Consider the following 139,973-nt stretch of genomic DNA (forward strand, 5'->3'; position numbering starts at 1 on the left):
CAGGTTATGGATGGTTGTTAAACATGAGATGAAAAGAGCAAACTGCAAAAAGCCTGACTGATTTATTCACTTAAATAGACACTAACGCAGTCGTTGACTTAAAGTGATGCCACAGGACAACTGCCACCTAAAACGTTGCAGGTCTACTTTATCCCAGTATTATTTATTTAAACAGCGTTAACTAACATTACATCTGGAATGCAGCTGGGGCCCAAATGCAAACAAGTCAGACGGTCTGAAAAAGAAGCTCTCCATCACTTTGAATGGATTTGTGATTTGTAAGAATGCATAGCAGGTTAAAAGAATCCAGGTGTTTGCTTGCAACCGATGGGTCCTCCGAAACAGTCAGACACGTGCTAGTTTGTACATCCCATTGATTCTCTAACATTTTCTGCGTTTTTTAAATACCCACAATACAATTGTTTAATTGATTAGATACATTATATTGAATCGCAATAGGGAGCCAAAGAGATTAAATGTTTTTGTAGGCCAACCCGGAAGTTACCGGCACACAGGTCCCCTCGATCAAATGCCTATGCATTTTCCCATAGACTTTTGAAAAAATAAGCTCTGTGTTTAACTAACGGTTATGACTAGGGATGCACAGTGAATTATCAGCCATTTCGATTTATTTTAGCCGATAAATCCTAAATCATTTCCTCTGGTTAAACTTCTTCAGCTGCACACTGCTCACAGTTAAAACACAGTACAGTACTATCTTTCTGTCATGACCATTCACTGACTGCTATCATCGGTGCCATAAAGGGGTGGAAGGTTAGGACGATTCTATGGGCCCAGGCTGATGTAGAGCCCAGAAGAGCAGACCCCCTTTTTACTTTCCTATTTGAAGGGGGCCCAGAAATTTTGGTTTCCATAGGGCCCAGAATTTCTGGCGGCACAAATAATATTTTGATACTATATATCCGCCAATATATTGGTTATTGGCTTCCAATGTTAAAGAATGAGCGGTTATCATTATTAGCCAAATTTTACATATTGGTGCATCCCTACTTAAGACACTTACACGTTATGTCGATCAAGATAAACAAGCTGACACCACATTTGTTACTTGTGAAGCTTAAATACAATCGGCAGAAGTAAAAAGCTAGCAAATGCTATGAACAGACTACACTTAAGGTCGCTCTTAATCAACGTCACTACCACCAAGCCTCCGCTGCCAAGTCGCTTTGGATAAAAGCGTCTGCCAAATGCCTAAATGTAAATGTCATAAGCCGATCGGTCTGTGTTAGTTCATCTCAATGAGACCGTTTGGCGGCGTAGAAAGTTGTTTTTTAAGGCGGTGTACATTTTCGTTTACTTTTACGCGGTCTGTTATAGGCACTCTTTGAAAAATAATCATACATATTAAATATGTAAATATTATAACACATCTAAAAATAAATGTTAATTTTCCAAAAAGTGTGTGTGGCATTGACATTTCTAAAACAGGGGTTGACTTCTATGTCCCTGATGGTTAAGAATTCACATTTAAGCCTTGTAGCCCAAGAAACGTCTCTAATACCATTGCAAATAAATCTCCGCTGTCCTCAGGTTGATCTGTCCTGAAAATAGTGGTAGGTATGTGGTATGAGGAATCACAGCATTCTTTAAAAACATCAAGTTCATATTTAACAAAAGTTGCCTGACAAAAATTCCTGAAAGTCAACATTTGTGGCAGGTTTGAGAGACATTCTGCTTTTCGACTCATTGCCAAAAACTGAATTAGTTTGACAGGCTAATTTTTGATCTGGCTTCTGAGAACATGAACAAATCTGACAAAAACGTAATTACAATAACCTCAAGACAATAAACATGAATTTTTGTATGAACATGAACATTTGTCTTTGTGTTGGCTGTAAATCATGTGGTGACACGGTAGTTTTATAGTTCAGAGTTCAGTAGGCTACCTCTGAGGTGGGAAGGGCCCTACAAAAACATCTATCTACATCTGAGAATATCATCACATTTCAATAAATCCTTTAGCCACCTAATATCATTAGCCGGGCACTAAGATCATAAGAATGTCAATTTCTGTCAGGACCACTGTCATCAAATATTAAACAATAGCATAGACCGATATTTAAGGTTGGCAGAATGAAACCGTTCGGGGTCTTCGCCCGTCCATGCAGCCTTGCATGGACATAGCGGGAGCGCAGCAATACATGTCCCCCCACCTGGGGAACCAGAACAGCTCCTGATGCATAACAAGATTAAATTTAAATGATCCGACAGATACGTGTGGATAAGGAGATGGGGGTGGGTTTTGATTGCAGCACGATTAAACAGCTGATAAGGAGCAAAGAAATGCACCTTAAATAGGATGCAGTCTAGTGTGTGTTTGACTATTGGCACCTGATGTGATCGGCCAGAACAAACGCTGTATGCTTAATATTATTAATCACAATGATTCTGCAGCAGTTTGTGACATTGGTGAATTTAAAACTCACCATGGCTCTTTGAACTGATCTGTATCCTCTTGAGACTCAATCTCAGGTGACGCATGTCTGTGTGTGTGTTTATCTGTGTGTGCTTCATGGTTTATTTTAGGACTGGCTCCATTACCAAGGCTGGGAAAAGTCTGTTTCTCATTGAGAGAGACAGCAGTCTGACACACCCATTAACACACACACACACACACACACACAATCCCAGGCTACACCTAACAGCCTAGGGCCAGTTCTCAGACACTGTCAGTGCTGGTTATGACAGACCCTAATGATGAAATGACTGACCTGAGACTCAATAAATCAATAAACCACGACAATGCTCTCATCCAAGACACACAATCACACGCAAAGTACACACTTCCATGATTGTTGGGCAAAACACTTTGGGGTAAATGACGGCGTCATTGCGTGAATGTTAGGAGGAGTATGTGAAATGATGTTTGACTGTATGTTTGTACATAGAGGGTCCTGTGGTGCAAGCAGTAAAGCAAGGGGCAATTGGATCATGAATTTGATATTCAGGTAATGTAATTATGTAAAAATCTTAAATCTATTGCTGTCAATTGTTAATTGAACTTTGCAATATCATCCACTTTAATGACCTTTACTGGACATAATGTGCAGATCAGTCAAATCTTTGGCAATCTGTATAATTGAAAAACTTGATGTGTTAAAAATGTACTACCTAAGTTCACAAGAGGATGATTTGGCTTGAAATGAAATAAAAAGTTAAATTGGTCTCTTTACATCTTAAGCAATACTAGACATTTACAGACACACACTGATATGCCAACAACAATTTTGGGAGTTTTTTTAGAACCCTAAGCATTGGAGCTGACTTTCCACGTCATCATTTTCATGTTTAAACAACAGTTTTACACTGACAGCCTGCTTCTTGACATAAAGCGTTCCTCCCACTCATTTATCAAAGCGTTTTTGGTTAAAACTGATGGGATAGTCTACAAACAGATATGCGATAACACATCATCAATCAAACCGATTGGCAAAATATTCAACCATGAAATTTTCGCAGTGATGAGTAAAAGCGTATTTATGTGTTGCACTCGTGAGGAAAGTTTTGGCTGTCAATAGAAATTGAACGATTTTAAATCATCAAATTGTGATTCACATCAAAAATAACTGTCAACAGATGTATGTGAGGAATATGTTAAAGTGTAAAAGGAACTACCATTAACTGTTTTTATAAGCGAACGTATAAGTCACCTTCATTTTACTGACTTACTGAGGTTAGTAAGTTTTCTTTGAGGGCACACACTCACAAATACACACACACACACACAAAGACACATGTTCAGTATTCAGAAGTTAAGCAGCTGAGGAATGACTGGACTCATCTGAAGAGAACAGCTGCAACCTCTATTGCCCGAGATAACACGCAGATGCACACATTGACTACTTGATAACAATCAAAAGAAACCGAGCCTGGCTAAACTAGTCTCTCCAATATTTTGATTTTAGACTGCGAAACCATGTCTATGTACCATATGGTTTGTTTTTAATGCGACCAAACTCCAGGACCCATTCAACAAATTGTTTTTTTAAGAAAATGAATATAGGACTTGTTAACTGACGTCACGCCGTATTGAATGTTGTGCCATCTTGGGAGGATAGCTGCTAGTGCGTTCAATGCAGTGTTTTGATTTTCTTGTTTGATCAGGAAATATCTGTCTTGCTGCGTAAAAACAATGCATTAGCATTACGCAGAGTCGTTCAGGAAAAGCCCATGGTAATTTCACTTTCGATTTCACCATATATCAAGCAAAACAAGTTATGGTACATAACAAGTATTGTCCTCCCAAGATGGCGGCGCCACAGCAACATGCAACAAAGGGCATGACGTCAGCTTCACATTCTCTATACAAAAAATTTCAACACATTGTTTATTTAAAACAATTGTTATACAATAAAATAATATTATATTTTCATATAAACAAATAAAATAAAATATAAATAGTTATATTATTAGACACTAGCCAAACACATACCCAAAGTTAACTGGGGTTCAGGTGCGCACGCGTCCGATGAAACGTCTATAATATAACATAGTATTGTCAAGCTAATGGAACATGCAGGACAAACTTCTTTCCATCTTCAAATATGATATAAAAATATGAATCTGAATTATTTGTGCGTTTGTCCTTGGCTGATTTTTGAAGGCTCTTGAAACCACGAGATTGCTTGTTTAACTCCCATTTTATCATTAGGACAGCGAATATGCAAAATGACAATATTGCAATCAGAGGTGAGCATACAAAATGCAAAAAAATGCCTGAAATAATAATGTCCAAAAATTTTTTATTTAATAAAATCAGAACTGAGTGCCCTTAGGTAAATACTGAAAATTTTATCTCATTATCACTCCAGGATTCCAATAGTTTGTAAGAGATTGCAATAGCCGTTGACTATTATTCCATTAACTACATAACAATGACAAAAAACATTGTTATGAATCCGTGGACTGAATCCACCTTGCACTTCTGTGATGGACCACTGTGCGCCGACACCTGGAGCACTCTGTGGTTTTTCGTCATCGAACAGTGAATATACTCGGCTACACTTACATGCAGTCAGGAAGACAAAGGAGCGACGGATAAGGATGTTAACATTTGTTGTAACGTAATACTTGTATTTGTGAAAGCACACACACACACACGTGGTTTGTTTATGTAAAGGAGCAATGATTCATTGATAGGTTGGTGGTGGCAGCTGGTCGTATGATGATGGACAGCTGCAGAAGAACAGCTGACCGGTCGCTCAGACACATGCATGTGCACAGATCACAGAGCTTTACTGTGTTCGGTTTACAAAAGCAATAAACATCTTATTATGTCTATACAACTGCAGTCTTATTGTTTCTCTAGGTCAATTGGAAAAGCAACAATGCCAAGATCATGTTATGCTCAAAAGTTTTTTTTTTGATAGTCTGTGAGATGCATAACTGTAAACAAATCAAATATTATCAGAAATGAAAAAGCCTGTTGTCATAATTTTTTGTTACTAAAAAGGCACTCTTGTTTGATTTAAAACGCATTACAGGAAAAGGTTAAGTTAAGGAGCTTGCTCAAAATTATGATTGTGATAGTTCATAACTTAAAGAAAAAGAGGAAAGTATGTTAAACTATCTGTTATGAGAGGAGATTCAATACAGATCTGATGAACGATCATTTCCCCCTCTATCCAGAACTTAATCCATCACATTTGTGGCAACTGTGTAAACCTCCATCTGGAAATGACATTTAATGGGAATGACTTGCATTCGATACCCTGTTGTTACTATCGAGATAAGTGAGAAGAACCAGGTGGAGATTATTTACTGCAATGTTTTCTCAGTTCTGCTCCTAGAAGACGTCTACTATTGTGTCTTCGTCTTCCACCAGATTATTCAGTAGTTCATTATACGATCATTAGAAGTTCTGTGAGTGGTCTTACTTACATTTTTATTTACAAACAAGTGCTCAGTGATGTCACTTCTGGGATATTTGGTCACCCCATGCTAAAATGATCAAAACTGGCTGAGATTTTGCTGTGTTTCCTCTTATAAAGGATGTGATTCTATTCAAAATGTAATAAAAAAGTTTAACACAATACCACAAAAATGGAAAGAATTGGACTTCTGTGTCAGGAATAATGCATGTCTTTTCTTGTTTTTAGATCAAATAGAAATTTCACAAGCTGCTACTTCTTAGTAGGAGATTATTTCAGGGTGTGGTGTGTGTGCAAAATGCGATGTGCCTGCGATGTGCTGTGCCGCTACATGAACACGTAGAAAAAACACTAACTTTCAAATGTTCTTCCGAACTACACAGATTGAGTTTTGAGTTTTATGTGTGTTTGGTTTTCTTTCTACAAGTCAAGATCTATGTGTAAGCACTTTCTAACTAAACTTGTTTAGCTTCACAGTTAAAATCACATGAAATGATTTGACCTCTACCATAATAAAGAGCTTTTTGATTCACACAGACAGATCGGAACATGCCCAAGAATGCAAAGCAAGAATTTAATGATTAATCGGGAGTAATAAGACCATCACTGTCCATTGAAGTTCTCGGAAAATCATGCCTGAAATATTAAACTATTCATGCTAAATGTGGCAAATGGTGATTTTAAAGGTGCTGGTGATTTTGCAGGGATGCTATTTAACAGTTCTGTACTATTTCATTATCTGTTTTGAAAATGACAGTATTTGAGGAGGAGAGGAGTTTCGTTTGGCAGCTGTTGTAGTGTTTTGCCAGCACTTGCTGAATGAAGTTCAGTTAAGTTGAGGATCTCGCCGTGTTTAATGCCAGCATGGAGTCTTAAAACCCGCAGAGGGTCTTAAGCAGCTGTTTCCACAAACAATTAAGGTATTGAGACGATTGAAAAACAGGCTTTGACTCCTCTTTGTATGTGTGTCTTCTTTTAGAAATCTAAGACGAATAAAGCAAAGAGAGTTTTCGATAAATTGTATTTATAATTTCAAACTTGAAGTATGCTATTTCTTGAAATTATTAATAAATGGATTGGCAAACATAATGATTGTTTTTTAATACTTCCCATCATTTAACCAAAAGACATACAATCCAAACACACGCCATTGATTTGTTTGGATGCTCAAAAACCGTACACATGCTGATGAAAGTACTTTAACATGAGTTTTTAGTATGTTGTTTCTCTCTCACACCCTCTTTTTTTAATAGGAATATGAGGAACACCTCAGGTTTCATGTGCTAAACTCTGAGGTGCCAGATGCCTGTTGGCAGCTTCCTATTTTGGCAGAAATCATGTTCACGAAATTATTTTTCTTTCTGTCTGTGCATGCAGTTTGGATTCTTAACCTGATCTTAACGCTGACTCAGCTATAATCTTACAGTTTAAATTACAACAGGGGAAAACATCCAATGTGTCAACAAATCGATGCTCGGTTTTATATGTTTGTTGCATGTACACAAACCCATTACTGTTGACATCAGGAGTCCAAAATGTTCAGTCGCTAAAAGCTTTCCAGAACCTTCTCTCCTCAAAGGTCCAAAAGTCTTCATCTTATTAAAAACAAAGTAAAGATTTATATACATATATGTTATGTTTTGCTTCAGCATACTAGTATAGATTTCCAAACATTCTTTATCACTATCTGTAATAATCAAGCCAGATTTTTTAAGTGGAGACTAAAGGAAAAAGTATAATAAAACAACTTTGAAAAAAGCTTACGTTTATTTTCATTGAAAAGCATTGCTGTCTTTTATTATGGTGTTGGTTGTGATGGTAAAATCATTGTTACCCACTGCATCTAGAGGCTTGTTCTCAGAAATTATGTAAAGCAATAGAACGAAACAGAACTTAAGACCATTTTCATTGTCCAGTGTATAAATGCATTAACTATTGAAAACAGAGACTTTGGAAATGAGAAACACATTTGTCAGGTGTTCTCATGAAGGATTGTGGATAGACTGAAAAAAGGTCAAAAAGTGATAGTAGGTTTAAGGCAAGTTTTAAAACAATTTCTCATTTCATCTCTTAAATGTTAATAGTTGCCTGAATCAAGGCCATTATACATGAAGATATTTGTTGTTCCACAACTCTAAGCTAAACTCTGTCACCTAAAACCTCTTTGTGCCCTCATCCTCCTGAGAGATCCGATAATCCTGGGTGAATGGTTCTGAAAAGAGACAGAGGAATTTTTATGTGGGTGTGTCTTTTCTTCTTGAGAAATTAAAGACTGAGGATGAGTTAGAGCAGGTTAATCTTCAAGAAAGAGATGATACACATCGTTACTCTGACAGAGTCAAAACAAAACTCTTGTTATCGCCATCTCTTTTCTCTGTTTTTAGCCTCTTTGACTTGGACTCTGGCTGCTAAAGGTCCTGTGGATTTCATGCATGACATAAGCAGGTGACAGACGAGCCAGGATTTTGGTTTGGGTTTTGGTTTAAATGCAAAGCTCAAACAAAGACAGATGCATAATAAATGCCACTATATATGTGAAATGAAACACTGAACTTTATAGATACAAAAATCTTTAATAAATACTTGGATTGTTGGGGGAAAATCAGGTCCAGGTACAACAAATGAAAAGTAAGATTCAGTATCACCATCAGTGCATGTAAAACTAATCGCAGACAGTAATGCGAAGGACTTTCTGTATGTGTGTTTTTTGTTCTTTATATGCACGTGGAGTGTTAACAATTCCTTTTATTGTACTAATAACATATTTGGAAATAACTGCATTAAATAAGGAGTGCCATCAATCTTGCCATCACATTTTGCATTTTCAATATTCCTGTGACAAAATAATGACAAAAAAGAACAATTGAAATTGTTCCCTTCATTCAGCCTTAGCAACATGCACTGACATTATTCTCCAGATCTTCCAAAACCTTTGAAACAAATGCATTCAACTGAACACATAACTCACACAAATAAAATAAAAAAATATAACCTGCCATCTAAAAAAAAAGGGGGTTTCCACTTTAAGTTTAGCTTTATTGGTTCTATAGTGTTCTTTCTAAAAATGGCATTATAGTAATAAAGTACCATTTTATATATAAATGCACAATATAGCCTGATATTCAACGCAATACTTGCTGGTTAGTTTGCAATTATGTGCAAATATTTTGGGGTCACTTACATTTAGAGCTTCTGGTCCATTTCTGGTTCTGGTTCAGTTTAAGCAGAACCAGAATAATACAAGACAATAATGTCACACATAAAGAATAAAAATCTTCCAAAGTATTCCAACATCGGGCCTAAAAACCAGACAGTCTGGGACACTAAAATAAACACATGTCATGACTGACATTGGCTTGAATATGCAGGTGTTGGACTTTTCCAATGAGATAAAGCGCCACTCAGACATGCATAATATTTAGAGAATAAAGTCTTTTCCAGTGTCTCTCCTATGATGCTAAGATTCAGAAGTTTTTTATCCTGAAACACATTTTTTTCTTTCTTTCAGCATGGTCAATGTCTCCTCCCTAGTCAACATTCAATAGGAAAGTCACAGATAAACATTTATAAGATGACGACAGAGCGTCTTACATGTATGTTTAGAATATCTCTTATAAAGAGTCCCCACAGGCTGCGGCCCTTTCACATACCTATATATAACCATATATATATATAACTTTTCTGTCAGACATAAATAAAAGGAATGACACAGAAAAAAGAGAGAAGGAGTCTGGGAGAGTCAAAAAAGAGAAAAAAATTAAGAATGACAGATGAAAAAGGTGTCACATAACTTACTAAACTCAAATATACACAGCTATGTCTTTATATTTACATATATACATACTCATAACTGTTTTGCATTATAATGAATTGTCACTCTCCGTGATTCAAGATATAAAATAGTTTTCCCAATTGGATTAACAAAAATCCCCAATCTGGGTTTCTCCCAAACAAACTTTGATAGTCTATAAAACATCAGAATAGAAACTTTTTATATGCCTATCAAAAAAGCTCATACTCCTCGACTGAATGATCATTTCAGTCAAAATACTCTTTTACTGTTTCAGTATTCGAGTACCAATTTCCACCAAAAAAAAAACTTTTTTGAAGTAAACCTTATCTCTCAACATTTGGAAGTGTGTACAGAATTTTCTAGCAAAAATAATAAAGAACCAACATATTTGTTAAGGATAAGCAAAAAATATGTGAAAAATATGAAAATAAAATGCCTATGCCAGGTTTAAGAGCTATTCTAAAGGTCCGATGAGGCACTTCTGGAATTTACTTCTGGAAGAGATGATCGCTCCTAAAACTTGACTTGGGGCATGTCTGGACACAATAAAAAATATTCAAAGCTGCCTATCGTTGATTCCTCCTTAGGGTCAAAAGTCTCGCCACAGTTCACAGACATAATCTCAAAGTTCAGCCGCGTGTAAAGTCCGTCCTTTGGAGCAGAAGTGAGTGCAAGTGTAAACAAAAGAAAAGGATTTTGAAATCGTTCTCCAAATGTCTGATTTGCATTTTACGCACGTAAATTCCTGTTTCGTTAGACGACGCAATGACACAAAGAATCAAAAACACCAACTGCTTTTTGATCATACAAAAAAATTTGTAGAAAGTTCCAGTTTGTTCATACATTATGATCTTTCATGTGCTCGTTCACATTGTTCTTACAGCGGTTGTCTTTTCTAATATACTGTGTCCTGTGTGGCTGGGATTGGGCTACTGGTGGAATAGTGTACACTACATCTCCTTTGCTGTACGCCAGAGAAGAGCCTTTATGCATAACCAGCCCTGCTTCTGTTTCTTCATCCCCTTCTCCCTCCTCATCCTCATGCTCAGCTCCGTCTCCGACCCGATCCAGAGGGTAAATCAGGTTTTTGTTTTCTCTCTCTGTGTTGTCTTTGTGCAGTGTGCAGACATTCAGAAGTGTCCCACGCTGGTTATTGATGCTCTCCTCCATGGGAAGGTCATCTCTTTGTCTCGCTTTCCGCCGTCTCCAGAACCACCACATGCAAACGACGAAACAGGAGATCCACAACATCACAAACAGCACGCACAGAACCGGCACCAGGTAACCTGAAGAGACACATAAACGTGTGAAACGAAGAGATGGAAAGAATGATGAAACTGAGATTTAAATATTCCACTTACCGGCTGGAGGATGAGGACCCTGAGGGTCCACCCTGACCTCTCTTACAGCCAACAGTAGCGTGCTGTTGTGACGTTTAGACAGAACGTCTATGATTGATCGGACCACGTCCTGTATCTCGGCACGTCCCTCAATGAAAGTGCTTTGCTCATATGACTGAAGAAAACGAGAGGAATGCACAAGAAATAAACTTAAATGGCACATCTGGACACCAAATAATTGTTTATTAGAAAAAGTTGTATTAAAGAAAAAAAAACTAGATAAATATAAAATCAAATAACTTTCAATAATTATTGATCATTTTCTTAATATATTATCACTTTTAATTTTATACTCATTGTTTCATTTTAAATGTCATTTTTTTACATTAAATTCATTTTTTATTATTCATAAATGATAGCTCATTTGTTTATATTACCTGTTTATTCACACTGTTGTTAGTTAACATTTTCATGGCAGTCAACACACAGAAATATATTACGTATTGGACTAATGCAAGAGGACAAAAGAGATTTTAGAAAGAAAGGAATATAAAGAATAGATAGAGAATTACCAGATCAGAAATAAGATATGTTGGACCTGACTGGGCAAGTAATTCACCTTTCACTTACATTTCATGAGCAGCCGCATGTAATTTTTCTGTGGTAATACTCGGGGTATAACCCCACTGCATTCCATGAGGGACGTCCCAATGCTAAGCTTATAACATCAGCACAATGCGAAGTCTTACAAGAGCTCACACCATAAAAAGTTACCACTCCTTTTCCGGAAAACTCTCAATGTTACAACATACAGTAAATCTTACCAGTGTTACAACATCACAGAAAGAGAGATTCAAGCCATTAAGGGCTTAAAGGATAGGACAAGAACTTTCCGGGAGAAATCTGGATTTCTATAGAAGTGGTGTCATAATGGGTCTATGAGAGAGAGTAAGAGAGAGAGAGTCAGAGAGAGAGAGAGAGAGGAAGACAAAGAGATAGGAAGAGAGAGTGAGAGAGAGAGAGAGAGAGAGAGAGAGAGACAGAGGGAGAGATGACAGGTGAGGTGTTAAAGGTAAGTCTGGAAAAGGGGTGTGATAGAATCAGGAAGAAATGAAAATAAATAGAGAGAGAAAAAGGTCACGAAAGATTCAAAGTGCCCTCCTGTAAAACTCTACTACAGTAAATTACAATGATTTTTGAAGGAGTGCAAACTGCAAGAAAATCTGAAATGTTTTGAAGGCAAGAACAAAATAACCATCTGAAAGGAAAAACAGATGTGACCATTTCAGAAAAAAAGAGAGCTCATAGTGGAGAAGTCTATATTTTGGTAGACTACACACTTTTATTTATTTCCTTATATAGGAATATTAACACGATATGTCAATTATATTTACATGATAAGCACACATTAAAGCTTTTTGTTTTTTTAAGTTGTATCTACAACTTGTTATTCAAGCAGAAAATGATTGTTTACAACAGATATGATATTTCATAAACAGTTATCAAATAAAGAAAGTGAGCTCACCATTGCAACCTCCACTGCATTTTGGCTGGAAGGTGATTGGTCACAAAGAATAGAAAGGGTGTGGTCTTTGGCTAGGACTCGCGTGATTGGCAGATGCGTTATCTCTGCGCAGACACCTTCAGGAGTTGTCCCCTGTTAAACAAACACAGAACGTTTGAGTTTCTGTTGAAATTGTTATCTTGAGATTAAATGCAACAAAAGCCACTTAAAAGAACTTTACGAACCAAACATTTTTTTTTAAAATGGAAACTGTGATTAACTCTCACCTGCGGAACACTATCATAGTCAAATACAAGCGTGACACGAGCACAGTTTTCATCTAGGTAGGTGTTGTTGGGTAAGCACTGAGTGCTGATTGGTTGCTGACGTTCGGGGGGGGAGCATATCCCCAGCTGATGGCAAGGTGGATGAAGACAAGACAGGAAACGATGCTCCACACACCTCTGCCCTTCTGGACACATGGGAAGCTGTGGCTGACCAAAGCCTGAATGCAACAGGCAGGGCTGACGACCACAACGCACCTGAAAAAGGGGGCGTGTCCACACACTGTTAGTCATGTAGTGCATTTGGCCTAACAGCACAGTTTTAAGTCAATTAGAAAAACTCACTTTAGTGCACATGATGTTTTCATCCATACATTGACAACTGTTGCACCCGTCCTCCCATCGGTCACCATGACGGACCTGCAACCCAGAGTGATCGCATGCCTTCCCAACACCAATCACTGCTGATGAGGAAACAGCCAATTTAGACTTTTTATTTCCAACAAGATAAGGTTTGCTAACCAACATCAATCCAGCTGTGTTTTTCATAATGAGGGACGGGGTCTATCTAGAAACTCACACTCTTGGCAGCGTGATCCAGCACGTTCCACTGGGCACAGACAGCGATATCCATTAATCTCATCGGTGCATGTGGCTCCATACAAACAAGGATTGGACTGACACTCATCTACATCTGAGATTGAGTGATAAGTGAGGGAATGAAGAATAAGAGAGTTAAAAGTGTTCACAGTTACTACTGTAATATTGCTTACGCGCACATTTATTTACTCACTGATGCGACAGTCAGGCCCAGCAAATCCAGGAGCACATTCACAGCGGAACCAGTTCGCCCCGTCCACGCACATTCCTCCATTATAACTACAGGGAGACGCGCAACATGTGTGACATTTTATTAATACACACTTGATCATTATTTACAGGCAGAAAAAAAGATCAAGATTAAGCTCAGGCGAGGAGGGATAACCCTTTGTTTTTTTTCTGTATTATCTGTTTATCTGTTGCATCTCTTACCAGGGATGAGGGTTGCAGTCATCAACATCTGAAAAGAGAAAGAAAACAGATGTCGTGAATGTAGAACCAGAGGAGAAATCAGAAGCAGACCTGTCAGGGCAAATCACGGCCTGAAGCTCAATCACATGCTTACAGGAAATCACAGTTCAAATTGAATGCAAATACATTATTTTATTTTTTTAAACCACACAGTGTGAGTTAACATAGAAGCGGATGTGGTCTTACTCTGAGCACAGGTGGGCCCTTCCCACCCATCTTTACAACTGCAGGTGAAGCCACTGCCCCCTCCAACACAGGTTCCACCATTCAGACATGGCCCGGATTCACATGAACTGTTCATTGCTGGACAGAGATGGAGAGAAAGAACATTTACACTTATCCAAAGCAACACACAGTGCATTCAAAGTATACACCTTATAAGCATCTGGGCTCTCAGGAGATCAAACCGAGCACTTTACACTGCTAATGCAATGCTCGATAAACCAAAGCACCTTCATCTCACCTGTGTTACAGGTACTGCCACCCCATCCAGGAGGACACACACAGTGGAATGAGTCTCCATGATCATAGCAAGTCCCTCCATTAGCACATGTGCTAAAATCACATTGATTGTCACCTGTAATAAAAAAATATACTGATTTCTGTGCAAACAGCTGAATGAATTCACACAACTAAGAAAATCTGAGTTAAACCTAAAACAGTGACCCAGGGATTTATAGAATGACTTGAAAGTCTTAAATGCAATAACATCAACTGAATCAAAATTGTGCTGTAAAAAAATAAATAACAAGAAATAAAAATTCAAGTAAAACATAAAGACACACTTACGGGAATTACATGTCTTTCCCTTCCAGTTGTCTGTGCAGCGACAGTAGAAATCATTCAGCCGATCAATACATTGACCTCCGTTTAGACAAGGCTTATCGCTACACTCATCCACCTCTGAAGATAAAATACAAAAGACGAGTCTCAGTGCATGACTTCACATCTATATATCTTTTACAAAAACATGAAGGCTAAAATGAATCTTAAAGTTCCCCAATGGATACAAACGCATATAGTTTTCCAATCTAGCTGGATTGCTGTAATTTGATTCGCCGTAATTTAATCCACATGTATCCTGTTTCAAAGCGGATTCGCATGCATTTCCATAGTGTGCAAATGGTCTAGACCAGCCAAATTTAAACTCAAATAAACTAATGTCTGATCTAGTGTGAAAACGGCATACATAAGACAACACGAAGAAGGTATTTTACCAAGGTCACAGAGTGGCCCATCAAAGCCATCAGGACAGACACAGTGGAAAGAGTTGATCTCATCGATGCACGTTCCTCCATTGTGACAGGGAGATGATGAACAATCATTTATGTCTGAGAGAAAAAAAGCAACAGTTAGTTTCTAAACACAATCGCGTTTTTCTAAACAATGGCTGTATTGTGTACTTACTCTCATGACAGTACGTCCCTGTAAACCCAGGCTGGCATGCACAGGTGAAGTTGTCCTCTGATTGGCTAATGCAGCGGCCGTGAGCACCACAAACATTGAATGAGATGTGCCGTACCCCTTTCACTGTGTCGTTTGATGTCACGGCAATAGTACAGCTGTCGATCACTAATAATCAAATAACACAAAACAACATTTAATGAAAGACAAAACAAAATTTTAAAGCAGACATCAGAGAATCAATAATTTTGAAATAAAAGTTTCCTTTAAAATACACATATCAAAGCTTGACCATGATGGCATAATCATTTTAGAAACATCAATACAACATTTGATTAATAATCTAAACATATATTATTAAAAGTGAGTTTATCAAAGATTTAAAAGAAATAAATTAATGGGAAAGATTATTTAGACGACGCTATTATGTGTGTAAGTTTACAAATACATTTTTTAAATTGTCCTAATAATAATAACTAAAACTTTTTTGGTGTTAAAATAAAAATATGGGGCGACAATTTGGCCATTACTGGGCAATCTCTATGTTGGTTGTAATGGTCTTACTATGTGATTGTTGTACGCACACAATCCTTTGTTGTGTACATACGCTACAGATCTTGTGTTGATCTTACTTGCAGAGACGACTTGTGAGTTGAATTATTGTGAGATGTAAATGATTTGTTTACCTTCACAAGTGCTGGTCTTGCAGTGGTCTCGTAGCTGACCGCATGTTTTTCCCTCATATTCGTCTGCACAGGCGCAGTGAAAATCTCCCTTCAGATACTGACACTGAGCTTTATTCTGACACGGGTTTGGTTCGCACAGATCCAACGGCTTCTGATGAGAGTGTGATAAATTGAGAGCGCTTAAGTAAGGATGACTAATGTTTGTGTGCGTGCGTTTGTGCATGTACTGACCTCACAGTTGGTTCCTGTGTATCCGTATAGACATTCACACTCATAACCGATGGATAGAGAACGACACCGTCCGCCATTTTGACATGGGCACCCGTTCTGCTGAACTTCACAGTGTCTTCCTTTGAAGCCAGGCTGGCAAAGGCACGTGTAACTATGGTGATCATCCTAAAGCAGAGACATAAAGTTTGAAATGATTTGCATGCTGAAACAGAGCCAGCTTTTAAAAGCCACCTTCTTAGAAACATCCAAATCAACCACAATGATTGACATCCATAAAGACGTCAAATAAAACAAGTGTGTGCCCACCTGACAGGTTCCTCCATTCTGACACTGACCATAACAGCTGTTGACATCTATAAAATAATCACGAACAATATTAGCACAATTCCAGAACTTGTAAAAACAACTAAAAACTAGAAAAGAAGAGGTCAAAAGGCTGAACATGCCTATTTGTGCCAGGGCAGGTAAATAAAAGAACACATGCATGTTACTACAGGCAGAGAAAACTTGCTGTAAGGAAACATTAGAGCAACAAAGCGAAGCAGAATAAACACCAGATAAAAAATTCCCCTTGTTGAGAATTTCTTAAATATTAGTATCAGACGTGCTTGCCAGACACAACATCTTCACCGTGCTTTTTCATAAAGGTTTTCAGTTTGCATTATAACAATCTAATCAGATAAAACATTACATTGATACTAAGTTTTTATGCTTCATAGAAGCATCACTTTATGGGAACAGTTCACCCAAAAATAATGTCCTTATTTACTCCCCCTCACATTGTTTCAAATCTGTATGAATTTATTTTGAAGAATGCTCGTAACCAAACAGTTGTTGGCCACCATTGCATACCACAGTAGGAAAAAATGCTTTATACATTTATTTGTCCTGTTGAACACAAAAGAAGATATTTTGAAGAATGTAGGAAAGCAAACCGTTATGGGGCACGTTTGACAACCACTGTAATATTTCCTACAATAGTATTCAATGGTGGCCAAGAACTGTTGACAATCATTCTTCCAAATATCTTCCTCTTTGTTCATCAGAACAAATACATATATACAACAAGTGGAGGGCGAGTAAATGATAACAGAATGTTTGGGTGAACCGTCCCTTTAACAGCAATAAGGAAAAGTGCAAAAGTGTGATGCTCTGCAGAAAAAAAGATGAGGTAGATATAGACTTATGTTTATGTACTGACTGATATTACAGTTGGGTCCCGCCCAGCCCGGGTAGCAGTTGCAATGATATCCACCAATAAGATTTTTGCAAGCGTAAGCATTTACACAAGGTCTTCTCGTACACTCATTCACATCTGTGAGAGAGAGAAGTGGAGCATGAGAGCACAAGAGAGGATATGGAATTAAGCCCCGCCACCAAGCTCACGATCTGTCACGTTCAGGCAACTCTATTTCCCATGATGCACTGCGGCATATACAGCACATCCTCTGTCCTAGCAGCAACAGCTTTTTATGCTAAATGTGTGATACTCCTTAAATCTAAATTACAGCATCACTACCACTTACATTAATTAATTTAACATACGTTTTAATTCATAGCGATGGCCAGAACGTAAGCAAAAATATAAAAAGCCATCTAAATTCAATTTACATTTCTTAAAATTTTCATGTGTGGACAGTTGTGTGTTAAGCTTTAGCTGAAATCAGACTCCCTTCTGCACAGGTAACCCTGCCTGCCCCACGCCTGAGACCAGAGCCCTACCTGGAGAAACTCAACCCTCTTCCCATAACCGGACACCACAGCTACGGTTCCCAACAGTGATTGTTAACAAGTTATACAGCGTTTCCTCTCGCACCAGCCACCGTGGATGTTGAAGTAAAATACATCCACCACACTCCTCTTAAGAGTCTCTTACTCCACCCCATGATAGTCCCTCCAAAAGATAAATCTACCCCACGTCTTGGCAGTTGCCAGGCCTGTTTATATATTTAGCTTTCCTCAAATCACCTGGGTCAGGTTACAGATAATATTCAGCTATATTCCGCAACCACACAACCTCGGATCATCCATGCACAAATATACATACCCACAAAGTCAGGTGAAATAAACATACAAGCATAAACCAAAACAAAGGTATATTACTTACTCATGCTCTCAAAAAAACAGTGAACGATACCCACAAACACAAGCATACACTGTAACACAATGAACTGTGAGTAATTGGCGCTGTAAAATGCAAACACAACATTCAGTTGCAAACTGCATTAAATCAATTAGGGCATATGCACACTGGTGATGTTTGACCATCTAGACATGGTTTGGTCAGCTGTATGTAAACCCTGCACCTGAGTATGAGTACTGTGTTCCTCCAAGTCCAAAGAGTCTGAATTGAACAAATATAAACACACACACAAACACAAAGTCTCACCTATCTGACAGGTTTTGCCAGTCCATTGCGGGAGGCATAAACAATCAAAGCCATTCTCAAGATCAAAGCAAGTCCCCCCCTGAGCGCACGGGTTGGAGGCACACTCGTCTTTGTCTGCACAAAACACACGGAACAGTCATACGCAAAATGTAAATAAATATGCATCACATGTACTGTAAATTGAGTATCTGCTTTGGGAGTGAAATGCATGTGACCTCTGACCTTTAGCACAGGTGGGCCCATTCCAGCCTGGGGGACACTGGCACTCAAACCCTGATGCCAATTCATGACAGGTCCCGCCATTTGCACATGGGTTTGACATGCAGGCATGCTTGGCTGCAAACAATATAATGTTTTGTTCAATATGTAGTTAAAAAAAAAAAAACAAACCCTTTCTCTCAACAGGTAGTGGTCAGGCTTTTGTTGAAACCAGTAACTTTGTATTGGCACCTAATGTATTATGGCTCATGTATGAACTATCGCTTATTGCTCCTAAACTCTTTGTAAGTCGCTTTGGATAAAAGCGTCTGCTAAATGTAAATGTAAACTGCTTGCTGCTTAAATATTTTCTCACCATTTTTTTTATTCATACACTCTTTTTAAAATGCAAACTTTTCTAGATTTCTGAAAGAAAACCCCTCAAGATCGCTTACCGATTTGGCAGTTTTTCCCGGAGTAGCCCTCAGGGCATGTGCAGAAATACTCATCCGGCTCTGTATTCAAACACGTGCCTCCGTTCACACAGGGCTTGTGAGTGCCACAGTAATTCAAATCTATACAGAAAAAAAAAAAAAAACACATTCTAATGTATTAGAAGGTGAGATGTGTTTTAAATCATGAAACACAATTTTGTTTATATACTGTATATATATATATATATATATATATATATATATATATATATATATCAAGTGTAGGGATTTGTAGTTCACCAAACAAGCTTTGATGTTGGCTTGACAAAACAGCTGAAAGTTTATTATTAACTACATCATTAGGAACTTTTACTAACAGCAATATTTCTTATCTGGAGTGAAAGGCAGAAAACACTATAGCACTCCATTCAGAGCAGAAAAAAATGTGTGTGAATGTCATGAGTGAGAGTGAACAGAGCTGCATTCATATACTATCTAAAGAAAACATTCACGAGTAACGTTGAGGACTATCAGGTCAGAACACACAAAGAATCTTACAAGCGAAGTAGAAAGTGTGCATGTTTGTTTTTTGTAAGTGTGTGTTTATATATGTGTGTTTTAGCAGCCGTCACTGCATCTGTGTGTTTAAGTGCACGTGCTGCTGAACATTCCTTACCTTTGTCACATAGAAGTCCACCCCAGTTCTTCTCACAGGTGCATGTCCATGGCTTCACGCAGGTCCCGTGCACACAACCCGGGTACAGCAAACACTCATCGCACAGCGGACCCTGCCAGCCATATTTACACCTACAATACCAACAAAGTGTAAACAGAGAAATGTGTATGCAATTTATGCACCAGACACACTGGAAATCTAGACTGTATTCTAACAAGAGTACACCAATACGTAAGAACAACTATTAAACAACTCGGCTTTAACACCATGTCAAACCACATATTTACACATTTCATATGTACACTACACTGTTAAGACAGAGAGAGGGGAGTTTAGGTGTCGCGGAGTGTAATAGGTTTGTCTAGTACCAGACACAGGTCATGACCTCTGTCTATTTCCTAATCGTAACCGGCAATGAATTCCAGACAGACTAGCAGTCAAAGGTTATTTCCACCTTACATGCTTCATAATATGTTTGAGGTACAGCAGGCAAAAGAGACACGTTCAATGAGAAGTCAATGGCGAAGTTTAAAATAGCATACTAACATACCACCCTTTAGGGTCCTGCAGTATGTAGTATGTTTGCTGTGCACATATTCTGTCTGTATGGAATATTTCCAAAAGATATATACAGATAATGGTGCATTATATAGCAAAACACAGTGTGAACAATGTTGCAATCCCAAAATGCAATGCAGCTGACCTGACCTTCCACGTCCATAGCCCATTAATAGATAGGACTGACTTTAAATGAAACATGCAACATGATAAGATGTGACAATAATGTTGCATACTATATGATCCATTTTAACTACATGGTGCATTCTGTTTAACAAGATATTTTAATAAATAGTAGTCAGTTTATGGTGCATACTGCACAGGTATCAGTAAGAATTCGGATTAAGTAATCAATGGGGAGGCGGAGCTAATCTAATGATGACTCCTGCTTTAGATTTCTGCTTGTTTCATTCAAAATAGAAGCAGATTTTTATTCTAAACTAATTCACCTCCTGAGATTAAAGGTGCAGTTCACCCAAAAAAGAAAATTCTGTCATCATTTACTCACCTTCGAGTTGTTCCAAATCTGTATAAATTTGTTGATGAACACAGAGAAAGATATTTGGAAGAATGCTTACAACCAGACAGATTTTACCCCCTATTGACTACAGTAGTAGGAAAAAATACAATGGTAGTCAAAAGTGCCCCAGAACTGTTTGCTGTCCTACATTCTTCAAAATGTCTTCTTTTGTGTTTAACAGAACAAAAAATATACATAAATTAATTTTTCCTACTATGGGAGTCAAAGGGGGGCAAGATGTGTTTGTTTATAAGCACTCTTCCAAATATCTTTCTCGGTGTTCATCAGAACACAGAAATTAATAAAGACTCAAGGGTGAGAAAATGATGTGAGAATTTTCTTTTTGGGGTGAATTATCCCTTAAATTTGAAATAGAGAGAGAGAGAGATGACTTACACACATTCTCCTGGTCTGTCACATTTTCCGTGCTCACTGCAGCCTTGTTTACACACAGCTGAAAGACATGAAATGTAAATTAATTGTATTTTTTTTTTATTTCTCCCACTCGATTTCGCTAAGGAGCTGATGAGCAATAAACACAAACACATGACAAAACTGATAGGATGTGCACACATATAGTGATTTCATCAATGGAGGTTGCTGTATTGTTGTTTGTAGTGGATGACGAATACAGTATAACTGCATTAAATCTCATTTTCAAACTAAGTGAATTCAAACTAAGTAAAAATCTTGATCGTTTTTTTTAATTATATCCCTAAATTCAAAACCCTCTCTCACAAACTGAGATGAAGTTTACTTCTACTGTTCACCACACTCGTATACACTCAGACACACACACCTGTCCTGCAGACTGGCCCGATCCAGCCCTCCATGCACTGTTGATTGCCGAATTGATCACATTGGTAATGGCCAAAGTAATCATCACGGGGGCGACACTGTTTGTTGCACTTGTTTCCGTAGTAATGTTGGTCGCAGCGCACGCATACGCTGTACTGGAAGCTGGCAGTTCGACCCTTGTGCTGAATGAGCTGTCGTTCCTCTCCGGGATTCATTTCCCCACGGGACATACTTCGCTCAATCAACAGTTCATCACCTGAGACGGCAAAGACAGAAATATTGGTTTGTGCACACACACTCGTGAATATACACACACGTTTATGAACAGGTCGATAAGAAGCGTGCTTATTTTCCTATTTCGGTGGAACACGCTCTTTCTCAGACTGTTTGGGAGCCAGTGAGGAAATAATACAATCAGGAACATACCAGGAAGTACCCCTACCTCCCCCGAAAAACACAAACACGCCCAAGTTCCCTCTTGAGAAGAGAAACACAGTGACCTTTCTAACAACTTCAGTCACAATGTAGGGGAAAGTCTGTATGTGGGCGTGTGTGTGGGAAAAAGCCAAATGGTGTCCGACTTAAAGAGAGAGAAAGAACAACATCAACAATGATTAATCGACGATTAAAATCTAATCTTAGATGTTCATAGGGGCGGTGTGGTTGGTAGCTTGTGACTCTCACGTTCCATTGCATAAATTTTGATTCATGAATTAATTTGGTTACATCACCATTAGAGTGATGTCCAAATCACAACACAATTAAGAATCCCACAAGAAATGAGAAAACATCCTCAAATTTGAGGATGTTTCAAAGAAACTCATGACCCCAAACCAAGGTGACATAAATCACCCTCACAAATCCTTCCCCACAGCCCAACTCACCCTACTCACACCAACTCAGTCCACTTGCTCTCTTCCTTAAATGGACACCTGATTCCAGAAGTGGAACAAAAGCTTTGACATACTGTCCTACTTTCTGACTAAAAAAGGAATTCAACACACTCTTTCATGTCGAATGTGCCACTCCCCACTCCCCATTTTTGCTGTCCTCACGTTCTTTAACATGTCGTCGCTTCCTTTCTCTCTCTCCCCACTTGAAACATAAAAAAACTAGTACTCATCTCCCAATTCATTTCCAGCAATTAGTTATAAAAATACACACCAATCACGCACCATCTATATAAGCTGAAGGAGATACTTAGAGACTGTTACTGGGCAGAGTGAATGTGTGCTTGTGTGTGTGTGTGTGTGTGTGTGAGAGAGAGAGAGCGAGACGATGAAGATAAGCCAGCTCAAAAAGAGAGACACACGCACACGATACACATGATAGTACACTCAAAAATGAAAAATCTGTCATCATTTACTCACCCATTTGTCATTTTAAACCTGTTTGACTTTCTTTCTTCGGCACCACACAAAAGAAGATATTTAGAAGAAAGTTGGTAACCGAAAAGCGCCGCCACCTATTCCCTTCTATTGTATGGACACAAAACCAATGCGAGTTAACAACATTCTTCATCTTCTTTCGTGTTCTACTGAAGAAAGTCAAACAGGTTTGAAATGACACGAGGGTGAGCAAATTATGACAGAATTTTTATTTTAGGGGGACTATCACTTTAAATTAAGACAAATCTGAGAAAACACATCTGATAGCTGGTGCTATGCTTTAAAACAAAGCATCCTTTTCTAGTCTGTCCTTTGTTTCTTTTTATTTCTATTACTTTCCTTCTGTTCCATTCGCATCTCTTCATCAGTCTGTCTCCAGCTTGCTCTGTTTCACTACCTTTATCACAATGGGTACGAGTCGGCCCCCATCGCCACGGCGATAACATATCACAAACAATAGACCAAAGAGCCAGACAAGGCCAAATAATTCCCTCTGCAACTACACAAGACCATAATAACCCCCCATCAGACACACTGTCTTTCTAGGTTTTGTCCCCTGGCTCATGTCCTCCACCTGCTTAAAGTCCTCCACTTCCTTTTTCTTCTTATTTCATTCATCCACTTGAATACCATCTTGCGATCTAACAGCCAGAACCGAATGAAACACAATAACACCGCTTTCTCTGCCCCTTGACGATACGTGAACAATGCAATTGTCCAAACAGGCCAGCAAGAGCTGTTTGGAGTCCTAACACAGAGCTGGAGAGACAGACTTCCTGAAAGGTAAACAGCCCCCCGCTGCCCTGCAAACAGCTAACCAGCTTCTCACATCTAAAGTCGTTCCTGCAACTCGTTCCAAGTTTTCGTTTTTCATTTTATACCTGTGAGCTAGGACTAATTCTCTGGAAGGTAGATCTGAAAGAAACACACCTGGAATATAAAGGAAAATGAGACACTGTGATGATGAATTGCTCTACTGTTGACATCAAATAAATCTGGTATCTAGGAAACATAAATAATGTGCAGGAAGATAACGATAGTAGCAAAAACGCCCATAAGGAAAAGCATTTCCACCTAGCAATAGGTATTTTCACTCATCTGTTAGCAAGCCGTAATTCCTGGCACTGGTCCATCTTTAATAAACCAGGAGCATTCGGAAACTTTCACTAGCATTTAACTTTGTGATGTCTAAACATCTGGCAGATGCAGTGCCATTCATCTTAAAAATAAAGACGTTCCAGTAAGATCTCCAAGCATTGCCCCTTCATACTGTTGACCTGTGTGTGTTGTAAAAGTGTTTGTTCATAATTGATCATTAATAGAGTGTTGTGTATTTGTTTTTATTTGTGCATCTAACTGTGCAATTGTAAGTACAGTGTGTGTGTTCTATCAGAGACTTGGTTTATAATAAAGCATTGTGAGCGTAAGGGAGTATGTGTGTAAGTGTGTGTGTGCGTGTGTGTGTGAGTGTGTGTGCTTGCGTGCATGTGTGTGCTGCTGTATGTTGAGAATAGTAGCATTGCAGCTGCTCAGACAAAAATTAACTCACATGTGTGGAAAATAAAGAGCAGCTACAGTAATTAATGGCTTAACAAGACCATGACCTCATACTCTTTGTACAGACCCAAACTCTCTCTGGGGACTTTAAACATGACACGCTGTACATTATCCCTTTGTATAATAAAACAACCTTCATGTCCATGTTGAACGCACAAGCACACAAGCATGTAATAATGTGTTATATAGATATATTTTTTGGTTCAAATTTTACATTCCCTGTCATTTTCTACTGGCATCACAAAAGTTTTGACGTGTGCACATTGAGTTTGAAATTTCAAAACATTAAAAAAAATTACAACCTCATGTTGTGTCAACCAGCGATATTTTCGCGCGTCATAAAAAAATTTGGACTGGGTTTGATTTTCTGCGTTTTTCGCATCACTCGCAAGCATTTTGAGAGGCCTTTTTTTTAACAATTCAGAGACACCACACAAATGAGCTTCAAATACGACATAACACACACGAAATTTCGGACTGTATGTGCAAAGACCTTTACCTTAATAAATTAGGTTATGGCACAAAAAACTAATGTCAAGTACACAGTGGTAAACTTTTGTGACAATGCCGCTCTGCAGACCAATATTATTTATGTCCCCACCAATGTCAGAATCAAAGTGACGCCCTCGCACGATTACAAACATAAAAATAAACAAAGCCAAACATTTCACAAATCTGCTAAAGTCTAAAGCAGAATTGTAGCGATTGTACAGACACACACTTAAAACAAATATGTCTTAGGTCTTTTACTAATACGAATTAAGGATTAAACAGAGACTATTTTGATCAAAAAATCTAAAAGAAATGTCTCTCTTGCTCTCTCTCTAAAAGTATATTGCTTATAAATGGTCAGAAACACCCAGAACATAAACTAAATTCCTTTATTAATGGCACATCCTATCCCAGTCATCTTTTTTAATGGGGCAACATACAGTAAAACACCAAGAGGAAAAGAGGAAACAGGACACATCTGTGTTAAACAACACTCACTGTGGATTTAAACCATGTGCTTACATGTTCTGCGTGATAAATCATCATGCCATTACCAATGATTGGGCATATTAAGAAGAAAGTAATTTCTGATCAAAAGTGATACTGAAATCATTTTCAAACGACCAAAAATGTTTAATGTAGAAACATGCATGTTGTGGCAGGAATTTTGTGAAATTTGATGTTCGAATTTCTTTGAAATAGTTTGAGCTTCTTGCCAAGTTGTGCAAATGCAGATTCCATATGAGCCTCACGGTAAACTTTTGTTGAGGCATGTCAGAAACCAACCACAGGCATCCAGCCCTGTATTCACCTTTTGACACTGTCCACCTAATTCACACCAGTAGTGTTCAAGTACAACGACACACAATCTGCCTCATTGTGATACAAAATGGCTTTGTTTAAATTGAGTCGCCCAGTGACTCTGAAGTTGAAAACCCCAGACATACAACCACACCAAGGCTAACGCATCAGTCCGTCTGCACTGAATTGGGTAACTGTATCTGTATGGATATATGTCCATCGTTCCAAAGCACTCAAAGAATGTTTACCCCGCCAAACACGCCTGTATATTTCTCTTGCAGTCAAAGGTCAAAGTTGGTCTGTACATCTTACTGTCTGTGCCATTTATAGATGTGAACTTGGAGTGATTCTCAAAGTGGTGCCTGTATGTTTGCTGTCACTGGCATTTCTGGAAAACGAGGGACATTTTTAAGATAGGCCTTTGTCTAAAATGTGAATGACAGTCGACTTGCGTAGTGGTTTGAGTCAAAGTGTCGGGAAAGCGTTACTCACTGTTGTCAGTAAATGTTTGGTTGTCCCAATCCCAAGCCTCCACGATCAAAGTGTAGGCACGCTAGGTGAGGGAGGAAAAAAGAGAGAGAGATTAGCAAATATACATGTGGGCTTCCAAAATCAAAGTCTGAGAAGTAGACAAACATGAAGATCAATAAAACAACAAACAGGGGAAATAACCTGTACACACAGTTTCATGAGAATAAGCTCAAACACACACACACACACACAAAATGAGGCAACAAAATGTATATTATTTGTCTATTTTAGTGTATATTAGCTAAATGTGTATTTAAAATGTTGTACTTTTGTTATGCCAAATATTGCTTGTTATTTAGGGTTAGGGCTTGTGTGGATTTTATATATATATATATATCCATCCATCCATCCATTTTCTACCGCTTATCCGAACTACCTCGGGTCACGGGGAGCCTGCGCCTATCTCAGGAGTCATCGGGCATCAAGGCAGGATACACCCTGGATGGAGTGCCAACCCATCGCAGGGCACACACACTCACTCATTCACTCACGCACTCACACCCTACGGACAATTTTTCCAGAGATGCCAATCAACCTACAATGCATGTCTTTGGACCAGGGGAGGAAACCAGAGTACCCGGAGGAAACCCCCGAGGCACGGGGAGAACATGCAAACTCCACACACACAAGTCGGAAGCGGGAATCGAAACCCCAACCCTGGAGGTGTGAGGCAAACGTGCTAACCACTAAGCCACCATGCCCCCCATATATATATATATATAAAAGATATTTTTTTATAAAATAAACTGAAATGTATGTTACATGACAGTGTGTGAGACCAAATGAATTTGTGCGTGCATTTGAAGGGATGCAAGTCAAAACAGCATTGTGTATAACTCGGTTCTCACGGTCTGGTGACTGATTAGCCTGGTAATAAACCAGATGAACTATTAGATGTTTCAAGGATGTGTGTTTGTGTATCAGGTCACTGCTGAAGTCAACAATTCATAAATGATTGAGTGATGTTTATGTATGTATGTGTGTTTCACACAGACACACAACTCCAGCGGGGAACATTCATAAGTTAATTCATTTTGTGGAAAAACAGTGAACTCTAGATTAACAGCAGGGACAAGAAACTTCAAAAGGTTCTTAAACAGCAGCACTTTACAATGAGTGAGGCGAGTTAACTGTAAGGCAGGTGAGTTCATGTTCCCTCACTGAAATAAGGGGTACTTGGATCTCTTCCCTTTCATCTGACTGAGCTTAAATGCTTTTGGGATTACAAACGTTGTCCTGCTTGGACTTCAACAACAACAACAAACAACAACACTGGGTGTGTTGACTTCCTGTAGCTCACCTAGTAGAATTTAGAGCACATTTATTAAAAAGACAATAGAGGTGGTGCATAAATGTAGGAGATACAATATTGGTTTAATTGAAATGAATTGTTTTATGTTTAAACTTGTGTTTTTTTGTATGTGAAAGCCAGCAAAGAAATAATGACATTGTTATAGCTATTGGAAACCATAATGACAAAATTCTTGTAAAACAACCAATTCTGTCCACTTTGCTTTGCTAAAAACCGATCAAGGAACATTTTGGAAATATACTGGGTTTAAAAAAGTGTGATACATTGTATATTGATTTACATAAGTGTTAGCCAAATGTGAATCAAACTCATCAACAAATAATTTGGCCCAGGGTAGCCAAGGAAACACATTTGTATGATGTTTGGACATGAAATACACTGGAGCAGGACTCTGTTTGCCTGAAGTTTTTCTTTTTGTTTGAGCAGAGATCAGGTTCACTGCAGCAGGACTGCATGGAAACATGCCCGTGGATTTCGTGTGCTGACATTTACGCATCTTTTCTCTGGAAGCATGAATTAGCACGCTAACATCAGTGAAGCCAAACCATTCAAACGTGTAGGTGCATGCACCAAATGGTCGGAAAAAAGACTTCTGACGCAGAACTAAACCTGAAGCAAAATTCACATATATCATGAATATGCATGTGTCCCTGTACACCTTAAATAGACTTGATATGTTTATTATATGTGACCCTGGACCACAAAACCAGTCACAAGGGTCAATTTCTCAAAATTGAGATTAATACATTATATGGAAGCTGAATAAATAATCTTTCTGTTGATGTATGGTTTGTCAGGATATGACAATATTTGTTTGAAATCTGGAATCTGAGGTTTAAAAAAAATCTCAATACTGAGAAAATTGCCTTTAAAGTTGTCCATCATAGGCACTGTAGTAGGCCGTTGCTAAAAAGAATCAGGTTTGTTTTAATGCTCTCTATTGGCTGTAATGACATTGTAGAGAGTAGACGAAAGCAGTCATTTGAAGCTTTAACTGGATATCAAACTTGACTGGGTAATGCCCAAAGAGTTGGAAAGTACGTAGTTGTGTTTCTGCAACTTTGCTGCATCCACTCCAAAAAATATTAAAAGAAGTTTTGATGTATTTATGGTAGGAAATGTACACAATATCTTCATGGAACATGATCTTTACCTTATCATAATGATTTTTGGCATAAAGCAAATTTTATGTTTTTAACGCATACAACATATTCTTAGCTATTGCTACAAGTATACCCGTGCTACTTATGATTCATTTTGCTGTCCAGGGTCAGATATTATTACATGATCATTGATGCCGCAATTCTCTTGTCGGTTAACTGATTTCTGAGGAGCAGGCAAGACAGTGAATGTGGCACATGTGGAAAATATGTTGATTTTTTCGACTCCATATACTGAAAATAACAAGCAATAGCTATTTGTTTCAAAGAAATCTCAAAGATAGATTTGTGGATTTTGGCCTGGAACCCTTCCAATTTAACAACTCAAGCAGATTATTTGTACAGACAGACTTGATTTAGTGATAAAGCACAACAATGCCTTCTCCTTTGGGCATCTCTCATGAAAAATGAGCCAAATAAAATAAACATCTCTCTTACCATTTATCATAATAAAATTATTAATTAAAATGTCTTGCGTTCACTGATCGATCTCACTGATAGTGAGGACATAAGTTTTCTTTTTTGGTCTCTAACATTTTGACCCTCAATATACAAGTATATACAATACAATATTCAAGTACAGACTTAATAACATCAGACACTCAAATTTAACAGAATCCAAATGAAACCTGCCGATTCAGAATACTAGGATTCAGTGAAGGACATGTGATGTGTTTGCAGTGCAGCATGGACAGTTTGAAGACCACCTGGTTTCTATGTCCTGTACGATACAGTTACTAAAGCTCTAAAGACAGTGATCAGACACCAAGCACATGTTCAGAGAGAAGGAGGAGAAGGAAAGATTTTATCTTTCATTAGTCAAAGAGAAATAAGACACCCACATGCACATGCCAACAGATGCACAGGCACACACAACTTCTGCCATGAATAAATTACATCTTCTAAGTGACACGGAGCAAGCAGTACCACGGTTTTGACACCTCAGAGGGCAGTGAGGGCATACAGTATATTGCAAGACCACATATTTGTTACTTTTTTTACACTCATAGACACAAGGATACAGGTCAGGTACAAATCTGCTATTTGCATGATGATACACGCATCCTCAGGAAGATATTGTTCCTTCTCAAAGCTGAATGTGATATATGTGGGTTGGTAACACAAGAGTGCAGTAAAATAAATCAAGCTATCAGGTCTGATATTAAGTGCTGATGGAAATACAGCCAGCAGATGAGAAAGCAAAACCACAGTCCAGATAAAGAACACAAAGCAGGTTGCATTAAACACCTGTGAATTAATGCTCATTCATCTGGACAGAGCAAAAAACAGTTGTGAAAGAAGACTCAAGTAAGATTTACAGAAAAGATGACGAGGTGAAAAGTGGACAGGAAAGGTCTGAAAATAAACAAAGGGATAAATGAAAGTTGAGGAGACCAGAGAATTTAGTCTTGTGGTTCTGTGATCTGTGAAGATGTGGGTAGGACATTGTCTTTTTTTCTATGTAAAGAAATGTCTCCTGCATATTGGCTGGTCTACAATTACTTGATTTAAAACAGAGACAGGAATGACGGTGATACAGTGGCTTTCCGGATACTGGTGTGTAAAACAGCACTACCCCAAACTACCCCAGCCATCAAGATCTGACCTACCAGTAAAACCCAGTTTGCAGTTTCAGAGATACCAGTCCTATCTGGTCTGTTAAATGACCACTGACTTCCAATCTCTTCCAAAAGCTGTCATTAATAATAATAATATTGACGGTTTATGTTAATTGATCTTGTTTTCTGACTGTATTCAGGAGGCTACATTAAAGACTCAGAAATTCCTGATTATAACACAGGACATAAACTGGGGAAGCTTGGAAAAGATTAAATAAAAATGGTGGCGTGTGCTCAGTGGGATGTTTTTTTTTATCCAAAAACAAAGCATGGTATGCTGGAAGAATATCAAAGATCTCACAGCTGTCGGACGTCAGCCACAGCAGGACTTATAAGGCTCATAAACATCACCTTCCGTAAACTTCATCCCTTCCTGGCACACCCGGTTAGCTAAGAAACTATGGATGCCGGTACGTGCTCTTGACAGATTTTGGTTCTGCTCATGTTGATTAAAGAATGGTGATGTTTTGATGTAGCCTTAACCTAATTCATCATCAGAAAACATCCAAACCCAGTGTGTCATCTAACATAATTTCTTCTACTGTTCGATCTTTGTGCATATGTGTAAACACAGACAATATATATAATATAATGTAAATGTAAATATATATAACATTCTGGAAGGATTATTCCCATTAGCAAACATTTGTTTTTGAGGTTTCCCAGTTCCAAAAATCACAAATTGCGCCATTAAACATCACAGCAGGAGGATTTCCTTCCTACCATGGGCTGTCTTCACCAGTATTAACATAGGACTGTCTCTGAACTACTTGCAGCAGCTAAATGTGAATCAAGGATCAACGACTCATCTGCCAAACTCCTAAAATGTCTGTTGTGAACCAATAGCACAAGTTATTGAGAATGTCTTGCAAAACAGATTAACAACAACTAAACCTAAACTCTCAAGGGTTGTTTTTCATCTTAGCAGAATCTTAAAACATGCTGTTGACAAAGACTGTTGACAAAATACAGGCATTCTGAAGCATACCAGAAAACAAATAACAAAACACCAAACTAAACAAGATGCTATCAGAAGATATTTATATTGTTTAGAAAATCCGCTAGGGGATTTTAAGACAGTGGAGTGAAGTACAGACAGAGAGAGACCGAGAATTTGAAATGTGTACAGGAAACCAATTCGTAATTGAATAAAGCTTCAGTAGTATACACAAAACGTGGAAATAAAGAGTTTAGTTCCAAAATGAGACAACTCTTAACTCCAAAATCATGTTTTTCATTGTGCATTCCAATAAATATCAATCAAACTGCAGTTTGATTTTTATTTATGCCATAAAAACAAAAAAAATACAGCTATCTAACAACTTACACAATAAAAACATGTTACAATTATTAAAAAAACATGATACAATTATTAAAAAAAACATGATTTTTGACATTTTTTAAAAGGAGTTATCTCATTTTGGACCCATACTTTTCAAATATTCATGTACATTCCCAAATATCCAAGCAGGAGGACACGTCTCATCCCTACATACACTAGAGTCTAGCACGGAGCAATTATTCAGCATTTGAAAGAAACCATTTTAAAAGGCGTGTGTACACAACGGATGAACACAAGAAGCTCTCACCCCAGGCTACTGTTATTACAACAACTGAAATCTGGAGGGAAACAGGAATCAAATGCAGTGTTTCAATGCTTTCCACCATCTATGAAAACAGATTTACCAGGTTTAAAAATGAAACCCAAACAACAACAAACGCTGGTCAAAGCATTGTGTGGTTTGAGTTAAACGTTTTACCCACAGAAATCTACGCTGCATTATCTTACAACCAATCTGTTCTGGTCTATTTAGCGACAATGCTTGTATCTGAAACGTGATCAAGCAGACAACTCCCACAGCTTCTTTCTCTTCTCTATCATTTCACTCGCGATATCACTCCGTAAACATGCCAGCTCTAGTCAAGAACTCTGTCTTGTGTAAATCATGCCCACTTCGCTCATTTCATACGTTTGCCCAAAACAGCATACATTTAAGATCACGGAACTTTGACGTTTCAATGATGATCATAACACACAATTCTTTAAGCAAGAGAGAAGATGGTAACCTCCCTGCTGAAAAAAGGATGTAAAAATTCTAAATGGGTATACAAGGAGTTGCATTGGTTTTAATGGAAACTATGGTCTCTGTGGGTCACTAATTGTAATTTGTTGGGTTCTATTACTGGGATATTATATGGCTTATGGGAACCAATAGAACCCCATAATTCAAACTGGAATGAGACCCAGCACACAACAAAAACAGAATATTATGATGTTTTTTAATGTTAAACAACTGATTGTACATAATACTATTTGAAATAGAAACAATTAGAATTTGTATTGTTTTTTAGCAGGTGCAAGTTTATTAGTCTTATTTTCCTTCGTGTGTTATAATGCGTAAATTTCTGTAGGACTTCCCAACGGGCTTGAGACGACCACCAATGTCCATAGAAGGTTAAAGTGATAGGAAGTTTAACCAGATTTCGACAGCACAAAACAGAAATGCATTCACTATGCACCCAAGCGCTACAACCTATAAATACGACACCATCAGTTAAGCGCGTAAAAGAACACCCAGCGCGCGAGAGAGACACGCACGCACCAGACGTGGAGCGCGCAATACGCGCGCCGAAACCGGACGCGTCCTCACCATCTACACGATTAGCACCACTGTCCAGTGTTACACTGAGCTCTACTCTTTCCACAGACTCAAACATTTGCTTTTCAACGAGTACAAGTGCGCATGCTTCAGTCTTGCGTATTTGCACGTTACAGAACACGAGAAACCAAAAGAACAATACAATGGGAAGATAGAAAGGATAACAGGGTGCTTTAAAAGTCATTACGGACATATTTTATGTAAAATATTAAGTACAATGTATTAAACAGAACATGTTACAAGAAGGGCATTTCTATTTGTTTAAAAGCTGATGTCAAAGCATACGTAAAGACCTACCGGCCAGGCGAACTGAAAGGGTATGATAACGGTCCCCAGGTCATTGGCCTTGTTTGAGTTTCCATTGATTCCTTTTAACTGAAACGTATTCCCTCCGAGCACGCTCGAGATCGCAGTGCCGTATGTACATAAGCCAGACGTGCTGACCTCCACTTGGTATTCCTTTAGACACACTCTGAAGTAAGTGTCACATTCGTCCCGGTCGCACAGACCGTCTCGTGCGCTCTGCGTGTCGTCGCAGCAGTTGCCATTCTCGAGCTCACCCCTGTCATTCTCCACGTTGATCAACTGGAGCTCCAAATAACCCGACGAGTGGCAAACCTAAAAATAACATAAACATGAGGTAGAAAATAAATTGTACTATAAATATGAAATGAAAACGGTTTACAGTAGCCTATAACTGTAAAGTGTTCTGCGTAGTAAGATTGACTAATATAGATTTTCTGGCACAAACAAAGCATGTCACGAAATAACAGACACGTTAAAGTCAATGCAACATATTCCTCTGTATTGCATGTATTTTACTTTTTGGTTACATGTAGGCCAACTGCAAAAAGATACAATATGTGCGCTAGGAACGAATGGGAATAGACTAGTGCAATAGTGAAATATATACTTGTTTTGTATTAATGTAGGTGATGTATAAAGTTAATACGTGTAGATTCGCCACACTGCGCACAGACACGTTTTAAAATGCTTTTCAATCACATGGTTTCAGGATAATTGAATTAGAAAAAGAATCCCAAACATCTAATTTAACCAAAGTAAATGAACTTCGTTTAGCAAAGTAAAGCGGTTGATTTATTTCTGAACATTTGCTACTTCACATTTGGTCTTAAGAAGTTTAACTCACCTCAGTCCAAAACGTCAAAATGAAGAAAACTATCAAGAAACAACCTCCGAAATAGTTATGCATGACTTCTATGAAGTTAATACAACATGGTCAAAAAACACATATATGCAGCATTATCCACAAAATCAAGCCATTCAAAAACGTGATTCCTTTCGCGAGTTCTGCAGAAGATGAGATGAAAGTCAAACATACATCCACTCGTTCCTCCGGCAGGCTGCTCTCACTATATCAGTCAACTACAAGCCGTCCGAACGAGCTTTGATTGACACTTCAATAAACCATTGGCAAGTCATTAGTAGTAGTAGAACCTCTGAAAGAGCCAACCGCAACGCCAAAGGGCGGAGCTTCTGTTTAGAAACGATTCGTCTGACCGGATTATTGATTTTTAGTTATAATTTTGTGGTGTCAATTTAAGATTTTGAAGGGTGAAACTGGTGCTCTTATGATTTACTTTAATATTACACCTTTAATATTATAACTTGAATATTTTATAAAATCACTAATATTTTACACATCGGGATACTCGCTATAGATATTAACAGCTGAATGGTTGTATACATATTAGTTTGGTTTATGCAATAAGGTGTTTAGGGGCATTTTTGTATACTCTTTCACAATCCGAATGCACATTAATGCACGAGTGGATTTTTTGGGGGGTAAAGACACAGGGCGCCCTCTAGTGAACCGCGGAGTGGCATGCATGATAACTTGCATTACAAAAAGTCCTGTTACTGTCCCTCACCTTCTCTCAACATATCTGATTGTGGAATTATCATATGATGTGATCTGTTCTTGCCTTGTTAGTATGCATTTAATCATATCAACACAAAATAAAGATGGACATCTGGCGAGCTTTAAACATTGTCTATGTCAGAATCAAGGTGTTCGGTGGAGATTATGTTTAGTACTTGGCCATGTCACTTTTTCATCTCATGAAGTAATTACTGTGTCTGATAATTCAGCGTGGGAATGTTTGGATTCAGGTTTTTTTGCGAAACACTTTCCACCCCAAAGGCGTGATGCCAACCTTGTTAAAAGGCAGGAATGTAAGTTGTCTGGTAGCAGAGACTAAACGAGACGATATCAGAAATCTAGTTTATGGTTGTATCAAATCCTGCTTATTAATCAATGTCTTTCTCTCTCACTTTAGGAAACGAGTGACTCTGTATTACTAATCTTGCCGTCAGACTCCATCCTGCGTTCCTCTAGTGCCAGCCCAAAGCCAGAATAAAGAATGGAAGTTAACCCCAGCGCTGCATGCAGAAGAATTAGAACAAGTGAACAATACTTAACTTGCAGTCTGAGGATGTGACACACTGGGGCTCTGATAGAAAGGCACCTGCATTCTGTTGACATCATTGAAGGTGATTCATAGGGGGTTTGTTTTAGCATGAATACCCATGAAATCATTTTTTTTACATGTCAGATTTAAAAGTGTTCTGGGTCATTGATGTGTATGACATCATTGTCTTGTACTATAGAGGTTATGTCTTAGGTCAAAAATGCAATTACAGTTCACATACATTGTTCAGGTCACATTATGTACATTGTATGCACCATTTGAGTTTATTTGTATATGTATAGTTCATATATGGACATGCCACTAAATAAAATCCAAACATATAATTTTTAACAGTACATCTATTGATTTAGATTTGAAACGTCATGTGTTAATGTGTGAAATCCATCTCTCTTCGTCTGATCCTCTGTTTCTCTTGTTTCCCTTGCTCTTGAATAAAGAGAGAAAAGTGTAATGGAGCAGAAGTGTTTTGAGCAGGTGTGAAATACTGTGTCTCAGATTTGTAATGTCACTGATGGAGTGTGAGAGTGCTTAACCTTTGACCTCATGTCAGACTTCTGTTACAACTAATGCAGACTCTCTCTGAGTATGGTTGCATCTGTCCTTTATACCCTTCTCAGGGGGAACAGTTGAGACATGTCAGTATTGACCTGTATCTGTCATCATCAACGAATGCCCTGGATCTGTGGAAAGAGGAAATAAAATACAAATGTCTGAATTTTTGTTTTGCTTAACCCTATACAACTAACTATAGGGCTCATTATATAGGGCCAATAGGTTACCAATATTCTGTTGTGGTCTGCAGAAGAAAGAAAGTCATACAGGTTCGAAATGACAAGTGGATGTGTAAATGACAGAATTTTCCTTTTTGACATCAGAACTAATACTTTAAATGTATAATCCAAAGGTTTTTTTTTTCACATTTGACCCAAAAATGGGTTGAACCAACCCAGCATTAGTTTGCAAAAACTTAAATGTTTAAAAAAGAATTAAAACAGCAGTTCCATCACCTCAATCCCGGCAATGGATGACAAACCAATGCTCAAGCTTCGGTAGAAAGATGCCAGGCAGAGTTCAGGTCTATGGCCCACGAGGGTTGACCTCAGGCGGGTATGTGCGTGCCTCGCGGTGGGCGGGTGTGTAGAGAATGGAGCTGTTATCAGCACAGTCAGCTGTGCCAATTATTCATTTCATTAATGTGTTGTAAGAGAGGGAGGGGTACACGCACACACACAATGACACATTGTGTTGCTTATATACAGTGCTCAATAGGAGGAGGTAGGCAGGGCTGGTTGTGTATGGATTATGCATTTCTCAGAGAAATCCCTAAGGACCCCTTGTGTGTGACTGTGACCTTCCTCACATAAGAAAATTCTCCGGTGTGTGCTTGAGGAGAAATAATGGTGATATGTATAAAATCACCAAGTTTTACTTCAGTTTGCATTGGAAGATGTTGCACTTTCACTTTTTACCTTCTGTTTGAACATCCGACCTCTTGCTAAGACCTGTCAAGACTCATTCTAAATACATTCTTGCATACTCAACACTCCTCCAGGTTCTCGTGTTTTCACAGGCATGAACAGGGAACTGTTGGAAATGTTCTTGGGGAGGGAGAGATCCTGTGCAATTGTGTTTCACACACAGAGGTATTTTTCTTCGTGAGGTAACATTTCCTGCAAAAGTGACAGGAGGGGGAGCGAGAGAGAGGGATTTCATTGTAAAGATGTCTGTCAAGGTACTATGATGCAGGGAATTCAAGGGGAATTCCACAGACATTCCAGCCCGTTCCAAACACTTTAAGATTGGTTTAGCGGATCAAGAAAAGCGTGCATTATAAACAAATGTCAAAGACATGTCATTACACTACTTTCTCTATAAATCCATGTACAATCCAATGCCAAAACACATTCCTGCCTATTGCATGTATGATGCTAATTTTTTAACCTTGACACAGTCAAGCAAACCTGCATGTTTCGGGCTATCATCATTTCATGTTCAGCATCCTGGCATTAATTTGTCAAAAAAAGGAAGCTTGGAAAGGGGGAAAATCTGGCCTCTACATGTTTAGGAGACAAACAGATTTGTGAGCACACACACATTATTGTCCTAATGCCAAAAGTAATGCCTGGGCAGATCTAATCAATCAAAAGAGAACAGAAGAGAGGAAAAACCCAGCCAAACAAGAGAAGAAGAGGCAAGCTCTTATCTTTGTTTACTGTAAGCACGGACCACTCCAGAGATTTCCAAGGGCTCTTTGTCACATCGCAGTTCCAAGTTCTGGAGCCGGTCTAAATCGAGATAAAAAGAGGTTGATCTGTTTGTCTTGGGTTTCTTTTTGGCACCTTAGATCTTTGGCTATTCACAGATTAACGGTGGTTTGTATTTCAGGAGCTTCTGAGAGCATCTCCACTAGAAGATAAACATGTTGGTTGGTGATTGACCATTTTCTAATTGTCCTCATATGCACTGACAGCTTCATGCCAGCAGATGAAGTGATTATGTCAAGCACTGTAATAACCTGCTTTCTTGAAAGAGTTAACCAGAGGTACAGAGGGTTACACTTGTTAACATAAGGTATTCATTTAGTATGGGTATTTTCTATTCACAAAGTGAAAAGATAATGCCATGTAAAAGTTAAGAGTGCATTCCCATATAGAAGAAGTGAAAATCTAAGATGTCTTTGATATCTCCATTATTTCTTCTAGACATCATTGAGATTAAATAAAAAGAAAATGTAAGGTTTCGCTTAAGTCTCCTCAGTACTTCCCCTGAAAAAGACCCAGATATCTCACAAATGTTTGCATCAGAACTTCAGAAGAGATTAACAATGTCATATATTTACCCAAACCCAGATTTTATTTACCTTTAAACGCTCGGCTCACGATGTAATACGATACACAATACTGGGTTCAAGATTAAAATTGCATCACAATATTTGAAATATAAAATGAAACTGACACTCAAATGACATCCAGATTTTGCCCCAAAACATTAACCATTTTTTGTATAATTTATAATTTTGTTCAAGAATTACGACATAATAAAAATTTAATTGATCTGTCACTGAAAATATGTATTTCATTAAGAAAAAAATTGCTATCACTCTACAAAAGATATCTTAATAGCTCTTATTGTTTTTGTATCGTGATGTACGATACTTTTATGTACCCCTTACTTTAAAATCTACATGCATTTTACAACTCCAAATTTGTAATCTTTTAACAATTGTCTTCGTTTTTTCTATTCTTAACTAGTAGAAACATCTGAGACTGAGTTGATACATAAAATAACTCCATCCTCTGAGCTATGAAAAAAGCCACATCTGAGCATAAAAAATTTCCTGCGGGTGGTTGGAAAGTTATTATTTTCTAGGTGACTCAAAACATTAAAGCCATCAGGTTTTCTCCCTGTTGGGATTATTTTCCTAAATTTTAGGGTGATAGATGATAGGCCAGGCAACACTGGACAGGTGGGTGATGGTGACTGAACCTTCATTTGAGCATTACACTTCTTAAACACCGCTAGACATTATGTCTCCTCGTTGCATCAAAGCCACATATCTATTGAACACTTATTCATAAAATAATGCCGATAACAGACAAAGCGTCTAGAAGCTCAGAGATCTATAAAGGTGGGCAGCAATAATAACAACAGCTGTTTTGACTTCAGAAAGTAAGTGTATGGTGTCTGCATGTCTGGATATGGATTAAGTTAATAGTAATGTGTGAGCACAAAAGTGTCTTTTAAGTAGGATTTCAAATTGCCTGCTTCCAAAGCACAGTATTACGGTCAATGGAAGCCAATCATTACATGACCACATAATAGCGCAGCCTTAAACTGTAAATCACTGTCTTTACGATAAATAATTTCATGACTTCAGCATGCTAACCATATTAAATTTTAAGGAGCCTTGACCAGAAAATTACGAAAAATACATGAACAAAGCTTATTGAGTCACAGCTCAAGAGAGAAAATATTACTACAGAAGATGAACAAAAATATGACCATTTAAAATTGTATAATCAGAGTATAATTTTTTTCTTTAGTTATGTTATATATTTTGGCAGAAACCTGACTCATTGTGCTTTCAAGGTATACATCAGTGACCCAGTCTGTGAAAACAAAAGTCTCAAAATGTTATTATGAGATAACAAGGATCAAACCATTAATTGATTCGTTTAAATTGATCAATTGATTGATTTCAAATGTAATTTCAAAATTTTTCCATAGGATGCTCCTTTCATTATTTAGGTTAAAAAATACTACATATGGGTTTTCACAGACCTTATGACACTTAGATTCTAATCATTATGTGTGCTGCCTGACTATGACCTAATGTGTGGCTCTACCAACTGAGCACCATGAAAACAGTTTTCCACAAAATTCCCCAGTATGTGAAAAAGGCTTTACTTAGGACTGCAAATATTGCTGAATTGTAAGCACGTAGATTTTACTTCATTAATGTAAAATTAAATTAGAGCTATTCTCCCGCGCGTCCAGCAGGTGTCGCTCCGCACAAAGATTTTTTATTTGTTTCGAGGATATGAGATGACTGGTTGTTGATATCGAGACATGAATGAAAATGCAATATTTTACAATAATGTAAAAGGTATAATAGAATGAGAATTTGGCTTATTTCATGCATAAATTCTGGCAACCTCAAAGTATTTAGTCCAAGGTGTTTTTATTGCTCGTATGGTATTTTAAACGGAAAATAAACTGTACTGTATCAATCCAAGGTAGTGACCTCAATGTGTGAAAGGGTTAGGCAAACCTGTTTTTTTCTCAAGATTGACTAAACCCTTTTCTCTCCTTCATTGGGTGGTTCCGGTTAAATATATTAACAAGTATTTTACAAAGACTTACTGGGACACATGGAACTTAAACTTACATATATAAATTGTCGTTGCTTTGAAACAATGTATACTTGGATGTCCACTCATCATTATATGTAATTGAGTATTACACAGACTGAGGCAGGCAAACTAGTGTGTGGGTCGGTGTGACTGAACATCTGTGTTGCTTAATGCTACTTTTCACTTCTAGTCATGTCAGTAATCTCGTTCAGCTATAATCTCGTTCAGCTATACATTTTTACCTTTGTATAAAAAAATGTCATAATGCTAAATGTGTTGTCCAGTGGCAAGTCAGCTCTGGTCAAAAACTTTAAACAGGAATAGGGTGTGTGAGAGAAAGTGGCGATGGAACGTGACACCCTGCCTTTGCCCTTTTGAGTTCCCTCAATCTGCTCATGTTTGGGCCCTGAATGCAGGCCCACAATACCTCGCAGATCCATATGCACCATCCATCCCTGCACATCCAAATGCTACGCTCCTATGTCTACTAGAAGCATAAATGTAAAAATGCATGAAAAACATCAACAGTTGGCATTTAAAAACAACCTTCATTCTGTAAAGTAAGTTCAGTCGGATCATTCTATTGAGATGAACTCCACAGTCTTGTAAGTACTTGGAATTGCTGCCTCCAGTATTTCAGTATTAAATATTTGACAAGTTGCTTTGGAGAGACAGCACAGTTTTTTTCTAATTATGGGGGATAGTCAGATCTGCCGCACAAATTGCTTCGTCTCCTGCCAGGTATGCAATGCTGGATTTCTCATTGTTTTATTTCTCGTGGTTTTCTATTATTTGATATTGAATTATATTGATTGACATTTGATTATTGTTTTGAACTTAAAAATTGGATTTTGAATAGTTTTTTCCCCACCTGGCTAATAAATTGTCATGTTTAAATTTGTTCTGCATTATAATGAATTATAAACTCCAGTAGATTGCGTTACATCCCACATCCTGTAAAAAAAAGGAAATGTACCAGTAATGTGCAACCAGTACATTTTCCATTCATTTAATGAACCTTTCTGTTAATTTTAGAACACAACTCAAGGCCAAGCAAAATTCAAAATACAGGTGAAACAGCTGTAAGAAATGTTTACAGAGTCCATGTTATCTCAAATCCTGCCTATAGGTAGAGTATTGGAGTACTCCAACATAGAATTTTAGAGATTTGGCTAACAACTTGATTTCATTCCTCCGGCCATAGAAAGGGGCAGTGCTGACCACCTATCAAGATCACTTGTAATCTTTATAATGAGCTTAGAATAGTTGGCCTGAAATAATTTATCTAAACTTCTAGAAATTCAGAATTAATGTCAACATACAGTCCTACTTAAAACCAAACAGTAATTATAGAGACAATACATTCAATACACAGTCAACACACAGATTTTTCTTAAACAAACAATTAAAACAATTCCATAATCAGAAGCAGGCCGTGTTAATACTGTACACAGGGGTGTTTCGTATCAGCTTTTAAACGTTAGACTGGTCAACACTACAAATCAAACCCTAAAATGAACATTAAACCCTATTAAACCCTATCCAATAATATTGTTGGTTAAAATCATAAATAAAAACACATTGTTCCACACTGTCTTTCAGGACTTTGTTACATAACTGACAAATTGCTAAAGGAATTCAATTTGTTTTGGATAAAAGTATTTGCTAAATGAATAATGTAAAAGTAGACTCAAAAAATTAAATACATTCTTGACCCAACAATGGGTTAAAACAATCCAGAATTCTCGTTTGAAACAACCCAACACATGTTAATTTACAACCCAACGGTAGGGTTCATCCGTTTTTTGGGGGTTATAAATAACTTAGCATCTTTTAGTGTAAAATGTTGTATGAAGGGAAAAGCTAAATTACTTAAGACTACTGTACATTTTTATTCTTATAGTAAATTTCAGAGAAAATAATATGCATTACGAAGAGTTAACATATAACATATACTTAACATTTAGTCATATACCAGACGCTTTTATCCAAAGCAACCTACAAGTGAGGCATAAAATCAAATCCTATTTACAAGTAAAAAAATTTGAGTCAGAAATAGTTTACTGTTAGGTTAACACAGCAAATATGCTCATTTATCATCACCAGTAAAGTATTTTCACTCATTTTGGTATAAGTGACAGATCACAAATGTTCACAGAGCCATCTATCCATTTCTGCAAAGAAAATCCAGGATACAGGGGCTCAGTGAATGTGGTCTGGACTCTGTGTAGTAGGGTCATTTTGTCAGTAACACTATAGAAGGATAGGGTTCCTTCACTTTGGTCCAGATATACTCCAATTTTCGAGGAGACAATGGGATTGCTAGTGCTGATATTGGTGTGCAACATATTAATATCCGCCTTCGAGAAGTCAAATATCCAGGACCTGTTATTACATCCAAAGGGGAAGCTTCCACCTGCATGATCGAATTGATCATATGAGAATGCAATAGAACAGCCTTTACCTGCATACTCAACCTCAAAATAACAGCATCCAGACAGACTTCTGTCACACAACACTTGATATGTGCTGGATTGAATTTGATGTATGGCACCAAACAAAGGTTCCTGTACAGGGGAACTCCAAAAAGAAAAACTTCCAAATTCTCTTGAACGATCACTGGAATGAAATGAAAACATGGGTTCCTGTTGATGTGAATGCCCAGAAGAAGAAGGACTCCCAAATGCTCTTGAACTATAACTGGAATGAATTGTTGCACAGGCTGAATTACCCCGTGACACAAAGCTGTTATTGGTTACTGACAGCTGATTGCATGCTGACTTGTGATTCAAGCATAGTTTAGAGGAATCTATGGATATAAACAAAATTGCATAAGAAAAACACAGGTCTTAGCGTTGTAAATGTCTTCAAAGAGTTGTTTTAGCAAAATCATATGCACAGTTTATAAAGAGGAACAGCTTATGTTCATTAACATCAGTTCTCGTGCAGCGCAAAGACAACATTATAATGTGTTCCTGGTTATTTTGAGCCAATAAACCCTTTACACTCTTAGTGTTGTGGAGGATACCTTTAAAGGGACTAGGGGCAACTGGGGAAGTTTCGCAGACAGGGCATAAAACTAGTCCCAGACGTTAATGTTAGAGGCGTCTTGATCAAAAAAAAAAACTTGCAATGACGAATCTTCAAATATATCAGTGTGATTGATCCACAACAGTAATGTTTTAATAAAGCATGTTTTTTAAAACTTTACTTACAGTAAAAATCCTTATTTAAAAAGGCCTAGTCCTGATTTAATCTAATCCCTGTCCAGGAAACCGGCCCTTACAGTGTGTATGTGCGCCCTGTATCCAGACATATCATCAACATACTAAAGTGATCTTTATACTTTCCCCCATTTCAATATACATATACAGTGTACGAAACACATACTGTACTGTATTCCACATTACTTACATATAAGAAACTCTTCTCTGGTCTTGGGTTGTGATGGCAAATCTGAAGAAATAAAAAACTGCAATTATGGATCATGTCATATGTGTGTGTTGTTAAAAAAATAAAATATGTTGACTTACAATCTGTTATCTTCTCATCGTTCAATATATGGACAGTTGGAACTAAAATAAATGCAAAGAATTCATTAAAATTCATTAAAAATCTGCTCTACGCATCTTTTTATGAATTCATTTATAAACAGAAATTATAACGGTTCTATTTCATATTTCCTGTCTTTGTCATAAAAAACACAGAAGAAAAAAGGGGAGTAATTGTGTTTTAGTTAGCGTTTAATTTCCTCAGCAATGAATAAATCAAATTGAATGTAAATACAATAAGATGCAACCTCTCTCTGATATCCGGACGGTGTCTTGTTCACACAGATCATCAAGTTGACTTTTCAGTTCAGAGAGAATTGGGTGAATTTCCTCAAAAGTCAAATGTTGGTTTACAGTGGTGTTGCACAGGTTTGAACGTTGATGGTTGTTAATAGAAGACAAATTCTGTAGATGTAAAAAGAAGCAAAGAATCAGAACCACACAACAGTAAACACAGTCATTTATATCAGCTACACTGTAGATAATGAGAAACTCAGTTCTGTTACCTGAATGAAATAAATGTCATCGTCTACTTTTGAAAGCTGCTTTAGTTCCTCGTTTCTCCTTGTGAGATCACTGATCTCCTGCTCCAATGTATGTATAAACTCCTCAGCATTTCTTTCTTCTACTTCCTTCTGATTTCTGATCATCTCCGTTATCTCAGCTCGTTTTTTCTCCAAGGAGCTGATCAGCTCTGTAAAGATCTTCTCACTATGCACCACCGCTGCCTGAGCAGATTGCTATTAAAAGACAAAGTCACTTCTGCCTGAAGCTGCTAGATGTGTAATACATTTTAACAATAAATAATTAATCACATGGTATATGAAATATATTTTTATTTATTTATAATATTTTTTATCATAGCCTGTATATGTAGCAGTCTGCAGTTGTAAAAGATAGAATAGCAAAACAGCCAAATACCACAAGCGTGTCACGGAAATGTCATGATTCTTATATATGAAACATCAGGTTCCAAAGTATCTAATATATGACCTCAATGACCCCTTTAAACTTGTAAAATATGACATGACTGAACCACAATGTTTTATACAGGCTCAATGAACCAAAAAACGAACACTGGTAAAGCAGGAGAAGTATAACGGCATACGCCATAAGTTTCTGTAATTATTACATCACACTCACCTTGTGAGAGACACTGGCTTGTTTTACTTCCTGTATTTTCATTTCTATTTTATGTATTTCCTCTTGTAGGCCATCCTGATTTGATTTTAATTGTTCCTGTGAATTAAATGTATTATAATTGTTGGAACGGAAGACACTCTCATTATCTTATTAGATTCTGACTGTTAAATTGCATTTATACAAGGCATTACGTAGAAAAAACAATTGCCTTACCTGTATTTCTTGTCTTTTAGCTGCAGGTGAAGCCATACTATGGTTCATGTGGTTAATAAGAGCACATTGCATGCATATTAACTGTTGATCTTGGCAACAGTACAGCTCCAAAGGTTTATCATGTTGAGGGCAGATCTGCTCACTGTGACGTGACGAAGCATTTACCAGTTTGTGTCGCTTTAATGCAGCTGATTTATAATGAGTCTGGATGTGAGCTTCACAGTAATGCGCCACACACACCAAACAGAACTTGATGGCTTTGAGTTTGTTTTCCACGCAGACGTCACAATCCACATCCCCGGACCCAGCAGAACCCATCACGGGAGTGTCTTCAACAGCTGGTGGTGTTTCTTTCTTCATTTTCTCTACAAGTTTAGCCAGCACTGTGCTTCTGTTAAGAGTCGGTCTTGGAGTAAATATCTGCCTGCACTGAGGGCAGCTGTAAACTCCCTTCTGATCATCCACATCCCAGAATTTCTCAAGACAGTTCATACAAAAACTGTGTCCACATGCTGTAGTAACTGGGTCCTTCAGAAGTTGGAGACAGATTGGACATTCAAAAGGACTTTGGTCATCAGAACAGTCAGCCATTTTGTTGATTTGTTGTCACACCCAGAGGCAAATGTTTCACGATAAAAAATACGCTTGACTTTTATTGAAAGGTTTTCTTCGAAACGTGGCAATAATGATCACCCCTGTTGTGTTGAAAAGTGTTGAAAGTGAATTATCAGCAAATACATCTACTAATTTAAAAACAATCATTAATGCAAAACAGACATTAAAGGATAAACAAGTGTTTGAAGTACAAACAATATTAAATATAGACATACATTTGTCATACATAAAGTAAGCAGTTGCATAAATACTACATATACTGCTAAACCATATGGCAAACTTACCGTTTGTTGTACGCAGTTGTTGTACTCAAAGGCAGTTCAGTTTCTATTTCATTTCTTAGAAAAAGGGAGGGGCGTTTGATAAAAGGCACATCTCGTAAGGCCATGTACACTCAAAAATAATTCATGGCATCTGTTGGCAAAACTTTAATTTAATGCATTGGTGCAAGTCAAAAATTCTATTCAATTTTTGGGTTTTATTTAAAACTTTTATGTGTCAAACTCTATCTTGATGAGTTGTGCCGACATAATAATGTTGATAATTACTTTAAAGGGGTCATATGACACGGAATATTATTGTTTGTAATGCAATGTGTATACACGATTTACGGTTAAAGAATGGAATTTTACAAAGCTCATAGCTCTGAAAAGCGAGGTGTGATATGATTGACCAGTTAACCAGTGTAGTGATTGGTCAAATACTGCAAGCGTGTGACAGAAATGTAACGCCTCTTACCATATTTGAAACATCATGTTCCAAAGCAGTTGTATACAGACAGTTACGTCCGCATTACTTTCAAACTTGCAGGTGTTTCTAAAGCAAAAAATGTTTTTCAACATGTTCAATCATCTAATAAAAGACTACATGTATGATGTATTTTGGTAGCATTGCTGAGGTTCCCCAGTTCCCATCATGCTTTGCGTGGGAGTAGATAAAGTAAATGTAGATATAAGGTGTTATTTAATGGATTTCATCAACATTTGAACAACTTGAGACTTCATAATATATAATGCGTTCAAGGAGAATTTGGTGATGTTAGAGTTTCAAGAGGTTACCATTGTCCTGAAGGATAGCACATTTGCAAGAGAATCAGCACTGATGCTGTTTTACACAAAATGCATTTCATTAGAGATACTACAGGCTAGATCACCTCATTAGTTTGAATTTGAGTAATGTGTAAAAAGTGGCATACTTTGGTTTGTTCAATCAGTGGCTATGATTAAATCAGTATTAAAAACATTTTAAATAGTTGTCGTAAAATACATTGCAATTAAGAGAATACGGGCATCTGTCTAACTCAACATAGTTTATTAGATTAACTTATATGTTAGAAAAATATTGATGCAAATTGTTGCACACATTTTTTTGGTTGGGTCTACAAAAGATATATTTTTTTGGATAATTTTGAGCAAACATTTTCTTTCAACATTCTGAATATTTTATTCTTTTTTTTGTAAAATATATATAGTTGTGTTCAAAATAATAGCAGTGCGTTTAAAAAGCCTTGAAGATTAAAGTTTAAAATCCTTATAATAGCTTTTATTTCAACACACAAATGCATTAGGAACACTGCACATCCTTTTCTAAATCAAAATATGAAGAAATAAATTATCAAATTTGTTATTACTCTACAGAAAGTGAAGAGAAAGTAATGATAGGCTGTTCAAAAAAATACCAGTGTCTGCATTTTGAGTCGAACACTAACTGAACTGTACATTACTTCACTGTCTTCACAGTGTACTGTGGCTTGAAAATAAGGGCCGTAAATAAGGGCCACTTGTTTGACACCAGGTTTTTCACATGATTTACCTCTCTATTTGAACTCCACGCTGCTAATATTTTGAACACGGCTTTTTCAATTAATGGTTCAATTCACAGAATTAGTAGCATGACTGTTTGGTCTGTTGGTTTTCTATTACTCTACTACACCTACTAGAAAAAAATATTTGCCATATTGATATAAAATTTCTACAAACAACAGTGACTGATCTGTTTGGTGATGTTGGACTGGTATTATTTTAAACATAACTGTATATGTCACATGAAAGTCCTGTCTTTATGATGTACTTTGCACGATGCTGCCCTCTGGTGCCATGTGCTTAAATTACAAGAACGGCAAAGGATGCCACAGAAGATGCTGCAAACTATCTATGGCCAATCTGATGCACAAGCAAAAATGTGAAAATCTTTAATAGTATGCAGAATGAGGTGACTTACATGTTGGTTTGTCCTCCGTGAATGAGAAATATTCTCATTAGGAAAACTAATCAATATTCCCCCCTCATAGCCTATTTCTTCCACCTTTCTCACGGTCTCAGGAAATCCTGTCTCTCCCACATGCATCAAACCGATTGACCCACAATTTCTCCTATCAGTCCAGCACTCAATGCTGATCTCTGATCAGTGATAATATCAAATTTGTGATAGAAGAAGGTCAGAATGACAGAGGTTCCAGAACATCGAACAAGAGATATTGAGATCGACAGAAGTGTGAAGAGGAATGTTGACCATATTTATTTCATATTTTAGTTTCTGAGCATCACGCTTAACATCAGAGATAAAGATGCTTAAGACGTTACTCAGTAGTGGAGTTGTTTACTAGCTCTTTTTGCGCATTGGCCTAAAATGCAATACCCGAGACTGCCCCTTCCATCACAACAGGTAAACACAGGTGACCTTAAGACCATCTCACAGCAGGACTTTTCCTGTTGAGCCTGCAGAAAAGTGTGAGGTCACTTCTCAGTGGATGAGACCTCAGAATTATTATGGCTTATGTTTCTATGCAAAAAAAAAAAACAGCTACAGGCACATGAACCGAAAAACATTTCCCAGCTTCTCCTCAGAATGCCTTGTCTTATTGGTGTTGAAGATACTGCTAAAGTTTGGGTCAAGTAAAAAAAAATTAGACCCTAATTTTCTGTAATGGACTATCCACATAACCAATCCAATCCGCTGTACATTACATTACTGGTCTAATAGTCTAGTGCGCAAAGGTCATTCAAGTTAAAAATTCATAAAGATAACAGCTGATTAACGATTAACAGTTAAATATTAAAATTATTTAGGATTTTGAAGACTTCACAATTAGGTATTTTTTATAAATAATTAGTTATATCAGGTTCTGAAATGAATTAAGCGAGCAGTTGGACACAAATGAAAGCTGGCTTTTGTTTTTAAAGCCAAAAATGTCTTGTAGGTCTCTTATTCTGGAGAAGATCTTTATTAAATAAGCAGATATAACCTTCAAGATATCTTAGACAAAGGTCATGACTTTTACTCAAAGTATCAGAGTTCATCCTTCACCAGTTAGTATATAATACACTATGGTAAAATTAACTGATATTGGTCACGTCTAGGTCACCTGCTTCATCAAAGAGGACAAGATAGGTCTCCATTGTCTTTATTTGTCGTAGTTCGTTTGGTGTGTTTACCGCAATAGTTCAAACATGACAGCACAAGCCCTACCAATTGTCTTTTATCAGAAACAATACAACATTCATTTGGCCTGGAAGAGAATAAACTATAAATAACGTACAAATTAAAAAGGCACGTTTTTTTCCAAAAAAGCAAAACACAAAGGTTATTTAAATATGAAGTGTGTGCTCATATTAAAATACTTTTAATTTTCGTTCCCACACTGACTACAGATCTATTATTTTGCCTACAAAAAAAAAAGTGTTTTCTTAAGATGAAAAGAAATGTACACAAAATATTTAAATGTTACGCTATAACAGCATTTATGTGGAATTCTTCAAGTACTCATTTGAATTAAATGTTTCAATACAAAAAATTGCAAAGGTCAAATCTGCAAATCAAAATCATTACATCCTAGTTAAATTTCAGTAGCATACATTATGCTTAAATAAAACGGCAGCCTATCAGCCCAGAATGTGAAATCTAGAGGACTAGCGAGACTCTGTACAATAAAAACAAAAGGCACTAGAAAACCAACCAATTAAACAGAGTAAAATTTAACACTGCTGTAAGTCTTGGATTTGACACCTGTATTCCACTCTAGGCAGAACAGGAGCAAACAGAGGTACATCTGGTTTTAAGAATAAGACTTTGGTTCGATAAGTCATCATAGTACTCCTGGCTTGTACACAGCGATAGTAAAAGGCACGTGCACATGCACACATCTGCCCACACACAGGAATAAACCATGTGGGGGCTAATCTCTTTAGATGTGCAATATCATATGTCATCATTACGCTAAAACACACAGTAAATGCAGTTAGCGAGCAGGCTAACACACTCCCAACGAGAATCATCACTCTCAATCACCACACACACACATTGGCTCTCATACTCCTGCTTGTCTACTGTGAGTTGAAATTCATATATATATGTGCATGCACTTAGGGAAGAACATGTGGCTACCTGATGATTAATGATGGCTGTGTGTGTTATGTAACTGCACGGTTTAAGCTCAGGTTTGACTTTATCTTCTTAAGTCATATGCTACATGAGCAGAGAACACGCACCAAAACACAAATGTGGGGTTTTATCGCACCAAAAGCATGAATGATTTCTTTTTTAGGACATCAATTCACATATTTTGTTCTCTTTTACTACAGGTTTGTTCCCAGTCACAGTAGTGTGTAACGTTCACAATCCTTCTTCACAAATAGGAACATGAACACCAGTCAGACGGAGGCTGGATGTCCGTTTTTTTGGTGAAGAAATAAGCAGCAAGGTAAATTAGTGTCTCTCCTCCATTGGTGCACTCAATGACACTTGGATTTAGAACCCGTCCCCATCATCTCCATCAAAACCGTAATCTGTATAGAGGAGAAAACAGACGGGAGGTAATGCTCTTTTCTGAACTACATAAAATTGATCAAATTTTATTTGCCTGTGAAATATCCCTTTAAATAGACTTGACATCATCTTGACCAAAACATTATTATGAAGTGACCGTAACACGCCAAAGTCATCCCAAAGCTAAGGGTAAGGTTTTATTGCAGTACATACCACTGCTGCCCATTAACTGCATGGCACTGAAGCAGGGTTCTTCCTCCTCCTCCTCCTCCTCTTCATCATGTGCAGGATCTTCATACGCAACCGGTCCGCTTTCCAAAACAACAGCATTCTGGGCAGGGGCGGCCACTGGGGTAACAGACCCCTTCTGAAGATGAGCAGGTTAAAGATGAAAAGAAAAAGATGGTCAACGCTTCATAAATCAACATAAAAAGCATTCACTGCCCGTTTTATTACCATTAAGATTACAAAGACGTTTCTTTATAGAATTACATGTATTGAAGCACAATAAGATGTATCATAAGAAACTAAAAGTGTTCAAATCACTCATGATGGCTTTTGTATTTAATCTGAACAACATCATCACTGTCACTAATCTATCACAACTGTCACCTGAAGTGTTAACAAATAATATTGTGAATTTATGAAACCTTGAAAGGGAAGACAAGAATCTTGTGAAATCATGAAGCTTAATTTCTTTGGTTGCAAAGTTTTGACCCCTCATAGTTCAAAAGCGGGTTAGGACATACACAGACTTCTAATGTCTATATAAGAGTGTTTAGGTAAAATAATAATTTTTCATTCTGTGAAATACTAACAATATTCCTCCAAAATTTCAAATAAAACTATTGTTTATATTTGCATTTATTTGTAGAAAATAAATGCAAATATTGCTCTTGGATGTCACTACAGACACTGGACTGCTCACAATACATCTAGTAATGCTGCTTAAATGAAAATTTGCCATGATCTATCAATTTTATTATAATAATTTATCAAAAAAATATTATATACAGTTGAATATTATATTGTATACAATGTATATATAGACAACTGTATTTATTAACAGAAAAGTGATTTTGGTTTAATTTAAATTTGGATTAATTTAAATGGTTTTATAAATATATTAGCACATACAGTGTTAAGTAACATGTTTCAAGATAGCAGAGAGAAATAACTGAAAGCACCATAATGCAGACAGACGATTGAATATCCATGAACAACAGACAGGAAGGAAATATCTTGACATTCAGCTTAAAGCATCATAGAGCTAACAGGCAAAAGGAGTGATAGAGCCCCCGCTAACGTTACAGCAGTCAAGGGTTCAGAACGAAAGCTAGAGAACCGCAGGAATTGGGAAATTAATGAGCCTGAAAATGACTACATTAGCTTAGACCAGGGTCTCTGAGTATCTGCATAACATTAGACTGCTGACCAGTATTCTGGCGCAAAATAATTATATTACTTCCCACATGAAAGGTAAAAACTTCTAGGTCAACCTAATATCGATTTCTTAATGCTGAGGATAAACTAGATAAAGCTCTGGGCCAGAGGGCAATTTGAGGGTAAAGGAAAATTGGTTTAATATCTGGGGAGAATTGCCAATAGTCTGGGAAACTGGGAAGGACAGTGATTTAAACTCACTCACCTGGTCAAGAGCCAGTTTCTTAGAGGGCTGTGCGCATATCAGGGGCTGTAACCTTGAGAGGGAGAGAGAGAGAGAGAGAGAGAGAGAGACATGGTCATTAAGGCAAAATGGCTTTTTAGTTAATCAGAGCTGCTTGGAGCATTTCTAGGGTATTTCTGGATAAATGTAGGCTGACGGTCTTAGTGCATTGTCACTTATTCATTATAATGCAAATCTTGACACATTATTTAAATGAATTCTCTAAATGTACGCATTTTTTTATTCTATCAACCCGGAAAAGCAAGTTCAAAACCCACAGAGACTTAAACAACCCCCACTTCATAATGAATGTCACTTTTTTATATTCTGTAAAAATGTATATATTCTTCTTTTTGAAAATAAAAAGTGTGAAGAACATGAACAGTTGTGAATCAAACACGCTCTCATAGGTGATAGACATGGACATGTACAGTCTTGAAACAACAGTCTACCTCAAATGTCTCGCCACAATATTTCCACGGGAATAAACATGGCATCTGAACACAACTAATAACACAACAAGAGACCGAAGAAGCAGAAGAGATCACAAAAAATATAGCTCTTCCATAATTTCAACTTTTCTAAACCATCACAGGCGCAGTTGGAATAATGAGTTCACTCATTATTCCAAAGAACGCAAGATATGTTAACGAGGGACGGATATGATGCGCTACATAAACAAACACTAATCAGATTCATGATTCTCTTCATGATTCTTCTGAATATGCAGAAGAGATTCAGCTCTCTTGGGAGCGGGTACGTCTTTATATAACCACAACATGTCCCAATTCTACTCGCACATTCTTAACTCAACTGGCAAACAAGCCAGACCTTTATCCTAAAAACATGTTTTGTGATCCAGCATGCGAGTGACCTATCAGTGCAGCAGTGCCTTATGGGATGGAATGCTGTGCTTGGCAAGGCACCATGAGTTGAGAGCCAAATACAGTGACAACATGCTATTCCTGAGAATTCAGACTGTTTCACACAGACACACACCACAAGGGTACCATATAAGCCAAGATACTGTTCATTAAACCGAATGGGTTGATTCCAGTGAACAGCGAGCATAACAACAATGATGTATTTAATGTACGCCCTCATTTCAAAGAGTTTAGTTTGTGGTTATGATGCCTCGACTACACTCGCCAAACATTATTTTGACCTGCAGCATCACTTCTTCACAGTCCAGATGCTGCTTTTATGTATGACTAAGTGGCTGATGTCAACAGCGGCTTTCTTTTACTGATCTGAGGGTGTATGACACAGGACTGACATATCTGCCGCAAGGCTTGAGCAACAATGCTCACTTCTCGGAAGAAAGCTTATGATCGCAGGTAGGGAGATGAGGTTCTCCCTTTTTCCAAGGATGACAAAAACGTCCTCTCTTTATTTGGGTCAACTCAGCCTTGAGAAAACATAACTTTCTTTCATCTCTCAGACAGCTCACCTCTCGCTCTCTTGAGAGGGGGGTTTTCTGCCAGTGTGCTGATTAAGAAGAAAACCTAGAGCCTACAGCAGAATGAACCTCAGACAGAGAGAGCAAAATAAATAGTGGAAGAAAAAAATCTAGATTTTTCTCCTAATTTCATCATTTTAAGCCATACAAGGGGACCTGCGGTGTATGTAGATAGAAACAGCTCTTTCTAAGGTAATAAATCATAACGCTTCATTATGTAAGGTCTTTATACACCTCTGAAGAAAAAAAGTATATTATATTGCATTTCTGTTGATAGATCCTCCAAAAAATTACACACTGTGGCTTTAAAACACAATCCTCATGGTACGAAAAACTAAAATCCTCTTGGCTTCCCCACTGTTCTGTCTGGCCCCATAGTGGAGTTTTGATCAACGTTTAATGGACGTAACCCTAAATCAGCCAATTATACCAGATTTCCAGAAGACTGGTAGTTCAGACATCCAGCAGCGTTGTAGTTTTGCACATTTGTAGCTGAGGATGACAGTCTATGGAACAGCTGTCTGATAGAAAGCGAGAGAGGGAGATTGTTTAATTACCAGATGTGTGATGGTGTGAAATGGCGATTTCTAGCACTCCAGGTGTGAATGTCTTCCTGAGATGTTTCATGTCGCCATACAAAGGAAGTGCTGAGAACAAAAGACTGGTGCGCCACAAAAATGAGAATAATCCATCTCGGGTTCTCGCAAACCTTCGTCTCAAACACAAACTCTAATGAAACCTTTGCCATTTCAGAAAAATGACACTGTCTCTCTCTCACACTGTTCCATTTAAACGTTGAGCTATGGGTAGCTGAGTGGAAAAGAAAACGACCAGAAAAGGGGGATAGAGAGGGGGGTAAAACAGCAGGGGGCAATTATCCAGGCTATTTCTGGAAGAGTGAGAGAATGTGAGAGACTTATTAAATTTAAGGTACAGACGCACAGAGAGAAAGAGAGAGAGAGATGAACAGACCAGCAGATGGGTATATGTTCAGGTAATTGCCGGAGGATGTCAGGAACATGTTGTTAATTTACAGCATAGGGGGACAAATGGGAGGTTTTGTGTGTCTGTAAGTACACAATACCTCAGATACAGTCATAGAGAGTGAACTAAATAAAGTACAATGGCTTAACTGTCAGCACATTGTGCACTGAACTAAAAATTGGATTTCTGTATTCAACCTAAACACGGCTGGACACCTCATATAAAGATGAGTGTGGTAGGGCGATATAATAAATATATTAAATACTCGGGATATATTTGCAGTGATTTTGCAGGTGATATAAATTTAAAGGGATAGTTCAACCAAAAAATTAAATTATGTTATTATTTACTCCCCATTTACCCTATCGTCATTTCAAAGCTGTATGAAAGCTAAGATATTTTGAAGAACGTTGTTAACCGAAAAGCCCCAGCACCCATTCACTTCTATTGTATGGACTCAAAACCAATGCAAGTCATGGGGTGCCAGTTTAATAAATTTTCTGTGTTCTGCGAAGGAAAGAAACAAAGTTATGCAAGTTTGAAATAACAAAAAGTTGAGTAAATGATGACAGAATGGGTGACTTTAAGCAAATTAATGGATACATCAAATACATTAATGTCTTTGATATGCTTTTTATTTGGTCATTAAGGATCCTACGGAGCATGTCATTAGCCTAATATCACCATTCTTCCTCATCTCATGACGGGCGAGGAAAAGAGCTACAGACAAAGATTTTAATGGCGTAACAAAAACAGTGTTAGTGCTGCTAAGCTTGTGAACTACTTAAAGATCTGCAGTGATTCAAAACTCAAGTACAATGTTTTAAAACATATTTATCATATATGCCAAATGGTTAAACTTTCTGTCTTTAACTGCAAACAATATTGACAAAAGGCTGAAAAGAAATTCTATAGCATATTTCCCAATGTGCACTGAACAGCTTGAACAGAAAACATTTTATTACAAGAAAATTATTCCTAAAAATATTTTTTTCTGTAAGCACCCAGTAAGCAAGGCACAGAACAAAAATACAACGCGACCAGTTGTATTGTCTACTTAAAGTACTTTAACTTTAAATAAAAGTCAATGAATAAAAAACGAAGGAAGAGTCATCACTGAGCTTTAAAAGACTCAATGCCACTAAATAATACAGACACAGCTCCCATTCTCAGACACACTACATTCAGTTAGCTAGCCTGTTATTATTTGCTTGTGAGAAAGAGCAGGAGAGCGAGAGACAGGAGAGAGAGGCTGAAACAGGTTAATGGCTTTTAAAAGGTTGCTCAGTTTGGGACCTCACCTTTCCATTCACAAAATAACATCAAAGCTACTTTCAGAATGAAAGATTCAACAGATCAATCCTGTCCACTTCAGCGATTCATTCAGCAACGGGTAAAACACTGGACATGGATTAAACCACTCAAAGAGAGAGCGAGCGAGAGGTACATAGAAAGAGAGAGAGATGCTCATTGTTCCATGATGTCGGCCTTTCCTCTTTCACGACAAACCAAAGACCAAGCCTTTCCTTAAAGAGAGAATATCCATTACAACCTAGAATAATCTTTACCTTAAGATAACAAATACTAAACGGAACTGAGCTCGCAACTTAAACACAGTTGTACAATACACACACTGTACACACTCTCCACACAGGGAGGTGCTAGGGAGGGGACCTCACTTTAAATATGTACTCCATTTCTTCCATACCAGCAGTTAGAGACTAAATATAAATCAGCCTAAGCTATTCTTACTGACCATATGTATGGGGCTCTTTCGCTCACACACCCACGGTTAATTTAGCCTGCCCTGTGCTATTCTTAACAATCGTTCAGACCTGCCCTGCGGCACAAAAGAGGAAAGACATAAAAAGAGAAACAAACACAGGGACGTTTCACATTTGTAGCTCTAGGAATTTTGTCAAAAAATTTACCTCTGCATGTGAAAAGTGCAGGAAAAATGTGAAGTAATGTGTATGAAGTAAAAGAGCAACACTTTCTAAATTACAAGAGTACTAGGAAACAGAGCCACAAATATACTAGAAAATATATTTTTTACAAAATGTAAATGAATGTGTGGGTGAAAACATAATGCAAGACAGGTAACAACTCTATACCTCTTGCCAAAATTGCTGACAGTTTTGGCCATCGTCGGTGAAGATAGGTGGAGATTTCTCTGACGGCTCATTGGCGTTTTCTTTACTCCGGCTGAAGGTTCTTCAGTCTGGTGAGTGGGACTTTTTGGGCTTGATTTATTCAGGTCTTTTAGTACATCATAGTTTATTTTAGTGGAAATGCGTTTCTGCTCCAGCATCTTTTCAATTGCCTCGTCTGCAGTGCTGGCGTTTATCGGCTCACGCCTCCTCCCAGGCTTTTTAGGCTGAGCCAAACACAGAAACACAGAAATAAGGATGTAAACTTCGTGTCTCCACACCAACAAGCGTCTTTTATGAAACATCACGTTACCTTACGTTCTTTATATGTACCCTCCTCCTTTTCCTTCGCAATTCGTTCTTCCTTTTCTGAAGTAAACAAACACTCTTTTAACTGTGCCAAAACTAAATCAACATGTCTGCTTGGTTTTAAATAGGAAAAGAACAAATTGGACTGTTTTATCTTTCCAACCTTTCTGTTCTTTGAGGTAGTCTGCGTTTTGAATCATCCACAGCTCTGTCTTGATCTTAATTTCCTTCTCATTTAGGATGTACTGAGACAAGACAGTCAACACAACACCATTCTGTTAATGATGTAACTATCAGATACCGGAGTAAATAGCAACATATCTCATTTCACCTTATTCCATTAATGAATTTCTGTATCTAAAATCTCTTCTGAGATTGCATCTTTATACAATCTCGAAGATGTCACTTTAAACACAATCTTATAGAACCCTCCATTGCTTTGACTACTGAGTAAATTATCATGCCCGTTACCAGGCGAGGTCAAAACTCACCCGATCGATCTCGTCGTCGTCGATACCGCTCAAGTCCAGCTCACCATCTTCAGCATCTGCATCTGATGGAGAAAAACAAGTTTCTAGATACTGCCTGATGTAGTAGTACAAAAAAGGCACATGTCTCGGTTACAAACGTTAGTTAAGTAAGTTTATTCAATAAATAATTTTTCTAAAACACATGAAGATTAAGTTTAAAGGCTGCATCAGAACAGCATATTTTTTACATGTAGCTCTGTGCCGTTTGGCCAAAAAAGTTATGTGGAGATGCAGAACATCCATACTCACTGCAACCCAAAATTCACATGGCATAAAGGTCATATTCTAAAGTCTATGTGTGTTTGTGTGAGTTTCTCTGTGGTCTCAGCCTTATGGCAGGTCTTAGTCCAATGTCCTCTGAGCTGCTGGGATCATTATAACTGAGATTCAACCGCAGCAACTTTCAGGGCTTTTCTTCCTCTGCCTAGCGTTCCTCTTTTCCAGGTCCAGTTTTTCCCATCCCCCAAACCTAGTCTCTTCTCTTTCTGCCTGGAGATTGTTGGCAACGCTTCACAAGTTTGCTTCATAGAGCATCTCTCTTGTGTTGTAATGGGGATTGAGTTAGGCCAAAAAAAAAAAAACTGAGTGTGAGGGAAATTCTGGTTTTCTCGCCTCTGAGCGAGGGGCCCTTAATGCCAGCAGATCCCACGAGTCAGGAAACCTGACCTCCTCTCGGCACTCAGATCTTAACACGAAAGCACAGATAAAACGCACTCAAACCAACACACACACACACACAGAGTCCTGTAATGCAGCACATTAAAACACACTGCATTTATGACTCACATGCGTGTGATGTAGAGATGGTGAATGGACAATATTAAGTACAACAGGTGAAACAAAACCACATCAGAGAGAGACCAGGTGCAGCTGGATCCATCAAAGTAGAAAAAGAAAGCAGCTTTCATCATCCTTGTTAGGGTTGTAACGATATCAAAACTTCAGAAGACTGTACCAATACCAGTTGAAATGTAACAATTTGGGTATTTATGAAGACTTTAAAAAAACATTTTCAAAAAGGGATATAAATTCTGCCATTAATCACTCACCTGCCAGTTGTTCCAAATCTATACATTTCTTTGTTGGGTTAAACACAAAGAAAGATATTTTGAAGAATGTTAGCAACCGACAATTATGAGGCACCATTAACTAACGTAGTAGGAAGAAATATTGTGTAATTTTTTGTTCAAAGCCTGATTTTCCATACCCAGAAATAGAATTGTTTCAGAAATTGTACATTCCTAACAAAAAGGTACACAAAAGTAAAATATAGTAACTTTTTTCTATTTAGAGTCATAGAAACGTACAAAATACGTTGTCTCTGAAATGGTGACGCTTTTTGTCACATCCATAATGCATGTTTATTTCCTTTTTTGAAAAGGAAATCTTCTGTATAGACTGATATTTTTCTGATGCCCAGACTCTAATGAACAAGGAATCGAGTAAACGTAAACAAACAGTTCCATATAGTATGCGAGTAAATACATTCTTTAAGAATTTCATGTTATTGTTGAAAATGTCACATCCATAACGCTGGAATTGGCCTAAAACAAAAAATTTATCTAGCATTGATACCACTCTAAAAGTAAGACAAGATTATTATTTAACTAAGATTTGTAACTTTATTAACAGTTCTTTTAACATCCCCAACTTCACCTGAAACCAGAAAAACACACAGGACAGCAATAAGAGGCCAAGTGCAACAAATTACAGACGAGAGAGAAAACTAATTATCCACTCCACCTAACAACTAATCATTCTCTCTCTTCATCTAGTCCTCTCTATGATCTTCAATCCAAAACCCTTTTGGTCCTTTGGGCAAATTTTAGTATAACACATGAAGAAAGGCTAATGTGTGGTTTGAAATTGTATGTGTGTGTTCAGAAACGGTTCAAAGGCTCTCTCAATAACACCTGTTCAGTGTCAAGCACTGTCCGAGTAAAAGACGTACAGATATTTCCAGATAATGCCAAACAGACACCTCCTTTGTTTCTCTCTCTGGACAATATTCACTATTGTGCACAAACAGGAGCTCCCAAAACGTAATCATTTGATAACGTCACTCAAACTGACTGGCTGGATAAGAGAACAAGCACTGAATGCCGGAGAAGAGAGTGCATGGACAATGGAGATGCAAAGATATGGAATGAGAAGGGAGGGGGGTCTTTTTAGAGGAGAAGTGGGCAGACAGGCCCATTAAAAACTGACCCCTTCCTACCCCGGAGACCTCCCCAGGGAAGCCCCTCGCCCACTCACACACCTGCTACAACTGCCTAGATCGCCCAGAGGCTGAGAGGAGACGAATGGGCGAGAGAGAACGGGAATGTCAGGAGAGAAGATATGCAAGTGTTTTTTTCCACACTCTACTGTACATGAACAGACCACAGATGGGGGATGGTTAGACTTCCACAAACACTAGGATACGTGGAAATGTAAATGTCACAGCGAAGGAGATGGGAAATGGTTTAAGCAGATTTTATTCATGAGATCTCTCATTCTCACTCGTTCAGATGCCCTTCAGGTGTTAAATTGAGATGGGAGGAAAGCAGCCTCATGGGGACCCGCAGACAGATTTTTCTGTCAATGTATGTTAACGGTACACTGAACATGTCTATCCCATGGATGTTGTCTCCTGCAGACATGTTTTTTTCCCTGCCACATGTCTGACGGTTAGTCTAACTCTCATGATGTCATTTCTCACAGATAGCAGTGTCCTTGACAGATGACATCACATCACTGTTATCGCTTCAAACTAACACTTTAAGCATTTCATTAGCAGAAAACATAGCAGAAATGAGCAAGATGGATGTAAAGAAATTATTAATTTAACAGCAGGAAACACAAGAAAAGGTAAACAACATAAATCACAGATGTCTTCTCTTTAAAATGAGCAAAAAGTTATGACAATTTCACAACTTAATGGTTTCTAAAACTTGATTCTAATTTATCAAAGTTACCATTAGGGCTGGAAGATATATTGATAAGGAGATATATTCACATATATTAAATATTCATAAATTTAAGATAATTGTGCTAGCTAAACCAAGTTAAAGAAACAACATGAGCTTTAGGATGACTTTAATGTGTTGTTTATTTGGCCATTAAGTTATATGAAGACAACTTTGGAATAGTTTTTTTAATCACTCCTTGTGATTCATGAATCTGAGAATGGTAGGTTGCATGTTTTTAAACAAAGTACCCTAATAATAACATAATATAACTGAAAATAACTAATAACACCATAATAACTTATGCTAAATATATATTATAATACCACAAAGTAACAGTGTGAAAGTTGCTACAAAACTGTTTCACAGCCTTGCCATAGAAGAACCATTCTTGGTTCTCCAAAAACCATTCAGTCAAAGGTTCTTAAAATATAGTTTCTCTTACAGTTTTGTTTAAATAATGATTTCCCGCTACAAATAAACCTATGTAAAAAATATGTTCTGTGGATCTTAGGGTCTTTATAAAACCATACAGCCAAAAATGGTTCTTCAATGGCATTGGTTATTTTAAGAGAAGTCTCATTCACTTCTGTGAACTGAATCAATCAAAAAACAAGTCCTTACATGATTACATGTAAATCCTTCAGTAAAACAACACATTTATAAAATATTGCTACTTAATTCTATGTATTGTTAAACGTAATCAAGTAAAAATATAATTACACACTATAAGATGAACGCACATCTGTGACTGTTATAAAACCCTTATGAATGTGAATTACTGCCACTTAAGGCCCATCTGTCCTCTACAAACCTCAAACAGCTGTCCAGAGGATCCGCTCAAAACGAGTAGAAGAATAAATGTCACTCACACACTTTTCGTGTGAAAGGCCCTTTCCTGTCTCCATCACCTCCCACTTTATTCCTTTCTTCTAGTGTAAATGCCGTCTCCTGCTCTAAAGAGAGAGATACTGCCAGACAGGGAGAGTTCGATCACATCTGGATCTTAGCATTTTTTGCAGATTGTGAGAACAGATCTTAAAACCAGTTCTCTCATAATGTGAAAGTACCAGAGGGAAGAAAACAACCGGACAACAGAACAAAATGAGAAATGCATGGAAGGATGCTCAGTGTTAATGTGGACACTGCTACTTCCTGCTGTGTGGTCAGCAAGGGGGACCAGCGAGGGCAGTGAGTGACCATCTGGAGACACACACGCACACACACACACTTGCTGCCCCTGTGTATTGTTAAGATCACAGGTTCCCCGCCTCCGCAGGGAACAACACAGGATAACACAGGAGCACTAAAAACACAAGCACACATAACAGGGAAACCCCTCTGACAAGAATGAAAAGGGCTTGCTTAAGAGAAAGCTACCAAAAGTTAAAGACAAAGTAAGAAAGAGGATTGGGGCCTTCACACACATACTAAGCTGCCTATAGACACATTATTCAAGCCATCACAGACAGCAAGTCTAACTTTTCTCCTTAAATATCTCATAGTAGCAATCATTGCACATACAGAATTTAGCCAGAACACATAGTGGCAAGCCTGGTGAATGAAATAGATAAACTGGTGGGTCAGGAAAAAGTTGTTTACATATAAACAAATAATTATTCACTTCTTTACTCCCTACCAAAATGTCCTCACAATTTGTTTTTATTTCATTACCCTTGTGAGGACACTTTCAAAAATGTAGAGCTGAAACCACACACACACCCTCAAGCATAGGAACTAGAACACTCAACAAGCATCTTATTGTCTGAAAAAGAACAATGAGCACACCTAAATATAAACAGGGTGAACAGACAGACAAAAATCCGCAGCAGACAGTCTGAAAATCGGGCCAGAGGCGTGCACATACAAAGCAGCATTTCAGGGCTTGTCTATATCAGTATCAAAATGCATTTTAGCACAGTGCAGTTTTATTGTAGTTTGTATTTGTACTACACAATTAAATATATATTATTTGTTATTATGTATAACAAACAGAGACCATGACATCATATCCTGTTGCGAACATTCAAATCAATGGTCTACTGTGACGACACTTTACTCATCGACACAAAACGAGTAACTTTTGGGAAAAGTTATACAAAGCTTACACTTCACATTACAAACACTGGGCAACATAGTACTGAAAGGCCCTCTCCTGTGGTCACGTTTTCCGTAATCCACTTTAAAGCAAACCAAAAGCACGCACACCCGGTACGAGCTTCTCTCACAGGCGATCCAACACCCACATACACAGCCGCCAGTTGTGGGTGGATGAAAGACACTGCACTAAAGAAAAGGTACCGTGTTCAATTAGTGCTTAAAAACAGAAGGGGCTTCCACTTCCTCCACCCCATACAGACCATTCCCAACTGAAACAACCAATCAGAAACCTGACAACATGTGACATCACAAAATCTGACAACCTGCCAGCACTCTATCCCCAGGAAATTACCAGCTGCAGCCTGCGATGCACAAAGTTTTTTTCTCTCTTCGGTTTAACGCTCTCGCATAAATGCAACCACAAGTGATCCTGCTGATTTCAGATAAAGAACTCTTGTGTTCTGTTCTCCGGAAGATGTTTAACTTTGTAGCGCAAATGTTTGTATACATGTTGAAAGTGGATAAATGAATGAAAAGTAAATTTAGTGTGAAAATTGAATAAATGTTTAATCTCTCTCTTACCGTTCTCTTTTTCTTCTCCCACTTTGTTTATGGACTCAGTCAGGCCCAAACTAGCAGCAGTGGGCAGCTTTCCGAGCAATAATTCTAACGAAGGCCTTTTGGATGGCGAAACTTTTTCTCCATTCTGCTCCTGCTCATCTCCACCTCCATCTGCTCCATCAAATCCAACTTTGCACAAGTGAGATGCTGCCGCCATAAGCTCTTCATCCTCTCCTTCATCATCAGCGGCAAGAACACTAGAGGATGCCAAGGAAATTACGTCATCTAAAAAGGGAGGAGCAAGGAAGACAAAATAAACATAATCAATTGCTTAAAATCAAGATGGAGACAGGGAGAAAAGGAAACATTGCTTGCATCACAAGCTAAAAATAACGTCCCTCTGGGAAATTTAACTATTGATGGCATTAAGAATTTACCTTATAATCACAGTGACACATCAATATCATCAATACACTCAATACACAGATGGCAGCCTTTCTCAGCTGTCTAACACAACAGTTTTGTTACCATACGAAATTACACAGACTGACCATGCTGCATGAAGGAAAATAAGGTGGATTTATTTGTTTCAACTCATTAAAATGTTATATGAATTACTCTTCTGCTTTGCTTAACTAGAGCAAAAACACCATAAAACCTATGAGAGTTTAGGATCTTACAATCTTCCTCTATGGCGCTGAAACTTAAAGTTGCCCTAGTTCCGGACCCCATGCAACTCGTATTGAACTGGCATTGGCTCATCTGCGTTCGAGAGGAGGGCTTACCGATAGGTTAATTGCGGACTCCTAATAACACACTTATACAATGCCAACAGTAATTGCTATAACTACACAAAGCATTAGTTTAAATCCCAAACAACTGCTAAAAACACACTTATACAACGCCATCTATAATTGCTATAACTCCACAAAGCATTAGTTTAAACCCCAAACAACTTCTACTGTACGACGGCCAGCAAAACGTGAATTATTTTGGAGGCTAGATTCATTTGCCTTTTAATTTGGAGCTTTGCTGTGATCCAACTGACACGGGGAGAAAGTAATTATATAAACACATTCAACCGCACCAACACACATGCACACTCGAAAAACACGTGAACAAACATGCATGAAAAGACAAACTTGGACGCTCGCACAAACAAACACTCCTACGCCTGCAGTCTTAATTAACTCCCTTCTGTAATCACTCCATTAGGGATATCACGTGTGAGCAACACTGGATCTATGGCTTTGTGGGAACTGTTGTGCAGGAAGCTAACTGGACAAAAATGCAAACAAAGAATTTCTGCAAATGGGAAGTAGCACTTTATTTCCTGAAAGCAATGAATTGTTGCTCTTTAGGCAAAAAGTGGTTCAGACTCAACAAAGAGTAATTCTGATAAAAACATGACCATTTGACTACAAAAGGTAGAGACACCTTTTCTGTATGGACTGTGTGTTATAGTGTTAAGCTTCTACCTTCTCTTGAAGAGGATGTATAAATCCCTCGTGGTTTGGGCCTACAGCTCTCCAGCTCTATTTCAATCTCATCCTGATATACACAGATTTCACCTGCGGTATACAAATGAACACACAGCAACACATCCTTATTCAATCAATACGTTAGACTTGTTCAAAGATCCATAATGTAAATTAGAGCAAAAATTCCTGCGTAAATGTTAATGTTACCTTCAATATCATCGACTTTCTTTTCAAGCTCTTCCTCAATCTGTTAAAAAGAATTGGCAGAGGAAGGTTTAGGTGGAAGTGTCAGGACACACATGCAAACCAGTTCATTTATAATGCGGAGGAGGGCCAGAAATGGATGGATATATGTATAATAGCACATATTAGAAAAACAATATTTAAATTATCAAATCTTTGACCGAAATGTTGCACATGATCCGCAACCTGTTTTAGTTTTTGCTTTCTGAGTCCAGCTGTGAAAGAGGGTGGGTCACACTCCTGCTCCAGGTCCGTCTTCATGAACTCTTCAATGGTAAGCTCACTGGTGGGCGTGTCCTCAAACTCATTCAGCCTGTCAATCAAACACACCGGGGGTCAAGACACAAAGCATCGGAGCAAAATGAGGCCTAAATAAAACATTTTTGAAAGAATGTTAATGATATTAAATAAACTACATTATAACATTAAAAAGGCATTCAAAGTAGCTACAAGAATAATAGAGGTTGCAGACTAGACGGTACAAGTCTATATGCTTGCGCTTTCCAGACAGAGCACACACTGCCCGCTTGTTTGAACATTTGTTTGTGTGAAGATGAAATCTAACCTCTTCCTCAGTGTACCCTCGCACACTTTCACCACACTAATCACTTCCTTAATTGTTCGCCGAAACTGGTGCATCCGAGCGGCAACCAGGAGAGCTGCGACAAAACACAAACATACACTTTAAGCTTACAGAAGAAAAAAGGTTACAGAAAAAGAAAGAACAAGAAGGAAAGAGGAAACATAGTTAAATATGAAACTTTAATAAGCTTTAGAAAAGTGCGTCCTCTGTACCTGCTCCCCCGCTGACTCACCTCAGGCAGAATATACAGACATTAAATGCACCTGTAATGCTGCAGAGCCCCAGATGTCCGTTTCACTCCGTTTCATTAAAGAAACATGAGGAACCAGATGCACTTCTGAACTAAATGACAAACTGAAGTATGCCCAACACTAGAGCGCAACTGTGTGTGCACCTAAAGGTGTATGCAAACATGTAAGAGATGAGATATTAAAGAATCTCACAGCCAAACAAACACAAATTACTTGAATTCACGTTTCTGATTTTATTGCTGCATTGTTATTTAAAGCCAATTATGTAATTATTGACAATTTTGTTTTAGCCCTTTTTCCACAATACAATAACCTGTCTTTAAAATTACTTTCGTTTTCATTAACATCTCCAATGATGTCCAGGCTAGTAGATAATGTTACTCAATAGTCCAATAGCTATTTAACAACCGTTTAACCAAAGTAACACCAACTTTTAAAAATCCAATCAATTCCTGGTTTATAAAATCAATCCAGTTGAATATCCAATTTCATTTAGCAGTCAAACTTCTATTAAGAAGTCAAATTGGTTGTAAACAAGTTTGTACACACAAACTAGGTTTAAACAGTTCTTTTCACTGCCAGTTTCCTAAACCCTTTGGATAATATATACTTCAAAAGACTGCATTAGGAAAAAAAATTAACCTAAACATGTCTAACTGTCTTCATTTATTTTATAAAATTAGACAACTTTCAATAAGGTTAATCTGAGATTTCTTGGGCTCAAGATCTTGTGGTATACAGTGGCAATCAAACTTCCTTGAAATCAAAGAACCATTTCAACATTACAGCTACAACACAAGTACTATTCAAGATTGAGGCTTTCATCACATGCAGTCTTCTCTGTTTGTCTTTATTCTGGGTCTTTCTCGCTTTCTTCCTCTGGCATTGTGTCTGTCTTTCTCAAGCCTCTGATCACTCTCTGCGAAACAAACTCTTTAAGACTCAAGCTTCCTCTTTTTCAGTGCTGCTCCTAAAAGATTAATGGCAGATTAATTATTCAGGTTTTGCAGTGAAGGGGGGCAGAGAAACCCAAGCTGAGAGGAGCCAGTTATTCTAAAAGCTTAATTACCTTACAGAGAGAAACTCTGCCTTAAAGTTTACAAAGGACAGAAAGTGTAGCTCGGAAATAAAACTGCGATTGATGACACAGTATCAGCAATGAACTTCATTGCATTAGGCAATTACACTTGCAATGCAACAAATGATGGGGCATCACTGATTGTAAGAAGACAATTTTCAGATATTCTCTTTTATCAGCATTTAAGTGTGAGCTTTGAAATGCATGACCTGATCAAATTACAAATCATAATGCTTACACCCATAGGTGAAAACGAGGAGTTTGATCTGAGCAAATGTTCAATATCAACTACATACTAAAACAGCTACAAAACTTTTAGTTAGAGTTTTAGTTGGAGGAGATACATGGAGTGTGAATTTCAATTTAAGAGAATTGAACTAAGGATCTCTCTGTGATGGCGTGTGTGCTTTTGCGCATGTAACAAAGCAACCCTTCACTAGCTCACATCATTAAAGAGGTCGCACCGTTAGGGGAGGGTTGCCATGGTTACCTGCTCCGCAGAGGCCTGAAGGTCTCCGTCCCGTGTGCATCCAGTCTCTCTTCATCCTCTGCAAGAGACGCAATGCCGTCATGGAAACCTCATGACTCTTCTCTCCGAATTCCAGCATTTGCGAAAAACGCGGGATATAAAGGCACGGATCTGTACCGTACAAAATCTCAATTACAAAGACAGACAAAGCATAATTGCAACATTTTCAGTTTTTAAAATGCTCAACTGAGTGTTAAATCTGATAAGTCTAAAGTAACTCATCATAAGTCAAACAAGTTCCACAAGAATCATGATTACAGACTATTAAGTTACTATGGCTCATCAGCACCAATTTATGGGCAGTCCAAATACAATAAGTGAATTTTAATATTACTAGAGATAATAAATCCAATTCAGATGTGTCAAGCACGCCCATTATTAAACATCTAAAGAGCAACACAAAAGTAAACTCTAACAAAGAATGAGCACATCTTCCAACTAATCTACACTACATATGTTCACTATAAGCCGCTTAGATGTGTCTGTGGTGCCTTCGGGAAAAACAGAGAGAGAGAGAGAGAGAGAGAGAGAGATCATGCTGCGTACGGAATTTATTGGAAATCAGTTGTGCGCAGCAATTTTTTCTGATCCAAGTCCAGCCCTCGTCCCGTTTTAGACTCCATCACTACTGACATGAAGCCGGATAAATAAAACTTGGAAAACGCTTTGAGTTCTGTAGTCGTTTGAGGTAAGAGCGCGCATTATCATTCATTTATCACGTTGCTCCGGTACTGTTACGTCGTGACGCTAATATTACGTTTACAACGCGCAACTGAGACTGTGAGCGCGCAGATTAACGTTTAGCACAAACAATAACGTTCCCTCAGTATTATTAAACAAAACATATTTTAGTTATATACTATTTTTTTATATACGCATTTTCATTCGTGTTTTTCTCCCAAGTAAACTGAATAGCGAGTATTAATACTTAGGCTTGCTAACCGACAAACGTACGATCACATTTGATCTACCAGACCAGATTTAAATTTGACTAAGAGACGTACAGTACAAATAAACGAAGAAAAAAATGCCTTAATGCAGACATACAGTAGTCCACACAGAACCATAGATGCCGGAGGGACAACCCTCCGCCTCTGACGTCAGAGAGAGAGAAAGAAAGCGAGAGGACCTCAAAATAAACTCAGTCAAACTTCATTTCGTGTGGCTACAGCAGAGAAAATGAACCGCTTGACCATGATTTGATAATACATCGGCGGATACACTTTATTTGTCATTAGTTGTGTGCTTCTTTAGTGACATTTAAGGCGCTTTCAGATCAGACAGGATGGGATTAAAAAAAAGGTGATCTCCCGAAATGGTTCCCGAAATACCGATGTTCATACCGTTCTGTTTCAACGGAAGACACGCGATATTCAGAAATAACAAGGACCGCGGTTGTTTCTGAAAAACAGCGTTGTGGATTTTTATCGGTATTTCGGTCAACTCGTTTTTGTTCTGATGCCCGCTGCGCCGGAATGCAAACGGTCCCATCATGGCCGGATCATGAAATGCGTTACTTTTCTACTCCTGCTCCCCGAAACGCTTAAAAAGTTGAAAAGCGCAAGCAAGCACTCGGGAAGACTGCCCGTGTGCTATAACGTCTTAACTATTTCCCTCAAGGAAAGGATGGCGGGGGAACTGTACCCCGTGAACGATCATGCATCGGTGCAGAAGAACGGGACCGTGATGCTTAGCCTGTCCGAGAAAAAGAGGAACGTGGAGCCAGTTGCGCAGACCACCACGACCATCGCCACGACACCGACGGCAGAGCAAAATATCAACAACAACAATGTGGAGATCTCCACCTGGCAGTCCCTGCATCCGACATTACGCGAAAGGCAAGTCAAAAACAATGAGAAGTGCTGCATTACGTTGTTTATTTTACAGTAACATGTGCTATTAGACATGATCTACTGATTTGCATTATTTTAACAACGTTTATTCTAATTATTAATATTTCGTTTTAATTCTATTCAGAAATGCGCTCATGTTCAATAACGAACACATGGCAGACGTTCATTTCATTGTTGGTCCACCCGGAGAGTCGGAGAGGGTTCCGGCACACAAGGTAAGTCCACATCCACATTTCTCCTTTTAGATCCTTTAGGATAAAAGATTGACGGGACATTTCTCTTTCTCAGTATGTTCTGGCGGTCGGGAGCTCCGTTTTCTGTGCCATGTTTTATGGGGATCTCGCAGAAGGGGACTCTGATATCCATATTCCAGATGTGGAGCCCGCTGCGTTTCTCATCCTACTAAAGTAAGACTCACTAATCATATCCGGGCATTAATGACAGGGCAACTCAGCTTTCATGCCAGGTGGCAAAGATGGGTCCAGTAAGGCACGGAACTCCCTACTTATTTTAGAGCTATTACAGGTGTTTATTGGATTGCAAATGTTGTACTTTTTTCCCTGGGAGGAAGACACTATTTAAAGCTGTAGCAATGCAATGAAAGGGCATGACTGCCTGTTTATCTGTTCAACAGATCAGCTTTGGTTAAATAGCTATTTTTCAGTCGTGCTGAAGGAATAGAACTAAACTTAAACTATTGTTTCCTTATCGATTCTTTCCTCTTCTTAATTAGATACGTGTACAGTGATGAGATCGAACTGTCCGCCGACACAGTGTTGGCTACACTCTACGTTGCCAAGAAATACCTGGTGTCTGCGCTGGCTCGAGCGTGTGTGGGCTTCCTTGAGACGAGTCTAGAGGCACGAAACGCATGCGTGCTGCTGTCTCAGAGTCGGCTGTTCGAAGAGCCGGATCTCACTCAGAGGTGTTGGGAAGTGATCGATGCCCAGGCAGAGCTTGCACTGCGTTCCGAGGGATTGTCTGAGATTGACCTACCCACACTGGAGAGCATCCTACAAAGGGAGACGCTAAACGTGAAGGAGGCTATAATCTTCCAGGCGGTTCTAGGATGGGCCGATGCAGAATGTCGAAGGCAAAGCTTGAGCCCCACGCTGCAAAACCAGCGATCTGTGCTGGGAAAGGCGCTGCATCTCGTGCGCCTGCCTTCCATGACCTTACAGGAATTTGCAGATGGTGCAGCACAGTCAAACATTTTAACCCTTGAAGAAACACACAGCATCTTTCTCTGGTACACAGCTGCAACAAAGCCGTCGCTTGGATTCCCAGTTACGCCCAGAAAGGGGCTGACACCGCAACACTGTCATCGGTTTCAGTCCTCCGCCTACCGCAGCAACCAGTGGCGTTATCGTGGACGCTGCGACAGCATTCAGTTTGCAGTGGACAAACGTGTGTTCATCGCTGGACTCGGACTGTATGGATCCAGCGGAGGGAAAGCTGAATATAGCGTTAGAATTGAACTCAAGAGACAAGGAGTGCTTTTGGCTCATAACCTGACCAAGTTTGTGTCCGACGGTTCTAGCTCAACGTTCCCTGTGTGGTTCGAGCACCCAGTACAGGTAGAGCAAGATGCGTTCCACACCGTTAGCGTTGTTCTCGATGGGAGCGAGTTGAGTTATTTTGGACAGGAAGGGATGACAGAAGTCCAGTGTGGGAAAGTCACCTTCCAGTTTCAATGTTCCTCTGACAGTACCAATGGAACTGGGGTCCAAGGGGGACAAATTCCAGAGCTGATATTTTTTGCTTGAGTACTTTGATCTGCTAAAGAAGAGACAGCGGGTAGATTATCGTCTGGAATTAATGCCTTTTCTCATTATGTAGCTGCAAGACATATCTGGTGGAGGAGGGAGGGTATCCTTTGGTCAGACTTCATTTATGTTTCACACATAAAGGAATGCTCTTCAATATTATTTATTTGCTAAAATTGTTTTAAAACATTCAACTTCTATTTAATATTATTTTATTTCTAATTATTCATAATCTGCCCATGTTAAGAATGGCCATTTTGCACTTGAACCGAGGCAGCTTTATCTGTCTTGTTATTTAAATGATATTTGTTAACAACTTGATGTCAAGTGACATAAAGAACACTGAAAACCATAAAACATTTCTCTTCTATTCATCAGTATTACATTTTCTTTTGTCTGCTATATGACTATAATATATACTGTTTATTTATAATATTGCTGTTTAGAGACTTCAAATTGACCATAAGAACCTTAAAAATGATATTTGTCTCCGAACACCAGAGTTGCACAATTTGTCTGCAAGTAAAGCTTAAAGGGGTCATATGACACAGCTAAAACAAAAATTATCGTTTGTTTTAGATGTAATGCGATGTGTATACACGGTTTAAGGTTCAAAACCTCTGTATTTTCCACATGCCGTGCATGTTTGTATCTCCTCTTTGCCCGCCTCTCTGAAACACGCAGATTTCTTACAAAGTTCAATGCTCTGAAAAGCGAGTTGTGCTATGATCGGCAAGTTAACCAGTGCGTAGTGTTTGGTCGAATACTGCAAGTGTGTGACGGAAATGTAACGCCTCTTACCATGTTTGGAACATCAGATTCCAAAGCAATTGTACTTACAGGTACTCCCACCTTACCTGCATATACATTTGGGTGCTCTTAGTCAAATCATACCACAAACTGACGAAGATTTGTGGAGCTACGGTTACACAAGGCGTTTCAGGCAGGTCTGGGTGAGCATTTGCTTTTAGATAGAATGCATCTTTTTTTTCCGACACTTTCATTTTTGCAATTTTACTTGTCTTATACATGCATGGGCAACTTATAACACACCAAAGACAAAAAAAAAACAGGTATTCGCGTAAATATGACCCCGTTCATTTACAGTAGCAGAGCCCCCTCTGTGTATTAAAAATGGCATTACACACATAGTCAAATACATCACCATGTAAAAAGCTCTAATTGTGAATGTTAAACTGACGTGTTGTTTGTGATATTTCTCACTTACCAATAGCAGGTGCGTTGATGCACAGCTCTCTTGCTAAAACAAGGAAGGTTTTACCCAAAATGTACACATTCACCTAGAAAAGGAAGAGACAGAATGGGTAATAAAGATGGGCATAATTCTGTGAAAGCTTAGAAAGAGAGGGAAAGGAGGACAAAGAGAAGGAACATAAAATCAAAAGAGCAATGATGATGAACAGACAGACTGAAAGCCATGATCGTAACGCTATTTAAACAGATGCCGAAGGTTGCAAAGTTCAAAGCTCTGGGGTTTGGATCTATACCAGCATCACTGCAGAGTCCCGACTTTCTCACAAACACTACATCTGTCTTTCTCATACTTGGGGGATGTACCAAAAAAGGAAATATTTCAAAAAAAGATCATGTAAATGTTTACATGCAATTGTATTAAAAAAAAGCATCCACACACAAACACAGAAACCCTATTCCTTCCATCTGGGCCCCGCGGCATTAAAGAGAATTCTTCTTTAGTTGATGTCAGAGGTCATGACCGCTGAAAAGTGGGATGGCCCTCACACACTCCTGACCTGAGAGGGGAGGTGGCAGCCTTATGCCTCAAAAAGAGCTCCTCTGTCTGGGGGAGAGCTAAGGAATTTATTGGTCCTTTCTCTGTTAAAATCCCCTATTGACTCAAAACTGCAGTGGACAACGTCTGTGTACAAACGTGTGAGGCAGGGAGGGGATTTTATAGGACAGCTGGGAGTGTAAAAATATAAAACGGTCACACTAGCTGGAAGAAAGCGGTTTTCACAGACTCAAACACGAACTTTGTATGCAGTGGGTTCCCCGACTCCAAATCTATAATTTAAACCAAAATTATTAAAATAAAATAAAAACATGAACACCAAGTTATGAATTTAGTGTTGCTTTCTGCTGACAACATGTATGATTTACGAATGTTTTTTCCAAAACTGAGAATTGTCAGAAATTTGTGGAGAACAACAGCTATATTGCCACGCAGAAATTAAAATATATATCCCAGTTCAGATTTTTGTACTATACATATATATTCCACAACACACTCACAGATACAAAGGTGAGTATTTGTTGTCGTCCCGCAAAAACCTTGTATCTCTAAAGCCACAATTTTTCATGAAATGGAAAGTATGGAAAGAATCAAAGCTGTGTTTTCAAAACTGACAATTTATTACTTTTAACTAGTTCAATATTTTTAAAACCAACAGACAAGCACCAAGGTTGACCAATATTAATGTTTTATGTAACAATACTATGAAATATAAGTTATCCACCCAACAGCCACAATATGGTCTGTGTGGCATGGATATTGTAAAAAAAAATTGGTTTTACCTGCACCAAGTCACTCAGGTCCAGCAGCATGTCTGAAAGTGCGTTGAGGAAATCATATATACAGAATTACTTATGTAACACATTTTCTATTGCTTGGTTCGTGATGTCTAAGATGCCATAAGGCATCATCTGTAAGGACCACAGACACTATTAGAGAGCATCACTACATAGATGATCCCAAACACACAGAGATAGCGAGAAAAAGAGAATGGCAGCGTTTTTTTTTTCAACCACCTTGAAATGAATGAGATCTTGGTCGGATTTGAATTATTTGCTTGACATTTTCCCTCTCTGCACAGAGCACCACTGAACCACCACCTCCTGAACTCTGGAATTACCCATCTCCTAGCAACTGAGTACTCTGTGTCCATGGAGACTAACACATCTGTCAAATCAGTTCAAAGTGTTCTTAAAACATCCTAATAAAAAGCATTATTGTGGGATTAACAGTCACCATAACAACAAAGAGAGATAATCCTAAACTGTGATTATAGATGCCTGTCAAATTACAGATTTTTTGGTGCATCTGGGTTAGAACACTCCTGGGAGGAATTTCACGTATAAAAATGAGCTAAACTGGTTTCCATAATAACTTCAAAAACAGTCCTAGATGTACAACCTGTGTAGTGTTAAAGAAAGAAGAATTAAATGAGAGTTAAAATCCATGTACTTACAGTAAACCCTACAAAAGGAATTGCAAGAAGGAAAAACTTGGACCTGGCACAATAATCCACAGGGTTAGTTTGTACAAAAACAATAATGGACAATAATGCCGGGTTGTCTAAAATTACAACATCCATTGGGAATTGAGACAAAAAAAGCTTTATTCTCTCTCTCAAATCCAGCCACACCCCTTACCCTCCATGGGCAAAAAGTGGAAGCTCTCTCTCATGAGCTCTTATGTAAGCCTACCAGACGTCTGACTGAACATGTTCCTTACGTAACCTCTGAAAGATAGAAAGACATAAACTATCGGCCTCTATTACTTCTCCTATATTTTTTACACATCAAATTCAAAAAAAGGTAAATAAAAAAAACAGGAACTAGTAACACCTAAAGTTCTTGACATTATGCTATACGCTTTATCTCCATTTGTTTTCCAAATCACAGAAGATAAGGGTTTGCAAACGATTACAGAATATTCAGTTTTGGGTAATAAAATCAAATTGTTTTCACATTTAGTTTTTTTAATTTCTAATTAACATTTTATACTAATTCTTAGTATTTTTTCATGATTTCTTTACTCTCATTTCAATTACATTAAGGAGTAAATAAATACTCAATGTGTCAAAACACTTCCAACTGCCAGGTCTTACATTCGTCCCTTTCAGGATAATGAAAAAACATTTCTGTACAGTTCATAAATTCAACTCAAGGCATAACAAACCAATGCAGAGTGTTCGGGTGGACAAGGCACATCTTCATTAAGGTTCAACCCAGGTCTAATGAAGTCTCATGAGAGACACACCCTGCCTTTCCTGACTCTTTTTAAAATACCATGGAAAACCCTAATTTTAAACAAGCAGTTTTAGAAATAAAAGGCTAAACAGGATGATGATTTATCAAAAAACACAGATAACAACCAGTGTTGAACTGAGTGTGAGTCTAGGTTGATCATTACAAAAATAAGCATGAGTGTTCACACACACGGGAGAAGCAAGGCTTTATGACTAAGCATCAGTCGCTGTGTGAGGCGTGGAATGTAGACATATGCGCATAAGGAGACGATCTCAAGAAGACTGACTCACCCTTCCTTCTACCCCCACATAGGACTCCTTCTGAATAGATTTTCTTTTTCTGCAGCCCATTCATTTCCTTTTCATGTAATTTTCACTTTACATCTCAAGGCAGAGTATCTCTTTTTTTCTTCTCTGATTAGTACATTCTCTCCCTGAACAAATCTTTTCATTTTTGGATCCAAGATTATGCAAATTACAAGCTGTATCTTCAACTAAAAAAATACAAATGATTAATCAAGATTTACTGTGTACAAGCTGAAAATCTATCAGACTAAAATATGAATAAAAATGTCTATGGTATGCTACAGTGTTGCCACATGGCCTCATTGCAGTTTTAATTCTGAACTTATAAACGATCGTCTTAATTAAACCTGTTTATTCAGACAACAATTTATGTTAAATTTGATGAAGGCTTTTTAGTTGTAACACATCACTGTGTGGTTTTCTTAAATCTCTGTTAGCCATGATTTAATAAAGCCTTTTAATTTTTAATTCTACTTTAAGTGCCTAGGTCCACTACCCGTGTTTTCAAGAGTCTTCCACATTCTTATGAACAAACCTTATGGGTCTAAGGATACGAGGTGTGCCCTCTGTACGGCAGACGAGGTAGAGGCAGGCGGCAATGACATGAGCCGATTTGCGGCCTCTGGTCAAATGTCTGCAGAGTGCCATCTTATAAAAGTTGAATGCTGTTTCCAGACAGTGCTGGTTCATTTGCAGCTGATGACCAAGATGGTTTATCTGGCGTTTGGCTAAACAAAACACATTGAAACAGCAGTAAGTCGGTATTAGTTAGTTATCTGTCACAGTACATTTTATGTGTGTTCATTTTTATGAAGCAAACTCAAGGTCAGACCCTTGGAGCACACTAGTGACTGGAAAATTCATACAAAAAAGTCAAGAAAAGCATTTATAAAAAAGTCAAACCAACAAGGATATTTAAAGCACTTTGCATTAATATATATGTGTTTAAAAGATCTTATATTTAACTCAGGATCTCTAAATATATCATTAAAAAGTTTATATGTGTTTCTGAAATAAATATATGCTAGTAAACATCTGTTCTACTTTCTATATCAGCACCTGCTGTAGTGGAGCTGTTTGAGAGGCACACACAAGGATATCATAATGGGGGAAGCATCTTTAAGCAGAAAGCAGGTCAGTTTATACATACTCACAGAGGCTCTTTTGTTCTGTCATCACACACAGATAGTATAAATCTTGATGCAGACATAAGGCTGTTATTCACACACACATACATTCCCACACACAATAAAGTGACCTCTTCATTTTCCCAGACTAGAGCACACACGAGCATACGCTTGTCTGACTAAACCGATTCATCGGTACTACAGAAAAGCACACAAACCCACCACACCTTATGACTCCTCAATCCTCTTTAAAAACAACCAGTCCCATCTGGCTTTAACAGACACACACTTAAATTACATAACACATTATTTTTTTTCAAAATAATTTGTCTTTGTGCCAAAGCAAATGCACCTTAGCCAATACTTGAGAATGCTTGCGCAATCATGCTATTTACTGAAATACATAACAATACAGAATTTAATTGCCACATCTAAAACTACAGAATCAGTGATGCTCAAAGTTTGCAAATTCTGTTTGACACCCTTATTAGCTTTATCCTTAAATATATGAAATATTAAATTGTATGCTGACCCTTTAGGGTAGGCCAATGGTTCTCAAACTTTTTCACTGGAGGGTCCCCTTTGTGTAGCGTGCATCGCTTTGTGGCCACCCCAATTAAAGACTTAATCTTAAACTTATAATTTTAATTAAACCAAAAACATATTCAGTAATACAATGCTGGAACATCAATGCTTTCGGTTGGTGAACAATTTTTTTTATGTCTGATTGCATAAGATCTATAGTAAATTTCTAAATTTCATAAAATGCCACTAAATCTGTGCATATTGGCGCCCCCAGTTTGAGAACCATTGGCCTGGCCATGTTATTATTAGTTGCAAAAACAGACATGAAGTGATGTAGGAAATGGAATAATTTCACTTGGCAGTTCTATGATGATCATATATGCACCCCTGACCATTCTGAAGTGTGGCAGCTCTGGACTCCCTCCCCACTCCAGTGTGGAAGTTCGTTCCCAATGATGGCACATTTCCAGACGCTGAAATACAAACAAAGACAAAAATGCTTTTCTTTGCTTTCCTGTGGCTCAATGGATAGAGCATGGCACTAGTAGTGCCAAGGTCATGGGTTCGATCTCAGGGGATTGCACATAGTCAGAAACAAATGCATAATACAGTGCAATGTAAGTCACTTTGGATAAAAGCGTTTGCAAAATGCATATATGGAAATTAGGACTGAGTTGTAAACAAATATTATGTGCCAAATGTGAAATGGACGTGTCTATGGTTTTGTAGGCCTAATTGGTGATCTCCGAGCCAGCAAGTATGTTCTTTTTTCAAATGAAAACCTGAAACACTGATAGACCAGCTATAACAAGACAATGCAGTGTAGGACTAAGTTCCAGTTCCCTCTAAACATTTTTTTTTATATTTTTAACTACCACTTCCAACATTACCTACTGTACATTAAGAACTTGACAGCCCTCTGGTGGTTAAAGACAGTACTGTAGTTAAAGGGATAATTCCCCCCAAAATAAAAATTCTGTCATCCTATGTTCATTCTCGCGTCATTCAAAGCTGAATATGACTCTTTCTCTTCTGTGGAACACAAAAGAAGATTTTACGAAAAATTATTAATGGTTTTGTATTCATGCAGTTGAAGTTAAGGGGCCAATGTTGTTTGGTTACCAACGTTCTTCAAAATCTCTTTTTTTATGTTCTGCAGGAAAAAGAAAATCATACAGGTTTGCAAAAACATAAGGGTGAGGATCTGATGAAAGAACTTTCATTTTTGTGTGAACTATCTTCTTAAGAAATGTATTAAAGTTAAAGAAATCATGATTTCCAAAAAAATAACATCAACATTTCCACAAACAAACACTGTAGAATGAGATTGTTCCAGGCTAATAGTATTTGAGAGAACTCCACAAATACGTTTCGACCGTAGTGTAAATAATTTATCTTTATTATGAACCTTTCAGGAACACCCTAATTAAAAAGTAAGCCAACTTGTATCAAAGACCACAGTAATTATTCCTCGTATAAAACATTAAAACAATTAAGAAGCAAAATCATTTAGCATTTTATGTGATAAAAATAAACAGCTACTTACACTCGCCAGAGACAAACTGCCCAACAGCAGACGAGCCTCCACCGCTGTTCTCCACAAAAGTCACCTCAGAAACGATGATGTTGTCCTCCAGCACAGAGCCGCAGCCCATGCAAACAGCAACTCCTCGTGCCTGGTCCACATCAATGGCTGTGCCCCCACAGTTCTTACACTTCCTCATGGTCTCGACTTATCGGTTAACACAAGGAATGTTCTCTGTAAGCATGCAAAAAACATTAGAGGATATCAAATTATGCATTTAGCTCAGGTTACCCGAGACTGATCTCATTGTAAAACTCACTGCAAGGGTGAAAATGTATTTAACAATGATAAAAACTATCCAATGGCACTAATATTGCCTTGATCTCTGTTTGATAACTCAATCTTTGTATAAAAGCTAATTTACCTAAAACACCATGGGACATATTTTCTGAACGTAGCATAACCCTGGTATTTTGGACACATATTGAACTTTTTGCAATTTTTTTTAGTGCACACAACAACAGAAAGCAGTAGAGACCCGCTGCACATTTCAGCATCTTACTGCATTGTGATGAAATAAGATGAACCACTAGTTGTAAAAGTAGAGCAACAGCGCCTCTTTTAGGAACAAAAGTGCATATGCAATGTTGCCCACGTTGCAAACCCCAAAAGTACCGATTCATAGGACGTTTATTAAACACATAAGATCTTCTAGATTGACACAACATATAAAATGTGAAGCAAGCTGTTGTCTTCTTATCACTGATGTGTGATCAGTACGTTAACTGGAGACCGCTTTGAAACGTAGCGTTGTGCTTACATTACAACCAACTCTTCAATTTCTTTGCATCTTTTGAATAACGATACAAATATGTGCGGATGTATAATTGTCCCAAATTCATCATACAGGTTAGATTGCACAGAAAACGTTATGTGGCTATCAGGAAGATAAACAAGCACAGACTTACCTGCCGGCGGCTCAGCCGTTTAACGGGCCTTTCTGTCCCTGTTTGCCGAAATAACAACCGCTTGTACTTTATTCTTAGAGGTTATACGGTGTTTATGACTAACTTTTACGATGCACCCAAAAAGATGTGATGTGTTGTTTTACATGACAAGCCGGCAGATTTTGGCTCATGTTACTCTATGAAAAACAGCACATGTGTACTTCAGCATGCAATACGGATTATACCAACGTGACACCGGAGGGGGCGTTAACGTTAATAGTTTCAGAGTAAGGTTGCCGCGATGGGAACAATGTTGTTGTGTAATGTTTTATTAAATCTAATTATAGGACTAAAAATATACGTACGAAATGTTTCAGCTCGGTGATTTAAGAGCCTGAGTTCACAGCACCCTCCCTTTAACAACGCTGCGTTATGGTATGACCCAAAATGCTTATCAGTGACGCAGAGTCGCTTGTCGCCGCATCAAGTCAAACTATTGAATATGACGTAACATGGACATCTTTGGACGTAACATAATAATAGTGCTAAATATTATATCCGTAAGTTTAAATGTTTCCTTGTTTTTATTTTGGATGTTAAATGTTACAGTGATTTGTTAGTAAGCTTTGATCTTTTCAAAAAATATAATGTATTTCTTAACTCTGGCATTAAACATTTAGTCAAATTATATTTTCCAATTTTCTATTTATTAAAACAATAAAATAATGAATATAGTAATAATACATAATAAGGGCTTGTAAGGAGTTTTCACTTTTTGTTTTCGTTAATCACGGCGTATAAATAGCGTGTTGTAATATGTTTTTGTCCAGCAGGTGAATGAAATAAGAGGATGCTGCAGATTATAGGCGTGGCCTAAATGCGGTATTTAACATTTAAAGCAATTTCGTTCAGAGTCAGACAGAGGTGCAATAAAAGCGCATTCACTGGATTATGTTAATATAGACGTTGATTATTGTCTCAACGATATTCCAAACCCTCTTCAATTATGTTTATCACAATACTAAATTATAACTAAAAACTATTTCAAACAGTGCCACTGTTCTAGATGGATGCTTCATTCATGTTTTTTTATATTAATAACTTACTTATTATATATTAGAAAAAGGCATTAATTCTGAACTGCATTTGGACTCAATGATTATAAACTAACCAGCAGATTTTTAATCCTGTCACTTTTATGTAGATATTGTATATAAATAATGCACTAAACTTTTACATATTTCACATGCTGAATAAAATTATACAATTGGTACTTTGGTACAGTCTCCTTGATGTGTGACCTAGCCGTAGTTCAAGGCTAAACAGTAAAGTCCAATCAGAATATCTTGTAATTTTTACAGAATCGGTCACTGTGGAAGGTACAACCAGAAATGACCACAGAACAGTGAAACTACATTCACTCTTTTGTGCGATCCTCTGTATTTTAGATGGTTGTGTTTGACTGTTTTGCCTTGGATTCGACTGTACTTCACTGTATATATGTTTCATATGATGACTGTTTTATACTATAGTTTAAATAAAGGATAGATCAACCAGCTAAAGCAAATGGGTCTCCATTGCTGTCATTCTTCCAAAACAACAGTGCCGTCTTTCTTAAACAATAGTAAACACATGCTATTATAAAGTGTTTATATGACGTCGCAAAGCGGCGCCTCCTTGTGGTCATAATGTAGATTGTCCTCCTTGCAGACACAACATTTAAAGCAGGGAAACTAAACACAAGCTCGAGGCACTGACCTGGGTGGCGCCACACATACGGCACACTACACGTAGTGCGTAGCGTATGCACTCTGTGAGCAGCAGGCAAGATGCGTGTAATTGACAGTTTTTTTCCAGTACAGAGTACAGTTAATAAAAGTGCAATGGCAGCTCATTTATGTTATTAAGTAAACGTTATAATAGTCTTACAGTTCTATAAATAAAAGAATGTGCAACATGCCTTGGATTGACCTACCGATGAATTGTTTCATTATATAAACCATGCTCCTGAATTCACTGGGAGAATGCTTTGGCTCTTTCCTTTCATCGTGGCTGATCTAGTGGGTAAGCCATATATTTATTAAAATTGATTGTGTGAGAGTTTCAACTTTTTTATGAAGTTTAGTGTTTAACATGTAAAAACAATATAAATGTGATCACTGGTATATAAAATTGTGATCATTTTTAAGAGTTTTCAGGTTCAGCACTTCAAATGTGACCCTGGATGACAAAACCAGTCTTAAGGAGCGCGGGAACATTTTTTAGTAAAAGACAAAAATACATTGTATGGGTCAAAATTATCGATTTTAATTTTATGCCAAAAATCATTAAGGTTATTAAGATCATGTTCCATAAAGATATTTTGTAAATTTCCTATCTTAAATATGTGAAACTATGTGAGTGGATGATCATTGTGCTCCCTCAAATTCCTGAGTTTTAAACCGTTGTATCTCAGCCAGATATTGTCATATTCTAATAATTCATACATCAATATACATCTTATTTATTCAGCTTTCTGGTTATGTACAAAGCTCAATTCCGAAGAAAATGAGCCATAAGACTGGTTTTGCTGTCCAGGGTCACAAATGTAGTAGACCTACAGCAGATGATGTCAGATTTAAAGAATGGATCATGTGTATACTATGAGAGCTTGATGACTATTTAAGAACATGGTCGATCAAAATAAGCATTTTCTGTAGAAGTGAAAGGCAGTGTGAATAGATGTGAAATGAAAGACTTTTACATAATAAGCTTAAGTTCAAGGACAGGTACAAAAGTTTTTTTATAAAGTCCCAGTCCTTTCAGATATTCTGTTCTTCCTGGATGAAATTACAGCTAAAACCACAATACAATGTAACAAAATTCTGCACCCTTTAGAAAACCTTTGTGTGTGTGTTTCTGAAACAAGTGACTCTTGATATTTTGAAAACTCCTTCTAGCCACTTTCGAGGTGATGGTCCCTGATAAACAACTGAAGGCCATTCACGGTCGTCCAGCTATACTTGGCTGTATGTTCACACCAGATCCCGACACCTCACACTTGGTGGTTACCTGGCAAAGGCAGGAAGATGTACGGGTCGTCCACAGTTTCTATTATCAAAAGGACCAGTTGGATCGTCAGAGCCTGCAATACCGCGGAAGGACCTTCCTGTATAATTCAGAGCTTGCTCAAGGAAATGCTTCTTTACAAATAACTGAAGTCAACCCAAAGGATACAGGCCGGTACATGTGCATAGTGACCAATTTACAGGGAAGCTCAAGAGCCCTGGTAGAGTTGACTTATGGAGGTATGTTCATGAAGAACACAACAAAGACATGGAAATAGTGTGGCACAATCCTCCTTTCCCCCCAACAGAAATAACCTTGTCTGGCTTTTGTATTTTCTTTTCATATATGCTTTGCTATTATTAGTTCCTCACATATTATTAGTCCAGTTGCTGTTTTTGGTGAAATCATGATTTCCACTCTCATTAAAAAACTTACAATTTTATGTAGCTGATGCAGAGTCCTAAAAAGTCACTGTAATGCATATAATCTTAACAATGTATAGAATCTGAGATGACCAGATTTGTTTGTCTTTTTCAGCTCTATATTCTGAGCCCAGGTTAAGCATCCATATCAACTCCTCAGCATTCATAGTGAAGTTTGAGACGGAAGGATTCCCCAAGCCTGAGGTGAACTGGCTTAGTAAACAGGGTGAAAATCTCACTCATCAACTGGAGGTCATTGATCTGACAGAAGATGGATTCTATTTCATAAAGAGCAGCTATGTAGCCCAGAGGCAAATGGTTAATGTTACATTTACACTGAAGAACCACCTCCTCAACCAGAACCTTGAGAGGCCTGTGATCCTCGTTTGTGGTAAAAAGCGTTTTTTCTTTTTTTTGAATGTCATAAAAACAGATCATCTTTCATTCTTAACAGGTTTTGCAGAAAGATGTTGTAATGTGTGTGTGAGGGTAGAGGCATTACATTTATTTAATAATTTTGTTCATCACTTGCTCACTCTCATCTTATTATATTTTAAATTCAAAGTTGTATGGCTTTCTTTTGCAGAACACAAAATGAGATATATTGAAGAAACCAAACAACATTGGCCCCCATTTATTTCCATTGTATGGACACAAGAACAACTGAGACCGTTCTCAAAATGCCTTTTTTGGTTCTCTGATTATGACCCCTATAATCTGAAACAGCTATAAGAAATGTCAATCCAGAAAGATGTCCTACTTGATCAAACCATGTAGTACTCCTCATCAACATTATTGAGGCATTGTCTTTATCTGAAGCATAACAGTCATTTGACATTTTGAATGTCAAGTTCCCTTGGATAATGGTTAACTTGATCTACAAATTAACTTTACATTGTTATCTTAAGAATTTGCATGCGGTTTCTTTACCTTAGTTGCTATCAACTACCTCTGTTCATTTGTGGAAACAGTGAGTGATTTCGGATTCCTGCAACAGATAGACTTGACTGTAAATGGGATACATAAAAGTGTAAATATTAACCACACCAAAGTAGAACATTGATGGCACTGTGGCATTGTGGTTTAATATTGGCTCTTAGATGAAATCATTTGTTAAACATTTACATTTAGCAGACACTTTTATCCAAAGCGACATACAGAGTGTTCCGGGAATGAGACATATGTTAGACCGGAGCAATATCATAAAAGGTGGTAATACAAAGTTACCAGTTTCAACAAAAGCCAAATAGTTAAAGTAAATATACGGGTGATAGCTCATACAAAATGAATATTCTGTCATCATTAACTCACCCATCATTTACTCACCCTCTTGTCGTTTCAAACCTTTATGACTGTCTGAACACAAAAGGAAGATATTTTCAAGAAAGTTGCCACCCGGACAGCACTGTACCCTATTTAATTCTAGTGTATTGACAATGCAAGTTAATGGGGTCCTGTTAACAACATTTATCATAATATCTTCTTTTATGTTCTGCGGAAGAAAGTCATACAGGTTTAAAATGACAAGAGAAGAGGGTGAGTAAATGATGACAGACTTTTTATTGTTGGGTGAAATATCCCTTTAATTTCAACCCTATTCAAACATGCCTCTCCCCAGAGACTTTTAAAGTAACTATACTAAAATGCATAACTGTTTAATACATGTTTTTATCTGAATTTGAGGAAAAGTGAAGACTTGAGTCCAATAGTTGCCTTTTCCCTTGCATTTCATTAGTTTAATTCTGTCTGTGGGGGTTAGAAATTCATGTGTATTCTTTGTAACTCTTTTATAGTGATGCCACTGAATGTATTAACAGTTTATGTTTTAACATCCACTTAAGTGTGACTTCAACAGCGGCATTCTCCAAACTCTGACTGAATGTCTTTTTGTTTTTCAGATGAGGTCACTGCCACAAATCAAGCACCTGTTGCAGTTATCATACTTGCTATGTTGTGTATTGTGTTGTTTATCTGCATCATTATATTAACATTACGGAGACGGAAAATGCAGAGATCTTTAACTGCAACGAATTATGGAGGGATGTAGGTTAAGGGCTTGTATCATTTTTGCTTTCACTCCACCCTTCTCCTCCACATCAAGAATGCAAATTGCATGGATTTAGTTATTAATCCTTCTCAAGTTTGAAGAATTTAATTGTGAAAGTTATGGGCGTGTGTAAGTGTTTATGGCATTATTAACTGCTGTGCCTTTTTTATACTTTTTATGGGTGAGGATGCTTTAAGCACACTTTCCTTCAAATAGTTTGAGCAGCTCATGACAACTAAAAGTCCATATATGCATATTTTACATTTCACTTTGTATGTATGTTAAGTGTCCCTCTCCTTACATTTTTTATTTCTTTTATAACATATTTACCCTGAACTTCGGCACGTTTCACATATATTGACTGCAGAAGTTAAACAACTTCAATAAAACGGTGATGTTCTACATGATCAAACACATCATTAACCCGTGTTGTCAGTTGACAGTAACCACGCCTGATCACAGAGCAGTAAAACTATAAACAAAGTCCACTTAATCCTATACTATGAGTGTGTTTGACTTTTATGTCTTGTATTTTAGCAATGAAGTCTGTTGGAGGCAGCTTTGATTCATTAACCTATTCGTTTTGAAACGTATACCTGTTATTGAACTTATATTAACTTAGTTTCATGCATCATGGGCCACAAAAAAATAGTCAACATAGATAGCTGTGTGGATGATGGCAAATGCATATTGAATTTCCCAAAGATATCTGCTCTTTTATTTCCAGAATATATGGGTGGGAGACAGTGTTATGTTTATTGTCTGTTTTTTTTCCACACTCTAAAAACAGCTTAGTTGAAAACAACACAATTTGTGTTATTTCTGGGACAACACACAAAATGAGGTGTCCTTAACTACAGACTGTTGTTCTACGACAATACATTTTGTGTTAGTTTAAACGTGTTTTGTCCCTTTTATTTATTTAACACAAAACCAATTACACATAAATTTAACTTGAAATAACTTGAAAATAATGTAAGTATTCACACATTATTCCATATAACTGCTGCACTGTAAAATATACAATCTTTGTTAAAAACAACACAGTCTGCCTGAACACAACTCTGTCTTGTTTATGTAACTCAACCTGTTCCTGTAGGCCTGTGTGTCCTTTTTATGTATTTAAGACAAATTAACACAAAATTACCCATATACCCGATTTCACAGACCAGGCTTAGGGCTAGTCCCAGACTAAAATGAATGTGTGACCTGTCTAAACTGAATGAAACTTGCCCAAAAATATCTTAAAATATATCAGTGCCATTGTTTTGTCACAAGATGGTCACCAGTAATGTATTCTTCTAGGGCATTTTTATAAAAGCGACATACATATCTTAATTCAACCAAGGCATAGTCCTTGCTTAAGATAAAATGTGTCTTTGAAACCGGGCCATAATGTGTTGTAAAAATGTTGAAATTCCCTAAAACAAAACCACACTTTTATTTAACACATGTCCAAATACATAGTTGACATGTACAAGTTGAAATCCATCCATCAATGAATCATTTGTTAAGTATTTTGAGCATTTTGAGGTGTGTCTTGAAAAAACAGTTCCTGGAACGGTTGCTGAAGCTGAACAGCAGTATAATACGAACCAGCTCCTTTTCAGACGGATTTGAATCTTCTCCATGATGTCACTGTAAATCATCAGCATTGAGATGTTTCATTCTGCCATATCGAACAAGTCCAAGCGAATAGCAAAATGATCTGTGTCATTGTAAAGTTCTTTCTTATAAGAGTGCAGTGCAGTATACATCTATGGGTTTATATTGTATGTATAATCATCTTCGCTTCTTGTTTAATCACCACCGGAAAACATCACAGGAACAAACAGAATGACATCTATAATTCAGAAAACGGAAACTTTCATTTCAGCCTTGACAGAAAAAGATTTGTTAGATAAAAACCTGATCTGGACTGCAGAACACAAACCAGCTGCAATAAAAAGAGACCCTGCACAGACATGTAGGCTATGAAATTTGGTATCACCAAAGCAATGCACTGTTGAATTCTTGAAATTTAAAGGGCGTCACAATTGGAGTCCTGGTGAACACGGGAGAGTGAACTTGTCATATTTCTTTTAGAAATCTCTTGACTATCCGGTAGAGCAGAAACTATATACTTAAAAAGATTAAGTGATACAATTCATAAGATGCATGTTTTTCAGTTCAATGCTAATAAAAAATAACTTTACAGACAAATATGCAATGTTATTAATACAAATATTTTTCATTATTCAAGAGGTGATGTCTTCGATTCAAGCATCCTGCAATGTTTAGCTTACAGATAAGAAAGAGAATGTTTGAAGTCGTTACAAATCAAACAAGGTTTTCCAACCAGACTAGTTGTATGACTTTTAACTGCTTCACAATGTCGTGGAAGTCTTTTAAATGGATTTTAAATGGTTCTATAAAGAACCTTAAACGTTTGAAAAAACGTTTTGTTCTTAAATGGAAAACGAGGAAGAAAGAAAGAAAGAAAGAAAGAAAGAAAGAAAGAAAGAAAGAGAAACCGTGTTTTTCCTTTGGCACCTTTAGTTTAAAGAGTAGATCGTGTTTCTCAACTTTACATCAATACACAGAGCAGTAATAGCAAAAAATTACATTTAGATTCTGTTTATCCAGCAAATAAAGCTTCTACATTGTACGGATTGAGTTGTCTTTTTCAATGTCTTATGACAGGCTTAAATTGAAAATAAATATACTGTATATATTATTGGTTAGAAAATAAAAAATGAAGAAAGAAATAAATAAAGGTAAAACAAAATTTTCCACTTCTTAATTTTGAAAACATGTTATCATTACGTTTCTCTTTTCTCAATAGCTCCTTTATCACCAGTCAAACAACAAAAGCTGTCAATCCTTCAGCCCATATATACAGTTCAATGGTATGAGATTCAGTTAACTAGCAGAACTTAAACCTTTTGAAGAATCAATGAAGTCTTTGTTTCATTACTTCCTCCTCGGTATTTATGGTGCAATTTACATGTATCTACCTTTAGCACTGAGATGTAGAACTATTCTTATGACAATAAATACAATCTCCCATGCCATTACTCATTCCTTTCTAAAATTAACATATGATTTTACTGTGTTAAACGTACTGCATATAGTTAAAAAACTTTTGGCCATCATCCACTAGTAGAGTCAGGATCTTTAAAGTCAAGAAAAACCCAAATCAAAATTTGAAGACAAGTCATTTTTATTGGCAGATTTGCTAAATTTAAATTTGGCGGTATGGCTCTGTTCTAAATTCCCCATCCTTCTCATGAGCTCCATGAAAAGTGAGACAGGGAAGCAGCAGCAGCATCTGGGGTGACCAGTTTAGCTGGGAGAGCAGCTCAACCCCCCTCAGAACAGACAGGCAACAATGACAACAGAGTGCCATTGATTAAGTAAAACACTAGTTAAAACACTAGTTAGATTCTAGCAAACGTCTTTGTAAGTCAAACAAATGATTGATGGTTTAAAAATGTGGCTTAAAACACACCTCTATAAAAAGTTTTTCGATATTTGACTTTTTTATAGTGTTCAAACTTTGTGCTTTTTGTTTTAATTGTCTTATTTTATTATAAATTGCTCTGAAGCACTTTGAGATTTTCTTGAAATGTAAAGTGCTTTATAAATAAAATGTACTACATTTATGCAATTGGCAGACGCTGTTATCCAAAGCGACTTACATTTCTGAAGCAAAGTTCACAGTAGGGAAGGAAGTAGGCAGGTACCGTCGAACATTCAAAAAAGCAATAACATGGAAGTAAAAGGCCCGCAGCCACACGAAAGTAAAAGGCAGGCAGCCACCTCACGGTCGACTGCCGGCAAACAAACTTAAACATGTCCGGGCCTGGTCCTCTCTCGTCGTACACTCTGCCGCTCGTCCTTTTATGCTTCCGATCTCCACCGTGAGAAATACGGAGCCGGTGCAACGCGCAGCTAACACTCGCATCACCGGCCCAGAGTCATTCCCTCACGGCTCCCGTCCCGCCTTGCTAGTCACTATTTCATTGTATAATACATTTGTTTCTGACTATGTGCAATCTCCTGGGCTCAAACCCATGAGCTTGACATTGCTAGGGCCATGCTCTAACCACTGAGCCACATGAAAGCTGAAAAAATGTACTATCAGTATAAATTTAAATAATGACCTTTAGCATAGGATCAAATGTCTCAAATTTGGTTGAGAAGTTGGTTCTTAAAGTCACTGTGAAATAAAATTAAAATGCCTATTCTTTCATGAAATATTGTGGCATTTATTGTAAATACTTTATCTGTCATTCTGTTTTTAAAATGCATGTGCCCTCTTAATCTTTTTCAATCTTTTTATGAAAATGCACTTCCTTCCTGTAATCGATCTTAAATGATATGTTACAAAAATAACGTTACAAAAATAACGTTACAAAACCTAAGTATTTTTTGTGATTTTGGCCAGAATCTTTTTTAATCTGTCTATACCGTGGCCGCTAGGTGTCACCGCGCTGATACAGAAGAAAACACATGCAAACACAAAAAAAACACAAGCAAATTCAGAAAGCATGTTCAATAGTTTGGCGACACATGCCCTGAAAATACTCGAAACACAAATAAATTTACATATTGTACTGTTAGATGAATTGTATAATTATCAAAGTACCAAATGTTAACTTAAATACATTTATTTTAAATGTCCTTTACATTCAGAGGTCATACAGTATTTTGCTGTAAGAAAATAAAGAGTAAAAACCTAAGAGCTTAAGTTTCTCAATGAATCTGTGCATGTGGTTGGGTTGTTATTACTTTGCAGGTTACAACATAAGTTTATCACCATAATTTCATGAAACTACGTCAACATCAGACTGTGGTTTGGGAGGGTGCGTCTCACTCCGTTGCATCATCTTCGGTCTGCAGAGGGTGTTGAGCATACCCGTCCAGCTGTTCCTCATGGAATCATGGAAAATACTCGAAACACAAACAAACACAGAAACGCGCTGCAAGCTGCACGGACGACAACGGAAGTGTTTCCGGGGGACCGCAAAATCTGATGCACCTGATTGGGACGCGCTTCATTTTGACTGTTCAAATTCTTTAGTGGAGTTCTCAGCCACATTGACTATGTCGACTAGAATAAGTTGACAAGTTTTTAATCCTTTTTTTTTAAACTTTTTTATAGTGACGTTTGTTTAAGTAAGTCAAGCAGCTACTATGTCTCATAGTTTTTGTTAAACTGTTCAAATCGACAGGCTAATAATATCCTACGGACCTACGTAAAGAAAGTTAAAATAAAGTTATAAAGCAATTACCTTCAATGTGGCTGACAACTCCACTAACGAATTTGAACAGTCAAAATGAAGCGCGTCCCAATCAGGTGCATCAGATTTTGCGGTCCCCCGGAAACACTTCCGTTGTCGTCTGTGCAGCTGGCAGCGTGTTTCATTGTTTGTTTGTGTTTCGAGTATTTGCAGGGCATGTGTCGCCAAACTAATGAAGAAGCTTTCGGAGTTTGCTTGTGTTTTTTTGTTTTTTATATGTGTTTTCTTCTGTTGCAGCGCAGTGACACCTAGCTGCCACCGTACTCTTCCCTCAAGTAGAAAGGATGGGCATGTTAGAACAAAGGTGTCCTGAAATTTCATCCGTCAGATTGTCCTACCGGGCTTGCAAAAATCCTTACCGGGTGCGTTGAATTCCCCCACAGGAACTTGTTTCAGTTCAGTTCCAATTCATTCAGGTTCTCGTCTGAATTGTTCCCGGATGTCTTCGTCCCTATGTCATACTATGTAAATGTCAACCTTAAAGCTGCAGTATGTAACCTTGGTATTTGACCACAAGAGGGCGCATTTCCAACAATAACAAAGGCGAAGCTTGATGACGCTATGAAGCAGGTGACGATGGGAGATGTCGTTTTAAATGCGTTTTCGCTATAGCGATGTATCTAAATTGGATAAACGAATCATGATCACGGATGAGGTAATTTATTTGTTTTTGTATTACCTGTATATCTGATCGTATTATTTTATGTCATCATAATTAATGAACTGCAAGGAACGTGAAATGTTATACTATATTATCCCGTTACAACTTACAGCTATTTGTTAAATGATTTGTTGGGTTAATGTTGTGCAGTGTTACGTGTTTATGGTTAATGCCGTGTTGTTTAACGTGCTCAAACCAATCGTTCTAAAATAAATAATTGATTTGCTTACCTGTCTATCAATACACTCGCGAGAGCAGAGTCTCTGTCAAGTCCAAGATTGTCGCGCAGCGCATTTGACCATGTGATATTCTGGTCTACACCGGAACAAAGTATAGAGCGGACATTGCGTCACTGAGAGGCGACATTTCTTTTCCGGGACGGCCAGTTATTTAAAATCGGAATTTCTCTGAAATAAAAAATCTTTAGAGACTTTTGAAATATTGTAAGTACACAACTGGAGGAAATATATCACACTGTGCAAGTTATTTTCTGAAATTTTATTACAAAATTATTACATACTGGAGCTTTAACTGGAACAAGGGGTCTTAAAAATGTTGATTTTACATTTAAACTCAAACAATTTTGTATTAATACTGCCACCTCGCGGTCGTCAAAATCAATAGCTAGCGAGTGAAGATCTGGTGCGTGAAGATCTGGCGCATCACCTGCATTTTATTGGGTTTATTAAAGAAAAGTTAGACTATTTGCAAATGGCTAATTGCAAGAACATCCAACAAAGCGTATTTTCATGTCTAGGCATGACATGAACCTGAACAAGAATGTGTGTACATTCTCAAATAGGAAGGGCTTTATCTTTAAACGTATATTTAAATTTAAATGTAAAAAAGCAGTAACTTAAATCAGCTGATCCAGATACACGGATCATCAAGAATATATGTTTTCAAAACATCCATCGAAGGTCTTTTATTTTAAAGTTTTGTTGTTGCGCATGCGCACACTACTGTAAACAATCGGGTGACGGCTCATCCGATTTGAGTCTAGCAGACTAGACACGAGGAACAGATGGGCGAAAGGTAGAAGAAACGGATTTAAAAAATGGTATCAATAGGTAAAACATTAGTGTGTTTCTTGTCTTTTTGGAAGTCATTTAATTCTCAACGTCATCAATGCACATAAAGAGCGCTGGTTTGTTGATACAGCAACAGATTTACGACTGAACCGATGCTTTGCTCACTGTGTAATGTTAACGTACATCAAATCTCAGTTGTGCGCATTTCCAAATATTAAGATCGTTGCATTGTGTGTTATATAGTTGCATATCTCACCTCTTTTAATAAATATCTACAGGTGAAGTGCTCTGTCTTTTGTTGGTCGCGATATTGTGGGGAGGCACGAACCCGTTTCTGAAAAAGGGAACGGAGGGCATTGAACAAGTTCAGAGAGGAAACAAGCTCCTCCAATTTTTGGCAGAGGTCAAATTCTTGTGTTTGAATTTCAAGGTATGATTTTTAATAGTTTTTGCATCCTTAAAAGCTTTAAACGTTAGTTTAATGTAGCTAATATCGTTTCCATCATAGTATCTTGTGCCTTTCATATTGAACCAAAGTGGATCGTTAGTGTTCTACTTCACTCTTGCTTCTACCGGTAAGACAACTTTAATATAATATAAAGAGCGAATAGTCAGTTGTGCATTGTTAGACATCACTCTTGGTTACTACTGTACATTAACCACTATTAGTTGTTTCTTTTATTATTGCTGTTTTTTTGTAGATCTTTCTCTAGCTGTGCCCATGGTGAACTCACTCACCTTTCTGTTCACACTGCTAATGGGCAAATGGCTGGGAGAAGAGTTTGGAGGTAAAAGTAAGTGTCCTGTGGGTTAGTAACAGAACTTACCTTTTTTATAATGCTGCTGAACATGAGTTTTACTTTCTGTCATCGTGCAGGAGCTGTGCTGGGGATGTTACTCACCATGACTGGAGTGACTGTGTGTGTCCTGAGTTCTGTCTCTCAGACAGACATAAAGGAGCTGCGCAACACAAGTGACCACTAGAACAACAACTGCTGGACAAGATGAATGTAGAGGCAGATGGACCTCGACTTTGGACCGTGCTATGTTGTTGTGTCTCACACTAACATTGTCTGTCAACTATGTAACACTATACGTGCTATTTCGTTTTTAATATGTGCTGTGAACTTTTGCCAAGACAAGGAAACTGTTTTAAAGGATTTTACATCTGTATTCAGTGAGTGTTTTTGCACTTTAATCTCACCTGTTGAAAGAGTATAGTTTTGTACTGTGATTTTAAAAAAGCCCATTTTAAGTGGATGTGTATTGAGGAAAGAAGAAAATAAATTTACATATTGTACTGTTAGATGAATTGTATAATTATCAAAGTACCAAATGTTAACTTAAATACATTTATTTTAAATGTCCTTTACATTCAGAGGTCATACAGTATTTTGCTGTAAGAAAATAAAGAGTAAAAACCTAAGAGCTTAAGTTTCTCAATGAATCTGTGCATGTGGTTGGGTTGTTATTACTTTGCAGGTTACAACATAAGTTTATCACCATAATTACATGAAACTACGTCAACATCAGACTGTGGTTTGGGAGGGTGCGTCTCACTCCGTTGCATCATCTTCGGTCTGCAGAGGGTGTTGAGCATACCCGTCCAGCTGTTCCTCATGGAATCTACCAGCCTGATACACAAGACCAAGTCAAGGTTTTTGGATGAGAAATGTTTATATGTCATTTTTGTAATGGCTAAAAATAACATGATAGGGTTGTAACGTGTAATGCTTGCTTTATTGAACTATAAAAAATGTCTTACAAGTTTTAAAAATTATTTTAGAGTTGATTGTCTGTATTCATTTTCATATATAATGTTTACAGCTGTCTGCAACTCATAGACTAACAAGTTCTTGCTGTGTTTTTTCATTTTGTTGGTCAGAGAGTGATGATGATCTTGATGATCTTGAAGATCTTGAATCTCGTCTAGTTGACTATTTAAAAACAAAACTCTCACGATTATAATGTATTTTACTAATGGCACTGATCACAGATGGCAAACAATCAAAAAAATCTGCCATATTACTATTAATATAACATTGTATAATATAAATTCATTAGAAACAAAAAACATTATTTTAAAACAAAATACATCCGAAACAGCAAGCATCTCACCCTTTCATGTTTTCTGGATGTATATCCTAGCTGGGTCTCTCTTTCAGACACACTGAGCTCTTTCTCTCCGTTCACATTGAGATGAGGTGATGATGGATGTCCTTCAGGAGAATGCATCTGTAATAGAGCAAATAGTAAGTTCATGATTGAGCCATCTGCTAAATTAGGTCAAGATGTCATTCTTCAAATGTGTCTATCATGCACACTCACATGATTTATATCGGCTGTTTGAAATGGATCTCTTTCATAAAGCTCCTCATCCTTCACAGTTTCTGGTGCTCTCTGAAATAAGAAACATTTGGGTTGTAGGAAAGGAGTTGAAATGAGAGGATTGGTGAGGAAAGGAAATTACAGAAAAAGAAAGGAGTACCTGGTCAACCGGCAACTCTACAGCTGTGTTTTCATCTTCTGGAACCTCCTCAGCACCTCGAACCTCCTCCCTCATACTGTTATCAGAGGCTTTAAACACACTGGGCTCATCTACACACATTTTTCATATATGCATAGATATGTAAACACACTTTTCCAAACACCTACACATGTTATACACTCAATACAGTGCTTGTCAGTGTTTGTATGTAGGAGGCCACCTGTTGGAGCTCTTGGTGGGTTTCTTGATGTTGGAGGGTGTCTGCGGACTCTCACAGGTCTGGCGTAGAAAACAGAGTTCTCGTCTTTATCCCCTTTCCGTCCTTTCCTTTTAACAGGGTGAGGGGGGCTTTTTCTTTCTGCCTCATCTCCTGTGGACCTGACACGCCTACTCTCTCTCTGAACATAGAATATATTGTATTAAATAGATGAATCAATACAAAGGTGCATGAATAAAAAAACACTGACACAGTCTGTGAAATTAACATACCAATTATACCTGAATATTTATATTTTACCTCAGGTGACTCCAAGAGGGTGGAGTCACTGTGGCTGTCCTGAGGAAACATCTTCCTACCCTGAGTGACATCATCACAACAGAACATCTCGATTTCAGACCACAGGTTAAAACCACCATAGTTTACAACGTACTTTAAAAAAATATATATATTTGTCTGAGACTCTTACCAGAACAAAAAATGTCTATTTCTCGTACTAAATTATATTAAATTTTTACCTCCATGTTTCTCTTTTGCCCTCTGTCTCCTGCATAATATCTACAGTGAGAAAAAATTGTTGGTAAACATTGGTTAACTTATATTTCTTTAAAACAAACAAATTAGTACTTAGTTGTACAACATTTGTATGATAAATTGTGTTTGTCCTCATCTTTTTTACTTGCTTTGGATGAATAGAATAATTAATTAAATAAAAAATAAATAAATAATTCACCTATCTGCACTGCTGCCCATTGCTTTGTTCAGTAGAATCTCCACATAGGGAAGTTTCTTGAACTTCTCTGTTCCCACGGCAACGTAGCACTGCCCACTCTCCAGCTCTTCTGTGGAGGTCACTGTGATTCCCTCCACAGTACAAAGTCTGAGAGGTTAAAGGTGAAATGTTATTAGGAAAGTCTGTGAAACAGCTCAGCTGCCCATTAGAAGGTCCTTATTGATGCATAATGAATTGTTCTCCAAAATTTGACAAACAAATACCTGCGCACAGCTCCTGTGCGAAGCATTGCTTTTTCAGAAATAAGCCTCAGTATTTGCTCTAGATTCTTTTGCAAGTGGCGGGAAATGATGAGACGCATGGCAGGACTGAGGATATCTCCGTTCCTAAAAACACTACAGAGACGGATGCGACAAGAGACAGAGAAACACAAGGGAGAATGTGTTTGTGTGGAAGACGAGACGTGTTTGTACTGCTGTGTAGAGTGAGTTCTCACTGTATGATGCAGGGAAGAATGATGACCTTCCTCCATTTTGCAGAAACATTAAGCCTAAATGTTTTAGTCTGTGGAAAGATTTATATATTATTAAATGTTAAATATGTGTACTGTATTTTGTTCACAGCACTGCTTTCTAAACATGCCCTAACAAGCTCTCTGATAACATTAATGGCCGGCTATTGTTGGAAGGCACTATGACACATCCCCTTCTTTCCACAATGACACACACACACAAAACCATAAATACGCCTCGGCTAAGCATCCACAGCAACAAAACACGCAAACAAAACACAACACTTTGAAAAAATCTGGTATGATTTTTCATACCTAGTTATAGCAACACAAACTTTAGACTGCTGCAAACATGTGACTGAAAGCTTCATAGAACAGATCCAACTTTTCAACAAAATATAAAAATTGTAAAGGGTAATGAAATTGCAATGAGGTACCTGTTCTGCAGCTCTGCACGTTGGAGATTTCTTCACTCCTGCATTCAGATAACTAGTAAAACGAGAAACAGCAGGTTGAATTGATTTGGCTTTCAGTAACAATATTAATCCGAAAGCAAAAAGAATATGAATAATAATAATAAAAATGACATAATGTGAAACCTGCATATGAAGTGATCACAAATAAACACAGACGTTTACAAAAAAGACTGTTAAGTCAGATGAACGATGTCCATATGAACTATACTTATCATTTTGGCAAGACGACTGTATAAATATGAGGGTAATTTACTTCAAACCTCCACAAAAAGAACCAATAAACTAATCAAAATAAATACATGGCAATAAAAAAATCAATCATACCGTTTTATATAAATAGTCTGAAAATGCCATTTGTATTGCTACTTTATTAAATTTTTTGCTACTTTAGTTGAGTTCATCTTCGACATCTCGTATTGTTTTAATTCTCCTAGTTCAGATTACTTTAAATGTGAATTTGGATAACTTTGTTTTCATTTCTCATTTTAAGAACAAACAAAATGATTGACATTATTGCTCAAACAGTGATTACTTTAGATTATTTCCATCTAATTCACACTTACTCCAGTTTCTTAAATCGCTCAAACCCTGCTGCCACATACTGTGCACCCTGTTGAATGTCAGTGAGACCAGAGATCCTGTGACCGCAGCGTGGCGTGTAGAGCGTTCTAACAGCCAAAGGTGCTCCAATATTGAGAGTGATGTCATTAAGCAACGCATCCATGGTGGAAATTTGCTTTTGATTTACAACAAATCTTCTTCCTGAAAGACATTAACACATATGAAATGCGATGTGCTTTCTACTGAGATTGAATCTGCAAATGATACCTTAATGTTGTGGAGATTTTTTGTGTGGAAAAAACATAGTAGTATATCCATGTGGCACATCCCTGTACTATTATATATAGTAGTACTATTATAGTAGTTGTGCAACTAAACAAACCATCAAAAATCACTGGTTCAGAACTTGATCTAACCTGAATAGAAAGGATCTCCATTCCTGTAAACAACCACACTCTTGACTGGAGGCAGGTGGCTAGTCACACTTGTTGAGGCCATGACCCTAAACCAGCCACATTAACACACACCTGTAAAATCAGCACAAACAACTCACAGTAACCCATAAATAATTACACACACTTTTACAAATAAAGCTGTGAAAAAACACAGATTCAACTCTTTCCATCACCACTGAGACGCTCACGACTGACAAACTCACAAGCTATTTCACTTACATCTCATAGACATATTCATATGCATATGTAAATTTACACACACTCACAATAATACTTACAGTAGGAAGCTTATGTTCACCTGGATGTTACCTGGATCAAAACTCTGGCTCAATTATTTCCAATTGTAGTGGTTTGGAATTATAAATTATTTTAATGGTAAAATGCAGTCTGTGTGGGAGAGTGCCAAATACCACTCAAACACCTCGCACAGACTCTCTCCCTCTCTCACACACACACTGGTGTGTTTCCTGGTTGCCATGGAAGCATTACTAACTATAGTGGCAGTCTTTGTGGGTCAAACACAAGAGAGGGTTAGACAGAGGGCAACAGAAAATCCTTAAAAGTAAGATATTATTTGGTCAATTTTATTAAATTTTCCATTCCTGAAGACATTAAAAATAATTGTGCTGAACCACAAAAAGGACCACAGATTGGAATTTTCAGGATTGTGCATACATTTAACTGATGTCTGTGAGTGCATGAGTTATGGGGTTGTTTATGTCTTCTGAGAATTAAACCTTTTCATCACCAGAGATAGAGAGAACAAAAACATCACATATCAAGAGCCACAGGGATATAAAAAACTTTCTGAGGAAGACAAAAAGTCATTTGATTTATTCAGTTCTTGAAATAATACTTATTTACAACAGTACTCTAAAAGCCCATGCAGTGTCAGCACATAGTCTTCTTAACAGTTTCGTTTGGAACTCCAAGTAATTTGGTCATGAAGTTTGGTGGTTTATTAATTAGCTACATGTCACATAAAACATACTTGTGCAATATTTAATTGTATTTTGGAAATGTTACAGTATATATACAATAACACACTTTTTTTTTTACACAGAGAGTTTGGTATCTGAAAGACATTGTAATAAATATAAAATACAATTCACACACATTGTGTGGCATAAACCTTTTAATCTATTGGCAGGGAAAGAAAATCCTCTCAGAGGAAAACTTTACAGACTGGAAAAAATAAAAAACATTGGTCCACTTCAAGGTCCTGGATCATTGAGAAATATCCATTCTGTGTCTAAGCGTCAGATACTGCAAAAGACCAGAGCAGCAGATCAGGAGAGGCAGACACATGAATGAAAAATACACACAATACAGTGAAAAGACGGATATAAAGAAAATTGTCATCTATAACTTCTGTTCTCACTTTCTTTCTGCTACTAATAGCTTGCTGGATCCACAACAGCTCCATTGCCAAAGTGCTCCGCTGCTGTTTCAAAGATTCAGACGTGTGTTCTGTGTCTTTCAAAGCAAAATGCAAATTTGGTTCTGCCAGAAAAAGCACAAACACACAGTCAAACAACTCACAGTCTTATGATTATTTCTCAAAAGAGTCTATAAATATCACATTGAATTCTGTTCCTGACAGACCTTTCAGAAGAAAGCTGCTGCTATCATCTCGATTCATTGAACCCCTAAGTGTTATAGAATCTTCCGTAAGGTTTGGTATGGCCACACTCTCTGCATCAAGAGGTGTACAACTATCTCTGTCAGATGTTTCAGGAGCTTCGTCTTTCTCAGGTACCAGGACTTCAGATGTTGGGATAGGTGTTTCAATGTCCATATTTTTTATGTTTTGTTCAGTAGTAAAATTGTCCACATAGTCATGGGACAGTTTCTTGGAGCGTCCATACTGCAGTAACAAACTTTCCTACAGGTTAAATTATATCATTATTATAAAATATGTTATATAAAACAGATGTATTAAACTCATTGATAATTCTAACATAAGGGTAAATGTAAGACATTTTCAAAATCAAGATCACAGGTAAAGACTGATCAACCAGATGAGGTGTTAAACATTACCACATACCTACAAAAAAAGATTAAGCGTTTAATAAAAAAAAAAGATTATAGATTAACAAATGTGTTATTTAGCAAAATAAAATATAGGAGTAAGAAATGCAAGTTTTGTAAAACATTTAGGTAACTGACATGGAAGGTCACAGTGTCAGTGAAGTGAGGTTTAGATATGATTTTTCCTTTCCAATGAAGATGATCCAAATCTCCATCAATTTCACGAACAATATCCTCAAACTGGGTCCGAACCCAATCCAGATCTTTTCTCTTTAAATAACCACGACAAAAAGCCTGGGGACGATAAAGAAGTATTATGAAAACACTTCCTTGTCTCTTTATTATACTATATTTAAAAGAAACCAAATAAAACGATTTTGTTCATTTATATTTAAAGTAGACACCAGGCAGGTTGTAATACGATCATGTTTTTAATTGTTCTTCTAAAACTATTTAAATGGACAGTGTAAACAAGAGGTCAATGTAAATATTTACTACTAACAAAAAAGACAGCGGAACAAATAACTTCTTCTCAAAATACAAACAAAACGCATTAACGAATCTAACTAAACATTATAACAACAAAAATACCTGAAATTGAGCTAATTTCAGTCTCCACTCGACCTCCATCATTGCTGGTTGACTGTTTGAACGACTGCGCTTGACTATTTCTTCCCGTAATGACACACTGAACAATGATAAGAGTCCGCAGCTCACCGGCGCCAACTGCTGTCGTGGATGAACTGACCACTAATTTTTTGCACATCATTCATTACTTAGACGTGTAATAAAAAATCACAGAACATTTTTATCACTAATAAGTCCACACAAGAAGTGTTGCAGTGAGCAAAGTGATACAAATATAAAACAAATGTAATCCATTTATTCTTTTAAAGTTTTTGAAAGTCCTGAAGCATTATTTTTACCATCATTTAATGAGGTATAAGAAAAGGAGTAATGTTATACAGCTAATCTCATATCAAACCACCCCTGAATCCATCTCATATTTAAAACATTTAGAGGCAGGCATAGCAGAAGTCAGCTATAATGAGAAGTGACTGCATTATAAAAGATTTACATTTACATTTAATGTTTAAATCATTTACTTTTCCTCAAATCTGCCCATGCAGTTTTGTTTTAGCACTGAAACATAGAATGAGAGGAATGGTTTTAACAGGTAAAGTACTAATGTTTTAGAACACTATTGACTATTTGGTTCTCCCTCACAGCTTTTTGCAGTAGGTCTAAAACTAGAACCTCGCTGACCTATTTTGGATCGCATTGCAGAAATTCCCTCTATATCAATGTGCTGTATGGTAGAGACACTGCATTTCCCAAAGGTTTCGATACAAACTTGTGCCCCGTGGAAAAGTGTGGTCCATATTGTAGGATTTGTTTTTTTAAACTAATACAGAAAATCACTTTTTAAACCATGCTTTCACTATGCATTTGAATTCATACGAAGTTTACACAGTCAAATGCTTTACATTTCTATCGGCGTCATCAAGAATAACAAACAAATTCAATTAGGTTGTTCCTTTATACACAATAAATAGCTTTTTCAAAAATAACTGGTTTCCAGAAAAGTTATATAATATTACTTTAAATAAACGTATTTCATGTACAAACATCTACAAAAGATCCAGTTCTATCATGTGGGGAACCTGTACTATAAAACAATTAATGTCATATAGACACTAAGAAGAGGCACTAAGATTTATGGTCTCAAACAGCCCTGAGTGAGTAAATAGCTACACCACAGCAATTTACAATATTTCCAAAACAAAAACAAAACATATGAACAATTACAAAATAAAGCTTAATTGTCTAATTAGGTGATTTAAAATAATAAGAATGTTCCCACGTCTGCTACTGAAGATATAGGTTTTCACAACCTAAGTTAAATCAACAATTCAACCAAAAATATTTACTCATCCTTATGTTGTTCCAAACCCATATGACTTTTTGTGAAACACAAAAAAGTTTGAATAATATACTAGCTGCCCTTTGCATTGTAAGATAAATGACTGAATCTTTTTAGCTTCTAAAAGGGTGCAAACGCAACAAACAGTTAGTTGACTGTGTAGTGTTGTTTTTGTTGTCATTTTTCATCTTGACCGCTGTAGCAGTTGTTGAATAGAAGGTTTAGTAAAACCAACATATGTATTCCACAGAGGAAAGGAAATCATGAGCATTTTTTAAATCCAAAACTGTAGTAAATGAATGAAACCAGCTTAAGCAATTCTTAACTGAACCATAACTGTCCAAACAAACATTAGATAGGCTTTAAATCACAGCAATATAAAATTCATTCAGCTGCTTGGGTCTGAATTATATAAAAGAGCTTAAATTGTATTTAAATGGTATGATCAGGGCATTCAAATGGAGAATGTGCTTTCATACCATTGATCGTAATATAGCATTTCACTATAATGCTGCTCATTCCAGCCCTTGCAGTTGAATTGTTGCCATAGCAACCCGGGCCTTGGTCTGCACAGTGATTTGATGGTCAGCTGGGATTGCTTTATCACTTCAGGTGCTGGATGTCTTGGGCAAATCTTGATTTTCTGCCAGGTGAAGTTTCTGTCTGGATAAACTGCATTAAGGAGATATGTACCGTACTGCTAATGCATTTCTAATGCACAGGCATGCTAATGCTTTACCATCTGTAAAGGATGTTGTAAAGGTAAAAACTCTAGATCAGCGTGTCATTATACTTTCAATCCATACATCCAATTGGCCTCCATTAGAACACAACTGATATGAGAACTATGCTCTGATTGATTTTACTGGATTTGAAGCCATAAGTGCTCGGGTGAAAACCAGTGAGAGCTTTCAGCTCTCTTTGGATAAACAGAACTTGCTGGATAACACTTTATGGTTCATAATATAACACTTAAATATAATCATAACTTAATTTAGTTTTTAAATAGATCGAATATTTGGTCATTACTGTCCCAGGAACATAAATTACAATTACGAAACATCATTAAGGTAAAAAGACATCACATATAAATATGTATAATTCACAGTGCGGTAAAGGATACATTGAGCTGCTCAATTCTTCCAGCTAAGGGGAGGATAAAAATAGAGAGGCTTTCAAACAATCAATACCATACTGGTGATTTAAAGCATAACAATATACACTTTAAAAGAACAGGGGGCTGTGTCCTAAATTTGTATAAAATATATTTCTGCATATATTCTTTAAACATATGCTGATTATAAATTGCATATTTTAATATAATACACCAAAAATACAGCATTAAAAGAAACAATCAAAGTGATTTGGTTTGAGAATCTGCATTAACAATAATGGAGATTACTAAAAAAATGTAAAAATACTTTTATTGGTTAGATATTAGCAAAACCAAGTAACAATCATACAAGGTGACTAATAATAATGATTTATGCCGAAAAATAAAATCCACAAAATATGAAGTTTCAGAAGGACAGGAGCGTTATGCAAAAATAATTCCTTCTTTGTCTTTTGGTGTGAGAATCACACAATCACACTCTCTCATATGTTGTAAAGTCAATTACCCATTTATGAATATAAAAATACAGCTGCATTGTGTTGGGATCTCTCACATACCATTGTGCTGACAGCTAGAAGGGAAATACTATCAATAAAAACTGTCCAGCCTTTCACAGGCTGATGAAAGAATTCAGTCAGATAGCAATGCTCAGATGTGGTTGATCATGCAAGACCCAGCCACAGGCCTGTATTCAGATACAGGGTATTATTGTGCTCAACCCGCTCTTTCAGCATGTTAATGTGGGATTCCTTGAAAGAAGGAAAACAAGTATACCGGTGTTCCATCTCAATCCATCTGTCATCCCAATTCAAATCCTATCAATTCTAAATGATATTCAAACTAGAGTGTGTTCCAGTATGTGTGTGAGTATCTTACGTTTGAAAGCAGATGTTCTAGATTGCGGTCTGAAGCCGTCTTTCTTTGATCCTCTGAGAGCTCCTCCACATGGCTGTCCAGACTGAAGTGAAGTCGGGCCAGACGTTCTTGCATCTCCCTCACATGCTCTAACTCCTCGAAGGAGCACACCTTACCTATGGACGAACACACAGAGGCATACACAATAACCCACATGGATTAATCATGTCCATGGCATAATTGGTGTGGAGTTACGTGCCATAGTTGAAGCCCTGCAACACCTGATATCATGCACATGATATCATATTGCATCACAAACACAATAGATGTTATTATTTGCTTCAGAAACTTTTGTTACTTCAATACATCTTTGCATTCTCTTACAACACACTCCAATACAATTTCAACCACAGACTGAAGTTTTAATAGGTTATAAAAGCATATAATGTCTGTGTGAGTGCATTATACAGTACCAAAAGCTTGAAGTTTTCCGGAGTGAAAGTCATTAAGGAGGTTAAGGAGCCCTCCTTCCATTTCTCTAACATCTGAGACATCAGTGAGGAATGAATGCTGGAGCGGTGAAGACGACTGGGACAAACGACTGGGACCAGCAGGCTGAGGAGCTCGGGGCTTCTCTCTGTGCGGTCTGCAATCAAAACCGCATTTAGATTCATGGTTTTCTTCTCCCATAGGATGTCCTGATGTCGATATCAAATGGGTTGATTTTTACTCTGTTAAGTGTTGTCTATCGGTCATGTGAATAAGCTTATGATGCAAATTGTTACAAATCAACTGCGTTCTAGTTTTCAGGACAGAACATTTATCATGCACAGAAACCTTGTGTTTTGGGGGGGAGGCGCGGGAACAGCAAGAGCTTCTTTAGATGGACCCATTGCCCCCACCGATCTCTTGTACTTGCCCCTGGGTTTGGGGGAGGGTGGCTGTGGTAGACTAAGCGAGAATGTGGCGCTCTTACTCGCCGGGAGAACGCACAGTTTCCGTGGGTTTATTGGTGGAGGTGGGGGCTGGGGAAGGGACACTTTGGGGCTTCTTTTCTTCCTCTTGTCCTCCATGAGGGCTGTGGCACTTTTAAGGAGACAGAGACAAGAGATCAAACTCAGCTATTGAGAAAACAATACAATCTGATGTTGGGATTACTTTGCTTTTTAATCTTAACTGCGGAGCAGTGAGAGAGAAAATGCTAAACATTTACAGGTTAGGCAGAAATGCATATCTACCCTTGAGATGCCAAATGTACTAAAAAAATTTTTTTTTATTAATTTAGATTTTGCTCTCTGGGACTCTCGAGTGCATAGTGTCCATCCGCAAATGGCACACAGATGTATTACCTCCAATGAGTTTTCTTTTTAAGTTGGAAAATTGGATTATAAATGACAGATAAGTACTTGACTAGCACCTTTATAAGAATGACCAGAAAAAAGACAATATCTATAGTATCTCCGAATGCTTTGAAATGATGCACCAGGCAAGTAAATTATAGCATGCAAAACATGTACATACATAGCCTTATACATAAATACTATAGAATATCACATATGATACTGGTATATTATGAACAGATTTTTTCTTACAGCCATTCATGAAAATTCTATCCGACTAAACTCACTGAGTCATCTGGGTCAAATCTGGTGCTCTTTAACTTCCCATATGAAGAATCAGGCCACAAATGTATATTATGCATGTTACTTAAAACCCGAACATACGCTCTCAATATATTTCTGTAGTCGAAGCGACACTTGCCGTATTTCATTTTTTGCGGCATGGTTTAATAAAACCTTTGAATTAACTACTTCCTACTGTCGAGGTGGTATTGTATAGAATTGACGAGATTTGCATTAGGACATGAGGCAATGCTCCAATGAGGCATCGACGCGCTAATGTTCCCATCATATAGGTGAACAAAATGATTTACTCACCGGCTGAATACGAGGGTTTCCGACGCAAGTTTATGACGCCCGTGATGGCTTGTCCATTCAAATAAAATGTTTCCGCGGTGTGTTATTTAAAGGCAATATCAGGTGCGTGTTGTTGTCAGCTTGAGCTCCGACTTCCCCCCCGCGAATGTGTCACTCGTACTATGGTGGAGCTTGCTTCCTAATATTCACAAGACAAGCTTTCGCCATTGGAAAGCAGCTTCAAATAATCTAATAAATATTTATATTTCAGGGCGTAGCCATAGATTGGTTGCTCGGCAACGCCACAAAGGTGTTTAATATTAAATCAGCAAAACCTTCGGCATAGTAAGATTCGTAGTTTCGCTCGTAGATGCGGTCACAATAAAAAGAGCGCCGAAGATCACAGACCTCCCGTTTAAAGATAAAGTGACGCACAGATAATTTATATAAATACCATATCATCCAGAAAAGAGAATTTTACCAGAAACCCGCCAATTTTCCTTTATATCTGCATAATTGTAAAGATCATTGACCCACATGTACCGCCATTCAGAAAGATTTGCCGCCATCTAGAGGAGGATACATGACTGCAACGGACTAAATAATAAACCCAGAATAAAACCCCTTGAATTATTAATATCAATTGGCATTATGTTAAAAGTAAATGTTTTTTTATACCTTTAAAAGATTATGGTGGTGCATTATAAAAACCCTCAAACATACAAAGTACAAAAATATGTCTCCTTTTTATTTCATGGCAAGTCAGAACAAATACAGAGAAAAATGCACCTATAGAAAAAATAAACAGCTCTCACGCATGTTTTCTGCTCGTCTGTGATGACGGACAATAACGTATCCTTGTCTAAATTACTTTCTGGTTGGAGGCACTGGCTGAATACGAATACGCCTTTCCCAGAACGATTCTGTCTCTGAGCAGTTTAAAAAAGGCGTAATAATTACTAAATAATATTAGAGCTAATGATATCATCTGATGCCATTTCTCTGAACACATCAGGGAATATAACTGGTAGAATATAATTGCACCCTCCAGGATTATGAGAATGTTTAATATTCGAAGTGGTTTGTTGAAGAAAAACTGTAAAAAAGAAAAAGAAATGAAAGGGGATTATTACCGTAACATTAAAGTATACATGACTTTAAATTATGTTGCTAAAAAAATGAAATACATTTGACGAGTCGCCAAATTTCTCCGGCAATCGTTTACAAAGCGCTTTGTGTTTCAGACTTCAGAAACGGTTTATACTTACATAGAAACGATAATGTGAGACATCTGAGGGAACTGCTACATTATAATGGCCCATGGCCTTATAAACATTTTTATTGTGTTTGACCAAAACTCCATGTGGCCACATGTACTCTTCTGTCCATCTGTAGAAAGCAGAGAAAGAATAAGCACAGAAGCATAATTTAATATCAAGATAAATTCATAATATTTTAAAATATCTGATCACAATTTATGAATAAAGTACACCCTTTTTCTAAACAGACTTCAGTCTTATAAAATAGCCTGTAATAGCCTTGAGCCCACTAAAATGTTATTTTTGACAATACACATGTAACAAAGATCAAAACTAATCTATACTATTTTGAACCTTCTGCAAGACAAGTAAAGAATAATGTCTAAACAGTATGACTGGTTTTCTAATTCACTCTAATTGCTATAAATGAATCTGTTATTAAAGGCCACACCAGAGCAAAAACAAACATGTTAAAACATGCAACACAAAGCAGACATTCCATTCCAGAACTAAACAAATATTTTATCAAACTTAAGCAAATTTAAAAAACTAGCATTGTGCATCTGTTGTACTCACAGTACGTTTTTAAACTTACTAATTTTGGCAGTAAATAAATACATGCATTTCTCTGATGTGTTTGATTCTTTGCAGAGACAACCCAGCTGGCACAAGTACCTCTGTAAGATGCCTGCTAAAGATCACTTACATGTGCTGAAGTACATTGGAGCAGAGGGAGGGGTCCACCTTCTGCCAGCAGCCCAGGTGAGCTGCAGCTTTATGAAGCAGGTCACAGTACCGTGGAGGCAGTAGGTGCCTCATAAGAATAACCGAAGTACTGACAGATACAAGTATAAACAGCTCACAGGACCAGCGTTTATCCACATACTGTGTGCTCTAGACCAAGGCAAATTTGTATAGTAAATAAACATGAATATAAAAAGATTTCACAGTACCACACAAATCTGTAATGTTCTTTGAAGTTCACAGACATGAGCAGTGCACAATACACTTTTAATGTTTCATTGTGAGCACTGAGCAGATTGTGTTTAAGTATGCATTGACATCCATCTAACAATAGACATGCTGACATAAGTTGTATATTGTATATACTATATCCATAGCTAGTTCAACTGAACTGCCATGATAGTAAAAACAAAGCTTAGCATTACAGACAGACAGCAGGAGCGTCACATGTAATATATTTTTTAAAATATATTTGCATGGGTGTGTGTTCAGGGTTGTCAAAGATCATTAATGTAACCAATGTAATAAAACAATTGCATATTTTTTGACATAAGTAAATATCTTCAAAAATCTCATAAGATTCTAAACGAAGTTGCATAGCAAGTTGCGTACTAAGGCCACCTTGTCAATACTCTCACCTTGACGAACCAAACAGGTACGAACGCTACATAGTATGCGCTGAGCATGGAGCTAACCAAAACCTCCTTCATCCTCCAGTTGAAGTCCATCTTCAGGTACTCCACTTCTTTGCGGATAAGGTCAGGTGATAGGCAGCATGCGTGGGTGGGCATGGGCTGAACACTGTACAGCTGACTGGTGTGCTGTTTCCATGTTTCCTTAAGGACTGAGAGATAGTCCCGGCCCCCACGTCCCAGACCACCGGCCCCGCTGACATCTTTTGAACCCATGGCACCTAAAGGGGACATGGACCCAGCTCTCCGAAAATCGCAGCTGAGTTTAAAAAAAGGAATGTACATTCCAAACCTATAGAGAAAACATAGATGGGGTGCATATGAGGATTTGTTAGTGTGAGTTTGTATTCATGATTATAATTCTTTTGAAAAGGGTAGAATAGGCAATTCTACCCTAGAATAAAAAGAAATAAAAGCGCAATTATGATATATTTTTAACTCATAATTCAAAATCTCTTTGTTCTGATCTTTGAATATGATCCCTAAATGCATGTGATGTATTATTACAATGTGATGTGTAGAGTAGTACTCACGGATAGCAGAGGAAAAGTAGGCTGAGCACAGAATATGTCTTGAAGAGATAAATTAGTGAACGACACAGACTCCACCCTGCAAGAGTCAAGACGGCAAAACGAGCCGTCACCAGGAAGAAAGAATGAGGGAAGGATAACTTTCCACTTTGCGATGCCTTGGTCAGGATGATGGGAAACAGAGAGAGAGAGAACGGGAAGGAGACAAAGAGATTACATTACACATCTAAGCAGATATCAAAAAGCTATTCAAATGACAGGAAATGAAATATAGATACAGAGCTGAGACATAATGCACATACCTCTTTTACTATGGCAGCTATTAACCTGCGTGCCAGCACGATAATGATGAACACCAACATATTGTAATCAATAAGGTGGAAGTTCTGCACAAACACAACATTCACATAGATGTAATTTCGGATAAATGCTACAAAGGTTTACAGTTTATAATCTGTTTTTTCTTTTCTCTAACAAACCAGCAGTTATTTAGAATGAGGTTGTTTAAATGCACAGATCACATCTATGGCGTTTAAAAGCAGTCACATGTGACTCACCAGAGAGGTGTGTGAAGGGGGGTGAGAGGGTGGGTACCACCACACGGTTTTATAGATGTTGACATAATGCACGAACAGAGCTGTAAGATGGCACACCAACAGATGGAGCTCAAACAAGATGTTCCGGTCCACAGAGAGTTCCGGAATTTTACTGTGCTTCAATGGCACAACCGTCTGAGTGGCCAAAGGAGGGCTGGACATTCCCGTTCCGGATCCATTCCTGAAGATAGTTTGCAGAGTCACATTATCCTAAATAAAAATTCTTGCATTCACCACCTTTCACAACACACAATTTCCTTACCTAGTCCGTGACCTCACACTCGTCACAGGTGAGCTGGTGGAGTGGTTGCCATTGCCAACAGAACCCGTCTCACTGCTCAGTGGAGAGCGACAGTATGTCGTTCTATTTGCTCCTCTTCTTCCTCCGGCCATTCCAGATCTTCTCACCCCGTGTCTCAGTGCCTTTGAATTTATAGTTGGTTACAGTTTAGACACCTACATAAGGACAAAAAAAATCCAAACAAGGTTTTGGTTACGACCATAAGATCCTCAAAGCCAAACCTGACAGACACTCAAGAATGAAGGCTGGATCTAAATCACTATACTGCCATAACATTTTTTTTTATTTGATTCTAAATCAGCACTATGATACATCTCCACATCTGTTTGAAACCAGCAAAATCATCATTCCCTAATCTGTTAAACAACATACAAAACACTGACTTTATTTAGAATGGATAGATCAATGCAAATTTAGTTAATGTAAATGGTAACATGAAAGTCGCAAGGTATTTACTGTATGTGAATACGGCATACAAGAAAACCAATTTATTACATTATGATTTACCCTAGAGAGTCTATTATTAACAATAACAAACGTAAGACTCGCCCAATTCAACGACAGTCTGTTCACAAACTCTTTCTCAAGTCAAATTTTTAATCCGAATGCTACTTTCACTTTCTCCTTCACACACTAGTTCCTCTCTACTGTAAAGTATTTTATGGGTGTAATTGTTAATACTGAGAGCACTTTTCCACCATCGCGCCGAATCGTTCTTCTCGCTAAGTCGTTCCACTCATGCCAGCCGGTACAGAAGACAGAATGTCTGCTGTCAGAAACCTTAAAGACGGACGACTCATTGAAAGTACTCACTGTACTGTATATTGTACTGTTGACTTGATATTTAACCTGCAGATGCCTAAGAAACCTCTTACATGAGTGAACACGGATTAAATCAAACCTGTTTGCATAGAGTCTGTAAAATCAGATACTGTCTATCTCCATACTATACTGTCAATAAAGGGCTCGCTACGTTCTCAGATTAAAAGCCATCAATACACAAAAACAACCATATAACATATACGGCAGAGAAAATAATAGATGAACAGTGAAGAATGACAAGCAAGTAACACTACTTGGTCAAAAGTTTAATCTTGAAAGAATTGCCAAAGGATGCATTACATACGCGTTATGTAAGTTAATTCCTTTGCTTTGCTTTCGACGATCACTTTTTAGCGGATATTAGTTAACATTTAACGTGGAATAATACTGTCTGCGCGCCCCGGGACTGTGTTGATATCTGCAGACCTGCCTGTTGATAGCCAAACTTGCGGAAGCGTTCCATTTAAACGCGTATGTTTAAACGCATATTCATGCCCCTTTCCTTACGAAACCGGGCTGCTTTATAATACAACACGCAATGGTCGGCTTTGGTTAAGTCTTAACGCCCAGAGAAATAAAAGCATGCTCAAATTTAGGAGTGCGGCCTAGTGCTCTTACATTTGCTCAAATGTCCAGAAATCAGAAAAGGTCGCTTACCTCTTTGAGCCGCGAGGTTTAGTCCAGATAAGGCGACTGTATGACTGACGTTGACATACACTCAGTTTCTGATGAATTAATAAGTTAGGATCCTAAATGTTTTTGTTTTATTTCTGACAATACGATAAGGCTCATTCTGTTGATGTTGTAGCGCACGCACGCACGCTCGCTCGCTCGGAGGGAGGCGTGCGCTGCGTGCGCGTGCGTGTTGAGCGCGTGTGAGATCAAAGCTCTACAGGCACACACACTGCACTGCACAGAACCAGTTTGGAAAAAAGGTTCCTGCTTACAATGGTTTTGTGCATTTTTCCTCGAATATAATGATCCTTGCAGGGCCATGTAAAACTATACATATAAATATATATATTACATATTAATTCAATATATACAATATAATAATATATATACATTTATTTACAATAAAATGTTTTAATTCTGCTTTTCAAATATATTATTGTGTTAACTCCGTTTTTACAATTTTTCAAAAACCTTTTTTTGTGTGCATTCCAATTAATATTAATCAAACTGCTGTTGGTTTGTTTTGATTAAGTCATAATAACAAAAAATACAGCTAATGAACACAATACAACACAATAAAAACATGAATGTATAATAAAAAAACATAATTTAACTCAATTTTTTGGAAAACCATGAAAGAAACAATGTTTTTATTATGTTGTCGTTTTTTAATTATGTTTTATTGTGTTAGTTAGCTGTGGTTATTATGGCTTAAATCAAAACAAACCAACTGAAGTTTTATTGATATTAATGGGAATGCACAATAAAAAACATGAGTTATCTCCTTTTGGAACCAAGCTCTTCATATATAGGCTATATATTATAACCAAACGGAGCCAAGCTGCCAAGAGGTACGTCACTGTGTACTGCGCTTTTTGCATTACAATGAAACCAGAGATTACATATTTAACGTTATTTATTTATGATGATTATTTTTATCCATGTGTTACATAACTCATTCATTCATATGTTCCCCTTTTTATCAATACAACGAACCATAGTTATTTTACTCCACCAGTACCCCGGTGTCCACGAAACGAAAAGGGCGGGTTTTGCTCGCCTGACAGATAGCGCGGCTGTCCAATCAGTATGCAGACCCCGCTAGCTCGCGGGTGCGCGCCGGAAGAGCGCCGCAGTGGCAGCAGCGAGACTGGAGCGAAATGGCGTAGCGTGCTTTCCATCGCCGCAGCGCTTCGGGACCAGGCTCTTTGAGCCTCCCCGATCCTGACGGGTCATTTGCAGGGTGGAAATGTATCTGAGAAACCGTTGCAGTTTATTCGCTTCCAGCCCGGTACCGAATCAACGGAGACTGTAGGTGAATGTTCAGTGTTGACATATTGTGCACGTCTTTGTCTTTACTCTTTGTGTAACAGTTTCGCATTCCAGCACTTGCGTCACACCATCTCTTTTTTGTAGATGGCCAGGTATAGCGCATAGCATAGGGGTGCGATTTTATTTTTGCTGCATTAATATTTATGATACAATTTGATTGTGTTTAATCTGCTTTGTCTTTCTTTTCTGGAGTTAATAAGTATTGTGTATTAGAACTAATGGTTAGCTTTATGAACTTGGTTTGTCTTATTAACAGAATGCCCTTCATAGCACGAAGAAAAAGGAACAGTCACGTGTCTAAAGGAACATAAAGAATGAGCAGGTCAGTTTCTGCATTAAGGATTACACACATTTCTTATTTTGTTTCATTTCATTGATTTTTATGTGCTCATTCTGTGCAGATATGAGACCATCCTGTCATGGCTCTTCAAACTGCTCATCCTCCAGCATTATGTCAGGGAAGTGTCACTTTTTCGGTCAACATCGCTCCATGAACATACAATTTCTTTACTTTGAAGAGTATAGTTCACGAGGTGATTTTTAACAATGAGAAATTAAAATGTGTCCAAATATGAAAAAACCATGCCTGTGCCACAGCTTGTACAAATAAAGATCAGTCATGTTAGGATAATATTTACTTTTAAGTATTTGTGTGGGTGCAGGTTGTGTTAATGTGTTACAATATAGAGTGCACTTGCTTTGCAGGTAAAGTGCAAGCAACCTGCAAAATGCAAAGCAATTATGTGTGAAAAATGTGTGACCTAACTGTTTCATTACCTGCAGATTAAGTGCCTAATCATTTTAAACTCCTGTCTCGCAAGTCTCTTACCAAGGCTTAGCTCTAAACCTACAGCAAGACAGCGAGACCTACAGCGAGACAAATTGTAGATAAGTAGCTGTTCTCTGAATTCAAGATTCATAATGGTGCTTTAGCAAAATCATGACCCTTGCTATCACGTACGGACAAACCAAGACAGCCAGTGGCATTAACGTAACCCAAGCATAAATTCAGTAGATGAGGAGAGTTAATGATATGTGGAGATAATGAAATGGAAGTATTTTACTACCTCGCAAAGCAAATCAAGTAAACATCTCAGATGCACACAGCCACCAATGATCTGATCAGTATTTCCTGGTATTTCTTTCAGTCATTTTTACATAATAGTGTAGGAATATGATGCCTGTGTTTTAGGATGAAAGTGTTTTGATCCAATGAATGAAATAATTTAACAATGATTATAGGATTACATATCAGACTAAGGGCATAGTGACCTTATAGTTTCCTGGTTGTCCTTGGCCAGCAATTCACCCTGGTAGTTTCCATCCTCCTCAGTAAGTAGAATTTGGCCAAAAGAAAGGCAGTGGAACTTCTAAATGCTACTGTAGGTTGTGGTAACAGTATGTCGAAACACAATCGAAACGTGCAAGCCAAGAGTTTGTGTTGGCTCATTTGTCCTAGATTTTAGATGTCATTTTAAAGAAATGATTTAATCCGTGCTGTTCAAAATTTCTATAATTCTTTTCTGGTTAACAATTTGATTGCACAGCAATTGTGGGTTTTTTGTATCAGTGGATTTGTACAAATACATTTAAATTTATGCATTTGGCAGTCCTTTATCCAAAGTTATACACAAGGCATACACCCTGATACATTTTATTAGTTTGTGTGTTCCCCAGACCTTTGCCCTTCTAATGCAGTGCAACCAATTTGGCTAAAGGAACAAATAAGTGTTACATACCCCCCCCCCCCCTTTATAGGTGTGAATCGCAATGGGCGCAACAGTAGTCAGGCCTCAGTGTGGGAAATGTGCAATATTTGTTTCTTTCCTTTACGTCGTGTTTGAATATGTATATTGTACAAACAAGTGACAAGTTGTTTGCAAAAACAACAAAATCACCAATGTCTTCCATTAAATGATGTATAGTTTCATCCGCTTACTTTATGGTGGCGGGATTTTGTAGTGCCAGCATAAACATGGCCATGCATGTACGGTAGCGATGCTTGCTGAGTTTAATAGTCGTAGTGAAATGTAGTATACTGCTATAAAGTTGTTTAGAAAATACATACAATTAGGCAGACAAAGTTTTTATTAGTAACCAGCATGGATGCAGCATCCATACTTTGATCGATCTGAATAAGAGGCAAGTCATCTTGACCTGAACTAAGAGCATTGTTAAAGGGATGTTATTTTGGTTTTGCTGGTTAACACAGTTTTTTTGGTTAATCACTATTAGTGAACAATAATTTGTTAGCATCCTGAGGGTTACAAAAAAATGACGGTTGGTACTGATGTGTGGCTAGCCATGCTGAATGCTCATTTATGTTTCATAAGCACTGTGTGACTTTGTCCTAGTTTGTTCTGTGGAAAATTAAGTACTGCGCCCAAAATAGCAGTCAGGTCAAAATGCATGTCTCGAGATAATCGTATTTAGGGGGAAAACTGCCCTTAGTAGCTTTTACTGTTCTGTTCTATAAGGATATTCCTTACTGTGGAATTATTGTTTTGATTTTTTACAATATTTAGTTAAAACCAGTTACACAGAAAAATATATCTAAAGAGATGTGTTTGAATAAGTCATACCTTCATTGTTGTATTTTTCATCAGGTATGTTGTCTCAAACTAGAGCTTTTGGGTAGTTTAAAAAGTAGCATACACACTAGGTTTTAAAATAAGGTCAAATGCATAAAGCAATTATCAAAGCATTGTAATGTAGATATAATACCTCAAAAACTGGAATGCAAACTGTATTTTTAAATATACTCTTAAGATATGCAAGCCATAATGTGTATTAAGTTCATCATTTAGAAGCAATAACTGCATGCAAGAATTATAATATAACAGTTCAGTAGTTTTTGTGAAATTTGTAGCATATATGTTACATTGATAGTGTGTTTTGATCCAGGACATCTCATATACTACTCCTCTTAGTACATAAGCTATGGTTTCATTACTCATGGACACTAAAATAATTTGTGAGGCCAGCACTAAAGGTCTGAAAATGATTTAAATGAAGACCGTTTTTATCTGGTGGAAAAACGTTGATGGACAGTCTATATATGCAGGGTCTGTGCCCTTTTAATGACTTTGCATGTTTACATACAAATCATTGTGGAATTCACATAAGCTGTACATTTGTTTGCAGCTCATTAACATTAACAGCATTATGAGCTGTGTTCTGGGTAACCGTTTGTTAAAATCCCTATCTTCATAAATGCAAGAAACTGGATTTGTACCACAGTACATTCACAAAATGGTTCTGGTTGGTTCGTTTGTGGAATTAATGAGTATTTGGATTACAAATGCAAAAAAATATTTTGCTGGTGCATGGTAGTGAACAAGATGTCTTTTGTGCCGCATGCAATTGAGCATTGCTTAGAAATGTTTATGCAGAAAATCAAAGAGTGGACCATTGTTGTTATTATTTTTAAATGCATGAAATTCCAAATGTTTATCTCTACTGTACATGATTTGATGTTTCATCAAATGAGTAGATTGTATCAAGTTACTTTTCAAATTTGAATATTGTAAAATGAAATTGTGATTCAAGAAGCAAATCCAAGAAAGTTATCAAAGCTTGACAATTTTTGGTTTTAAATGTGTAAAAATGTAATTTGAGTTCCAAACAATGTTCATTGCAGATGATGCAGAACGAAAGTGTATATTGCTATGCTAGCCTGCTGTGATTGTGTTGCCGATTTTGCCTCTGAATGTGAAACTCAATGCTCGGTCTAATCTATGCACTTCAGATGTGTCCTGCATGATTTTGTACAATTTAAAACTGTATCAAAATTTTAGCAATAAAAAGCAGCATGGTGCCAATTATAGAAAACATTTATTGTACTGTTTTCTCCAATATTACAGTTATATGGGATCAGATTAGAAGTACTTTATTTTTTAGATGTCATATCTGGACTAAATTGATATGGGTAATATATCTCCAATATTATTACAGTATACATTTTTGTAAACTTTCTATGAATATAAACAATGTTAATATAACAAAGGAATAATTAAACTTCAAGCCAACATTGTAAACATTTCTCTTTAGTTATTACCTTACAAAAATACACTTTATTTGAACAAAAAGCTGTATACTTTATCCTTAGTCAACGCTGTGTGTGCACAGTTTGTCCATCATTCCCTCCAAAATCTTCACCTGTTTCAGCTGGGCTTCTAAATCCTGTTTCAGCTATTAAGACAAGACAGACAATTTACAATGATATAAGATAATAAGAAGCCATACGGGCAACTTAATGTAGTTTATATTCACTAAACTGCAAGCAAAAACCAAAGTGAGTTAATGTGCATACTTGCCTCTTTTATGTTTTTGTCCAGAAGTCTGTGTTTGAAGCACATTTTTGAGGCTTGAAAATATTTGCCATTTGTTAGAATGTAGCTGGAAAATAAAACATTTAAAAAAATAAGAATTTGGACAGTTATAACATTTTTCAAGAACAAGTCGTTAAAGGAGTAGTTCACATTCAAAATGAAAATGTTATCCTCATTTACACGTTTATGTTTACATTTACACCTCTTAGCAATTTGAACCTGTATGCCTTTCTTTTGCAGAGCACAAAAGAAGATATTTTGAAATGTTTGTAACAGCACAGCCCCCCCATTCACTTCTATTGTGACCAATGCATGTGAATGAGGTTAACGACATTCTTCAAAATATCTCTTACATTTATGCATTTGGCATACGCTTTTATCCAAAGCGACTTACATTATCCTATATATTTATACATAGGTATGTGCAACCCCCTGGGATCGAACCCACAATCCTGCGATACCACTGAGCTACAGGAAAGCATTTTATACTTTTGTATTCTGTGTAAGAAAGAAAGTCATACAGGTTTTAAATAACAAGAGGGGGCAGTGAATGATGAGATCATTTTTATTTTGAAGGTGAACTACTTCTTTAATGACAAAGGTATTCGCTTGCAAAACACAGACTACACTTACCAATTTATCAGCTCTTTTCGTAAAAGGAAGAGATTTCGTAAAGCAGACAGGTGCTCTGGAGTGGAGTGAAGAGCAAGGCCAACACTGCTTTTACAACCAGCACAGCGAAGAAGATGGTAGGTGCTACAGATAAAATACATTCGTTCAAAACACAAGGAACATCAAACACATGCTGGACACAAAGCTGTTTGTATTATAAAACTGAATACTTACGAGTAAGCCAGATGACCATCTAAGCTCATTTCCAACGGTTTACTCACACTCACATCATCAGAAACTTCTACATGAAGACAGAATAACAAAAAAAAAACAGTTACCAAGCAATTAACTTAGAGTAAATTTGTAAGAAGTTTGTAGAGAATAAAAGAACATAAACACGTTTTCAAACTATTAAAAATGACTATTTTCAACTCATAACACTTACATTACTAAAGAAAATAGCTGATGTGTGAGTCATGAATAGCAAAGAACACTTCAATACGTTTTGAACATTAAAAAACTGGCACCTCAAGGACTGCCAAACCTTGTGACGCGTTTTTTAGTGCATATAGCTTAAAGGTTCTACTTGTGCATGTATGTCTGCGACATGTTGTGGAGAAAACATATTCTTTAAAAGTCATCTATAGAACAACTTACTCAAACATACGATAAGCTGGAGGCTCTGGACTTCCCCACAGATTCCTAGAGAGTCTCCAAGCACCGTGTTGCATGTCATGCATTGGAGAACACTCCCGTTCATGTAGTCCCTGCGGGTTTCCCTGTGTTTCACTGCCTTTAGCTGATCTGCAATTGAACTTTGCGTCGAATCACACGGACCAACATCAAAAGAGCGTTCCAGTAAACATCTATTCGACATTTCTTTCAGAACCAAGTATCGATTCATCAAGAACTTCCCAGCTCACACGCTCAAAACACTCATCCACAATTTTTCGTTTAACGGCGTAATCGCTTGGCGGCGCTCTTGAGTCCTGACCGCACAAACGTCTCTTTTAGCAAAGCCTTTAAGCCAATCAAAGCAAGCGAGGCGCAAACGCTACTTCTGATTGGATGTAAGGTCGTGTCGTCATTGTCTTCTCAACCAATTATTTAGCAAGAAAGGGCTGTTTTGAAACGCGGTATTTTTCAAACGGCAAACCCACCTAAACAAACCGAACATCTCCGAGCGGCGTCGTAGGTTCTGTTTAATATTTTTGCTTCAATTCCGTGGATTGTTTTCACGATATGGATTTGGACTCGTATAAATATGTGGAATTGCAGCGCCTCTCTAAGGAGGTCGGACTGAAAGCCAATATGAAGGTAAATCGAGTTTCTAACGTTAAACATGATCCTAGGGGACCTCGTGCATTGCTGTTTTACGCGCTCTGATCTAACGTTACACGTTGTTTAAAACTCAACATTTATATCGTTATACCCAAGTATAAAATCCTGATGTTTGATCCTGAAAGTATTTCTTAAATGTTTTTTAAAACGCGGGTACTCTTTTCGTTAACACGTTGTTAATTTATGTCAAGGCTGATAAGCTGTTGAAGGCTTTGAAACAACACTTCTCGCAACAACAGCCGGCTTCTGAAAACGTGAGTAACGAGCAATATTGGTTGTCAACTCTAATGGTTCTGTTTTGTCTTTGTAATGCCACGTTTATTTAAACCACGCAGACCAGAAAGCAAAAAAATGTGTTGTTTGCAGGGGAATGATGCGCCAAAAGAGGACGCTCCCGTAGATACGCAGGAAACTCGCACCGCTGTGTTCGTGACTGAACGCCGAGGGAAGAGCCGAACTGTCAAGAGAAAACTCTGCGACCCCACACCAGTCACTGCTGAGGTGCACATTCACAGATGTTCTTGTGATTTGGAAGACTATGTGGTCTCTTTATCTTCGAAAATAACACAGCTGCTATGGGTATTTCACGTTGGATGTTTCCTTAGATTGAGGAGAAGCCGGTACAGGCGGAAGAGAGCCGAAGTGGCACCAAAAGAAGAAAAGTGTCCTCAACCAAGGACACTTCACTTCCACCTGAAATTCCTGGTGATAAGGATGCTTTGGAGAAAAATAGAGAAACCGGAGACACCAATTCAGATGCTCACAAACAGAAAGGTGAGGTTTTGATCCTGCCCAGCCAAAGTGTTTGAATAACCTTTCATATTAATCTAATAGAAGAATTCAAATGAATAGTTTCATAAAAGACAAGATGATTAATTTATATAAATACACAGTGTGTGTGGCGGTTACAATTTAAATGTATATTTTGCAGGTGCTGGGAGAAAGACAGCAGGCAAAATCCCTCGTCATGAGGGTTTAATGAAGAAGAAGCCAGCTCTACGGCCCACAACTCCAAGTAAATAGAACCTTCTGACTTCAAGCACAAAAACACAAGAAACACACACTTTTCCAGTTGTTGTAATGTATAGGAATGAAAGAATCTTTGTGACTGGTTGAGTGTTTAATTAAAAGTTATTTATGGTGTGCTTGACTTTAAAACATGAATGCAATGTCCTTTGCTCATTATCTTCATGCCAAGCTGATTTTTCAGTGCTGAATAACGTTTGCAAAACATTCTCCACCAGACTTTAAAAAACTTCATGAAGCTCACTTTAAAAAGATGGAGTCAATCGATTCTTACGTCCAGAGAAAGAACAAACAAATGGAGGTGCTGAGAAATTCTGTCAAGGAACTAAAGGTAACAACAAGGGTGACCTGTCAAGTAATTGTTTTTATTTTTGATGTCAGTGTGCCTGAGGCTTCACTTAGAAGTCGTTTGCTGTGTATGTCAAGTTCCAAGAGGTTCACTGGTGTTTATTTCATTTCTTCGTTTTAGAATCTGTCAGAAAATACACTGATGAAATCTGTTGAAACAAAGGTTGGTCTATGGATTTTGTATCACAGAAGATTTAGCAATATTTGGCATTATGTAAAGTCTTTAAAAAAATTATTGTAGACCTGTGAAAGCGGGACAAGTAGGTTTTGTCTAGATCAGGTTTACCTAAAGAATAAGCAAACTATGGTATTTTCCATTAAAAGCTGCCAGTTAGCCGAGCATCACTCTTCAGCCCTGGAGTGCAGGAAAAGAAGCAAATCCCAGAAAGACGCAGGCTTACTCAGCAGTCCGCCAATAAACCTGCTTTAAAGGACAGCACCACCTTTAAGCCAACTGTCCTCACAACAAATAAAATCAATGTTCGGTAAATACAATATTTCTCATTTTAGTTCTGTTATAATATTTTTTTTACAGCCTAACCCCTGATTGTAATGGCTTTATTTCTTCAGGTTCTCAAAGGCCACTCAAGATAATGAATACAAGCGTTCACTTGTGAAGACCCCGGCACGTATGTCTCCTCTCGTCCCCCTTACCTCCACTCCAGGGAGAAAATCTGATATTCACTCCAAATCTGAATTGAATAAATCTACCAATCAGATCAATAAAACACCTGGTAAGAGTAATGGAATTATTCATTACTCTGAAATGCCTGAATCATTTGTTTAAATATGTTTATTGTTTTTCAGGAGTTGCAACATTTGTTTTCAGTGGAAACAATAGTGTGTCAGTCACACCAGGCAACACCAAGAACAACACATTTGATCTTAAGGCGAGTCTCTCTCGCCCATTAACCTACAAACCACACAAAGGTACATCTGCATTCTTAACAAAAATATGAATAAAAGGCTGAAGGTAAAAAGGATAAAACCAATGATGCCTTGTGAAACGAGGAATATCCATTTATAAAATCTTCCTGCTGACTAATTATTTGTTTTGTCTTATTTCTCTTCTATAGGGAAGCTGAAGGCTTTTGGAGCCGCACAGGAGAATTCAGCACTTAATAAATCTCAGACTCTTCCTTCACATCAGAAAAACTATAAACAGCACCAAGTACAAACCAGGTTAGTTACTTGAGTATTTGTTCTTTTCAGTTTCAAATTACTTATCTATCACAGTCACCTACAGCTAACTGTTTTCTTAGTTGTCTGTGATAACTTAATTTCTGTATGAATTTTCAGAGACGAGCGACGTGTCCGACAGGTGGAGGACAGGAAACAAAAGAAAGAGATGATGTTGGGTGCCAAACGAGGCCTGGTCATGACATAATTCCAATGTTCTTTTGGTTTTTATAGTTACTGTAACTTCATATCCTGCTTAATTTCAAAATGTTGTACATTTTTTTTTCACCCCTCTTTTGTATATGACTATTTTAGCTGTTTGTGAGTTAAATGTTAATTTGTATATTACGAGGTGAGACAAAAATGATGTTTGTTCATCAGAGAAAAAAAACCTTAAATGGAAATTAACTCTTTATATAGTTTTAAAACATTGTTCCTGGTTAATGTGTGTCATGCGATTAAAAAGATTTGGTACACCCAGTTAAAATGTAATTGGGTCATTCCTACAATTTGAATAAGAAAATAAATATGATCCTAGCTATGATAAAAAGGTAAAATTTTGCTTTGTATGTAAAAGAAAACAAAGATCTTCTCACTCCATTTAGATAAATAAATAAAATCAGGTTGGAACAATAATTCAATATTATTAACTAAAATTTTACTGGGAACTTAAGTTACCAAATCGTAGAATGACCACATCTAAACCACTTCAATTAAGAGAGCATTTGCCAAGTCAAACAAAACTTCATTTTACAGCAATAGTCTTAAATTAACATTTTGTTCTTTTGTGTCTTATTTTATGTGTGTGTCAGTAAACATGTTTATAATAAAGCAGTACATTACATTATGGACAATTCTGTAATCCCAAAACTATTTGAATCAACTTGAAAGCAATTAAATATATTATCATCTGAAGAGGAATGATGCGGTAAGCATGGATGCATTGGGATCTTGCAAAACCGCTGGATTTATTACTGAGAAAATTAGACCTCTGGGTTTCTCTTATAAAGCTCATATGCAAACTCCTCTGTATGGGCATGGTCATTACACAGTGCGATGAAGTCAATCTCCAGCTGAAATGGGCCATCTGCTTTGTCTCCCAATGTAAAACCAATACTGTTAACCTAAAAACACAAATGCAACATTGGGATTTGCTGTAAATGCTTAAAAAATATAATGCATTGATTTAGGTTAAATAAAAAAAAAACATCTGTTAACATCAGCAAGTGGATGAATTATGAAGTAAAAACAAGTACACATACCTTGTCTAACCAGAGAGCATGCTGATCATCTTGTATCCTCCCCCGACTAGAAAGGAAAAATTTAGAGAATGGGATCTGGAAAAAAAGTGTGAAGATTTTGCAGTTTAGCACCATTATGGCTCAGGTATCATACCGTTACAAACTACAGAAGTGTGTTCTGATTTTTATGGATGAAATTTTTGAAGACATGCCTTGACATCTTGCCAGTAGGGCCCCCCTCTCGTGTAGAGGAAGTAACTATATATGTCATCTCTCTGGTGAGAAAAGTAGGTTTCTGCTGAAATGTTCACCATCCATGGTCTTCCATCTCCACGGATACGCATGTGTAAGGTGTTGAAAGTAGACCAATCATAGTGCTTTTTTCGGTCAAATGAGCCCTGAAGGGAAAGGAATATTGAAAGGTCAAACTACATTTAATTTCTCATCAATTTAAAAGTGCACACAAACAAAATCCTCTTAACGTGAATACACTTAAAGTGTTCCTGTGTTAAGTGTTCAGAAAAGCATCAGATTGTGTATAACAGAGAAATGTTCAAACTCAGCACTGACCAGTGGTTGTTTGGATCGCATTGTGCAGTATCCACTATATCTTGTCTCTCCATCACGGGGAGCCGTTGAGCACAACATCCCATATAGAAAACACGTGGTATTGTTCCTTCCAAGCTTGATGTATGCCGCACTACGGCCCCCAATCTCCTGATCAGATGACACAATCCACTGATTCAGACTTTCCGGTCCACGGAATTCCCACTGGACCTGGGTCTGCTCCAACATATGATTTATTAAAGGTTTTCCTTCTGGCCCAGTAAAGCGATTTACAAACTCATCCCTAAACAGCCCGAAATGCTTTCTGATACCTTCCACACCTTTGGAGAAGTCAAAGTGTATCTTTTGCCAGGGCCAGCGGGTGTCCGGGGCCTGGCCTGGTCTCCTGTAATCTCTTTCATAGGCACCCCTGGTGATCAATATACCCGAGGAGGGTGATGTGGAAGGAAATGACAGAGGCTTTCTGTAAATGACACGAGGAATTCCAAACAGAGTTTTGAATGTTTTTCTCGATAAAGCCATTTGCTCTTGTGTCCCTTTGTAACCAGATCAGAAATGCACAGGACTCCTGATAAAAAGAAAACATCAGGTATGACTATTTCAATGTATGCCGTTTCATATTAGTCATTGAGGATTCATGTAACTGCTGGCTACAAATTATTCACTAATTCAAATATTAGCCATATAAAGAGAAAGACTGTGGTTCAAAAGTCACTATCCATTTTTGTTACAAACATGTACACATTTAATACAATATCCATTAAAAATATTGACCTCTTATAGACCCTGACATTCACAAGAAAGTAAACCTAATGCAAGCGCCACAAAGTAATCAAATGTATGCATGACAGATGCTTTTATATATGCTATAAATACGAAGAGTGTTAAATTTAACTTAAAATACTGGTTACAAAACAAATAAGTCTTTGTGACACTTTACCATTCAGATGAAACATGCGCCATTGCAGTCCGTCATATAATCTGTCCCGTTCCGAAACATTCACCCGTTTGTACGTTCCTACTGACAGCATCTCTCGCATTTGGTCATAACATCCGATTTCTTAACGAATAAATAAAAGAGAATGTTCCGCTAATTTTTATGTGAACAATATGTGTAATTATTTGTTGCAACACTTTCCTGATAAACTATATATGATCATGTTGATTGGAGTGCGCGTGTGCGCATGCGCAGTACCGCTCTAGCGCCTTTGTGTGGAGGAATACGGCGCTGCTGTTTAAACACACACATACACACACAGGGGAGCCAGGCAGCTAACCATGGTGAATGTAAAGAAACGGAAAGGTCGGGTTGTGATCGACTCCGACTCTGAGGATAGTGCAAGCGATGATAATTTGGATCAGGTAGGAATCTCATGCATGCGAGACTGAGCCAAAAGCATTGTTGTTTTGGCGAGGCGCTAAGATGTCATAACTGTATGTGTATGTTGAAGTACCATGCTAAGTGAAGTGGTAGAGCTAGCTGGTTAGCTGGGCCCTGTATGGTCACGTCGCCTTGGATGTAGGACCATTTAACCGTAAATTGGGATATTTGATATGTTTTTATAATGGCGTTTGTAGCACACAGGCGTTTAAGCTTCACAAAAGAGTCCGCGCCAGTTTAGATTCTGTTCTGTTTCATGACGTCACGCTGCCGCGGCTAAAGTTCTATTTCGATTGTAGCTATAGAAATATGACCAGAACCTAGAGCGGATCGAGAGAGACTGCATGCAGCCGGGAGAACGGTATTTTGATAGGTTCGTTGAAGGTCACGTGACAGGAAAATAAATGTTTGTGGCTCATTGTAGATTTGCATAAACACCTGTTTTGACATGATGCCTACCTATACATGGTTTTTACTTTTAACATGTAAATATAAATTCTTACAATATGAACATGGAGGTACACAAAGTATTTCGAAGGTAGAAACAGCGTATATGGCATTGCTTTCTCCAAACATAATTTATTATTGGTTTGAGCTTTACCGGTTTTGACACGGCTATAAGCATGCATTTTGATAATAATTGTTACGTGTTTAAAAATTGATAACGGTACAGAATGCACCATGGAAACACCTTTAGAGTAATATTATGAAAAATTGAAAGTTAATCATTAAAAGTTTTCGTTTGGGCAGTTTTGTGCCCCTTGAGGCGGTGTGTGTATTGGCCACAGAACGACAACACATGCGCTTCTAGTTGTTTTCAGTTTGGTGGTGTTGACAAATTAGAGCTAGCCCGCTAACAGGCAAGCAAAGCACAACACAAACAAAACATGTGAATACTGACAACCCATAGAGCTGTTCTGTTGCTCTGTCTTTTAATATAGTAAGCGCAGGATTCAATTTCATAAATACTTAACACATACATTTCCCATAGCCTGCCATGTTTGTAACCCTTAGTTTTGACATCTCTCTGTGCGCTGAGATGAGTAGACCATGTTTAATCGGATAGAGTTTGTCATGCATCGAGAATTTTGTGTTAAAGCTATCCCAAATCCCTCTGTGTCACGTGCTAATTTTATCCTGGAATACTAGAACACAAGTAGCCACTCTGCCATGCACACACAGACCCTGACTGCTATTCAAGTTCATGCTTTTTGTGAATTCTTAATAATACTACAGCAGTCTGTATGCTAGAACACTTGCCCTGAAAGTGTTTTGAAATGTAAAACACACTTGCAGAGTAGTGGAGATATGGATTAGCGTCAGGTTAGCATGTCCTGTTGTAATTAGAAAGGGGATCCACCTACTCTGAGGGTGTTTTGAGTGTGACAACTTGGGCCCAACATCACAAAGTTGGCATAAGTTTGGGGCAGGACATATCATAAATATTCAATATATGATAACAACATGCAGAAAACTTAAAATAGCCCACATTAACCATGTCTACGTCAATCACACGGCATACACCTTCAGAGGATAACTGTCATCTTTATGTATCTCTAGGAACTGCTTTCTCTTGCAAAGAGAAAACGTGTGGATTCTGAGGATCAAGAAGAGCCTGTTAGCAAACCTGCAGCCTCCACAGATTCGGAGACATCGGACAGCGATGATGAGGTATGACGCTTTGCCTTTATTTAAAGTAGGTGCTGACTTTTGGAGCTCTGTCTATTCAAATTGTAAAAACATTTGCTTGAGCCATGTTGTCAGACCTGTGTGAATTATGTAATTCCTTTAAATAAATTTTACAGTGATATCTTGGCCTGCACCGTCTTAGAAAATGTGATCTGACAATAAATTGCCATTAGTTTAATTTTGATTACTACTAGTAAACTCGCTGCTCTGTTGCTTTGCTAATATTCTGTTATTTCTTTCTTTGGCTAAAATGCGTTATTATTGTGTTACTAAGTTGGCTGTCTGACTGTGTGAAAGTTTTTGATAAAGCCCCTAAGCTTGCTATGGCATTGGTTTTACACTGCTCTTCTCTGCATTTCATACATCCCTTAAAATCTTTCAGGCTTCATAGTTTCAAAAAAAACTTTTGTGTTGGTAAACAGTTATCTAGAAATGTTTTTAAACAAATCATAATTAGGATATGTTATAATCTGTTAGTGGACCGTTGGAGGCACTAAAACCAAAAAGAAGGGGAAGCTGAGCAAAGGCCCAGAGAAGAAGAACGCGATCAAGAAACAAAAGGGCAAAGCGGCTTCATCGGGAAGCTCAAATGGAGACAGTTCAGCAGAGAGTTCCGCTCCAGAGGAGGGTAAGACAACGGTACCCGCTGTGCATCTATGCCAGAACTGTTTGTAGTTTACAACCCTGTTGTCCTTTTGCTTTTTTTGTGTAAGAGACTGAAACTGGAAAAAAAATCTCCTTGAAATGATATCAAATAAACAAATTGATTCTCCTTGCTGATTCTCAAGGTGAGGTGTCAGACTCCGACAGTAACAGCTCATCCTCCAGTTCGGATTCGGATTCTTCCTCGGAGGATGAGGTTTTCCGGGACGGGTATGGCGATGATCTTATGGGGGATGAAGAGGACAGAGCCCGTTTGGAGCAAATGACAGAAAAAGAGAGAGAACAGGAGCTGTTCAATCGAATAGAGAAGAGAGAAGTTCTTAAGAGGAGGTGAGAAGAGATTCAAGCTCCTTAGAAATTATCCTAATGTTTAAGCATGTTATGAGAAAACAATTCAAAATCCCATCTTGACAATGTGTTTCTCTCCCAGGTTTGAAATCAAGCAAAAACTGAAGACAGCAAAGAAGAAGGAAAAAGAAGAGAAGAAGAAAAAACAAGAGGAGGAGCAAGAGAAGAGAAAACTGTCTCAGGTCCCCGACACTCAGGTGGTGAGTAAACCATGATGCCAGCATGCTCATTCTTTAATGAAAAAGACACACATGGGTTTTTACACGTGTTTGTATGTTAATACAGGTGATGTCCCATAATAAAGAGAGACGGATCAAGAGAGATGAGAAACTGGACAAGAAGTCACAGGCCATGGAAGAGTTGAAGGCTGAAAGAGAGAAGAGGAAAAACAGAACTGGTACTTTTCTCACAGATTTTCTTGCATCTGTAAATTGAGAATAAATTTGAATACACTTACTATTTCTCTTATTGTTTCTAGAATAAATTTTGCAGTATTTAGTTAGTAGATTAGTAGCAGACTCTGATCTATATCCTTTGGGCTTTCAGCTGAGCTCTTAGCCAAAAGGCAACCACTGAAGACGAGCGAGGTCTACTCGGATGATGAAGAAGAGGAGGAAGACGATGATGACAAGTCTTCAGTAAAGAGTGACCGCAGCTCAAGATCTTCATCTTTTGATGATGAGGAGGAGTAAGTATTAGAGACAATGTCAACACAAAATCCCATGTCCATAGAGAGCTTCATAAAAAAAGACTTATTGTTGGTGTCATTTTTCACTCGCATGTAATAAGCATGTTTATCATCATTTCTTGTGCTTCAGGAAAGAAGAAGCTCCGCCCAAATCCCAGCCGGTGTCATTACCAGATGAGCTGAATCGAATTCGGTTGTCCCGGCACAAGCTGGAACGCTGGTGTCACATGCCGTTTTTTGCTAAAACTGTTACTGGTTGTTTTGTGCGGATTGGCATTGGAAACAGCAGCAGCAAACCTGTTTATCGGGTCAGTGTAAAATGAAACTCTCTTCTTGTTTTTCTTGTTTTTTTTTCTTTATAAAGTTATTTATAACCAGAATTTTATAAGCACCACAAAAATATTTTTCATGATATCAGGATGTAACATTAAATGCCTGAATAGTTCAATATTTAGTGTCATTGAATTAATTAGAATTTGGTTTCAGGTGGCTGAAATCATTGATGTGGTGGAGACGGCTAAAATTTATCAGCTCGGGTCCACACGGACAAATAAAGGCCTTCAGCTCCGGTAAGTAAGCTGTTGATCTTTTCAGTCATCTCTGCTTTTCGGGCTCCATCACTGATCTGTTTGCCTGCTTGTGTTTGCAGACATGGAAATGACACACGAGTTTTCAGACTTGAGTTTGTGTCCAATCAGGAGTTCACCGAAAACGAGTTTATGAAATGGAAAGAGGCGGTGAGTTTGAAATGTGAATCTAATGGAACAAATAATTAACAGGTGGAAGTTAAACCTAGAAATATGCACTAGTAAGGGTTTTCATTTCTCATTTTGTGTTTTAACACTAACTTTGTAATCTTGTTTATGTTGGGAAATTTTAATTTGGGGTTGAATTTAGTTCATCCTATTTGCTAGGATTGACAATCTTAGGTTTGCAGTATCCAGTAGTAACTTTGGAACCTGTTACCGGTCCATAGATGTTTGTTGCAGGTATGCAGTTTCCTACTCTGGATGAGATCAGCAAGAAAGAGCAGTCCATCAAAGAGGCGGTTAACTACAAATTTAATGACAAAGACATTGAAGATGTAAGTCCCAATGATGTCATTTCCTGTTGACCTTAATGCAATGAATTGTAATGAATACTATTTTCATCAATGTAATTATAATGTGTGTTTATTTGTATAGATTGTCAAAGAGAAAGACAGATTCCGAAAGGCACCACCAAACTACGCTATGAAGAAAACGCAACTTCTCAAGGAGAAGGTAGTTATGTTTCACATCCATTAACACACGTTTCTCATTGACGTGTGTCTGATAATATGCATGCCTATGGCCTTTACTGTTGTTCATAATGTTAATCTTTGCTAATTCTGTGTAACGTGTTTGTACAGGCCATGGCTGAGGAGACCGGTGATGGAGAGAAGGTCAAAGGACTGCAGGACCAGTTGAATGAGCTAGAGGAGAGGGCAGAAGCACTTGACCGACAGAGAACCAAAAACATCTCTGCCATCAGGTCAGAAGCACACATTATACATGAACACAGACACAAACTCTCATCTCTCATTTTCATAATAACGTTTCTATGCTTTCTTTCCAGCTATATCAACCAGAGGAATCGGAGTTGGAACATTGTGGAATCTGAGAAGGCTCTGGTGGTAAGTGTTGCTGACTTTCAGGCTGGTTTTTGAGATTCTGCAATCTAAAAAATTATTCTGTAATTTGAAATGCCTTAATTGTTTCTCAGGCAGAGGGACAGAATGCCAAGAACCAACAGATGGATCCGTTTACCAGAAGGCAGTGTAAACCAACCATGGTGTCCAATGTAAGTCCTACATCTATTCACATTGACACAAAATGTCAGATATGGTCTTCTTTACTCATTCTTATTTTTCATTCTTATTTTATTCCAGGCAAGAGATCCCTCAGTCCACGCTGCTATTCTGGCTCATCTCAACCAGAAATACGGTTCAGGCTCGGGCCAGGACAACCCCCAGCAAGCTAACAAACAGGTAATACACAAACCTAAAGCAACACGATGCTGTTCTGACCCAGTATTTACCTTTAACGGTGTTTAACGTTTATTTTTCAGGGCCAGACGGGCCAGAAAGACAAAGATAATAACAAGCCAAACAGTGACCTCTCAGAGGATCTTTTCAAAGTGCACGACTTTGATGTGAAAATCGACCTACAGGTTCCAAATGCTGGTAACTATGATTCAAATTGATCTATTGGTTGCAAATACCTACTTCTCTGATCTGTGATTAATGTACATGGCGGCTTAAAGGGACAATTCACCCCAAAATAAAAATTCTGTCATCATTTACTCACCCCTCGAGTTGTTCCAAATCTGTATACATTTCTTTGTTCTGATGAACAGAGAGAAAGATTTTTGGAAGAATGCTTATAACCTAACAGTTCTCGGTCACCATTGACTACCATAATAGAAAAAATGACAAGGCAAAAAATACGATAGTAGTCAAAAGTGCCTCAGTTTGCTTTACTACATTCTTCACAATATCTTCTTTTGTGTTCAACAGAACATTGCTTTAAAATGTATATTTTTATTGATGTTAGAATTTGTTTTATATATCCTCCACAGAAGCAAAATCCCTGGCAGTAAGTTCAAATGCATTGCCTGTTAAAGATGGAGCTCCACGTCGGTCTCTTAACTTGGAGGACTACAAGAAAAGACGGGGACTCATCTGATCTCTAACTCCGCCTATATTTTTATCTTCCCCTGCATGATTGGCCACCTGTGCTGGGGGTATAAAGCTGTGGCCACCCCCTGTGTGTGTGAGTGTGTATGGGAAAGTGCGAGTATGTGAATATGTATGATGCATAGTAAGTGTACACCTTTTAAGACTGAGCGTGTCAGAGATTTTGAGTGTGTTCATGTTTGCCTGATCACAGAAAGTATGAAGTTCAGAGTACTTGTATGATTGTTTCACATGTATGCGAGAGAAAATATTCATGAATACTGAACTTTCAGCTTTTGTCCTGTAAATGGAGACTCTGAGATAAAGTTTTCCATGTTAATTACAATGTATGCAGACGGGAGAACAGGATTGCATTACCTCTTTTGATTCTCCTTTTCATACTGATGTATGAAGCACACATTCTCTTCCTCTCAGACCCTCGCAGAAAAGACCCTTTTATATCCAAACTTGTAAATTACTATCACAAAGGACACTATAAAAATGAACACAAATCTTGGTTTTTTTTTATTTTGAAAGATGTTGTTCGTTTTGAACAAGGTGATCTGGTCTGCCCTACTTTGTCTTTGAAAAAGCTCTGAATTTTCTATTCTGTGTTTAATGGGTTTAAGACAGCTCTGTTTACTCTGCTTGCTGGCCTAGAGTGGCTGACCAATCAGATGGGGAGTCTGAGAGTGACCAATGATATCACACTCCCTAAAGAAAAATGTTTGCTTCATGAAGACAATGATCGAATAAACATGTCTGAAACGGACAAAAAAATGTTGAATTTCTGTATCTTTTTGTTTTCTCTATTACTTCCACATCCCTCTGTCTAAGAGCTGATGTAAGTGTTATTATTGGTCATTAATTAATGATGATGTCTTTTAGTCAGTTCTGTATTGATGTGGCATGCCTTGTAAATAAGCGATCTTGAGCGAGTTGATTAAAGGATGAACTTTTTCATACTAATTGTTTTTGTGTATTTACTTTTTAAACCGTGTCATATGGTTTTTGGTCGACTTAACAATTAATATACTCTAGCTAAAACTATGGTCTTACCAGCCTGCCCAGTGGGTTATTGGTCTTCAAACCTGACCAGCTAGAACGTGATCAAACCCCTCTAAAACAGCTTACTTGGGTTTTAGTCCTTTTTTCCAGCAGGGCTGCATATAAATTAGTTATCGTTAAACGTTTACAGTCATAAACTAGAATGCAGTGAAAAGGAATGGGCGTACTCTCATCATTTTTGTACACAGGAATTTATTAAGATGGGAAATCGCGATAGGAATTAATAAAATCGGAAATCTCAAATCGGATTTATATATTAAGACTAAAAGCCTTTGTATTTGAAACGTTTGATTTAATAGTGCACTTGTGATTTTAGAGAGCGTTTGCTTTGCAAGCAGGGGCCATATGAAGCTGCATTTACAGTCAGGCAGCGCGCTGGGCGCACTGTTGTGGGTCCTTCGGATAGTTCCTGGTCCACGTCGGACTGGATCAGAATGAGCAGCAGGATAAAAACAGTCAGCAATAAGACATTTACAAACCCTTAGGCATTTCCCTCCGACATTTCTCAAGACATGCCCCTGCAACATTTATTTTCAGCATCTTGAGAGACCGGAGCCCCTCCAGGTACTGATAAAATATGACCTTTAATGCAATAATATAAGCAGAAGACATAAAGCCGACTTGGTGCTGCCTATCAGTTTACTGTCATCATGTTTGAGAATTTACTGTACCCGTTTTTATTTGCTCTAATATTTGTAAATATAAAGATTTGTAAAAAGCGTACTGTAGTAGATGTCGATAAAACAGGGGAAGGTGGCATGAGTTTAATATGTTTGTTATGTATGATAAGTAATGTTAGCTCGTGTATATTTGGACTTAAATAAGTTAATACATCGTTTACAAAAAGAAATCGCAAAAACTAAGAAGAACAGTATAAAACTGCCGCTTTTGTGGTCTTTTATAAAATTGACTTGACATGCTAAATAAAATGTATGTAAGGCAAGCTAAATCTATTTATTTACCACATTTCATACACAAAGGTCATGTATAGTGCTTAATTTTATACAGAGGAAAAGGCAAAGGATACACAGTCAATGACTGTAACATTCATAGATATATAAAAGGCCTCTAAAAAGGGATCTTGTATGCTTTAGGGGTTGGGTTTTTCAGCTCATGTTAACATAGAAAATGTCTGCACACTTTCACATCATTGAATTTATCACTCATCAGACCTTTATTTAGGACTGTACAGTATATGTGTTTTTTTTCCAGAGGATCAGGATGTCTTGGTTTGCTGATCTTGCCGGGAAGGCAGAGGACTTGCTGAATAAAGTGGACCAGGGTGCAGCGAGTGCTTTGGTCAAACAGTCAGCTAGCAAGTCCTCCCTCCCCTACAATAGCACTGACACCACAGATTCAATACAGTACAACTCTGCAGATTACAGCTCCACCCATGACCAACAGCAAAAGGACTCCATCTCCACCTCATCCCATGGCACCGCAGGGTTTATATCTGCAGCCGCTGGGAACATAAAGAAATCCAAAGCCACTGTTTTGGCTGGTACAGTGAATGTCTCCAGCGTCACGCCTTTGGGCTCTAGCAGCAAGGCTTCGTCCAGCTTTGTGCGGCCCAAAAAGCCAGAAGTGGATGATGACTTGCTCTTTGACTTTCTGAACAGTTCAGATCCACCTCAAAGCGAAAGAAAGGAGGTCAGGAGAGAAACGGTGTCTAAAGTGTTAGGCCCTGCAGGAGGATTAAATCAGGCCCAGGTGCCCCCCACTTTTGTTGCAGGTGATCTCCAGATGGGCCCTTCTGTCACAGCAACCCCATCGTCCACACAGGGCCTTTCCAGAAATTCCAGCATTGGCTCCCTTTCTAACAGTTCTCACAGCATTAAAACAGAGGACGGCTCCACGCGAGATCACAGCAACGGTACAAATGATTTCAACATGATGTGTATTTTCATTTTAGGGGTCTGAAAGCATGATTTCTGTGTGCACTAATTCACACAATCGCACCCTTTTAAGGCCAACCAAACTGGGACCATCTTGGGAAATTCAGTTATTTTCTCTTTTTGTAATTCCAAACATTTTAGGCTATTACAGGGTAATACCAGAGAAACGATATGAGCTGCTTATTATATTTGTATGTTAATATATTATATAAAGGCAGCTCAACAGTTTTTAGATGCACACTATAGCTGCAGTACTTGTTAGGACTAATGTGGTTCTTTCTTTTTGAACATCTATAATCCATGTCATGCCCAGGTGAGGCTCCAGAGAGTCTGAATTTAGAGATGGAAGCTCCTGCAGAGCCCCAGACAGCACCGATGATCCCACCCCAAGACCAGCTGCAGCAGCAGGGCCAAGAGCAGGTGATTTCCAGCCTTCGCCTTGAGAACCAGCTTTTGCGCAATGAAGTCTCTTCTCTTAACCAGGAGATGGCGTCTCTGATCCAGAGAGCCAAAGAAATGCAGGAGGGTGAGACAAAAACGATTTCTGATTTGTCAGTTGAAGTATTTATTGTACTCAATTGTGCCTTTGTCATTTAACAGGCTCATATATTATAATTGCACCCTTGCATGTCAGCAGAGAATCTCAGGAAATTTAAACTATATTCTCTTGCAGAAGTGAATCTTGCCCGAGGTCGTGCCGACAAATGGAACTCGGACCAGTCTCGTGTTGATCGCACAGTTCGGGAGCTGAGATCGCAGGTTGATGATCTCACAGAAGCTCTGTCTGCGAAAGACGGTCAGCTAGCGGTACTAAAGGTGCGACTGGATGAGGCAGATCAGCTACTGAAAGCTCGAAGCTCGGCTCTTGAGGAAGCACAGAGCGAGAGAATCAGGTGGGTATCAGTGACAAGTCAACGTAAACAGATAAATAATGATGGTTTTATGGGGACTGTGTTAAAAGCATCATGGGAAAATGATTTATGACTCTCTTTCCAGTTTTGTCGTCATGCATTCATTTTAGTAACAGATCTCTATGCTGCGGTGTGTTTTAGGATCATCCAGGACCAAAGCGAGGGTAGCAGTCTTCATTCTCAGGCTTTACAGACACTACAGGAACGAGCGAGAGATGCAGATGCTGCACTGAAGAGGGAGCAAGAGAGCTACAGACAGATGCAGGTGAGTCCACATACACCTACATAAAAAACACTATGTGTATGTTATGTTATGATGTAAATTATTTTTTCTTAGACATATGCTAGAAATACAGATTTGTTTGATACTCTTAAATGTAGATGCATATGGAAATAATGTTAAACAGGAGGTGGGGTTTAGCATGGGAAGACAAAACCCAGTTGTCATAGTTAGCTATTGATTTACTCTTTTAGGAAAAACAAAGGAATCTCCTGTTGGCAACTAAAGATACGAATCGTACTTAACATGGACGTTTTCCACAGAATGAGTTTGCGACACGGTTGTCGAAGGTGGAGGCAGAACGTCAGACGTTGGCCGAGTCGCTAACGAACGCAGAGCGCCGTGTGACGGACGAGAAACAGAGAGCTGAAGACTTTCAGCAACAGCTCAAGAGCGCACGCTCCACATCAGAGTACGCCAAACAAGAGCTTCAGGACTACAAAAACAAAGCCTCGCGTATATTACAGGTCTCTTTCTCTTCATTTTCGTCCTTTGTTTCTGTTTAATAGGTGTACAAAGGGTTTTGACTGTATTTTTTCGTCTAGTCAAAAGAGAAGCTGATCAACAGTCTGAAGGAGGGCTCAGGTCTTGAGGTCATGGAAGGAGCCGGGGCCAGTGTTGAACTTGAGGAGCTACGGCATGAGAAAGAGCTGCAAAGAGATGAGATTCAAAAACTACAGGGCCAGATACAAAGCTTACGAACAGAGATACAGGTAAACATACAGATGCACGCAGCATAGATACATATAGATTCACAAAGACAGATATGCCTAAACATATGGATAAAATGTACTCACATATAGAGGAACATACAGAAGCTGGGTGATATAGCTACAACGGTAATATGTGTTATTGTAGATAGTTTGAACTTTTTCTATTAAATAAGGAAAATTCTAATTGTTAAAAGCACATAATGACCCAGCATTGCGAGTTTACATTTCCTTCTCTCTTTTTACTTTAGGATCTGGAAACCCAAGCACTCACAGAGACAGAGAACTGGAGAGAACAACTGGCAGAAGTACAGGAACAACAATCCCAGCACATCAGAGCCAAACAGGAAATAGAGGCTGAGTTGGAGAGATGCAAACAGGTACGTTAAAGAGAACACAGCATTGTCTAGTGTCTAGTGTCATTCAGTATTTTTGGAGGGAGGACTTTTATTTTTTATATAAGATTAAATATTGCATAATGAGTGAATATCTATGTGCATATGCATACTTTTACTACAGGAACTGCAGTACATTGAGGAAGAGCATCACCGCACTAAAATCACCCTGCAGGGCCGTGTCAAAGATCGGGAAGATGAGATCCAGAAGCTTAGAAACCAGGTACCCCTAGCGTATTCTTACGGACACATTTGATATAATACAAGGATAAAAACATTTCATAAAGTTTTCGGAATTTTTATTAAGAATTTAACAATACTAGTTCTTTTGTAAAAACGACTTACAGTTACTTTCCATTTCTAGCTGACCAATAAGGCTCTGAGCAACAACAGTCAGGCAGAACTGGAGGGCCGTTTGCATCAGTTGACAGAGACACTGATTCAGAAGCAGACCATGTTGGAAGCCCTGGGCACAGAGAAGAATTCACTAGTCTTTCAGTTGGAAAGATTGGAACAGCAACTGAAGAGCCTGCAGGGCGGTCAAAACAGTGGATCACACATTAACATGGCTGCAGTAGAGGGACCAGGTAAGTGCATTGCATCAAATTGTGGAAGGATTGGATTTATGAGATTTATTTACTGTAAATTTACCTTACACGAGCTGTTGTTGTTCAGTGTATTTGACTAAAATACATTCTCCTAATTTGTACTATTTGTGACGGTTTTTGAAGGTACTAGGCAGAGAAACACACCAATCCTGTTTAGTGATGCAGATGGCACTGGGACAGGAGTGTATGGGAAGGTTCGTAAAGCGGCCAGCACCATCGACCGTTTCAGGTGACACATCCCTGCAAACTTTTTTGGATGCTTTGCATTATATTTACTTTACAGTGTCCTGACAGAAAATTTGTGCTTGTATGTTTTCTGTTTCCTTTAGTATACGTCTTGGAATCTTTCTTAGACGTTATCCAATGGCCAGGGTCTTTGTTATTATATATATGGTGAGTACATCAAGGGATCTTTTAGGATTAATGTGTTAATGTGATTAATTTGTTTGTTTGTGTTTTTATATATGTTTGTATATGATTGTTTGTTTTTTCCAGGCACTACTTCACCTTTGGGTAATGATTGTCCTCTTAACATATACACCAGAGATGCACCCTAATCATCCTGATGGGAGATAAAGGACTTTCTGATAACACATGATAAATGGTTACTGATTAATAAAGGTGAAATTTTAGGAGATTTTGGGCTGCTGTCTAGTGACAAAATGCGCATTTATGTTTGAGACGATACCTACAGTTTGCACAGACATGCTATGTTGGGCAGCTTTCTCCCTTGCTCACCTTTAATCTTTCTCTCCCTCACATTTGCTTGTTTTTTTAATAATTTTTTATCTCTTTTCTGGCTTGGCCCAATTACATGCTTCCAGAAAAGTGATGCGTGTTTGTTAAAAGCAGAATATAATATTTAAGGTGTAATTTAAATATGTGGTTTTATTCAAATAAGATTCTCCTTTCTTTTATTCATCTCTTACATCATGAAGATTTATTCATTATTTTTGTTACAGTAAACAACCGATTGTATTTCCTCAAACTGTAAATCAGATTTCTCTTAATAAATATTAACAAGTACAACATCAGTTTGAATTGTCACTGCTGTGTTTTATGACTGGAATATAAAGGCATGTATAACAGATATGTGTACATATTATAAAAATATATTCATGGTCCTCAAGTCCGGTAAAAATGTTGACCTGGATTATTCAAAAAGGCAAAAAAAAGTGACTGAAAATATGAAACAACAAATACAAAAGATAAAAATAAAAGTAAATGAAACATGAAGAATGTGTTTCTGGAATGAGGTGTTTGTGTGGCATACCCCTCAGAAAATATGCAGTTGAGTATATGATCATTGAGACACTGTTGCTTAATATGAAGTAGTTAGACAAACTATCACAACCCCCCCCCCCCCCCAATAAAATATTGCTTTTTTAATTGCATTATGTTTAGATATCTTTAGTATCTTATGGAAACAGAGTTTAATGTGATTATAGTATTTTAACATATTGTCACCACATTTTCCAAACCACCAAGCATTTGGTATAGCTTGAAAGTGTCAGCAGTTCTTTGCAATATAACAGAGGGAATTGTCTGTTTATAACGTATGGAAATTAAACCAAAGGTTATAAGCAGTGAGGTTGTTGTCATGTGATTGCAATACTCACTCTGTCCAGCGGCGTCACTGTAAACGAGGCACTGCGCAGACTGAACAGCTTATGACATCAGAGTACCGCGAGAGTGGCTCAAAACCTGTTCTTTCGAAACGCTCTCGCGGTACTTTGATGTCGTACCCCGATCAGTTTGCGCAAAAGTCAAACACGGCTAATGTGTGGTGAATTGTGTTGGTCCTCCAATATCCCACAATGCTTCATTGCTGTGTCCACGTCCTCTCTGATCCGGCTGTGATGGCTACGGTCGAGCTGGCATTTTATCGGCGTGAATAACACAGCGACTTAAAACAAACCTGAATTCGAAATCTGACCCACTTTATATCGATAAAACCCAGCGACCAGGTTTTATTGATTCCTCTGGATTTTAAGTGTATAATGCGTCGTTTAGTCGTTGTGTATGTCATGAAGTTTTGAGCGAACTTGGATTCGCTTTCACTGTCAATTAAGACTTATTTTACAATAAGTTAAATAAAACCGATGATTATTAAATCCTCTCGGTATAAGAAGCTTTTGTTTACGGATCTGTTATGTCAACGTATTGAATGAATCCGTGAAAGGTTCGGGTCGATAAATAAAGCTTCGATTCGGTGGGTCATGTCTTCCTGGCTGGGAGGGTTGGGCTCCGGCCTGGGTCAGAGTCTCGGCCAGGTCGGGGGCAGCTTGACTTCGTTCACTGACCAGATCTCAAACTTTACTAAAGATATTTTGTTGGAAAGCGCCGAGGAAGTAGGAGGTAAGTTTACAACAGCCATATGGATTAAAACAGTTGCATTGTACACATTGTTTTTCTTTGTAGAGTTAATGTTTGTATCAATGCACTGAGCACTAAATGTTTAATTTACATTTCTTTATTATTAGATGATGCGTTTAGTTTTTGTCAGCACAGATTTTGTCAGTACAGATTGTACTAGTTGGCCTAGAGAATAGTGCTACATTATCTCAAATTGATTTGTGATGTTGAATCACTTGGATTTGTTTATATTGGTTTTCATTGATATCCTATTTGTTGTTTTATCATGGTCGCTTTAGATGAATGTCAACATTCGTTTAAGCCCCATTTAATGTGATAAAGTAATTACATTTGGATACGATCAGAGTTTTTTTGCATACAGCCATTAATCCCCATTAGAGATGGGTTCGCAGGCAGCAGAAGGGCTTGGAACGTTCTTAGTTTTGTGGCCTTCTCTGTATTCCTCTTAGAATGCTGGCTGTCAGGTTTAATATTTCTCAGGTTATGTCAATTACTTTACGGAGCTGCCTTTTCTTTTTTGGTGTCTGCTCTTGTAGTTGACTGATTATGTCAATACAGAACCACTGACTGACAATAATAAACAACTTGTTGATGTCAGAAGTCAGTATGTCCTCTTCTTGACTGTTGGAGGAGTAGACAGACACAGCAAGAACTTTGACCGCCAGCTTCCAGCAGAACAAACCTGCAGTCAATAAATCACATCTCACAATGCCTCTGAGCTCTTTCAATGGCACTTGCTCTCTTACCATTTTTAAAAACTTCACGTCTTTGTCTTAAACTATAAAGTGTCTCTAATATTTTCACACAAATATACAGCCATCGAAAAAATGAATAGACCATTACAAATGTTCATTCAATTAGCATTTGTAGATGTATTGTGGCCTATTTCAACCAAGCTAATTTTCTGCATATAAATGCAAATAGACCTATTTTTATTTTATTAGTAGTTTATAGAAATAGGTATTTTACCTAAACAGATACCTATAAATAGTAAATTCAGGAAAAACTGAGAAAACTTTCCTGGAGCTCAGTGGTTAGAGCATGGCACTTGCAACGCCAAGATCATGGGTTTGAT

At 37.8% G+C, this 139,973-nt stretch overlaps 15 protein-coding genes and 1 long non-coding RNA gene across 26 annotated transcripts in view; 8 read left to right on the forward strand and 8 right to left on the reverse strand.

The window, feature by feature from the left end:
• Positions 1–9,921: 9,921 nt before the first annotated feature.
• Positions 9,922–34,683, reverse strand: jag2a (jagged canonical Notch ligand 2a). Of its 4 annotated transcripts, none has more exons than XM_056760590.1 (26): positions 34,448–34,683; positions 33,595–33,915; positions 26,508–26,568; positions 21,779–22,033; positions 21,376–21,433; positions 19,902–20,032; positions 19,247–19,366; positions 18,816–18,929; positions 18,594–18,707; positions 17,406–17,519; positions 16,511–16,557; positions 16,205–16,369; positions 15,974–16,124; positions 15,291–15,455; positions 15,101–15,214; positions 14,673–14,786; positions 14,347–14,460; positions 14,070–14,186; positions 13,845–13,872; positions 13,606–13,691; positions 13,393–13,506; positions 13,158–13,273; positions 12,816–13,070; positions 12,550–12,681; positions 11,046–11,199; positions 9,922–10,970 (listed from the first exon to the last, which is right to left on the reverse strand). In XM_056760590.1, exons 1-26 carry the CDS (start codon positions 34,508–34,510, stop codon positions 10,522–10,524), a joined length of 3,672 nt encoding a protein of 1,223 aa, XP_056616568.1. In that variant the 5' UTR covers positions 34,511–34,683; the 3' UTR covers positions 9,922–10,521. The 4 variants fall into 4 exon arrangements, with proteins under 4 accessions (XP_056616568.1, XP_056616567.1, XP_056616570.1 ...); XM_056760589.1 differs by having other exon boundaries at positions 13,158–13,276; XM_056760592.1 differs by lacking the exon at positions 17,406–17,519.
• An 8,039-nt stretch (positions 34,684–42,722) lies between these two features.
• LOC130431508 (E3 ubiquitin/ISG15 ligase TRIM25-like) lies at positions 42,723–46,449 on the reverse strand. The gene is made up of 8 exons (XM_056760599.1): positions 46,410–46,449; positions 45,511–46,205; positions 45,298–45,393; positions 44,661–44,894; positions 44,403–44,559; positions 44,137–44,178; positions 44,018–44,059; positions 42,723–43,412 (listed from the first exon to the last, which is right to left on the reverse strand). Exons 2-8 carry the CDS (start codon positions 46,099–46,101, stop codon positions 42,724–42,726), a joined length of 1,851 nt encoding a protein of 616 aa, XP_056616577.1. The 5' UTR covers positions 46,102–46,205; positions 46,410–46,449; the 3' UTR covers position 42,723.
• A 3,063-nt stretch (positions 46,450–49,512) lies between these two features.
• brf1a (BRF1 RNA polymerase III transcription initiation factor subunit a) lies at positions 49,513–80,249 on the reverse strand. The gene is made up of 19 exons (XM_056760597.1): positions 79,842–80,249; positions 78,895–79,107; positions 77,741–77,821; positions 76,251–76,424; positions 73,934–73,965; positions 72,609–72,681; positions 67,723–67,872; positions 65,886–65,979; positions 65,507–65,633; positions 65,285–65,324; positions 65,075–65,167; positions 63,618–63,881; positions 57,949–58,010; positions 57,621–57,702; positions 57,462–57,517; positions 57,113–57,375; positions 52,538–52,589; positions 51,103–51,256; positions 49,513–50,909 (listed from the first exon to the last, which is right to left on the reverse strand). The coding sequence occupies exons 2-19, from the start codon at positions 79,070–79,072 to the stop codon at positions 50,872–50,874; spliced, it is 2,013 nt and encodes a 670-aa protein (XP_056616575.1). The 5' UTR covers positions 79,073–79,107; positions 79,842–80,249; the 3' UTR covers positions 49,513–50,871.
• btbd6a (BTB (POZ) domain containing 6a) lies at positions 68,309–71,754 on the forward strand. 2 transcript variants are annotated; one of them, XM_056760602.1, is made up of 5 exons: positions 68,309–68,449; positions 69,382–69,599; positions 69,739–69,829; positions 69,903–70,021; positions 70,348–71,754. In XM_056760602.1, the coding sequence occupies exons 2-5, from the start codon at positions 69,388–69,390 to the stop codon at positions 71,378–71,380; spliced, it is 1,455 nt and encodes a 484-aa protein (XP_056616580.1). In that variant the 5' UTR covers positions 68,309–68,449; positions 69,382–69,387; the 3' UTR covers positions 71,381–71,754. The 2 variants fall into 2 exon arrangements, with proteins under 2 accessions (XP_056616580.1, XP_056616579.1); XM_056760601.1 differs by lacking the exon at positions 68,309–68,449 and having other exon boundaries at positions 68,823–69,599.
• Positions 80,250–81,590: 1,341 nt separating the features above from the next.
• Positions 81,591–85,835, forward strand: zgc:172120 (uncharacterized protein LOC799440 homolog). The gene is made up of 4 exons (XM_056760625.1): positions 81,591–81,884; positions 82,760–83,107; positions 83,406–83,681; positions 85,189–85,835. The coding sequence occupies exons 1-4, from the start codon at positions 81,845–81,847 to the stop codon at positions 85,335–85,337; spliced, it is 813 nt and encodes a 270-aa protein (XP_056616603.1). The 5' UTR covers positions 81,591–81,844; the 3' UTR covers positions 85,338–85,835.
• A 6,376-nt stretch (positions 85,836–92,211) lies between these two features.
• tmem234 (transmembrane protein 234) lies at positions 92,212–93,740 on the forward strand. Its single transcript, XM_056760630.1, has 5 exons — positions 92,212–92,353; positions 92,593–92,744; positions 92,823–92,889; positions 93,016–93,108; positions 93,192–93,740. The coding sequence occupies exons 1-5, from the start codon at positions 92,341–92,343 to the stop codon at positions 93,296–93,298; spliced, it is 432 nt and encodes a 143-aa protein (XP_056616608.1). The 5' UTR covers positions 92,212–92,340; the 3' UTR covers positions 93,299–93,740.
• A 71-nt stretch (positions 93,741–93,811) lies between these two features.
• On the reverse strand, positions 93,812–98,160 carry dcdc2b (doublecortin domain containing 2B). 3 transcript variants are annotated; one of them, XM_056760611.1, is made up of 15 exons: positions 98,034–98,160; positions 97,717–97,827; positions 97,303–97,501; positions 96,701–96,752; positions 96,249–96,316; positions 96,016–96,147; positions 95,753–95,899; positions 95,538–95,577; positions 95,320–95,379; positions 95,023–95,200; positions 94,803–94,912; positions 94,643–94,714; positions 94,433–94,549; positions 94,165–94,251; positions 93,871–93,948 (listed from the first exon to the last, which is right to left on the reverse strand). In XM_056760611.1, the coding sequence occupies exons 2-15, from the start codon at positions 97,796–97,798 to the stop codon at positions 93,871–93,873; spliced, it is 1,422 nt and encodes a 473-aa protein (XP_056616589.1). In that variant the 5' UTR covers positions 97,799–97,827; positions 98,034–98,160. The 3 variants fall into 3 exon arrangements, with proteins under 3 accessions (XP_056616591.1, XP_056616589.1, XP_056616590.1); XM_056760612.1 differs by having other exon boundaries at positions 97,717–97,802; positions 98,034–98,122; XM_056760613.1 differs by lacking the exon at positions 94,165–94,251 and having other exon boundaries at positions 93,812–93,948.
• A 712-nt stretch (positions 98,161–98,872) lies between these two features.
• On the reverse strand, positions 98,873–106,081 carry ccdc28b (coiled-coil domain containing 28B). 2 transcript variants are annotated; one of them, XM_056760627.1, is made up of 10 exons: positions 105,617–106,072; positions 104,517–104,765; positions 104,153–104,325; positions 103,701–103,855; positions 102,834–102,856; positions 100,378–102,373; positions 99,925–100,080; positions 99,361–99,640; positions 99,137–99,258; positions 98,873–99,021 (listed from the first exon to the last, which is right to left on the reverse strand). In XM_056760627.1, exons 2-6 carry the CDS (start codon positions 104,750–104,752, stop codon positions 102,319–102,321), a joined length of 642 nt encoding a protein of 213 aa, XP_056616605.1. In that variant the 5' UTR covers positions 104,753–104,765; positions 105,617–106,072; the 3' UTR covers positions 98,873–99,021; positions 99,137–99,258; positions 99,361–99,640; positions 99,925–100,080; positions 100,378–102,318. The 2 variants fall into 2 exon arrangements, with proteins under 2 accessions (XP_056616605.1, XP_056616604.1); XM_056760626.1 differs by lacking the exons at positions 98,873–99,021; positions 99,137–99,258; positions 99,361–99,640; ... (1 more) ...; positions 100,378–102,373; positions 102,834–102,856 and adding an exon at positions 102,869–103,573 and having other exon boundaries at positions 105,617–106,081.
• Positions 106,082–106,322: 241 nt separating this feature from the next.
• On the reverse strand, positions 106,323–111,382 carry tmem39b (transmembrane protein 39B). 2 transcript variants are annotated; one of them, XM_056760608.1, is made up of 9 exons: positions 111,197–111,382; positions 109,679–109,839; positions 109,378–109,597; positions 109,123–109,206; positions 108,824–108,978; positions 108,237–108,582; positions 107,561–107,748; positions 106,864–106,984; positions 106,323–106,691 (listed from the first exon to the last, which is right to left on the reverse strand). In XM_056760608.1, the coding sequence occupies exons 2-9, from the start codon at positions 109,807–109,809 to the stop codon at positions 106,458–106,460; spliced, it is 1,479 nt and encodes a 492-aa protein (XP_056616586.1). In that variant the 5' UTR covers positions 109,810–109,839; positions 111,197–111,382; the 3' UTR covers positions 106,323–106,457. The 2 variants fall into 2 exon arrangements, with proteins under 2 accessions (XP_056616586.1, XP_056616585.1); XM_056760607.1 differs by having other exon boundaries at positions 109,679–109,872.
• Positions 111,383–112,325: 943 nt separating this feature from the next.
• Positions 112,326–116,379, forward strand: LOC130431533 (uncharacterized). The gene is made up of 3 exons (XR_008908276.1): positions 112,326–112,525; positions 112,803–112,868; positions 112,948–116,379. It is a non-coding gene; the product is annotated as an uncharacterized LOC130431533 (long non-coding RNA).
• Positions 116,380–116,574: 195 nt separating this feature from the next.
• On the reverse strand, positions 116,575–118,495 carry oip5 (opa interacting protein 5). The gene is made up of 5 exons (XM_056760628.1): positions 118,147–118,495; positions 117,724–117,790; positions 117,511–117,633; positions 116,863–116,944; positions 116,575–116,737 (listed from the first exon to the last, which is right to left on the reverse strand). The coding sequence occupies exons 1-5, from the start codon at positions 118,391–118,393 to the stop codon at positions 116,651–116,653; spliced, it is 606 nt and encodes a 201-aa protein (XP_056616606.1). The 5' UTR covers positions 118,394–118,495; the 3' UTR covers positions 116,575–116,650.
• A 137-nt stretch (positions 118,496–118,632) lies between these two features.
• On the forward strand, positions 118,633–122,230 carry nusap1 (nucleolar and spindle associated protein 1). Its single transcript, XM_056760617.1, has 12 exons — positions 118,633–118,806; positions 119,022–119,084; positions 119,197–119,331; positions 119,436–119,604; positions 119,762–119,845; positions 120,075–120,187; positions 120,326–120,367; positions 120,529–120,689; positions 120,775–120,938; positions 121,012–121,134; positions 121,281–121,386; positions 121,504–122,230. The coding sequence occupies exons 1-12, from the start codon at positions 118,732–118,734 to the stop codon at positions 121,589–121,591; spliced, it is 1,323 nt and encodes a 440-aa protein (XP_056616595.1). The 5' UTR covers positions 118,633–118,731; the 3' UTR covers positions 121,592–122,230.
• A 136-nt stretch (positions 122,231–122,366) lies between these two features.
• ndufaf1 (NADH:ubiquinone oxidoreductase complex assembly factor 1) lies at positions 122,367–124,250 on the reverse strand. Of its 3 annotated transcripts, none has more exons than XM_056760622.1 (5): positions 124,132–124,250; positions 123,195–123,759; positions 122,837–123,022; positions 122,646–122,720; positions 122,367–122,507 (listed from the first exon to the last, which is right to left on the reverse strand). In XM_056760622.1, the coding sequence occupies exons 2-5, from the start codon at positions 123,711–123,713 to the stop codon at positions 122,367–122,369; spliced, it is 921 nt and encodes a 306-aa protein (XP_056616600.1). In that variant the 5' UTR covers positions 123,714–123,759; positions 124,132–124,250. The 3 variants fall into 3 exon arrangements, with proteins under 3 accessions (XP_056616600.1, XP_056616602.1, XP_056616601.1); XM_056760624.1 differs by lacking the exon at positions 124,132–124,250 and having other exon boundaries at positions 123,195–123,407; positions 123,512–123,645; XM_056760623.1 differs by lacking the exon at positions 124,132–124,250 and having other exon boundaries at positions 123,195–123,407; positions 123,503–123,630.
• Positions 124,251–124,414: 164 nt separating this feature from the next.
• Positions 124,415–131,442, forward strand: rtf1 (RTF1 homolog, Paf1/RNA polymerase II complex component). The gene is made up of 18 exons (XM_056760596.1): positions 124,415–124,553; positions 126,133–126,243; positions 126,739–126,889; positions 127,050–127,254; positions 127,355–127,472; positions 127,558–127,669; positions 127,819–127,960; positions 128,091–128,268; positions 128,447–128,529; positions 128,610–128,697; positions 128,937–129,044; positions 129,145–129,222; positions 129,351–129,472; positions 129,557–129,614; positions 129,704–129,781; positions 129,870–129,968; positions 130,049–130,163; positions 130,559–131,442. Exons 1-18 carry the CDS (start codon positions 124,470–124,472, stop codon positions 130,663–130,665), a joined length of 2,037 nt encoding a protein of 678 aa, XP_056616574.1. The 5' UTR covers positions 124,415–124,469; the 3' UTR covers positions 130,666–131,442.
• A 694-nt stretch (positions 131,443–132,136) lies between these two features.
• Positions 132,137–137,556, forward strand: golga5 (golgin A5). The gene is made up of 13 exons (XM_056760595.1): positions 132,137–132,287; positions 132,936–133,596; positions 133,932–134,144; positions 134,292–134,511; positions 134,671–134,794; positions 135,073–135,276; positions 135,355–135,522; positions 135,771–135,899; positions 136,039–136,137; positions 136,279–136,501; positions 136,646–136,751; positions 136,852–136,915; positions 137,018–137,556. The coding sequence occupies exons 2-13, from the start codon at positions 132,945–132,947 to the stop codon at positions 137,096–137,098; spliced, it is 2,283 nt and encodes a 760-aa protein (XP_056616573.1). The 5' UTR covers positions 132,137–132,287; positions 132,936–132,944; the 3' UTR covers positions 137,099–137,556.
• Positions 137,557–138,349: 793 nt separating this feature from the next.
• The window catches only part of trip11 (thyroid hormone receptor interactor 11), a 15,380-nt gene continuing 13,756 nt past the window's right edge, over positions 138,350–139,973 (forward strand). The window contains exon 1 of the mRNA XM_056760584.1: positions 138,350–138,880. Within this exon, the coding sequence (XP_056616562.1) occupies positions 138,742–138,880 (139 nt within the window). The 5' untranslated portion in view covers positions 138,350–138,741. The remainder of the gene's footprint in view (positions 138,881–139,973) is intronic.

The sequence above is a fragment of the Triplophysa dalaica genome, chromosome 11 (genome assembly GCF_015846415.1).
Source record: "Triplophysa dalaica isolate WHDGS20190420 chromosome 11, ASM1584641v1, whole genome shotgun sequence".
Taxonomy (NCBI): Eukaryota; Metazoa; Chordata; class Actinopteri; order Cypriniformes; family Nemacheilidae; genus Triplophysa; species Triplophysa dalaica.

Bases quoted from the DNA above. Each gene is read 5' to 3' on its own strand.
- jag2a (XM_056760589.1), bottom strand. From the start codon at position 34,510: ATGCATAACTATTTCGGAGGTTGTTTCTTGATAGTTTTCTTCATTTTG. The intron at 16,370-16,510 runs GTGGGCACACAC...TCTCTGCTTTAG, and splicing joins AGAATGGAGGAACCTGTCAG to GATGATCACCATAGTTACAC. The intron at 14,187-14,346 runs GTGAGATGAAGG...ATCTCTGTCCAG, and splicing joins TGGCAGTACCTGTAACACAG to CAATGAACAGTTCATGTGAA.
- LOC130431508 (XM_056760599.1), bottom strand. From the start codon at position 46,101: ATGGCTGACTGTTCTGATGACCAAAGTCCTTTTGAATGTCCAATCTGT. The intron at 45,394-45,510 runs GTAAGGCAATTG...TTTAATTCACAG, and splicing joins CTAAAAGACAAGAAATACAG to GAACAATTAAAATCAAATCA. The intron at 44,560-44,660 runs GTAACAGAACTG...TTACATCTACAG, and splicing joins ATGACATTTATTTCATTCAG to AATTTGTCTTCTATTAACAA.
- btbd6a (XM_056760601.1), top strand. From the start codon at position 69,220: ATGCCCGCTGCGCCGGAATGCAAACGGTCCCATCATGGCCGGATCATG. The intron at 69,600-69,738 runs GCAAGTCAAAAA...AATTCTATTCAG, and splicing joins CATCCGACATTACGCGAAAG to AAATGCGCTCATGTTCAATA. The intron at 69,830-69,902 runs GTAAGTCCACAT...TCTCTTTCTCAG, and splicing joins AGAGGGTTCCGGCACACAAG to TATGTTCTGGCGGTCGGGAG.
- brf1a (XM_056760597.1), bottom strand. From the start codon at position 79,072: ATGAGGAAGTGTAAGAACTGTGGGGGCACAGCCATTGATGTGGACCAG. The intron at 65,168-65,284 runs GTAACATTAACA...TGTATACCGCAG, and splicing joins GAAAGTCGATGATATTGAAG to GTGAAATCTGTGTATATCAG. The intron at 57,703-57,948 runs GTGAGTTTTGAC...GTCTTGTCTCAG, and splicing joins ACGACGACGAGATCGATCGG to TACATCCTAAATGAGAAGGA.
- zgc:172120 (XM_056760625.1), top strand. From the start codon at position 81,845: ATGCTTTGGCTCTTTCCTTTCATCGTGGCTGATCTAGTGG. The intron at 81,885-82,759 runs GTAAGCCATATA...AACTCCTTCTAG, and splicing joins CATCGTGGCTGATCTAGTGG to CCACTTTCGAGGTGATGGTC. The intron at 83,108-83,405 runs GTATGTTCATGA...TGTCTTTTTCAG, and splicing joins GGTAGAGTTGACTTATGGAG to CTCTATATTCTGAGCCCAGG.
- tmem234 (XM_056760630.1), top strand. The intron at 92,745-92,822 runs GTATGATTTTTA...TTTCCATCATAG, and splicing joins TCTTGTGTTTGAATTTCAAG to TATCTTGTGCCTTTCATATT. The intron at 93,109-93,191 runs GTAAGTGTCCTG...GTCATCGTGCAG, and splicing joins AGAAGAGTTTGGAGGTAAAA to GAGCTGTGCTGGGGATGTTA.
- dcdc2b (XM_056760611.1), bottom strand. From the start codon at position 97,798: ATGGCCTCAACAAGTGTGACTAGCCACCTGCCTCCAGTCAAGAGTGTG. The intron at 95,578-95,752 runs GTGAATTATTTA...TTCTCACTGTAG, and splicing joins ATGGGCAGCAGTGCAGATAG to ATATTATGCAGGAGACAGAG. The intron at 94,913-95,022 runs GTGGCCTCCTAC...AAATGTGTGTAG, and splicing joins CCCACCAAGAGCTCCAACAG to ATGAGCCCAGTGTGTTTAAA.
- ccdc28b (XM_056760626.1), bottom strand. From the start codon at position 104,752: ATGGAGGACAAGAGGAAGAAAAGAAGCCCCAAAGTGTCCCTTCCCCAG. The intron at 104,326-104,516 runs GTTTCTGTGCAT...TTTTGATTGCAG, and splicing joins CCTCCCCCCCAAAACACAAG to ACCGCACAGAGAGAAGCCCC. The intron at 103,574-103,700 runs GTAAGATACTCA...CCTTCTTTCAAG, and splicing joins TAGAACATCTGCTTTCAAAC to GAATCCCACATTAACATGCT.
- tmem39b (XM_056760608.1), bottom strand. From the start codon at position 109,809: ATGGCCGGAGGAAGAAGAGGAGCAAATAGAACGACATACTGTCGCTCT. The intron at 109,598-109,678 runs GTAAGGAAATTG...AACTATCTTCAG, and splicing joins AGTGTGAGGTCACGGACTAG to GAATGGATCCGGAACGGGAA. The intron at 109,207-109,377 runs GTGAGTCACATG...GTGTTTGTGCAG, and splicing joins CCCCTTCACACACCTCTCTG to AACTTCCACCTTATTGATTA.
- oip5 (XM_056760628.1), bottom strand. From the start codon at position 118,393: ATGAATCGATACTTGGTTCTGAAAGAAATGTCGAATAGATGTTTACTG. The intron at 117,791-118,146 runs GTAAGTTGTTCT...GTCTTCATGTAG, and splicing joins CCAGCTTATCGTATGTTTGA to AAGTTTCTGATGATGTGAGT. The intron at 116,945-117,510 runs GTAAGTGTAGTC...TTTATTTTCCAG, and splicing joins CGAAAAGAGCTGATAAATTG to CTACATTCTAACAAATGGCA.
- nusap1 (XM_056760617.1), top strand. From the start codon at position 118,732: ATGGATTTGGACTCGTATAAATATGTGGAATTGCAGCGCCTCTCTAAG. The intron at 119,085-119,196 runs GTGAGTAACGAG...TGTTGTTTGCAG, and splicing joins AACAGCCGGCTTCTGAAAAC to GGGAATGATGCGCCAAAAGA. The intron at 121,135-121,280 runs GTACATCTGCAT...TCTCTTCTATAG, and splicing joins AACCTACAAACCACACAAAG to GGAAGCTGAAGGCTTTTGGA.
- ndufaf1 (XM_056760622.1), bottom strand. From the start codon at position 123,713: ATGGCTTTATCGAGAAAAACATTCAAAACTCTGTTTGGAATTCCTCGT. The intron at 122,721-122,836 runs GCATGTCTTCAA...CTTTTTTTCCAG, and splicing joins CCTACTGGCAAGATGTCAAG to ATCCCATTCTCTAAATTTTT. The intron at 122,508-122,645 runs GTATGTGTACTT...TTGTGTTTTTAG, and splicing joins ATGCTCTCTGGTTAGACAAG to GTTAACAGTATTGGTTTTAC.
- rtf1 (XM_056760596.1), top strand. From the start codon at position 124,470: ATGGTGAATGTAAAGAAACGGAAAGGTCGGGTTGTGATCGACTCCGAC. The intron at 129,615-129,703 runs GTAAGTGTTGCT...ATTGTTTCTCAG, and splicing joins AATCTGAGAAGGCTCTGGTG to GCAGAGGGACAGAATGCCAA. The intron at 129,969-130,048 runs GTAATACACAAA...TTTATTTTTCAG, and splicing joins CCCAGCAAGCTAACAAACAG to GGCCAGACGGGCCAGAAAGA.
- golga5 (XM_056760595.1), top strand. From the start codon at position 132,945: ATGTCTTGGTTTGCTGATCTTGCCGGGAAGGCAGAGGACTTGCTGAAT. The intron at 135,523-135,770 runs GTAAACATACAG...TTTTTACTTTAG, and splicing joins GCTTACGAACAGAGATACAG to GATCTGGAAACCCAAGCACT. The intron at 136,916-137,017 runs GTGAGTACATCA...TGTTTTTTCCAG, and splicing joins TCTTTGTTATTATATATATG to GCACTACTTCACCTTTGGGT.